We start from the raw sequence: 144,179 nt of genomic DNA on the forward strand, positions 1-144,179 counted from the left end.
GGGCCCTATTGAATAATGAATGTTTTGAATTTTCTCCAAAAGTAAAGTAGTTGCAAACTCATCCTTTTAGAAACTTGTTTGCGCTGTTGAGAGGAGTAAAAAACCATCAAAAATTTCAATCCTGCATGATTTTACCAAGAAATGTGATTCTTCATTCAAAACCTGATTTTTGCTATTGGGCTCTATTGAATAGTGAATGTTTTGAATTTTCTCCAAAAGTAAAGTAGTTGCAAACTCATGCTTTTAGAGACTTGTTTGGGCTCATGAGAGGAGTAGAAAAACATCAAAAATTTCAGTCCTGCATGATTCTACCAAGAAATGTGTGTTCATTCAAACCGCTGGTTTTTGATAGTTTGGGCCCTATTGAATAATGAATGTTTTGAATTTTCTCCAAAAGTAAAGTAGTTGCAAACTCATCCTTTTAGAAACTTGTTTGGGCTGTTGAGAGGAGTAAAAAACCATCAAAAATTTCAATCCTGCATGATTCTACCAAGAAATGTGATTCTTCATTCAAAACGCTGGTTTTTGCTATTGGGCTCTATTGAATAATGAATGTTTTGAATTTTCTCCAAAAGTAAAGTAGTTGCAAACTCATGCTTTTAGAGACTTGTTTGGGCTCATGAGAGGAGTAGAAAAACATCAAAAATTTCAGTCCTGCATGATTCTACCAAGAAATGTGTGTTCATTGAAACCGCTGGTTTTTGATAGTTTGGGCCCTATTGAATAATGAATGTTTTGAATTTTCTCCAAAAGTAAAGTAGTTGCAAACTCATCCTTTTAGAAACTTGTTTGGGCTGTTGAGAGGAGTAAAAAACCATCAAAAATTTCAATCCTGCATGATTTTACCAAGAAATGTGATTCTTCATTCAAAACCTGATTTTTGCTATTGGGCTCTATTGAATAGTGAATGTTTTGAATTTTCTCCAAAAGTAAAGTAGTTGCAAACTCATGCTTTTAGAGACTTGTTTGGGTTCATGAGAGGAGTAGAAAAACATCAAAAATTTCAGTCCTGCATGATTCTACCAAGAAATGTGTTCATTCAAACCGCTGGTTTTTGATAGTTTGGGCCCTATTGAATAATGAATGTTTTGAATTTTCTCCAAAAGTAAAGTAGTTGCAAACTCATCCTTTTAGAAACTTGTTTGGGCTGTTGAGAGGAGTAAAAAACCATCAAAAATTTCAATCCTGCATGATTCTACCAAAAAATGTGATTCTTCATTCAAAACGCTGGTTTTTGCTATTGGGCTCTATTGAATAATGAATGTTTTGAATTTTCTCCAAAAGTAAAGTAGTTGCAAACTCATCCTTTTAGAAACTTGTTTGGGCTGTTGAGAGGAGTTAAAAACCATCAAAAATTTCAATCCTGCATGATTCTACCAAGAAATGTGATTCTTCATTCAAAACCTGATTTTTGCTATTGGGCTCTATTGAATAATGAATGTTTTGAATTTTCTCCAAAAGTGAAGTAGTTGCAAACTCATGCTTTTAGAGACTTGTTTGGGCTCATGAGAGGAGTAGAAAAACATCAAAAATTTCAGTCCTGCATGATTCTACCAAGAAATGTGTGTTCATTGAAACCGCTGGTTTTTGATAGTTTGGGCCCTATTGAATAATGAATGTTTTGAATTTTCTCCAAAAGTAAAGTAGTTGCAAACTCATCCTTTTAGAAACTTGTTTGGGCTGTTGAGAGGAGTAAAAAACCATCAAAAATTTCAATCCTGCATGATTCTACCAAGAAATGTGATTCTTCATTCAAAACCTGATTTTTGCTATTGGGCTCTATTGAATAATGAATGTTTTGAATTTTCTCCAAAAGTGAAGTAGTTGCAAACTCATGCTTTTAGAGACTTGTTTGGGCTCATGAGAGGAGTAGAAAAACATCAAAAATTTCAGTCCTGCATGATTCTACCAAGAAATGTGTGTTCATTGAAACCGCTGGTTTTTGATAGTTTGGGCCCTATTGAATAATGAATGTTTTGAATTTTCTCCAAAAGTAAAGTAGTTGCAAACTCATTCTTTTAGAGACTTGTTTGGGCTCATGAGATGAATAGTAAAACATCAAAAATTTCAGTCCTGCATGATTCTACCAAGACATGTGTGTTCATTGAAACCGCTGGTTTTTGATAGTTTGGGCCCTATTGAATAATGAATGTTTTGAATTTTCTCCAAAAGTAAAGTAGTTGCAAACTCATCCTTTTAGAAACTTGTTTGGGCTGTTGAGAGGAGTAAAAAAACCATCAAAAATTTCAATCCTGCATGATTCTACCAAGAAATGTGATTCTTCATTCAAAACGCTGGTTTTTGCTATTTGGCTCTATTGAATAATGAATGTTTTGAATTTTCTCCAAAAGTAAAGTAGTTGCAAACTCATGCTTTTAGAGACTTGTTTGGGCTCATGAGAGGAGAAGAAAAACATCAAAAATTTCAGTCCTGCATGATTCTACCAAGACATGTGTGTTCATTGAAACGGCTGGTTTTTGATAGTTTGGGCCCTATTGAATAATGAATGTTTTGAATTTTCTCCAAAAGTAAAGTAGTTGCAAACTCATCCTTTTAGAAACTTGTTTGGGCTGTTGGAAGGAGTAAAAAACCATCAAAAATTTCAATCCTGCATGATTCTACCAAGAAATGTGATTCTTCATTCAAAACGCTGGTTTTTGCTATTGGGCTCTATTGAATAATGAATGTTTTGAATTTTCTCCAAAAGTAAAGTAGTTGCAAACTCATGCTTTTAGAGACTTGTTTGAGCTCATGAGAGGAGTAGAAAAACATCAAAAATTTCAGTCCTGCATGATTCTACCAAGAAATGTGTGTTTATTCAAACCGCTGGTTTTTGATAGTTTGGGCCCTATTGAATAATGAATGTTTTGAATTTTCTCCAAAAGTAAAGTAGTTGCAAACTCATCCTTTTAGAAACTTGTTTGGGCTGTTGAGAGGAGTAAAAAAAAATCAAAAATTTCAATCCTGCATGATTTTACCAAGAAATGTGATTCTTCATTCAAAACCTGATTTTTGCTATTGGGCTCTATTGAATAGTGAATGTTTTGAATTTTCTCCAAAAGTAAAGTAGTTGCAAACTCATGCTTTTAGAGACTTGTTTGGGCTCATGAGAGGAGTAGAAAAACATCAAAAATTTCAGTCCTGCATGATTCTACCAAGAAATGTGTTCATTCAAACCGCTTGTTTTTGATAGTTTGGGCCCTATTGAATAATGAATGTTTTGAATTTTCTCCAAAAGTAAAGTAGTTGCAAACTCATCCTTTTAGAAACTTGTTTGCGCTGTTGAGAGGAGTAAAAAACCATCAAAAATTTCAATCCTGCATGATTTTACCAAGAAATGTGATTCTTCATTCAAAACCTGATTTTTGCTATTGGGCTCTATTGAATAGTGAATGTTTTGAATTTTCTCCAAAAGTAAAGTAGTTGCAAACTCATGCTTTTAGAGACTTGTTTGGGTTCATGAGAGGAGTAGAAAAACATCAAAAATTTCAGTCCTGCATGATTCTACCAAGAAATGTGTTAATTCAAACCGCTGGTTTTTGATAGTTTGGGCCCTATTGAATAATGAATGTTTTGAATTTTCTCCAAAAGTAAAGTAGTTGCAAACTCATCCTTTTAGAAACTTGTTTGGGCTGTTGAGAGGAGTAAAAAACCATCAAAAATTTCAATCCTGCATGATTCTACCAAAAAATGTGATTCTTCATTCAAAACGCTGGTTTTTGCTATTGGGCTCTATTGAATAATGAATGTTTTGAATTTTCTCCAAAAGTAAAGTAGTTGCAAACTCATCCTTTTAGAAACTTGTTTGGGCTGTTGAGAGGAGTTAAAAACCATCAAAAATTTCAATCCTGCATGATTCTACCAAGAAATGTGATTCTTCATTCAAAACCTGATTTTTGCTATTGGGCTCTATTGAATAATGAATGTTTTGAATTTTCTCCAAAAGTGAAGTAGTTGCAAACTCATGCTTTTAGAGACTTGTTTGGGCTCATGAGAGGAGTAGAAAAACATCAAAAATTTCAGTCCTGCATGATTCTACCAAGAAATGTGTGTTCATTGAAACCGCTGGTTTTTGATAGTTTGGGCCCTATTGAATAATGAATGTTTTGAATTTTCTCCAAAAGTAAAGTAGTTGCAAACTCATCCTTTTAGAAACTTGTTTGGGCTGTTGAGAGGAGTAAAAAACCATCAAAAATTTCAATCCTGCATGATTCTACCAAGAAATGTGATTCTTCATTCAAAACCTGATTTTTGCTATTGGGCTCTATTGAATAATGAATGTTTTGAATTTTCTCCAAAAGTGAAGTAGTTGCAAACTCATGCTTTTAGAGACTTGTTTGGGCTCATGAGAGGAGTAGAAAAACATCAAAAATTTCAGTCCTGCATGATTCTACCAAGAAATGTGTGTTCATTGAAACCGCTGGTTTTTGATAGTTTGGGCCCTATTGAATAATGAATGTTTTGAATTTTCTCCAAAAGTAAAGTAGTTGCAAACTCATTCTTTTAGAGACTTGTTTGGGCTCATGAGATGAATAGTAAAACATCAAAAATTTCAGTCCTGCATGATTCTACCAAGACATGTGTGTTCATTGAAACCGCTGGTTTTTGATAGTTTGGGCCCTATTGAATAATGAATGTTTTGAATTTTCTCCAAAAGTAAAGTAGTTGCAAACTCATCCTTTTAGAAACTTGTTTGGGCTGTTGAGAGGAGTAAAAAAGCCATCAAAAATTTCAATCCTGCATGATTCTACCAAGAAATGTGATTCTTCATTCAAAACGCTGGTTTTTGCTCTTTGGCTCTATTGAATAATGAATGTTTTGAATTTTCTCCAAAAGTAAAGTAGTTGCAAACTCATGCTTTTAGAGACTTGTTTGGGCTCATGAGAGGAGAAGAAAAACATCAAAAATTTCAGTCCTGCATGATTCTACCAAGACATGTGTGTTCATTGAAACGGCTGGTTTTTGATAGTTTGGGCCCTATTGAATAATGAATGTTTTGAATTTTCTCCAAAAGTAAAGTAGTTGCAAACTCATCCTTTTAGAAACTTGTTTGGGCTGTTGGAAGGAGTAAAAAACCATCAAAAATTTCAATCCTGCATGATTCTACCAAGAAATGTGATTCTTCATTCAAAACGCTGGTTTTTGCTATTGGGCTCTATTGAATAATGAATGTTTTGAATTTTCTCCAAAAGTAAAGTAGTTGCAAACTCATGCTTTTAGAGACTTGTTTGAGCTCATGAGAGGAGTAGAAAAACATCAAAAATTTCAGTCCTGCATGATTCTACCAAGAAATGTGTGTTTATTCAAACCGCTGGTTTTTGATAGTTTGGGCCCTATTGAATAATGAATGTTTTGAATTTTCTCCAAAAGTAAAGTAGTTGCAAACTCATCCTTTTAGAAACTTGTTTGGGCTGTTGAGAGGAGTAAAAAAAAATCAAAAATTTCAATCCTGCATGATTTTACCAAGAAATGTGATTCTTCATTCAAAACCTGATTTTTGCTATTGGGCTCTATTGAATAGTGAATGTTTTGAATTTTCTCCAAAAGTAAAGTAGTTGCAAACTCATGCTTTTAGAGACTTGTTTGGGCTCATGAGAGGAGTAGAAAAACATCAAAAATTTCAGTCCTGCATGATTCTACCAAGAAATGTGTTCATTCAAACCGCTTGTTTTTGATAGTTTGGGCCCTATTGAATAATGAATGTTTTGAATTTTCTCCAAAAGTAAAGTAGTTGCAAACTCATCCTTTTAGAAACTTGTTTGCGCTGTTGAGAGGAGTAAAAAACCATCAAAAATTTCAATCCTGCATGATTTTACCAAGAAATGTGATTCTTCATTCAAAACCTGATTTTTGCTATTGGGCTCTATTGAATAGTGAATGTTTTGAATTTTCTCCAAAAGTAAAGTAGTTGCAAACTCATGCTTTTAGAGACTTGTTTGGGCTCATGAGAGGAGTAGAAAAACATCAAAAATTTCAGTCCTGCATGATTCTACCAAGAAATGTGTGTTCATTCAAACCGCTGGTTTTTGATAGTTTGGGCCCTATTGAATAATGAATGTTTTGAATTTTCTCCAAAAGTAAAGTAGTTGCAAACTCATCCTTTTAGAAACTTGTTTGGGCTGTTGAGAGGAGTAAAAAACCATCAAAAATTTCAATCCTGCATGATTCTACCAAGAAATGTGATTCTTCATTCAAAACGCTGGTTTTTGCTATTGGGCTCTATTGAATAATGAATGTTTTGAATTTTCTCCAAAAGTAAAGTAGTTGCAAACTCATGCTTTTAGAGACTTGTTTGGGCTCATGAGAGGAGTAGAAAAACATCAAAAATTTCAGTCCTGCATGATTCTACCAAGAAATGTGTGTTCATTGAAACCGCTGGTTTTTGATAGTTTGGGCCCTATTGAATAATGAATGTTTTGAATTTTCTCCAAAAGTAAAGTAGTTGCAAACTCATCCTTTTAGAAACTTGTTTGGGCTGTTGAGAGGAGTAAAAAACCATCAAAAATTTCAATCCTGCATGATTTTACCAAGAAATGTGATTCTTCATTCAAAACCTGATTTTTGCTATTGGGCTCTATTGAATAGTGAATGTTTTGAATTTTCTCCAAAAGTAAAGTAGTTGCAAACTCATGCTTTTAGAGACTTGTTTGGGTTCATGAGAGGAGTAGAAAAACATCAAAAATTTCAGTCCTGCATGATTCTACCAAGAAATGTGTTCATTCAAACCGCTGGTTTTTGATAGTTTGGGCCCTATTGAATAATGAATGTTTTGAATTTTCTCCAAAAGTAAAGTAGTTGCAAACTCATCCTATTAGAAACTTGTTTGGGCTGTTGAGAGGAGTAAAAAACCATCAAAAATTTCAATCCTGCATGATTCTACCAAAAAATGTGATTCTTCATTCAAAACGCTGGTTTTTGCTATTGGGCTCTATTGAATAATGAATGTTTTGAATTTTCTCCAAAAGTAAAGTAGTTGCAAACTCATCCTTTTAGAAACTTGTTTGGGCTGTTGAGAGGAGTTAAAAACCATCAAAAATTTCAATCCTGCATGATTCTACCAAGAAATGTGATTCTTCATTCAAAACCTGATTTTTGCTATTGGGCTCTATTGAATAATGAATGTTTTGAATTTTCTCCAAAAGTGAAGTAGTTGCAAACTCATGCTTTTAGAGACTTGTTTGGGCTCATGAGAGGAGTAGAAAAACATCAAAAATTTCAGTCCTCCATGATTCTACCAAGAAATGTGTGTTCATTGAAACCGCTGGTTTTTGATAGTTTGGGCCCTATTGAATAATGAATGTTTTGAATTTTCTCCAAAAGTAAAGTAGTTGCAAACTCATCCTTTTAGAAACTTGTTTGGGCTGTTGAGAGGAGTAAAAAACCATCAAAAATTTCAATCCTGCATGATTCTACCAAGAAATGTGATTCTTCATTCAAAACCTGATTTTTGCTATTGGGCTCTATTGAATAATGAATGTTTTGAATTTTCTCCAAAAGTGAAGTAGTTGCAAACTCATGCTTTTAGAGACTTGTTTGGGCTCATGAGAGGAGTAGAAAAACATCAAAAATTTCAGTCCTGCATGATTCTACCAAGAAATGTGTGTTCATTGAAACCGCTGGTTTTTGATAGTTTGGGCCCTATTGAATAATGAATTTTTTGAATTTTCTCCAAAAGTAAAGTAGTTGCAAACTCATCCTTTTAGAAACTTGTTTGGGCTGTTGAGAGGAGTAAAAAACCATCAAAAATTTCAATCCTGCATGATTCTACCAAGAAATGTGATTCTTCATTCAAAACGCTGGTTTTTGCTATTGGGCTCTATTGAATAATGAATGTTTTGAATTTTCTCCAAAAGTAAAGTAGTTGCAAACTCATGCTTTTAGAGACTTGTTTGGGCTCATGAGAGGAGTAGAAAAACATCAAAAATTTCAGTCCTGCATGATTCTACCAAGAAATGTGTGTTCATTGAAACCGCTGGTTTTTGATAGTTTGGGCCCTATTGCATAATGAATGTTTTGAATTTTATCCAAAAGTAAAGTAGTTGCAAACTCATCCTTTTAGAAAATTGTTTGGGCTGTTGAGTGGAGTAAAAAACCATCAAAAATTTCAGTCCTGCATGATTCTACCAAGAAATGTGATTCTTCATTCAAAACCTGATTTTTGCTATTGGGCTCTATTGAATAATGAATGTTTTGAATTTTCTCCAAAAGTAAAGTAGTTGCAAACTCATGCTTTTGGAGACTTGTTTGGGCTCATGAGAGGAGTAGAAAAACATCAAAAATTTCAGTCCTGCACGATTCTACCAAGAAATGTGTGTTCATTCAAACCGCTGGTTTTTGATATTTTGGGCCCTATTGAATAATAAATGTTTTGAATTTTCTCCAAAAGTAAAGTAGTTGCAAACTCATCCTTTTAGAAACTTGTTTGGGCTGTTGAGAGGAGTAAAAACCCATCAAAAATTTCAATCCTGCATGATTCTACCAAGAAATGTGATTCTTCATTCAAAACCTGATTTTTGCTATTGGGCTCTATTGAATAATGAATGTTTTGAATTTTCTCCAAAAGTAAAGTAGTTGCAAACTCATGCTTTTAGAGACTTGTTTGGGCTCATGAGAGGAGTAGAAAAACATCAAAAATTTCAGTCCTGCATGATTCTACCAAGAAATGTGTGTTCATTGAAACCGCTGGTTTTTGATAGTTTGGGCCCTATTGAATAATGAATGTTTTGAATTTTCTCCAAAAGTAAAGTAGTTGCAAACTCATCCTTTTAGAAACTTGTTTGGGCTCATGAGATGAGTAGTAAAACATCAAAAATTTCAGTCCTGCATGATTCTACCAAGACATGTGTGTTCATTGAAACCGCTGGTTTTTGATAGTTTGGGCCCTATTGAATAATGAATGTTTTGAATTTTCTCCAAAAGTAAAGTAGTTGCAAACTCATCCTTTTAGAAACTTGTTTGGGCTGTTGAGAGGAGTAAAAAACCATCAAAAATTTCAATCCTGCATGATTCTACCAAGAAATGTGATTCTTCATTCAAAACGCTGGTTTTTGCTATTGGGCTCTATTGAATAATGAATGTTTTGAATTTTCTCCAAAAGTAAAGTAGTTGCAAACTCATGCTTTTAGAGACTTGTTTGGGCTCATGAGAGGAGTAGAAAAACATCAAAAATTTCAGTCCTGCATGATTCTACCAAGAAATGTGTGTTCATTGAAACCGCTGGTTTTTGATAGTTTGGGCCCTATTGCATAATGAATGTTTTGAATTTTATCCAAAAGTAAAGTAGTTGCAAACTCATCCTTTTAGAAAATTGTTTGGGCTGTTGAGTGGAGTAAAAAACCATCAAAAATTTCAATCCTGCATGATTCTACCAAGAAATGTGATTCTTCATTCAAAACCTGATTTTTGCTATTGGGCTCTATTGAATAATGAATGTTTTGAATTTTCTCCAAAAGTAAAGTAGTTGCAAACTCATTCTTTTGAAGACTTGTTTGGGCTCATGAGAGGAGTAGAAAAACATCAAAAATTTCAGTCCTGCACGATTCTACCAAGAAATGTGTGTTCATTCAAACCGCTGGTTTTTGATATTTTGGGCCCTATTGAATAATAAATGTTTTGAATTTTCTCCAAAAGTAAAGTAGTTGCAAACTCATCCTTTTAGAAACTTGTTTGGGCTGTTGAGAGGAGTAAAAACCCATCAAAAATTTCAATCCTGCATGATTCTACCAAGAAATGTGATTCTTCATTCAAAACCTGATTTTTGCTATTGGGCTCTATTGAATAATGAATGTTTTGAATTTTCTCCAAAAGTAAAGTAGTTGCAAACTCATGCTTTTAGAGACTTGTTTGGGCTCATGAGAGGAGTAGAAAAACATCAAAATTTTCAGTCCTGCATGATTCTACCAAGAAATGTGTGTTCATTGAAACCGCTGGTTTTTGATAGTTTGGGCCCTATTGAATAATGAATGTTTTGAATTTTCTCCAAAAGTAAAGTAGTTGCAAACTCATCCTTTTAGAAACTTGTTTGGGATGTTGAGAGCAGTAAAAAACCATCAAAAATTTCAATCCTGCATGATTCTACCAAGAAATGTGATTCTTCATTCAAAACGCTGGTTTTTGCTATTGGGCTCTATTGAATAATGAATGTTTTGAATTTTCTCCAAAAGTAAAGTAGTTGCAAACTCATCCTTTTAGAGACTTGTTTGGGCTCATGAGAGAAGTAAAAAAACATCAAAAATTTTAGTCCTGCACGATTCTACCAAGAAATGTGTGTTCATTCAAACCGCTGGTTTTTGATATTTTGGGCCCTATTGAATAATGAATGTTTTGAATTTTCTCCAAAAGTAAAGTAGTTGCAAACTCATAATTTTAGAAACTTGTTTGGGCTGTTGAGAGGAGTAAAAAACCATCAAAAATTTCAATCCTGCATGATTCTACCAAGAAATGTGATTCGTCATTCAAAACGCTGGTTTTTGCTATTGGGCTCTATTGAATAATGAATGTTTTGAATTTTCTCCAAAAGTAAAGTAGTTGCAAACTCATCCTTTTAGAAACTTGTTTGGGCTGTTGAGAGGAGTAAAAAACCATCAAAAATTTCAATCCTGCATGATTCTACCAAGAAATGTGATTCTTCATTCAAAACGCTGGTTTTTGCTATTGGGCTCTATTGAATAATGAATGTTTTGAATTTTCTCCAAAAGTAAAGTAGTTGCAAACTCATGCTTTTAGAGACTTGTTTGGGCTCATGAGAGGAGTAGAAAAACATCAAAAATTTCAGTCCTGCATGATTCTACCAAGAAATGTGTGTTCATTGAAACCGCTGGTTTTTGATAGTTTGGGCCCTATTGAATAATGAATGTTTTGAATTTTCTCCAAAAGTAAAGTAGTTGCAAACTCATCCTTTTAGAAACTTGTTTGGGCTGTTGAGAGGAGTAAAAAACCATCAAAAATTTCAATCCTGCATGATTCTACCAAGAAATGTGATTCTTCATTCAAAACCTGATTTTTGCTATTGGGCTCTATTGAATAATGAATGTTTTGAATTTTCTCCAAAAGTGAAGTAGTTGCAAACTCATGCTTTTAGAGACTTGTTTGGGCTCATGAGAGGAGTAGAAAAACATCAAAAATTTCAGTCCTGCATGATTCTACCAAGAAATGTGTGTTCATTGAAACCGCTGGTTTTTGATAGTTTGGGCCCTATTGAATAATGAATGTTTTGAATTTTCTCCAAAAGTAAAGTAGTTGCAAACTCATGCTTTTAGAGACTTGTTTGGGCTCATGAGATGAATAGTAAAACATCAAAAATTTCAGTCCTGCATGATTCTACCAAGACATGTGTGTTCATTGAAACCGCTGGTTTTTGATAGTTTGGGCCCTATTGAATAATGAATGTTTTGAATTTTCTCCAAAAGTAAAGTAGTTGCAAACTCATCCTTTTAGAAACTTGTTTGGGCTGTTGAGAGGAGTAAAAAACCATCAAAAATTTCAATCCTGCATGATTCTACCAAGAAATGTGATTCTTCATTCAAAACGCTGGTTTTTGCTATTTGGCTCTATTGAATAATGAATGTTTTGAATTTTCTCCAAAAGTAAAGTAGTTGCAAACTCATGCTTTTAGAGACTTGTTTGGGCTCATGAGAGGAGAAGAAAAACATCAAAAATTTCAGTCCTGCATGATTCTACCAAGACATGTGTGTTCATTGAAACGGCTGGTTTTTGATAGTTTGGGCCCTATTGAATAATGAATGTTTTGAATTTTCTCCAAAAGTAAAGTAGTTGCAAACTCATCCTTTTAGAAACTTGTTTGGGCTGTTGAGAGGAGTAAAAAACCATCAAAAATTTCAATCCTGCATGATTCTACCAAGAAATGTGATTCTTCATTCAAAACGCTGGTTTTTGCTATTTGGCTCTATTGAATAATGAATGTTTTGAATTTTCTCCAAAAGTAAAGTAGTTGCAAACTCATGCTTTTAGAGACTTGTTTGGGCTCATGAGAGGAGAAGAAAAACATCAAAAATTTCAGTCCTGCATGATTCTACCAAGACATGTGTGTTCATTGAAACGGCTGGTTTTTGATAGTTTGGGCCCTATTGAATAATGAATGTTTTGAATTTTCTCCAAAAGTAAAGTAGTTGCAAACTCATCCTTTTAGAAACTTGTTTGGGCTGTTGGAAGGAGTAAAAAACCATCAAAAATTTCAATCCTGCATGATTCTACCAAGAAATGTGATTCTTCATTCAAAACGCTGGTTTTTGCTATTGGGCTCTATTGAATAATGAATGTTTTGAATTTTCTCCAAAAGTAAAGTAGTTGCAAACTCATGCTTTTAGAGACTTGTTTGAGCTCATGAGAGGAGTAGAAAAACATCAAAAATTTCAGTCCTGCATGATTCTACCAAGAAATGTGTGTTTATTCAAACCGCTGGTTTTTGATAGTTTGGGCCCTATTGAATAATGAATGTTTTGAATTTTCTCCAAAAGTAAAGTAGTTGCAAACTCATCCTTTTAGAAACTTGTTTGGGCTGTTGAGAGGAGTAAAAAAAAATCAAAAATTTCAATCCTGCATGATTTTACCAAGAAATGTGATTCTTCATTCAAAACCTGATTTTTGCTATTGGGCTCTATTGAATAGTGAATGTTTTGAATTTTCTCCAAAAGTAAAGTAGTTGCAAACTCATGCTTTTAGAGACTTGTTTGGGCTCATGAGAGGAGTAGAAAAACATCAAAAATTTCAGTCCTGCATGATTCTACCAAGAAATGTGTTCATTCAAACCGCTTGTTTTTGATAGTTTGGGCCCTATTGAATAATGAATGTTTTGAATTTTCTCCAAAAGTAAAGTAGTTGCAAACTCATCCTTTTAGAAACTTGTTTGCGCTGTTGAGAGGAGTAAAAAACCATCAAAAATTTCAATCCTGCATGATTTTACCAAGAAATGTGATTCTTCATTCAAAACCTGATTTTTGCTATTGGGCTCTATTGAATAGTGAATGTTTTGAATTTTCTCCAAAAGTAAAGTAGTTGCAAACTCATGCTTTTAGAGACTTGTTTGGGCTCATGAGAGGAGTAGAAAAACATCAAAAATTTCAGTCCTGCATGATTCTACCAAGAAATGTGTGTTCATTCAAACCGCTGGTTTTTGATAGTTTGGGCCCTATTGAATAATGAATGTTTTGAATTTTCTCCAAAAGTAAAGTAGTTGCAAACTCATCCTTTTAGAAACTTGTTTGGGCTGTTGAGAGGAGTAAAAAACCATCAAAAATTTCAATCCTGCATGATTCTACCAAGAAATGTGATTCTTCATTCAAAACGCTGGTTTTTGCTATTGGGCTCTATTGAATAATGAATGTTTTGAATTTTCTCCAAAAGTAAAGTAGTTGCAAACTCATGCTTTTAGAGACTTGTTTGGGCTCATGAGAGGAGTAGAAAAACATCAAAAATTTCAGTCCTGCATGATTCTACCAAGAAATGTGTGTTCATTGAAACCGCTGGTTTTTGATAGTTTGGGCCCTATTGAATAATGAATGTTTTGAATTTTCTCCAAAAGTAAAGTAGTTGCAAACTCATCCTTTTAGAAACTTGTTTGGGCTGTTGAGAGGAGTAAAAAACCATCAAAAATTTCAATCCTGCATGATTTTACCAAGAAATGTGATTCTTCATTCAAAACCTGATTTTTGCTATTGGGCTCTATTGAATAGTGAATGTTTTGAATTTTCTCCAAAAGTAAAGTAGTTGCAAACTCATGCTTTTAGAGACTTGTTTGGGTTCATGAGAGGAGTAGAAAAACATCAAAAATTTCAGTCCTGCATGATTCTACCAAGAAATGTGTTCATTCAAACCGCTGGTTTTTGATAGTTTGGGCCCTATTGAATAATGAATGTTTTGAATTTTCTCCAAAAGTAAAGTAGTTGCAAACTCATCCTTTTAGAAACTTGTTTGGGCTGTTGAGAGGAGTAAAAAACCATCAAAAATTTCAATCCTGCATGATTCTACCAAAAAATGTGATTCTTCATTCAAAACGCTGGTTTTTGCTATTGGGCTCTATTGAATAATGAATGTTTTGAATTTTCTCCAAAAGTAAAGTAGTTGCAAACTCATCCTTTTAGAAACTTGTTTGGGCTGTTGAGAGGAGTTAAAAACCATCAAAAATTTCAATCCTGCATGATTCTACCAAGAAATGTGATTCTTCATTCAAAACCTGATTTTTGCTATTGGGCTCTATTGAATAATGAATGTTTTGAATTTTCTCCAAAAGTGAAGTAGTTGCAAACTCATGCTTTTAGAGACTTGTTTGGGCTCATGAGAGGAGTAGAAAAACATCAAAAATTTCAGTCCTGCATGATTCTACCAAGAAATGTGTGTTCATTGAAACCGCTGGTTTTTGATAGTTTGGGCCCTATTGAATAATGAATGTTTTGAATTTTCTCCAAAAGTAAAGTAGCTGCAAACTCATCCTTTTAGAAACTTGTTTGGGCTGTTGAGAGGAGTAAAAAACCATCAAAAATTTCAATCCTGCATGATTCTACCAAGAAATGTGATTCTTCATTCAAAACCTGATTTTTGCTATTGGGCTCTATTGAATAATGAATGTTTTGAATTTTCTCCAAAAGTGAAGTAGTTGCAAACTCATGCTTTTAGAGACTTGTTTGGGCTCATGAGAGGAGTAGAAAAACATCAAAAATTTCAGTCCTGCATGATTCTACCAAGAAATGTGTGTTCATTGAAACCGCTGGTTTTTGATAGTTTGGGCCCTATTGAATAATGAATGTTTTGAATTTTCTCCAAAAGTAAAGTAGTTGCAAACTCATTCTTTTAGAGACTTGTTTGGGCTCATGAGATGAATAGTAAAACATCAAAAATTTCAGTCCTGCATGATTCTACCAAGACATGTGTGTTCATTGAAACCGCTGGTTTTTGATAGTTTGGGCCCTATTGAATAATGAATGTTTTGAATTTTCTCCAAAAGTAAAGTAGTTGCAAACTCATCCTTTTAGAAACTTGTTTGGGCTGTTGAGAGGAGTAAAAAAACCATCAAAAATTTCAATCCTGCATGATTCTACCAAGAAATGTGATTCTTCATTCAAAACGCTGGTTTTTGCTATTTGGCTCTATTGAATAATGAATGTTTTGAATTTTCTCCAAAAGTAAAGTAGTTGCAAACTCATGCTTTTAGAGACTTGTTTGGGCTCATGAGAGGAGAAGAAAAACATCAAAAATTTCAGTCCTGCATGATTCTACCAAGACATGTGTGTTCATTGAAACGGCTGGTTTTTGATAGTTTGGGCCCTATTGAATAATAATAATAATAATAATAATTTTTATTTATATAGCGCCAACATATTCCGCAGCACTTTACAATTAAGCGGGGACATGTACAGACAATAAATTCAATACAAGTTAAGACAATTCAAACAATGACATTAGGAGTGAGGTCCCTGCTCGCAAGCTTACAATCTACAAGGAAATGGGGGGACACAGTAGGTGAGAAATGCTTGTTAATTCAGGTCTGGCAATTATAATAGGGATTTTCATATAAAGCTGCATGATCCGGTCATCAGCCCGTGTGTTTAAGCGCAATAGACAAGTATCAAGTGCAGTTATCATGTGCATGAAGGGTGTGGAGACAGATGAATAGTAGGGTGCAGATTCAGAATAATATTTGGAAGGAGGGAACAGGGCAAAGTTAGCTTGCTGAGTAGTTGATGTGATAGGCTTCTTTGAAGAGATGGGTTTTCAAAGCGCGCTTGAATAGGTCAGGGCTAGGTATCAGTCTGATCGTCTGGGGAAGTGCATTCCAGAGAGCTGGAGCAGCACGAGAGAAGTCTTGGAGACGGAGGTGCGAGGTTCGGATTACGGGGGATGTTAGTCTTAGGTCATTTGTAGAACGGAGGGCACGTGTAGGGCGATAGACAGAGATGAGAGAGGAGATATAAGGCGGTGCAGAACAGTGGAGAGCTTTGTGGGTGAGAGAGATGAGTTTATACTGGACCCTGTAGCGAATAGGTAGCCAGTGTAATGACTGGCACAAGATGGAGGCATCGGTGAAGCGGCTGGACAGAAATATGACCCTGGCTGCCGCATTCAAGATGGATTGGAGAGGAGAAAGTTTGGTAAGAGGGAGACCGATCAGAAGAGAGTTGCAGTAGTCCAGACGAGAATGAATAAGAGCGACAGTAAGAGTCTTAGCAGTTTCAAAGGTGAGAAAAGGTCGGATTCTGGAGATGTTTTTAAGATGCAGGTGACAAGAGCGACTGAGTGATCGGATGTACGGAGTAAAGGAAAGTTCAGTGTCGAATATGACCCCAAGACAGCGGGCATGCTGCTTGGGAGTTATGGTTGAACCCTCCAGGGTTATTTCGATGTTAGGTAGAGTGAGGTTAGTAGAGGGGAGAAACACAAGAAGTTCAGTTTTAGAGAGATTTAGTTTCAGATAGAGGGAGGACATGATGCTAGAGACAGCAGACAGACAATCCTTGGTATTTTGAATTAGGGTAGGGGTGATGTCAGGGGAAGAAGTGTATAATTGGGTGTCATCAGCATAGAGATGATACTGGAACCCAAATCTGCTGATTGTTTGTCCAATAGGGGCAGTGTATAAAGAGAAGAGGAGGGGGCCTAGGACTGAGCCCTGCGGGACCCCGATAGTAAGGGGACGAGAAGAGGAAGAGGAGCCGGAAAAAGATACAGTGAAGGAGCGGTCAGAGAGGTAGGAGGAGAACCAGGAGAGGGCTGTGTCCTTGAGGCCTATAGAGCGGAGCATAGTGAGGAGGAGCTGGTGATCCACAGTGTCAAATGCGGCAGAGAGATCCAGGAGAATCAGCAGGGAGCAATGACCTTTCGATTTAGCTGTTATTAAATCATTAGAGACTTTAGTGAGGGCAGTTTCAGTAGAGTGTAAAGAGCGGAAACCAGATTGTAAGGGGTCGAGAAGAGAGTTATCCGAGAGATAGCGGATTAGACGGGAGTGGACCAGGCGTTCCAGGAGTTTAGAGATGAAGGGAAGGTTAGAGACAGGTCTGTAGTTAGCAGTGCAGTTCTGGTCCAGGGATGGCTTTTTAAGTAAAGGGGTTATGATGGCATGTTTAAATGAGGAGGGAAATATACCTGAAGAAAGAGAGAGGTTAAATATTTTAGTCAGGTGAGTGGTGACCACTGGTGAGAGAGACTGCAGGAGCTGTGAAGGAATAGGGTCACTGTTGCAGGTTGTAGGCCGAGCAGAAGCGAGGAGCTTGGAAACTTCTTCTTCTGAAACAGGCTCAAAGATGTCTAGTGAGCTTGAGGTGCGGCAGGGAAGGGGATCCAGGCACTGAGGAGATAGGGCTGAGATATCCTGATGGATGTGGTTGATTTTTTCTAGGAAATAAGTGGCCAGATCCTCACCGCTGAGGTTGGTGATGGGGGCCTGTACTTTAGGTTTCAGGAGGGAGTTTAAGGTTTCAAAAAGTCGTCTTGGGTTGTTGGATAGTGAGGTGATGAGGGTGGTGAAGTAGGATTGTTTGGCCAGATGAAGGGCAGAGTTATAGGTTTTGAGCATGAACTTATAGTGGATGAAGTCTTCTGCTAAGAGAGATTTTCTCCACTGCCGCTCTGCACACCTCGAGCAGCGCTGAAGAGAGCGTGTTTGTGTTGTGTGCCAGGGCTGCTTTTGTCTGTGTCGGGTCTTTCTGCGTATAGAAGGTGCTGCTTCATCTAGGGCATTCTTCAGTGTATTATTGAAGTGTGACAATGCTATGTCTGGACAGGAGAGGGTGGAGATGGGGGCTAAAGATGTGTGGAGATTGTCCCTAAGCTGTTGGGTATTAATGGTACGTGTATTCCGATAAGTGTGGTAAGTGGGGGTGTCCCGGGTGAGGAGACAATTCTTGACAGAGAAGGAAAGAAGGTTGTGGTCCGAGAGCGGGAGAGGTGAATTAGTAAAGTTGTGCAGCGAGCCGGGACGGGAGAAAACCAGGTCCAGAGTATTCCCGTCCTCATGTGTAGGAGAATTAGTAAACTGTGAGAGGCCGAATGAAGAAGTTAGAGAAAGAAGATGAGAGGCAGACTGGGAGAGCGGATCATTGATGGGGATGTTAAAGTCTCCCATGATGAGGGTGGGGATGTCACAGGACAGAAAGTGAGTAAGCCAGGTGGTGAAGTGGTCTAGAAACTGGCGGGAGGAGCCTGGAGGGCGATAAACGACCGCCACTCGTAAGGAGAAGGGCTTAAAGAGTCTGACGGCGTGGACTTCAAAGGAAGGAAATGTAAGTGATGGAACCGGGGGGATGACCTGGAAAGCACATTGTGATGAAAGGAGCAAACCAACACCTCCACCCTGTCTGTTCTCAGGTCTGGGGGTATGTGAAAATTTCAGCCCACCAAACGAGAGAGCGGCAGCAGCGGTGGTGTCTGAATGCTGGATCCAGGTTTCTGTAATAGCCAGAAGGTTAAGGGAATTAGAGAGAAAAAGATCGTGAATGTAAGTCAGTTTGTTACACACAGACCGTGCATTCCAGAGAGCACATTGGAAAGTGAGAGGAGAAGGCATGCACTGAATGTTAATAAGATTAGCAGGGTTTCTATATGCAGCTGGAGGAGAGTAATGTATGCTGGTGGAGGGAGGCCCAGGGTTGGGGGAGATGTCACCTGCAACTATTAAAAGGAGAAAAAACAGAAAAAGCAGGTGGTGGGATGATTTGTATGAACGTTTTGAGTGCTGCATGGAGGTTTTGGATGGTTTGGTGTGGGTAAGAAATGTCAATAGAGCCTCAGAGTTAAACATGGGAGAGGGGAAAAGGGAGGGGTGGATATGCAGAGAGTGCACAGAATGTGTAAAAGGGCAGGCGAGTTGTTAAAAAGCAGAAGTGAAGACAAATAAGCAGCAGGTTGATATGATCAATGCATATTTAGTACAACTGACCAAGAAGCAAGCGTGCATGAAAAACTTATGCACCTTACCCGTCTCCTGCCCTGTCCAACTGCATTGTCTAACTGCAAAACACTTTATCCTGTTGCACTTAATCTGTTGCACGCGTAAGCCCGCACGCGTGCTATCCCAGCCAGAGCTAAATATATATGAAATGAAATGTCTGCTAGCTTCAGCCACCAAAAGGCCACAATCAGTAATTAACCAATTAGCACAAGGCCAGAGCAGGCATTACTATGCAGGGTAAATAACTAACGCTGGACAAGGCCATCAAACTGAGAAAGGGAAAAAAAAAAAACACACCTTTCTACACTTCAAAGCAGAAACCAAATAGATAAAAAATAAAGACCCACCACAGGAGTGATGGAATGAAATACCATAAAAATATCTGGCACTATATGATGCAGTTCACACTTGTCAGACAGCACACATGGATGATGGAATGAAATACCATAAAAATATCTGGCACTATATGATGCAGTTCACACTTGTCAGACAGCACACATGGATGATGGAATGAAATACCATAAAAATATCTGGCACTATATGATGCAGTTCACACTTGTCAGACAGCACACATGGATGATGGAATGAAATACCATAAAAATATCTGGCACTATATGATGCAGTTCACACTTGTCAGACAGCACACATGGATGATGGAATGAAATACCATAAAAATATCTGGCACTATATGATGCAGTTCACACTTGTCAGACAGCACACATGGATGATGGAATGAAATACCTGTGTGAAGAAGAGAAGAGAGGAACATCAGCTTCAATGCATTGTCTAACTGCAAAACACTTTATCCTGTTGCACTTAATCTGTTGCACGCGTAAGCCCGCACGCGTGCTATCCCAGCCAGAGCTAAATATATATGAATAATGAATGTTTTGAATTTTCTCCAAAAGTAAAGTAGTTGCAAACTCATCCTTTTAGAAACTTGTTTGGGCTGTTGGAAGGAGTAAAAAACCATCAAAAATTTCAATCCTGCATGATTCTACCAAGAAATGTGATTCTTCATTCAAAACGCTGGTTTTTGCTATTGGGCTCTATTGAATAATGAATGTTTTGAATTTTCTCCAAAAGTAAAGTAGTTGCAAACTCATGCTTTTAGAGACTTGTTTGAGCTCATGAGAGGAGTAGAAAAACATCAAAAATTTCAGTCCTGCATGATTCTACCAAGAAATGTGTGTTTATTCAAACCGCTGGTTTTTGATAGTTTGGGCCCTATTGAATAATGAATGTTTTGAATTTTCTCCAAAAGTAAAGTAGTTGCAAACTCATCCTTTTAGAAACTTGTTTGGGCTGTTGAGAGGAGTAAAAAAAAAATCAAAAATTTCAATCCTGCATGATTTTACCAAGAAATGTGATTCTTCATTCAAAACCTGATTTTTGCTATTGGGCTCTATTGAATAGTGAATGTTTTGAATTTTCTCCAAAAGTAAAGTAGTTGCAAACTCATGCTTTTAGAGACTTGTTTGGGCTCATGAGAGGAGTAGAAAAACATCAAAAATTTCAGTCCTGCATGATTCTACCAAGAAATGTGTTCATTCAAACCGCTTGTTTTTGATAGTTTGGGCCCTATTGAATAATGAATGTTTTGAATTTTCTCCAAAAGTAAAGTAGTTGCAAACTCATCCTTTTAGAAACTTGTTTGCGCTGTTGAGAGGAGTAAAAAACCATCAAAAATTTCAATCCTGCATGATTTTACCAAGAAATGTGATTCTTCATTCAAAACCTGATTTTTGCTATTGGGCTCTATTGAATAGTGAATGTTTTGAATTTTCTCCAAAAGTAAAGTAGTTGCAAACTCATGCTTTTAGAGACTTGTTTGGGTTCATGAGAGGAGTAGAAAAACATCAAAAATTTCAGTCCTGCATGATTCTACCAAGAAATGTGTTCATTCAAACCGCTGGTTTTTGATAGTTTGGGCCCTATTGAATAATGAATGTTTTGAATTTTCTCCAAAAGTAAAGTAGTTGCAAACTCATCCTATTAGAAACTTGTTTGGGCTGTTGAGAGGAGTAAAAAACCATCAAAAATTTCAATCCTGCATGATTCTACCAAAATATGTGATTCTTCATTCAAAACGCTGGTTTTTGCTATTGGGCTCTATTGAATAATGAATGTTTTGAATTTTCTCCAAAAGTAAAGTAGTTGCAAACTCATCCTTTTAGAAACTTGTTTGGGCTGTTGAGAGGAGTTAAAAACCATCAAAAATTTCAATCCTGCATGATTCTACCAAGAAATGTGATTCTTCATTCAAAACCTGATTTTTGCTATTGGGCTCTATTGAATAATGAATGTTTTGAATTTTCTCCAAAAGTGAAGTAGTTGCAAACTCATGCTTTTAGAGACTTGTTTGGGCTCATGAGAGGAGTAGAAAAACATCAAAAATTTCAGTCCTCCATGATTCTACCAAGAAATGTGTGTTCATTGAAACCGCTGGTTTTTGATAGTTTGGGCCCTATTGAATAATGAATGTTTTGAATTTTCTCCAAAAGTAAAGTAGTTGCAAACTCATCCTTTTAGAAACTTGTTTGGGCTGTTGAGAGGAGTAAAAAACCATCAAAAATTTCAATCCTGCATGATTCTACCAAGAAATGTGATTCTTCATTCAAAACCTGATTTTTGCTATTGGGCTCTATTGAATAATGAATGTTTTGAATTTTCTCCAAAAGTGAAGTAGTTGCAAACTCATGCTTTTAGAGACTTGTTTGGGCTCATGAGAGGAGTAGAAAAACATCAAAAATTTCAGTCCTGCATGATTCTACCAAGAAATGTGTGTTCATTGAAACCGCTGGTTTTTGATAGTTTGGGCCCTATTGAATAATGAATTTTTTGAATTTTCTCCAAAAGTAAAGTAGTTGCAAACTCATCCTTTTAGAAACTTGTTTGGGCTGTTGAGAGGAGTAAAAAACCATCAAAAATTTCAATCCTGCATGATTCTACCAAGAAATGTGATTCTTCATTCAAAACCTGATTTTTGCTATTGGGCTCTATTGAATAATGAATGTTTTGAATTTTCTCCAAAAGTAAAGTAGTTGCAAACTCATGCTTTTGGAGACTTGTTTGGGCTCATGAGAGGAGTAGAAAAACATCAAAAATTTCAGTCCTGCACGATTCTACCAAGAAATGTGTGTTCATTCAAACCGCTGGTTTTTGATATTTTGGGCCCTATTGAATAATAAATGTTTTGAATTTTCTCCAAAAGTAAAGTAGTTGCAAACTCATCCTTTTAGAAACTTGTTTGGGCTGTTGAGAGGAGTAAAAACCCATCAAAAATTTCAATCCTGCATGATTCTACCAAGAAATGTGATTCTTCATTCAAAACCTGATTTTTGCTATTGGGCTCTATTGAATAATGAATGTTTTGAATTTTCTCCAAAAGTAAAGTAGTTGCAAACTCATGCTTTTAGAGACTTGTTTGGGCTCATGAGAGGAGTAGAAAAACATCAAAAATTTCAGTCCTGCATGATTCTACCAAGAAATGTGTGTTCATTGAAACCGCTGGTTTTTGATAGTTTGGGCCCTATTGAATAATGAATGTTTTGAATTTTCTCCAAAAGTAAAGTAGTTGCAAGCTCATCCTTTTAGAAACTTGTTTGGGCTCATGAGATGAGTAGTAAAACATCAAAAATTTCAGTCCTGCATGATTCTACCAAGACATGTGTGTTCATTGAAACCGCTGGTTTTTGATAGTTTGGGCCCTATTGAATAATGAATGTTTTGAATTTTCTCCAAAAGTAAAGTAGTTGCAAACTCATCCTTTTAGAAACTTGTTTGGGCTGTTGAGAGGAGTAAAAAACCATCAAAAATTTCAATCCTGCATGATTCTACCAAGAAATGTGATTCTTCATTCAAAACGCTGGTTTTTGCTATTGGGCTCTATTGAATAATGAATGTTTTGAATTTTCTCCAAAAGTAAAGTAGTTGCAAACTCATGCTTTTAGAGACATGTTTGGGCTCATGAGAGGAGTAGAAAAACATCAAAAATTTCAGTCCTGCATGATTCTACCAAGAAATGTGTGTTCATTGAAACCGCTGGTTTTTGATAGTTTGGGCCCTATTGCATAATGAATGTTTTGAATTTTATCCAAAAGTAAAGTAGTTGCAAACTCATCCTTTTAGAAAATTGTTTGGGCTGTTGAGTGGAGTAAAAAACCATCAAAAATTTCAATCCTGCATGATTCTACCAAGAAATGTGATTCTTCATTCAAAACCTGATTTTTGCTATTGGGCTCTATTGAATAATGAATGTTTTGAATTTTCTCCAAAAGTAAAGTAGTTGCAAACTCATGCTTTTGGAGACTTGTTTGGGCTCATGAGAGGAGTAGAAAAACATCAAAAATTTCAGTCCTGCACGATTCTACCAAGAAATGTGTGTTCATTCAAACCGCTGGTTTTTGATATTTTGGGCCCTATTGAATAATAAATGTTTTGAATTTTCTCCAAAAGTAAAGTAGTTGCAAACTCATCCTTTTAGAAACTTGTTTGGGCTGTTGAGAGGAGTAAAAACCCATCAAAAATTTCAATCCTGCATGATTCTACCAAGAAATGTGATTCTTCATTCAAAACCTGATTTTTGCTATTGGGCTCTATTGAATAATGAATGTTTTGAATTTTCTCCAAAAGTAAAGTAGTTGCAAACTCATGCTTTTAGAGACTTGTTTGGGCTCATGAGAGGAGTAGAAAAACATCAAAAATTTCAGTCCTGCATGATTCTACCAAGAAATGTGTGTTCATTGAAACCGCTGGTTTTTGATAGTTTGGGCCCTATTGAATAATGAATGTTTTGAATTTTCTCCAAAAGTAAAGTAGTTGCAAACTCATCCTTTTAGAAACTTGTTTGGGATGTTGAGAGCAGTAAAAAACCATCAAAAATTTCAATCCTGCATGATTCTACCAAGAAATGTGATTCTTCATTCAAAACGCTGGTTTTTGCTATTGGGCTCTATTGAATAATGAATGTTTTGAATTTTCTCCAAAAGTAAAGTAGTTGCAAACTCATCCTTTTAGAGACTTGTTTGGGCTCATGAGAGAAGTAAAAAAACATCAAAAATTTTAGTCCTGCACGATTCTACCAAGAAATGTGTGTTCATTCAAACCGCTGGTTTTTGATATTTTGGGCCCTATTGAATAATGAATGTTTTGAATTTTCTCCAAAAGTAAAGTAGTTGCAAACTCATAATTTTAGAAACTTGTTTGGGCTGTTGAGAGGAGTAAAAAACCATCAAAAATTTCAATCCTGCATGATTCTACCAAGAAATGTGATTCTTCATTCAAAACGCTGGTTTTTGCTATTGGGCTCTATTGAATAATGAATGTTTTGAATTTTCTCCAAAAGTAAAGTAGTTGCAAACTCATCCTTTTAGAAACTTGTTTGGGCTGTTGAGAGGAGTAAAAAACCATCAAAAATTTCAATCCTGCATGATTCTACCAAGAAATGTGATTCTTCATTCAAAACGCTGGTTTTTGCTATTGGGCTCTATTGAATAATGAATGTTTTGAATTTTCTCCAAAAGTAAAGTAGTTGCAAACTCATGCTTTTAGAGACTTGTTTGGGCTCATGAGAGGAGTAGAAAAACATCAAAAATTTCAGTCCTGCATGATTCTACCAAGAAATGTGTGTTCATTGAAACCGCTGGTTTTTGATAGTTTGGGCCCTATTGAATAATGAATGTTTTGAATTTTCTCCAAAAGTAAAGTAGTTGCAAACTCATCCTTTTAGAAACTTGTTTGGGCTGTTGAGAGGAGTAAAAAACCATCAAAAATTTCAATCCTGCATGATTCTACCAAGAAATGTGATTCTTCATTCAAAACGCTGGTTTTTGCTATTGGGCTCTATTGAATAATGAATGTTTTGAATTTTCTCCAAAAGTGAAGTAGTTGCAAACTCATGCTTTTAGAGACTTGTTTGGGCTCATGAGAGGAGTAGAAAAACATCAAAAATTTCAGTCCTGCATGATTCTACCAAGAAATGTGTGTTCATTCAAACCGCTGGTTTTTGATAGTTTGGGCCCTATTGAATAATGAATGTTTTGAATTTTCTCCAAAAGTAAAGTAGTTGCAAACTCATCCTTTTAGAAACTTGTTTGGGCTGTTGAGAGGAGTAAAAAACCATCAAAAATTTCAATCCTGCATGATTCTACCAAGAAATGTGATTCTTCATTCAAAACCTGATTTTTGCTATTGGGCTCTATTGAATAATGAATGTTTTGAATTTTCTCCAAAAGTAAAGTAGTTGCAAACTCATGCTTTTAGAGCCTTGTTTGGGCTCATGAGAGGAGTAGAATAACATCAAAAATTATAGTCCTGCATGATTCTACCAAGAAATGTGTGTTTATTGAAACCGCTGGTTTTTGATAGTTTGGGCCCTATTGAATAATGAATGTTTTGAATTTTCTCCAAAAGTAAAGTAGTTGCAAACTCATCCTTTTAGAAACTTGTTTGGGCTGTTGAGAGGAGTAAAAAACCATCAAAAATTTCAATCCTGCATGATTCTACCAAGAAATGTGATTCTTCATTCAAAACGCTGGTTTTTGCTATTGGGCTCTATTGAATAATGAATGTTTTGAATTTTCTCCAAAAGTAAAGTAGTTGCAAACTCATGCTTTTAGAGACTTGTTTGGGCTCATGAGAGGAGTAGAAAAACATCAAAAATTTCAGTCCTGCATGATTCTACCAAGAAATGTGTGTTCATTCAAACCGCTGGTTTTTGATAGTTTGGGCCCTATTGAATAATGAATGTTTTGAATTTTCTCCAAAAGTAAAGTAGTTGCAAACTCATGCTTTTAGAGACTTGTTTGGGCTCATGAGAGGAGTAGAAAAACATCAAAAATTTCAGTCCTGCATGATTCTACCAAGAAATGTGTGTTCATTCAAACCGCTGGTTTTTGATAGTTTGGGCCCTATTGAATAATGAATGTTTTGAATTTTCTCCAAAAGTAAAGTAGTTGCAAACTCATCCTTTTAGAAACTTGTTTGGGCTGTTGAGAGGAGTAAAAAACCATCAAAAATTTCAATCCTGCATGATTTTACCAAGAAATGTGATTCTTCATTCAAAACCTGATTTTTGCTATTGGGCTCTATTGAATAGTGAATGTTTTGAATTTTCTCCAAAAGTAAAGTAGTTGCAAACTCATGCTTTTAGAGACTTGTTTGGGTTCATGAGAGGAGTAGAAAAACATCAAAAATTTCAGTCCTGCATGATTCTACCAAGAAATGTGTTCATTCAAACCGCTGGTTTTTGGTAGTTTGGGCCCTATTGAATAATGAATGTTTTGAATTTTCTCCAAAAGTAAAGTAGTTGCAAACTCATCCTTTTAGAAACTTGTTTGGGCTCATGAGAGGAGTAAAAAAACATCAAAAATTTCAATCCTGCATGATTCTACCAAGAAATGTGATTCTTCATTCAAAACGCTGGTTTTTGCTATTGGGCTCTATTGAATAATGAATGTTTTGAATTTTCTCCAAAAGTAAAGTAGTTGCAAACTCATGCTTTTAGAGACTTGTTTGGGCTCATGAGAGGAGTAGAAAAACATCAAAAATTTCAGTCCTGCATGATTCTACCAAGAAATGTGTGTTTATTGAAACCGCTGGTTTTTGATAGTTTGGGCCCTATTGAATAATGAATGTTTTGAATTTTCTCCAAAAGTAAAGTAGTTGCAAACTCATCCTTTTAGAAACTTGTTTGGGCTGTTGAGAGGAGTAAAAAACCATCAAAAATTTCAATCCTGCATGATTCTACCAAGAAATGTGATTCTTCATTCAAAACGCTGGTTTTTGCTATTGGGCTCTATTGAATAATGAATGTTTTGAATTTTCTCCAAAAGTAAAGTAGTTGCAAACTCATGCTTTTAGAGACTTGTTTGGGCTCATGAGAGGAGTAGAAAAACATCAAAAATTTCAGTCCTGCATGATTCTACCAAGAAATGTGTGTTCATTCAAACCGCTGGTTTTTGATAGTTTGGGCCCTATTGAATAATGAATGTTTTGAATTTTCTCCAAAAGTAAAGTAGTTGCAAACTCATGCTTTTAGAGACTTGTTTGGGCTCATGAGAGGAGTAGAAAAACATCAAAAATTTCAGTCCTGCATGATTCTACCAAGAAATGTGTGTTCATTCAAACCGCTGGTTTTTGATAGTTTGGGCCCTATTGAATAATGAATGTTTTGAATTTTCTCCAAAAGTAAAGTAGTTGCAAACTCATCCTTTTAGAAACTTGTTTGGGCTGTTGAGAGGAGTAAAAAACCATCAAAAATTTCAATCCTGCATGATTCTACCAAGAAATGTGATTCTTTATTCAAAACCTGATTTTTGCTATTGGGCTCTATTGAATAATGAATGTTTTGAATTTTCTCCAAAAGTGAAGTAGTTGCAAACTCATGCTTTTAGAGACTTGTTTGGGCTCATGAGAGGAGTAGAAAAACATCAAAAATTTCAGTCCTGCATGATTCTACCAAGAAATGTGTGTTCATTGAAACCGCTGGTTTTTGATATTTTGGGCCCTATTGAATAATGAATGTTTTGAATTTTCTCCAAAAGTAAAGTAGTTGCAAACTCATCCTTTTAGAAACTTGTTTGGGCTGTTGAGAGGAGTAAAAAACCATCAAAAATTTCAATCCTGCATGATTCTACCAAGAAATGTGATTCTTCATTCAAAACCTGATTTTTGCTATTGGGCTCTATTGAATAATGAATGTTTTGAATTTTCTCCAAAAGTGAAGTAGTTGCAAACTCATGCTTTTAGAGACTTGTTTGGGCTCATGAGAGGAGTAGAAAAACATCAAAAATTTCAGTCCTGCATGATTCTACCAAGAAATGTGTGTTCATTGAAACCGCTGGTTTTTGATAGTTTGGGCCCTATTGAATAATGAATGTTTTGAATTTTCTCCAAAAGTAAAGTAGTTGCAAACTCATTCTTTTAGAGACTTGTTTGGGCTCATGAGATGAATAGTAAAACATCAAAAATTTCAGTCCTGCATGATTCTACCAAGACATGTGTGTTCATTGAAACCGCTGGTTTTTGATAGTTTGGGCCCTATTGAATAATGAATGTTTTGAATTTTCTCCAAAAGTAAAGTAGTTGCAAACTCATCCTTTTAGAAACTTGTTTGGGCTGTTGAGAGGAGTAAAAAACCATCAAAAATTTCAATCCTGCATGATTCTACCAAGAAATGTGATTCTTCATTCAAAACGCTGGTTTTTGCTATTTGGCTCTATTGAATAATGAATGTTTTGAATTTTCTCCAAAAGTAAAGTAGTTGCAAACTCATGCTTTTAGAGACTTGTTTGGGCTCATGAGAGGAGAAGAAAAACATCAAAAATTTCAGTCCTGCATGATTCTACCAAGACATGTGTGTTCATTGAAACGTCTGGTTTTTGATAGTTTGGGCCCTATTGAATAATGAATGTTTTGAATTTTCTCCAAAAGTAAAGTAGTTGCAAACTCATCCTTTTAGAAACTTGTTTGGGCTGTTGGAAGGAGTAAAAAACCATCAAAAATTTCAATCCTGCATGATTCTACCAAGAAATGTGATTCTTCATTCAAAACGCTGGTTTTTGCTATTGGGCTCTATTGAATAATGAATGTTTTGAATTTTCTCCAAAAGTAAAGTAGTTGCAAACTCATGCTTTTAGAGACTTGTTTGAGCTCATGAGAGGAGTAGAAAAACATCAAAAATTTCAGTCCTGCATGATTCTACCAAGAAATGTGTGTTTATTCAAACCGCTGGTTTTTGATAGTTTGGGCCCTATTGAATAATGAATGTTTTGAATTTTCTCCAAAAGTAAAGTAGTTGCAAACTCATCCTTTTAGAAACTTGTTTGGGCTGTTGAGAGGAGTAAAAAAAAATCAAAAATTTCAATCCTGCATGATTTTACCAAGAAATGTGATTCTTCATTCAAAACCTGATTTTTGCTATTGGGCTCTATTGAATAGTGAATGTTTTGAATTTTCTCCAAAAGTAAAGTAGTTGCAAACTCATGCTTTTAGAGACTTGTTTGGGCTCATGAGAGGAGTAGAAAAACATCAAAAATTTCAGTCCTGCATGATTCTACCAAGAAATGTGTTCATTCAAACCGCTTGTTTTTGATAGTTTGGGCCCTATTGAATAATGAATGTTTTGAATTTTCTCCAAAAGTAAAGTAGTTGCAAACTCATCCTTTTAGAAACTTGTTTGCGCTGTTGAGAGGAGTAAAAAACCATCAAAAATTTCAATCCTGCATGATTTTACCAAGAAATGTGATTCTTCATTCAAAACCTGATTTTTGCTATTGGGCTCTATTGAATAGTGAATGTTTTGAATTTTCTCCAAAAGTAAAGTAGTTGCAAACTCATGCTTTTAGAGACTTGTTTGGGCTCATGAGAGAAGTAGAAAAACATCAAAAATTTCAGTCCTGCATGATTCTACCAAGAAATGTGTGTTCATTCAAACCGCTGGTTTTTGATAGTTTGGGCCCTATTGAATAATGAATGTTTTGAATTTTCTCCAAAAGTAAAGTAGTTGCAAACTCATCCTTTTAGAAACTTGTTTGGGCTGTTGAGAGGAGTAAAAAACCATCAAAAATTTCAATCCTGCATGATTCTACCAAGAAATGTGATTCTTCATTCAAAACGCTGGTTTTTGCTATTGGGCTCTATTGAATAATGAGTGTTTTGAATTTTCTCCAAAAGTAAAGTAGTTGCAAACTCATGCTTTTAGAGACTTGTTTGGGCTCATGAGAGGAGTAGAAAAACATCAAAAATTTCAGTCCTGCATGATTCTACCAAGAAATGTGTGTTCATTGAAACCGCTGGTTTTTGATAGTTTGGGCCCTATTGAATAATGAATGTTTTGAATTTTCTCCAAAAGTAAAGTAGTTGCAAACTCATCCTTTTAGAAACTTGTTTGGGCTGTTGAGAGGAGTAAAAAACCATCAAAAATTTCAATCCTGCATGATTTTACCAAGAAATGTGATTCTTCATTCAAAACCTGATTTTTGCTATTGGGCTCTATTGAATAGTGAATGTTTTGAATTTTCTCCAAAAGTAAAGTAGTTGCAAACTCATGCTTTTAGAGACTTGTTTGGGTTCATGAGAGGAGTAGAAAAACATCAAAAATTTCAGTCCTGCATGATTCTACCAAGAAATGTGTTCATTCAAACCGCTGGTTTTTGATAGTTTGGGCCCTATTGAATAATGAATGTTTTGAATTTTCTCCAAAAGTAAAGTAGTTGCAAACTCATCCTTTTAGAAACTTGTTTGGGCTGTTGAGAGGAGTAAAAAACCATCAAAAATTTCAATCCTGCATGATTCTACCAAAAAATGTGATTCTTCATTCAAAACGCTGGTTTTTGCTATTGGGCTCTATTGAATAATGAATGTTTTGAATTTTCTCCAAAAGTAAAGTAGTTGCAAACTCATCCTTTTAGAAACTTGTTTGGGCTGTTGAGAGGAGTTAAAAACCATCAAAAATTTCAATCCTGCATGATTCTACCAAGAAATGTGATTCTTCATTCAAAACCTGATTTTTGCTATTGTGCTCTATTGAATAATGAATGTTTTGAATTTTCTCCAAAAGTGAAGTAGTTGCAAACTCATGCTTTTAGAGACTTGTTTGGGCTCATGAGAGGAGTAGAAAAACATCAAAAATTTCAGTCCTGCATGATTCTACCAAGAAATGTGTGTTCATTGAAACCGCTGGTTTTTGATAGTTTGGGCCCTATTGAATAATGAATGTTTTGAATTTTCTCCAAAAGTAAAGTAGTTGCAAACTCATCCTTTTAGAAACTTGTTTGGGCTGTTGAGAGGAGTAAAAAACCATCAAAAATTTCAATCCTGCATGATTCTACCAAGAAATGTGATTCTTCATTCAAAACCTGATTTTTGCTATTGGGCTCTATTGAATAATGAATGTTTTGAATTTTCTCCAAAAGTGAAGTAGTTGCAAACTCATGCTTTTAGAGACTTGTTTGGGCTCATGAGAGGAGTAGAAAAACATCAAAAATTTCAGTCCTGCATGATTCTACCAAGAAATGTGTGTTCATTGAAACCGCTGGTTTTTGATAGTTTGGGCCCTATTGAATAATGAATGTTTTGAATTTTCTCCAAAAGTAAAGTAGTTGCAAACTCATTCTTTTAGAGACTTGTTTGGGCTCATGAGATGAATAGTAAAACATCAAAAATTTCAGTCCTGCATGATTCTACCAAGACATGTGTGTTCATTGAAACCGCTGGTTTTTGATAGTTTGGGCCCTATTGAATAATGAATGTTTTGAATTTTCTCCAAAAGTAAAGTAGTTGCAAACTCATCCTTTTAGAAACTTGTTTGGGCTGTTGAGAGGAGTAAAAAAACCATCAAAAATTTCAATCCTGCATGATTCTACCAAGAAATGTGATTCTTCATTCAAAACGCGGGTTTTTGCTATTTGGCTCTATTGAATAATGAATGTTTTGAATTTTCTCCAAAAGTAAAGTAGTTGCAAACTCATGCTTTTAGAGACTTGTTTGGGCTCATGAAAGGAGAAGAAAAACATCAAAAATTTCAGTCCTGCATGATTCTACCAAGACATGTGTGTTCATTGAAACGGCTGGTTTTTGATAGTTTGGGCCCTATTGAATAATGAATGTTTTGAATTTTCTCCAAAAGTAAAGTAGTTGCAAACTCATCCTTTTAGAAACTTGTTTGGGCTGTTGGAAGGAGTAAAAAACCATCAAAAATTTCAATCCTGCATGATTCTACCAAGAAATGTGATTCTTCATTCAAAACGCTGATTTTTGCTATTGGGCTCTATTGAATAATGAATGTTTTGAATTTTCTCCAAAAGTAAAGTAGTTGCAAACTCATGCTTTTAGAGACTTGTTTGAGCTCATGAGAGGAGTAGAAAAACATCAAAAATTTCAGTCCTGCATGATTCTACCAAGAAATGTGTGTTTATTCAAACCGCTGGTTTTTGATAGTTTGGGCCCTATTGAATAATGAATGTTTTGAATTTTCTCCAAAAGTAAAGTAGTTGCAAACTCATCCTTTTAGAAACTTGTTTGGGCTGTTGAGAGGAGTAAAAAAAAATCAAAAATTTCAATCCTGCATGATTTTACCAAGAAATGTGATTCTTCATTCAAAACCTGATTTTTGCTATTGGGCTCTATTGAATAGTGAATGTTTTGAATTTTCTCCAAAAGTAAAGTAGTTGCAAACTCATGCTTTTAGAGACTTGTTTGGGCTCATGAGAGGAGTAGAAAAACATCAAAAATTTCAGTCCTGCATGATTCTACCAAGAAATGTGTTCATTCAAACCGCTTGTTTTTGATAGTTTGGGCCCTATTGAATAATGAATGTTTTGAATTTTCTCCAAAAGTAAAGTAGTTGCAAACTCATCCTTTTAGAAACTTGTTTGCGCTGTTGAGAGGAGTAAAAAACCATCAAAAATTTCAATCCTGCATGATTTTACCAAGAAATGTGATTCTTCATTCAAAACCTGATTTTTGCTATTGGGCTCTATTGAATAGTGAATGTTTTGAATTTTCTCCAAAAGTAAAGTAGTTGCAAACTCATGCTTTTAGAGACTTGTTTGGGCTCATGAGAGGAGTAGAAAAACATCAAAAATTTCAGTCCTGCATGATTCTACCAAGAAATGTGTGTTCATTCAAACCGCTGGTTTTTGATAGTTTGGGCCCTATTGAATAATGAATGTTTTGAATTTTCTCCAAAAGTAAAGTAGTTGCAAACTCATCCTTTTAGAAACTTGTTTGGGCTGTTGAGAGGAGTAAAAAACCATCAAAAATTTCAATCCTGCATGATTCTACCAAGAAATGTGATTCTTCATTCAAAACGCTGGTTTTTGCTATTGGGCTCTATTGAATAATGAATGTTTTGAATTTTCTCCAAAAGTAAAGTAGTTGCAAACTCATGCTTTTAGAGACTTGTTTGGGCTCATGAGAGGAGTAGAAAAACATCAAAAATTTCAGTCCTGCATGATTCTACCAAGAAATGTGTGTTCATTGAAACCGCTGGTTTTTGATAGTTTGGGCCCTATTGAATAATGAATGTTTTGAATTTTCTCCAAAAGTAAAGTAGTTGCAAACTCATCCTTTTAGAAACTTGTTTGGGCTGTTGAGAGGAGTAAAAAACCATCAAAAATTTCAATCCTGCATGATTTTACCAAGAAATGTGATTCTTCATTCAAAACCTGATTTTTGCTATTGGGCTCTATTGAATAGTGAATGTTTTGAATTTTCTCCAAAAGTAAAGTAGTTGCAAACTCATGCTTTTAGAGACTTGTTTGGGTTCATGAGAGGAGTAGAAAAACATCAAAAATTTCAGTCCTGCATGATTCTACCAAGAAATGTGTTCATTCAAACCACTGGTTTTTGATAGTTTGGGCCCTATTGAATAATGAATGTTTTGAATTTTCTCCAAAAGTAAAGTAGTTGCAAACTCATCCTATTAGAAACTTGTTTGGGCTGTTGAGAGGAGTAAAAAACCATCAAAAATTTCAATCCTGCATGATTCTACCAAAAAATGTGATTCTTCATTCAAAACGCTGGTTTTTGCTATTGGGCTCTATTGAATAATGAATGTTTTGAATTTTCTCCAAAAGTAAAGTAGTTGCAAACTCATCCTTTTAGAAACTTGTTTGGGCTGTTGAGAGGAGTTAAAAACCATCAAAAATTTCAATCCTGCATGATTCTACCAAGAAATGTGATTCTTCATTCAAAACCTGATTTTTGCTATTGGGCTCTATTGAATAATGAATGTTTTGAATTTTCTCCAAAAGTGAAGTAGTTGCAAACTCATGCTTTTAGAGACTTGTTTGGGCTCATGAGAGGAGTAGAAAAACATCAAAAATTTCAGTCCTCCATGATTCTACCAAGAAATGTGTGTTCATTGAAACCGCTGGTTTTTGATAGTTTGGGCCCTATTGAATAATGAATGTTTTGAATTTTCTCCAAAAGTAAAGTAGTTGCAAACTCATCCTTTTAGAAACTTGTTTGGGCTGTTGAGAGGAGTAAAAAACCATCAAAAATTTCAATCCTGCATGATTCTACCAAGAAATGTGATTCTTCATTCAAAACCTGATTTTTGCTATTGGGCTCTATTGAATAATGAATGTTTTGAATTTTCTCCAAAAGTGAAGTAGTTGCAAACTCATGCTTTTAGAGACTTGTTTGGGCTCATGAGAGGAGTAGAAAAACATCAAAAATTTCAGTCCTGCATGATTCTACCAAGAAATGTGTGTTCATTGAAACCGCTGGTTTTTGATAGTTTGGGCCCTATTGAATAATGAATTTTTTGAATTTTCTCCAAAAGTAAAGTAGTTGCAAACTCATCCTTTTAGAAACTTGTTTGGGCTGTTGAGAGGAGTAAAAAACCATCAAAAATTTCAATCCTGAATGATTCTACCAAGAAATGTGATTCTTCATTCAAAACGCTGTTTTTTGCTATTGGGCTCTATTGAATAATGAATGTTTTGAATTTTCTCCAAAAGTAAAGTAGTTGCAAACTCATGCTTTTAGAGACTTGTTTGGGCTCATGAGAGGAGTAGAAAAACATCAAAAATTTCAGTCCTGCATGATTCTACCAAGAAATGTGTGTTCATTGAAACCGCTGGTTTTTGATAGTTTGGGCCCTATTGCATAATGAATGTTTTGAATTTTATCCAAAAGTAAAGTAGTTGCAAACTCATCCTTTTAGAAAATTGTTTGGGCTGTTGAGTGGAGTAAAAAACCATCAAAAATTTCAATCCTGCATGATTCTACCAAGAAATGTGATTCTTCATTCAAAACCTGATTTTTGCTATTGGGCTCTATTGAATAATGAATGTTTTGAATTTTCTCCAAAAGTAAAGTAGTTGCAAACTCATGCTTTTGGAGACTTGTTTGGGCTCATGAGAGGAGTAGAAAAACATCAAAAATTTCAGTCCTGCACGATTCTACCAAGAAATGTGTGTTCATTCAAACCGCTGGTTTTTGATATTTTGGGCCCTATTGAATAATAAATGTTTTGAATTTTCTCCAAAAGTAAAGTAGTTGCAAACTCATCCTTTTAGAAACTTGTTTGGGCTGTTGAGAGGAGTAAAAACCCATCAAAAATTTCAATCCTGCATGATTCTACCAAGAAATGTGATTCTTCATTCAAAACCTGATTTTTGCTATTGGGCTCTATTGAATAATGAATGTTTTGAATTTTCTCCAAAAGTAAAGTAGTTGCAAACTCATGCTTTTAGAGACTTGTTTGGGCTCATGAGAGGAGTAGAAAAACATCAAAAATTTCAGTCCTGCATGATTCTACCAAGAAATGTGTGTTCATTGAAACCGCTGGTTTTTGATAGTTTGGGCCCTATTGAATAATGAATGTTTTGAATTTTCTCCAAAAGTAAAGTAGTTGCAAACTCATCCTTTTAGAAACTTGTTTGGGCTCATGAGATGAGTAGTAAAACATCAAAAATTTCAGTCCTGCATGATTCTACCAAGACATGTGTGTTCATTGAAACCGCTGGTTTTTGATAGTTTGGGCCCTATTGAATAATGAATGTTTTGAATTTTCTCCAAAAGTAAAGTAGTTGCAAACTCATCCTTTTAGAAACTTGTTTGGGCTGTTGAGAGGAGTAAAAAACCATCAAAAATTTCAATCCTGCATGATTCTACCAAGAAATGTGATTCTTCATTCAAAACGCTGGTTTTTGCTATTGGGCTCTATTGAATAATGAATGTTTTGAATTTTCTCCAAAAGTGAAGTAGTTGCAAACTCATGCTTTTAGAGACTTGTTTGGGCTCATGAGAGGAGTAGAAAAACATCAAAAATTTCAGTCCTGCATGATTCTACCAAGAAATGTGTGTTCATTGAAACCGCTGGTTTTTGATAGTTTGGGCCCTATTGAATAATGAATGTTTTGAATTTTCTCCAAAAGTAAAGTAGTTGCAAACTCATCCTTTTAGAAACTTGTTTGGGCTGTTGAGAGGAGTAAAAAACCATCAAAAATTTCAATCCTGCATGATTCTACCAAGAAATGTGATTCTTCATTCAAAACCTGATTTTTGCTATTGGGCTCTATTGAATAATGAATGTTTTGAATTTTCTCCAAAAGTGAAGTAGTTGCAAACTCATGCTTTTAGAGACTTGTTTGGGCTCATGAGAGGAGTAGAAAAACATCAAAAATTTCAGTCCTGCGTGATTCTACCAAGAAATGTGTGTTCATTGAAACCGCTGGTTTTTGATAGTTTGGGCCCTATTGAATAATGAATGTTTTGAATTTTCTCCAAAAGTAAAGTAGTTGCAAACTCATTCTTTTAGAGACTTGTTTGGGCTCATGAGATGAATAGTAAAACATCAAAAATTTCAGTCCTGCATGATTCTACCAAGACATGTGTGTTCATTGAAACGGCTGGTTTTTGATAGTTTGGGCCCTATTGAATAATGAATGTTTTGAATTTTCTCCAAAAGTAAAGTAGTTGCAAACTCATCCTTTTAGAAACTTGTTTGGGCTGTTGAGAGGAGTAAAAAAACCATCAAAAATTTCAATCCTGCATGATTCTACCAAGAAATGTGATTCTTCATTCAAAACGCTGGTTTTTGCTATTTGGCTCTATTGAATAATGAATGTTTTGAATTTTCTCCAAAAGTAAAGTAGTTGCAAACTCATGCTTTTAGAGACTTGTTTGGGCTCATGAAAGGAGAAGAAAAACATCAAAAATTTCAGTCCTGCATGATTCTACCAAGACATGTGTGTTCATTGAAACGGCTGGTTTTTGATAGTTTGGGCCCTATTGAATAATGAATGTTTTGAATTTTCTCCAAAAGTAAAGTAGTTGCAAACTCATCCTTTTAGAAACTTGTTTGGGCTGTTGGAAGGAGTAAAAAACCATCAAAAATTTCAATCCTGCATGATTCTACCAAGAAATGTGATTCTTCATTCAAAACGCTGGTTTTTGCTATTGGGCTCTATTGAATAATGAATGTTTTGAATTTTCTCCAAAAGTAAAGTAGTTGCAAACTCATGCTTTTAGAGACTTGTTTGAGCTCATGAGAGGAGTAGAAAAACATCAAAAATTTCAGTCCTGCATGATTCTACCAAGAAATGTGTGTTTATTCAAACCGCTGGTTTTTGATAGTTTGGGCCCTATTGAATAATGAATGTTTTGAATTTTCTCCAAAAGTAAAGTAGTTGCAAACTCATCCTTTTAGAAACTTGTTTGGGCTGTTGAGAGGAGTAAAAAAAATCAAAAATTTCAATCCTGCATGATTTTACCAAGAAATGTGATTCTTCATTCAAAACCTGATTTTTGCTATTGGGCTCTATTGAATAGTGAATGTTTTGAATTTTCTCCAAAAGTAAAGTAGTTGCAAACTCATGCTTTTAGAGACTTGTTTGGGCTCATGAGAGGAGTAGAAAAACATCAAAAATTTCAGTCCTGCATGATTCTACCAAGAAATGTGTTCATTCAAACCGCTTGTTTTTGATAGTTTGGGCCCTATTGAATAATGAATGTTTTGAATTTTCTCCAAAAGTAAAGTAGTTGCAAACTCATCCTTTTAGAAACTTGTTTGCGCTGTTGAGAGGAGTAAAAAACCATCAAAAATTTCAATCCTGCATGATTTTACCAAGAAATGTGATTCTTCATTCAAAACCTGATTTTTGCTATTGGGCTCTATTGAATAGTGAATGTTTTGAATTTTCTCCAAAAGTAAAGTAGTTGCAAACTCATGCTTTTAGAGACTTGTTTGGGCTCATGAGAGGAGTAGAAAAACATCAAAAATTTCAGTCCTGCATGATTCTACCAAGAAATGTGTGTTCATTCAAACCGCTGGTTTTTGATAGTTTGGGCCCTATTGAATAATGAATGTTTTGAATTTTCTCCAAAAGTAAAGTAGTTGCAAACTCATCCTTTTAGAAACTTGTTTGGGCTGTTGAGAGGAGTAAAAAACCATCAAAAATTTCAATCCTGCATGATTCTACCAAGAAATGTGATTCTTCATTCAAAACGCTGGTTTTTGCTATTGGGCTCTATTGAATAATGAATGTTTTGAATTTTCTCCAAAAGTAAAGTAGTTGCTAACTCATCCTTTTAGAAACTTGTTTGGGCTGTTGAGAGGAGTTAAAAACCATCAAAAATTTCAATCCTGCATGATTCTACCAAGAAATGTGATTCTTCATTCAAAACCTGATTTTTGCTATTGGGCTCTATTGAATAATGAATGTTTTGAATTTTCTCCAAAAGTGAAGTAGTTGCAAACTCATGCTTTTAGAGACTTGTTTGGGCTCATGAGAGGAGTAGAAAAACATCAAAAATTTCAGTCCTCCATGATTCTACCAAGAAATGTGTGTTCATTGAAACCGCTGGTTTTTGATAGTTTGGGCCCTATTGAATAATGAATGTTTTGAATTTTCTCCAAAAGTAAAGTAGTTGCAAACTCATCCTTTTAGAAACTTGTTTGGGCTGTTGAGAGGAGTAAAAAACCATCAAAAATTTCAATCCTGCATGATTCTACCAAGAAATGTGATTCTTCATTCAAAACCTGATTTTTGCTATTGGGCTCTATTGAATAATGAATGTTTTGAATTTTCTCCAAAAGTGAAGTAGTTGCAAACTCATGCTTTTAGAGACTTGTTTGGGCTCATGAGAGGAGTAGAAAAACATCAAAAATTTCAGTCCTGCATGATTCTACCAAGAAATGTGTGTTCATTGAAACCGCTGGTTTTTGATAGTTTGGGCCCTATTGAATAATGAATTTTTTGAATTTTCTCCAAAAGTAAAGTAGTTGCAAGCTCATCCTTTTAGAAACTTGTTTGGGCTGTTGAGAGGAGTGAAAAACCATCAAAAATTTCAATCCTGCATGATTCTACCAAGAAATGTGATTCTTCATTCAAAACGCTGGTTTTTGCTATTGGGCTCTATTGAATAATGAATGTTTTGAATTTTCTCCAAAAGTAAAGTAGTTGCAAACTCATGCTTTTAGAGACTTGTTTGGGCTCATGAGAGGAGTAGAAAAACATCAAAAATTTCAGTCCTGCATGATTCTACCAAGAAATGTGTGTTCATTGAAACCGCTGGTTTTTGATAGTTTGGGCCCTATTGCATAATGAATGTTTTGAATTTTATCCAAAAGTAAAGTAGTTGCAAACTCATCCTTTTAGAAAATTGTTTGGGCTGTTGAGTGGAGTAAAAAACCATCAAAAATTTCAATCCTGCATGATTCTACCAAGAAATGTGATTCTTCATTCAAAACCTGATTTTTGCTATTGGGCTCTATTGAATAATGAATGTTTTGAATTTTCTCCAAAAGTAAAGTAGTTGCAAACTCATGCTTTTGGAGACTTGTTTGGGCTCATGAGAGGAGTAGAAAAACATCAAAAATTTCAGTCCTGCACGATTCTACCAAGAAATGTGTGTTCATTCAAACCGCTGGTTTTTGATATTTTGGGCCCTATTGAATAATAAATGTTTTGAATTTTCTCCAAAAGTAAAGTAGTTGCAAACTCATCCTTTTAGAAACTTGTTTGGGCTGTTGAGAGGAGTAAAAACCCATCAAAAATTTCAATCCTGCATGATTCTACCAAGAAATGTGATTCTTCATTCAAAACCTGATTTTTGCTATTGGGCTCTATTGAATAATGAATGTTTTGAATTTTCTCCAAAAGTAAAGTAGTTGCAAACTCATGCTTTTAGAGACTTGTTTGGGCTCATGAGAGGAGTAGAAAAACATCAAAAATTTCAGTCCTGCATGATTCTACCAAGAAATGTGTGTTCATTCAAACCGCTGGTTTTTGATAGTTTGGGCCCTATTGAATAATGAATGTTTTGAATTTTCTCCAAAAGTAAAGTAGTTGCAAACTCATCCTTTTAGAAACTTGTTTGGGATGTTGAGAGCAGTAAAAAACCATCAAAAATTTCAATCCTGCATGATTCTACCAAGAAATGTGATTCTTCATTCAAAACGCTGGTTTTTGCTATTGGGCTCTATTGAATAATGAATGTTTTGAATTTTCTCCAAAAGTAAAGTAGTTGCAAACTCATCCTTTTAGAGACTTGTTTGGGCTCATGAGAGAAGTAAAAAAACATCAAAAATTTTAGTCCTGCATGATTCTACCAAGAAATGTGTGTTCATTCAAACCGCTGGTTTTTGATATTTTGGGCCCTATTGAATAATGAATGTTTTGAATTTTCTCCAAAAGTAAAGTAGTTGCAAACTCATAATTTTAGAAACTTGTTTGGGCTGTTGAGAGGAGTAAAAAACCATCAAAAATTTCAATCCTGCATGATTCTACCAAGAAATGTGATTCTTCATTCAAAACGCTGGTTTTTGCTATTGGGCTCTATTGAATAATGAATGTTTTGAATTTTCTCCAAAAGTAAAGTAGTTGCAAACTCATCCTTTTAGAAACTTGTTTGGGCTGTTGAGAGGAGTAAAAAACCATCCAAAATTTCAATCCTGCATGATTCTACCAAGAAATGTGATTCTTCATTCAAAACGCTGGTTTTTGCTATTGGGCTCTATTGAATAATGAATGTTTTGAATTTTCTCCAAAAGTAAAGTAGTTGCAAACTCATGCTTTTAGAGACTTGTTTGGGCTCATGAGAGGAGTAGAAAAACATCAAAAATTTCAGTCCTGCATGATTCTACCAAGAAATGTGTGTTCATTGAAACCGCTGGTTTTTGATAGTTTGGGCCCTATTGAATAATGAATGTTTTGAATTTTCTCCAAAAGTAAAGTAGTTGCAAACTCATCCTTTTAGAAACTTGTTTGGGCTGTTGAGAGGAGTAAAAAACCATCAAAAATTTCAATCCTGCATGATTCTACCAAGAAATGTGATTCTTCATTCAAAACGCTGGTTTTTGCTATTGGGCTCTATTGAATAATGAATGTTTTGAATTTTCTCCAAAAGTGAAGTAGTTGCAAACTCATGCTTTTAGAGACTTGTTTGGGCTCATGAGAGGAGTAGAAAAACATCAAAAATTTCAGTCCTGCATGATTCTACCAAGAAATGTGTGTTCATTCAAACCGCTGGTTTTTGATAGTTTGGGCCCTATTGAATAATGAATGTTTTGAATTTTCTCCAAAAGTAAAGTAGTTGCAAACTCATCCTTTTAGAAACTTGTTTGGGCTGTTGAGAGGAGTAAAAAACCATCAAAAATTTCAATCCTGCATGATTCTACCAAGAAATGTGATTCTTCATTCAAAACGCTGGTTTTTGCTATTGGGCTCTATTGAATAATGAATGTTTTGAATTTTCTCCAAAAGTAAAGTAGTTGCAAACTCATGCTTTTAGAGACTTGTTTGGGCTCATGAGAGGAGTAGAAAAACATCAAAAATTTCAGTCCTGCATGATTCTACCAAGAAATGTGTGTTCATTCAAACCGCTGGTTTTTGATAGTTTGGGCCCTATTGAATAATGAATGTTTTGAATTTTCTTAAACAATATTTTTATTGAGTTTTCAAAATAATAGGAATGTATAAACATACCTCATATATATCATGTTCGAATAGAGTCAAGATAATGTACATCAGGACATCATCATATGGTATCTGAACATCATATCATCATTTAAAGTATGTACAATTAACATTAATTGAAATAGATTTGAAAAACAATTACAACAGTACAGGCAAACACCAAATACATGTGAAATTTTGGCACACAAAAAGAGCAAAAATCAAGATATCAAGATATAAATTCTTCTTCTATCTTAGATTTGAGTTTCAACCATCTATGCCATCTGTCGTCAAATAACTTTATTGACATATTGTTAATATAATGAATTTTTTCATAAACACAATGTTTGTCCACCAACATGATCAATGTGGCAATGTTCGGAGGTTGCTTGTTGTTCCAACCTTTCGCTATAAGGTATATTGCAGACATGAGTATGTGGGCAACCAAATACTTTGTTGTTTTGAATCTGCAAATATCTATGAGTAGTAAGGCCAAGGCAGGGTGCAACTGAACACGCCAGTTGCATATGATCGAAATCAAATTGGAGACCTTAAGCCAGTATGGTTTCAGTACCGGGCATCCCCAGAAAATATGGAGTAAGTCAGCCTGAGACCCGCATCCCCGCCAACACAGATCAGATCCCCCTTCCCCAAAATGTTTAATCCTGTTTGGGGTCAAGTAATATCTGTGGACTAGTTTGTAATGTGTTTCCAAAATGTTCATGCAATTTGTAGACCTCACTGCAGTCTTAAAAGACAATGTCCACTGTGGGGCACAAATCTGCTTCTGCAGAGTAGTCTCCCATTTTTCAAAGCATCCACCCTTAGAAAAGGTGTATTTGCCGGTCAGGAAGTTATACAGGGGTTTAAGAGAGCTCTTGTGCCTGGGGGTTGTGCTGGTTAGGAAATTATAAATGGTATGGTTGACCAAAACTATCTTGCAGAAATATCTCTTAAATTTGTTATATTCCTCTTTGAGTATGAGGTATTTCATATATTCCGTATTAGGGATTTTAAATTTAGCCTTGACCAACTCAAAAGGCATGACTTTATTATTGTCCAATAAATCATCCACATAAGCAATGGGGAATGTTTTCCAGTTATCAAACATGGGTCTCAAAGAAACCTTGACAGGTGCCAAAAAGTGAAGTCTCAGTCTTTTGGTTGAAACAGGGGAGACATTAAACCTTCTCCTGCACATATGTGACCAGCTCTGCACAGAGGCTCTGAGTATTGGGTTTTCTATGTCTCCAATCTCTCCTCTGTGCAGAAGAAAATAGGAAACATAAAGTGTCGGTTCTTTATTAGGCATTAAATCTCTTTCAATTTTTGGCCATCCCAATTCTGTCTGTTCTGTGAGCCACATTTTTGTCAATTCAGTTGTGGTGGCAAAGTAATACGCCTCCAAGTCTGGAAGGGCTATCCCCCCATTTTCTCTAGATTTAAGTAGTGTGTGTTTCTTTACCCTAGGCTTTTTATTATTCCAAATAAATCTGTTCATTTGATGAGTTAATTTTTGTATGTGTTGCATTGATAAAGGCAGAGGGACATTCCTGTACAAAAACAACACCTTTGGGAGGCAGAACATCTTATATAGTACTATTCTTCCCAACCAAGTGGCTGGGGTTTTTGACAATTCTCCCAACTTAGTGTCAAGGGATTTCAAAAGGCTATCTATGTTTACCTCACTTGTGTGTGTGAGGTCGCTTGTGAGCCAAATTCCTAGATATGGGATTTTAGTGCAGTCCCAAGTAAAAGGGTACTTATCTTGTAATTGCTGTTTTATAGGGGCTGAAATAAATAGTGACAAAACGTTAGTCTTTTTTACATTGAGTTTATAATATGATATTGAACCAAACAACTCTATGATGTCCCAAGTCGCCTTCAACGACTCAACAGGATCTGTCAGTGTGAGTATGATATCGTCTGCATATAAATTTATTTTATGCTCTACATCTCCCAACCGTACTCCCCTCACCTCACTCGAGTCCCTTATCCTTTGAGCCAGTGGTTCCAGACTCAGGATAAAAATAATTGGGGACAGAGGGCATCCCTGTCTTGTTCCGTTTGTTATGTCAAATTTCCCTGACATCGTGCTATTGACCAGCACAGAGGCAGACGGTTGGGAGTACAGAGCCTGAACACTTTTCAACATCTCCTCACCAAAACCCATCTTCTTTAATACTGCGAATGCATATGTCCAATTGATGCGGTCAAAAGCTTTCTCCGCATCAAGGGCCACAAACAGACTGGGAATTTTTTTCTTGTTACAAAAGTGTATATGGTGCAAGACACTTCTTGAACTGTCAGAAGTCTGTCTAAATTTTACAAAACCCACTTGATCGGGATGTATGAGATATTGGATAACATCCTGCACCCTTTCTGCCAGTATTTTTGCATAGACCTTGATGTCTGCATTCAGGAGGGATATGGGTCTATAGTTTTCTATCTTGGTGGGATCTTTGTCCGGTTTGGGGATTACCACTATGGTGGCTCTCAGCATATCTGCACTACATGTTCCTTTTGATTTTATAAAATTTAGGGTGTTTGTTAAATAGGGGACCAGATTTTCCTGAAATGTTTTATAATATTCCACAGGGAATCCGTCTGGACCAGGAGCCTTATTACATTTGAGATTTTTTATTGCCAGAGAGACCTCTCCCTCAGAGAAGGGTGCATCAAGCATTTCCCTTTGCTCAGAAGACAGAGATCTCAACTCTACTCCTCCCAGGAAATTATCTATCATCTCCTCTGTAGGAGGGGGATAAGTCCCATTTTTCCCTATATTGTAAAGGTTTGAGTAGTATTTTTCAAAAGCCAAAGCTATGTCCCTTGGCTTTTCTATATTCACTGAGTTCTGGGAAAGTTTTTTAATTAAATGCTTTTTATTTATGGGTTTGAATCTATTTGCCATAGTTTTTGAGTTTTTGTTGTTATTTATGTAGAACCCTGCCCTGTTAAACAGAGTCTTTTTTTCGTAAATATTTATGAGAAGATTTCTAAATTCCAATCTAAGGGAGTATAACTCCTTGTATTTAGTAAAAGATTTTTCCACTTTGGCCTGGTCTTCAAGTTTTTTGATTTGTTCTAGTAACAGCCTCTGTTTGCTCTCTCTTTCCCTCTTTTGTCTTGAGGCCATCTGAATTAAGTGGCCTCTAATGACACATTTATGTGCTAACCATAAGGTTTCAGGGGAGATTTCCTGGGAGTCATTTTCTTTAAAATAATTCATTATAGTGTTTTTTATTGTTGCTATATTATCTGGGGAGTCTACTACAAATTTGCTATATCTCCAATTGTAGTGTCTTTGAGTCGAAGAGGAAACCTGTAATGTTAATAGAATTGGAGCATGGTCCGACCATGTGATGGGGCCAGTTTGGAAATCTATATACGAATCTAGTAAGGAAAAACTGGTAAATATATGATCTATTTTGGTATAAGATCTGTTGTGTGGGCAGAATCTGGTGTATTCTCTAGAATTAGGGTTCAATATTTTACAACTGTCGTGCAGGTTAGCATTGCTCAGCCACTTCCCCAAATTCACACTTCTGTAGTATGGAGCAGAGGATGAGCAATCAGTGCTTGGGTCAACAATACAATTAAAGTCTCCCCCCCATATGATTTGTCCCTTGCTAAATTTGGATAATTTTCTTTTGACTTTATTGAGAAAGCTAATTTGTCTCACATTAGGGGCGTATACATTAACCACAGTGTATTCCATTCCCTCCAAGGTAAAATTGATGATTAAATATCTGCCTTTATTGTCTTTATAAACATCTGAAATAACCACTGGTAGGTCTCTGTGGAAGGCAATGGCCACCCCAGCTTTTTTCCCTCCCTCGTTGTTGGAGAAGAAAATCTGAGGATAATCTTTGTTTTTAAATCTGTTATTATCAGTTTCCAGGAGGTGGGTTTCCTGTATCATAGCAACATTTGCTTTCAATCTTTTGATCTCCTTCCACAGAGCATACCTTTTAAAGGGACTATTAAGCCCATTTACATTAAATGATAGGATTTTCAACTCCATAATATATCAAAAAGAAAGAAATGTGTTAAATAACTCAATAAGATAGAATAGTCCATCTGGACATATATCCAAGAAGAGTGGTATTTCTCTAGAAATTTGTTGTCAGTGCCTGGTGTGCCTGTGAATAGAAACATGTTATAACCTGGAATAACCTAGAACAAAACAAACTTGTTAACAAGGAAGGTGAATTTCTCAAAAGAAATGATACCAAGAGAAATCTCTCGGTTAGTGTTTGGGGATGAAAGTTCAGGCCAAGAGCCAGGGTCAACACCTACCAAGTCCATTATCTTTTCTTTTGTGTGGTCCAGGACTGTGACAAACGTCTTGGCTGTCGTGAAGAGTTGCTCCTCTCTTGATTGTAGGATAAAGATGAGTTCTTCATTGGAGGAATACCAAGGTCCTGAAAGAATCTATCACAGTTATCAATGTTAGATAAGGCAAAAGTAGTGTTTTCCTTCATGACCAATATTTTTGTAGGAAAGCCCCATCTGTATAGCACCCTGTGCTCCCGTAGGTGTGCAGTGATAGGGAAAAAGTCTCTCCTTTTTTGCAACGTGGCTTTTGAAAAGTCTGCAAAGATCTTAATACCCTCATATGGTCTTGGTAAGATGGGTGACTGCTTGCTCTTCCTCAAAATGTCCTCCTTTGTCAGAAAATAGTGAAAGAATGCAATAACATCCCGCGGAGCTCTTTCAGGGGCATATTTGGACTTAGGTAGTCTGTGTATGCGTTCTATTAAGAGGTCTCCTTTGGAAGCACCTGGGAGCATAGCATGGAGCATTTTTTGCACATATGAATCAAGATCTCTGTCCTTGACATTCTCAGGTATTCCTCTGAATTTAAGGTTGTTTCTCCTACTCCTGTCCTCTTGTTCTATCAGTCTTGACTTTAGGAAGGTAACTTCTTTCTCTAAGGCATAATGTTCGTCTATCAAATTGTTGTGAGACTGGACTATCTCCTCCATTTTCGACTCCAAGTGATTCACCCTCTGACCCAGACTGTCTATATTGTTTTGGAGGTTTGTATTATATCCCTCTAGTTGTTTTTGGAATGTCTTTGCAAGAAGGCACACCATATTTTTTATGAACATTTCTGAAGCTGCTTTGTTGGTAGCCTCTACCTCAGTCAAAACATGTAAAAAGTTTTCAGGCATGGGGTTATCTGGAGTGCAGAAGTCCTCCATCTGCGTCTCACTTTGCAGCTCAGCCGAGCTACTGCTTAATCTGCAGCTATTTTGTGAGGCAGGGGACAGTTCCCTCTGTGGTGGCGTTAGAGGGGTGTCTGAAATTGTGGAGATATCTGGACAAGATGAGGAGGCCCTTATTGTATTTGTGGCCTCCATAGCGGCTGTGAGCGTTGCTGCTGTGCAAGATTTCACAGGCTGCGCAAGATTTTTGCTTAAGGTACGCAATTTGCGTACTTGCTGCGCAATCCCGTCTGTTTCCCGGTTAATCTCGCGATATTTTGCCTCCTTCTTCTCAGCGCTACTTTTAACACTGAATTTAGCGCTTTCTTTAATATATGGAGCGGCGGTTTTTGCAGGGATGGGGGCAGACTTACCCCCTGACTTGAATACTGCGTGTTTCAGTCTCTGTGGCGTTCTCTCCCGCTGTGCGCCGCTCAGGCTGGGGCTGCAGGCTGTGGCTGCTGTGTGGCGGGCGCCATCTTGGCTCCTCAGCATGAGGGGAGAGCGCTCCAGATTTTTTGATTTTCCTGCTTTTCTATTAAGCGGATCCATTATGTGGGGGCACCGCTGGTGCCTATGGAGGTTCCCACAAGTTTTCAGCCAGTCCTGGCTTGTAAGTCGCTTGTTAATAGCGCTTGGTAGGCTGCCCTGTGGAGGAGCTCAGAGCTCAGGCTTCCATTCAGCTCAGACGCTGGCCACGCCCCCCAATGTTTTGAATTTTCTCCAAAAGTAAAGTAGTTGCAAACTCATGCTTTTAGAGACTTGTTTGGGCTCATGAGAGGAGTAGAAAAACATCAAAAATTTCAGTCCTGCATGATTCTACCAAGAAATGTGTGTTCATTCAAACCGCTGGTTTTTGATAGTTTGGGCCCTATTGAATAATGAATGTTTTGAATTTTCTCCAAAAGTAAAGTAGTTGCAAACTCATCCTTTTAGAAACTTGTTTGGGCTGTTGAGAGGAGTAAAAAACCATCAAAAATTTCAATCCTGCATGATTCTACCAAGAAATGTGATTCTTCATTCAAAACGCTGGTTTTTGCTATTGGGCTCTATTGAATAATGAATGTTTTGAATTTTCTCCAAAAGTAAAGTAGTTGCAAACTCATGCTTTTAGAGACTTGTTTGAGCTCATTAGAGGAGTAGAAAAACATCAAAAATTTCAGTCCTGCATGATTCTACCAAGAAATGTGTGTTCATTGAAACCGCTGGTTTTTGATAGTTTGGGCCCTATTGAATAATGAATGTTTTGAATTTTCTCCAAAAGTAAAGTAGTTGCAAACTCATCCTTTTAGAAACTTGTTTGGGCTGTTGAGAGGAGTAAAAAACCATCAAAAATTTCAATCCTGCATGATTTTACCAAGAAATGTGATTCTTCATTCAAAACCTGATTTTTGCTATTGGGCTCTATTGAATAGTGAATGTTTTGAATTTTCTCCAAAAGTAAAGTAGTTGCAAACTCATGCTTTTAGAGACTTGTTTGGGCTCATGAGAGGAGTAGAAAAACATCAAAAATTTCAGTCCTGCATGTTTCTACCAAGAAATGTGTTCATTCAAACCGCTGGTTTTTGATAGTTTGGGCCCTATTGAATAATGAATGTTTTGAATTTTCTCCAAAAGTAAAGTAGTTGCAAACTCATCCTTTTAGAAACTTGTTTGGGCTGTTGAGAGGAGTAAAAAACCATCAAAAATTTCAATCCTGCATGATTCTACCAAGAAATGTGATTCTTCATTCAAAACGCTGGTTTTTGCTATTGGGCTCTATTGAATAATGAATGTTTTGAATTTTCTCCAAAAGTAAAGTAGTTGCAAACTCATGCTTTTAGAGACTTCTTTGGGCTCATGAGAGGAGTAGAAAAACATCAAAAATTTCAGTCCTGCATGATTCTACCAAGAAATGTGTGTTCATTGAAACCGCTGGTTTTTGATAGTTTGGGCCCTATTGAATAAGGAATGTTTTGAATTTTCTCCAAAAGTAAAGTAGTTGCAAACTCATCCTTTTAGAAACTTGTTTGGGCTGTTGAGAGGAGTAAAAAACCATCAAAAATTTCAATCCTGCATGATTTTACCAAGAAATGTGATTCTTCATTCAAAACCTGAATTTTGCTATTGGGCTCTATTGAATAGTGAATGTTTTGAATTTTCTCCAAAAGTAAAGTAGTTGCAAACTCATGCTTTTAGAGACTTGTTTGGGCTCATGAGAGGAGTAGAAAAACATCAAAAATTTCAGTCCTGCATGATTCTACCAAGAAATGTGTGTTCATTGAAACCGCTGGTTTTTGATAGTTTGGGCCCTTTTGAATAATGAATGTTTTGAATTTTCTCCAAAAGTAAAGTAGTTACAAACTCATCCTTTTAGAAACTTGTTTGGGCTGTTGAGAGGAGTAAAAAACCATCAAAAATTTCAATCCTGCATGATTCTACCAAGAAATGTGATTCTTCATTCAAAACGCTGGTTTTTGCTATTGGGCTCTATTGAATAATGAATGTTTTGAATTTTCTCCAAAAGTAAAGTAGTTGCAAACTCATGCTTTTAGAGACTTGTTTCGGCTCATGAGAGGAGTAGAAAAACATCAAAAATTTCAGTCCTGCAAGATTCTACCAAGAAATGTGTGTTCATTGAAACCGCTGGGTTTTGACAGTTTGGGCCCTATTGAATAATGAATGTTTTGAATTTTCTCCAAAAGTAAAGTAGCTGCAAACTCATCCTTTTAGAAACTTGTTTGGGCTGTTGAGAGGAGTAAAAAACCATCAAAAATTTCAATCCTGCATGATTCTACCAAGAAATGTGATTCTTCATTCAAAACGCTGGTTTTTGCTATTGGGCTCTATTGAATAATGAATGTTTTGAATTTTCTCCAAAAGTAAAGTATTTGCAAACTCATGCTTTTAGAGACTTGTTTGGGCTCATGAGAGGAGTAGAAAAACATCAAAAATTTCAGTCCTGCATGATTCTACCAAGAAATGTGTGTTCATTGAAACCGCTGGTTTTTGATAGTTTGGGCCCTATTGAATAATGAATGTTTTGAATTTTCTCCAAAAGTAAAGTAGTTGCAAACTCATCCTTTTAGAAACTTGTTTGGGCTGTTGAGAGGAGTAAAAAACCATCAAAAATTTCAATCCTGCATGATTTTACCAAGAAATGTGATTCTTCATTCAAAACCTGATTTTTGCTATTGGGCTCTATTGAATAGTGAATGTTTTGAATGTTCTCCAAAAGTAAAGTAGTTGCAAACTCATGCTTTTAGAGACTTGTTTGGGTTCATGAGAGGAGTAGAAAAACATCAAAAATTTCAGTCCTGCATGATTCTACCAAGAAATGTGTTCATTCAAACCGCTGGTTTTTGGTAGTTTGGGCCCTATTGAATAATGAATGTTTTGAATTTTCTCCAAAAGTAAAGTAGTTGCAAACTCATCCTTTTAGAAACTTGTTTGGGCTCATGAGAGGAGTAAAAAACCATCAAAAATTTCAATCCTGCATGATTCTACCAAGAAATGTGATTCTTCATTCAAAACGCTGGTTTTTGCTATTGGGCTCTATTGAATAATGAATGTTTTGAATTTTCTCCAAAAGTAAAGTGGTTGCAAACTCATGCTTTTAGAGACTTGTTTGGGCTCATGAGAGGAGTAGAAAAACATCAAAAATTTCAGTCCTGCATGATTCTACCAAGAAATGTGTGTTTATTGAAACCGCTGGTTTTTGATAGTTTGGGCCCTATTGAATAATGAATGTTTTGAATTTTCTCCAAAAGTAAAGTAGTTGCAAACTCATCCTTTTAGAAACTTGTTTGGGCTGTTGAGAGGAGTAAAAAACCATAAAAAATTTCAATCCTGCATGATTCTACCAAGAAATGTGATTCTTCATTCAAAACGCTGGTTTTTGCTATTGGGCTCTATTGAATAATGAATGTTTTGAATTTTCTCCAAAAGTAAAGTAGTTGCAAAATCATGCTTTTAGAGACTTGTTTGGGCTCATGAGAGGAGTAGAAAAACATCAAAAATTTCAGTCCTGCATGATTCTACCAAGAAATGTGTGTTCATTCAAACCGCTGGTTTTTGATAGTTTGGGCCCTATTGAATAATGAATGTTTTGAATTTTCTCCAAAAGTAAAGTAGTTGCAAACTCATGCTTTTAGAGACTTGTTTGGGCTCATGAGAGGAGTAGAAAAACATCAAAAATTTCAGTCCTGCATGATTCTACCAAGAAATGTGTGTTCATTCAAACCGCTGGTTTTTGATAGTTTGGGCCCTATTGAATAATGAATGTTTTGAATTTTCTCCAAAAGTAAAGTAGTTGCAAACTCATCCTTTTAGAAACTTGTTTGGGCTGTTGAGAGGAGTAAAAAACCATCAAAAATTTCAATCCTGCATGATTCTACCAAGAAATGTGATTCTTCATTCAAAACGCTGGTTTTTGCTATTTGGCTCTATTGAATAATGAATGTTTTGAATTTTCTCCAAAAGTAAAGTAGTTGCAAACTCATGCTTTTAGAGACTTGTTTGGGCTCATGAGAGGAGAAGAAAAACATCAAAAATTTCAGTCCTGCATGATTCTACCAAGACATGTGTGTTCATTGAAACGGCTGGTTTTTGATAGTTTTGGCCCTATTGAATAATGAATGTTTTGAATTTTCTCCAAAAGTAAAGTAGTTGCAAACTCATCCTTTTAGAAACTTGTTTGGGCTGTTGGAAGGAGTAAAAAACCATCAAAAATTTCAATCCTGCATGATTCTACCAAGAAATGTGATTCTTCATTCAAAACGCTGGTTTTTACTATTGGGCTCTATTGAATAATGAATGTTTTGAATTTTCTCCAAAAGTAAAGTAGTTGCAAACTCATGCTTTTAGAGACTTGTTTGAGCTCATGAGAGGAGTAGAAAAACATCAAAAATTTCAGTCCTGCATGATTCTACCAAGAAATGTGTGTTTATTCAAACCGCTGGTTTTTGATAGTTTGGGCCCTATTGAATAATGAATGTTTTGAATTTTCTCCAAAAGTAAAGTAGTTGCAAACTCATCCTTTTAGAAACTTGTTTGGGCTGTTGAGAGGAGTAAAAAAAAATCAAAAATTTCAATCCTGCATGATTTTACCAAGAAATGTGATTCTTCATTCAAAACCTGATTTTTGCTATTGGGCTCTATTGAATAGTGAATGTTTTGAATTTTCTCCAAAAGTAAAGTAGTTGCAAACTCATGCTTTTAGAGACTTGTTTGGGCTCATGAGAGGAGTAGAAAAACATCAAAAATTTCAGTCCTGCATGATTCTACCAAGAAATGTGTGTTCATTGAAACCGCTGGTTTTTGATAGTTTGGGCCCTATTGAATAATGAATGTTTTGAATTTTCTCCAAAAGTAAAGTAGTTGCAAGCTCATCCTTTTAGAAACTTGTTTGGGCTGTTGAGAGGAGTAAAAAACCATCAAAAATTTCAATCCTGCATGATTCTACCAAGAAATGTGATTCTTCATTCAAAACGCTGGTTTTTGCTATTGGGCTCTATTGAATAATGAATGTTTTGAATTTTCTCCAAAAGTAAAGTAGTTGCAAACTCATGCTTTTAGAGACTTGTTTGGGCTCATGAGAGGAGTAGAAAAACATCAAAAATTTCAGTCCTGCATGATTCTACCAAGAAATGTGTGTTCATTGAAACCGCTGGTTTTTGATAGTTTGGGCCCTATTGAATAATGAATGTTTTGAATTTTCTCCAAAAGTAAAGTAGTTGCAAACTCATCCTTTTAGAAACTTGTTTGGGCTGTTGAGAGGAGTAAAAAACCATCAAAAATTTCAATCCTGCATGATTTTACCAAGAAATGTGATTCTTCATTCAAAACCTGATTTTTGCTATTGGGCTCTATTGAATAGTGAATGTTTTGAATTTTCTCCAAAAGTAAAGTAGTTGCAAACTCATGCTTTTAGAGACTTGTTTGGGTTCATGAGAGCAGTAGAAAAACATCAAAAATTTCAGTCCTGCATGATTCTACCAAGAAATGTGTTCATTCAAACCGCTGGTTTTTGGTAGTTTGGGCCCTATTGAATAATGAATGTTTTGAATTTTCTCCAAAAGTAAAGTAGTTGCAAACTCATCCTTTTAGAAACTTGTTTGGGCTCATGAGTGGAGTAAAAAACCATCAAAAATTTCAATCCTGCATGATTCTACCAAGAAATGTGATTCTTCATTCAAAACGCTGGTTTTTGCTATTGGGCTCTATTGAATAATGAATGTTTTGAATTTTCTCCAAAAGTAAAGTAGTTGCAAACTCATGCTTTTAGAGACTTGTTTGGGCTCATGAGAGGATAAGAAAAACATCAAAAATTTCAGTCCTGCATGATTCTACCAAGAAATGTGTGTTTATTGAAACCGCTGGTTTTTGATAGTTTGGGCCCTATTGAATAATGAATGTTTTGAATTTTCTCCAAAAGTAAAGTAGTTGCAAACTCATCCTTTTAGAAACTTGTTTGGGCTGTTGAGAGGAGTAAAAAACCATCAAAAATTTCAATCCTGCATGATTCTACCAAGAAATGTGATTCTTCATTCAAAACCTCATTTTTGCTATTGGGCTCTATTGAATAATGAATGTTTTGAATTTTCTCCAAAAGTAAAGTAGTTGCAAACTCATGCTTTTAGAGACTTGTTTGGGCTCATGAGAGGAGTAGAAAAACATCAAAAATTTCAGTCCTGCATGATTCTACCAAGAAATGTGTGTTCATTCAAACCGCTGGTTTTTGATAGTTTGGGCCCTATTGAATAATGAATGTTTTGAATTTTCTCCAAAAGTAAAGTAGTTGCAAACTCATCCTTTTAGAAACTTGTTTGGGCTGTTGAGAGGAGTAAAAAACCATCAAAAATTTCAATCCTGCATGATTCTACCAAGAAATGTGATTCTTCATTCAAAACGCTGGTTTTTGCTATTGGGCTCTATTGAATAATGAATGTTTTGAATTTTCTCCAAAAGTAAAGTAGTTGCAAACTCATGCTTTTAGAGACTTGTTTGAGCTCATTAGAGGAGTAGAAAAACATCAAAAATTTCAGTCCTGCATGATTCTACCAAGAAATGTGTGTTCATTGAAACCGCTGGTTTTTGATAGTTTGGGCCCTATTGAATAATGAATGTTTTGAATTTTCTCCAAAAGTAAAGTAGTTGCAAACTCATCCTTTTAGAAACTTGTTTGGGCTGTTGAGAGGAGTAAAAAACCATCAAAAATTTCAATCCTGCATGATTTTACCAAGAAATGTGATTCTTCATTCAAAACCTGATTTTTGCTATTGGGCTCTATTGAATAGTGAATGTTTTGAATTTTCTCCAAAAGTAAAGTAGTTGCAAACTCATGCTTTTAGAGACTTGTTTGGGCTCATGAGAGGAGTAGAAAAACATCAAAAATTTCAGTCCTGCATGTTTCTACCAAGAAATGTGTTCATTCAAACCGCTGGTTTTTGATAGTTTGGGCCCTATTGAATAATGAATGTTTTGAATTTTCTCCAAAAGTAAAGCAGTTGCAAACTCATCCTTTTAGAAACTTGTTTGGGCTGTTGAGAGGAGTAAAAAAACATCAAAAATTTCAATCCTGCATGATTCTACCAAGAAATGTGATTCTTCATTCAAAACGCTGGTTTTTGCTATTGGGCTCTATTGAATAATGAATGTTTTGAATTTTCTCCAAAAGTAAAGTAGTTGCAAACTCATGCTTTTAGAGACTTCTTTGGGCTCATGAGAGGAGTAGAAAAACATCAAAAATTTCAGTCCTGCATGATTCTACCAAGAAATGTGTGTTCATTGAAACCGCTGGTTTTTGATAGTTTGGGCCCTATTGAATAAGGAATGTTTTGAATTTTCTCCAAAAGTAAAGTAGTTGCAAACTCATCCTTTTAGAAACTTGTTTGGGCTGTTGAGAGGAGTAAAAAACCATCAAAAATTTCAATCCTGCATGATTTTACCAAGAAATGTGATTCTTCATTCAAAACCTGAATTTTGCTATTGGGCTCTATTGAATAATGAATGTTTTGAATTTTCTCCAAAAGTAAAGTAGTTGCAAACTCATGCTTTTGGAGACTTGTTTGGGCTCATGAGAGGAGTAGAAAAACATCAAAAATTTCAGTCCTGCACGATTCTACCAAGAAATGTGTGTTCATTCAAACCGCTGGTTTTTGATATTTTGGGCCCTATTGAATAATAAATGTTTTGAATTTTCTCCAAAAGTAAAGTAGTTGCAAACTCATCCTTTTAGAAACTTGTTTGGGCTGTTGAGAGGAGTAAAAAACCATCAAAAATTTCAATCCTGCATGATTCTACCAAGAAATGTGATTCTTCATTCAAAACCTGATTTTTGCTATTGGGCTCTATTGAATAATGAATGTTTTGAATTTTCTCCAAAAGTAAAGTAGTTGCAAACTCATGCTTTTAGAGACTTGTTTGGGCTCATGAGAGGAGTAGAAAAACATCAAAAATTTCAGTCCTGCATGATTCTACCAAGAAATGTGTGTTCATTGAAACCGCTGGTTTTTGATAGTTTGGGCCCTATTGAATAATGAATGTTTTGAATTTTCTCCAAAAGTAAAGTAGTTGCAAACTCATCCTTTTAGAAACTTGTTTGGGATGTTGAGAGCAGTAAAAAACCATCAAAAATTTCAATCCTGCATGATTCTACCAAGAAATGTGATTCTTCATTCAAAACGCTGGTTTTTGCTATTGGGCTCTATTGAATAATGAATGTTTTGAATTTTCTCCAAAAGTAAAGTAGTTGCAAACTCATCCTTTTAGAGACTTGTTTGGGCTCATGAGAGAAGTAAAAAAACATCAAAAATTTTAGTCCTGCATGATTCTACCAAGAAATGTGTGTTCATTCAAACCGCTGGTTTTTGATATTTTGGGCCCTATTGAATAATGAATGTTTTGAATTTTCTCCAAAAGTAAAGTAGTTGCAAACTCATAATTTTAGAAACTTGTTTGGGCTGTTGAGAGGAGTAAAAAACCATCAAAAATTTCAATCCTGCATGATTCTACCAAGAAATGTGATTCTTCATTCAAAACGCTGGTTTTTGCTATTGGGCTCTATTGAATAATGAATGTTTTGAATTTTCTCCAAAAGTAAAGTAGTTGCAAACTCATCCTTTTAGAAACTTGTTTGGGCTGTTGAGAGGAGTAAAAAACCATCAAAAATTTCAATCCTGCATGATTCTACCAAGAAATGTGATTCTTCATTCAAAACGCTGGTTTTTGCTATTGGGCTCTATTGAATAATGAATGTTTTGAATTTTCTCCAAAAGTAAAGTAGTTGCAAACTCATGCTTTTAGAGACTTGTTTGGGCTCATGAGAGGAGTAGAAAAACATCAAAAATTTCAGTCCTGCATGATTCTACCAAGAAATGTGTGTTCATTGAAACCGCTGGTTTTTGATAGTTTGGGCCCTATTGAATAATGAATGTTTTGAATTTTCTCCAAAAGTAAAGTAGTTGCAAACTCATCCTTTTAGAAACTTGTTTGGGCTGTTGAGAGGAGTAAAAAACCATCAAAAATTTCAATCCTGCATGATTCTACCAAGAAATGTGATTCTTCATTCAAAACGCTGGTTTTTGCTATTGGGCTCTATTGAATAATGAATGTTTTGAATTTTCTCCAAAAGTGAAGTAGTTGCAAACTCATGCTTTTAGAGACTTGTTTGGGCTCATGAGAGGAGTAGAAAAACATCAAAAATTTCAGTCCTGCATGATTCTACCAAGAAATGTGTGTTCATTCAAACCGCTGGTTTTTGATAGTTTGGGCCCTATTGAATAATGAATGTTTTGAATTTTCTCCAAAAGTAAAGTAGTTGCAAACTCATCCTTTTAGAAACTTGTTTGGGCTGTTGAGAGGAGTAAAAAACCATCAAAAATTTCAATCCTGCATGATTCTACCAAGAAATGTGATTCTTCATTCAAAACGCTGGTTTTTGCTATTGGGCTCTATTGAATAATGAATGTTTTGAATTTTCTCCAAAAGTAAAGTAGTTGCAAACTCATGCTTTTAGAGACTTGTTTGGGCTCATGAGAGGAGTAGAAAAACATCAAAAATTTCAGTCCTGCATGATTCTACCAAGAAATGTGTGTTCATTCAAACCGCTGGTTTTTGATAGTTTGGGCCCTATTGAATAATGAATGTTTTGAATTTTCTCCAAAAGTAAAGTAGTTGCAAACTCATGCTTTTAGAGACTTGTTTGGGCTCATGAGAGGAGTAGAAAAACATCAAAAATTTCAGTCCTGCATGATTCTACCAAGAAATGTGTGTTCATTCAAACCGCTGGTTTTTGATAGTTTGGGCCCTATTGAATAATGAATGTTTTGAATTTTCTCCAAAAGTAAAGTAGTTGCAAACTCATCCTTTTAGAAACTTGTTTGGGCTGTTGAGAGGAGTAAAAAACCATCAAAAATTTCAATCCTGCATGATTCTACCAAGAAATGTGATTCTTCATTCAAAACGCTGGTTTTTGCTATTGGGCTCTATTGAATAATGAATGTTTTGAATTTTCTCCAAAAGTAAAGTAGTTGCAAACTCATGCTTTTAGAGACTTGTTTGAGCTCATTAGAGGAGTAGAAAAACATCAAAAATTTCAGTCCTGCATGATTCTACCAAGAAATGTGTGTTCATTGAAACCGCTGGTTTTTGATAGTTTGAGCCCTATTGAATAATGAATGTTTTGAATTTTCTCCAAAAGTAAAGTAGTTGCAAACTCATCCTTTTAGAAACTTGTTTGGGCTGTTGAGAGGAGTAAAAAACCATCAAAAATTTCAATCCTGCATGATTTTACCAAGAAATGTGATTCTTCATTCAAAACCTGATTTTTGCTATTGGGCTCTATTGAATAGTGAATGTTTTGAATTTTCTCCAAAAGTAAAGTAGTTGCAAACTCATGCTTTTAGAGACTTGTTTGGGCTCATGAGAGGAGTAGAAAAACATCAAAAATTTCAGTCCTGCATGTTTCTACCAAGAAATGTGTTCATTCAAACCGCTGGTTTTTGATAGTTTGGGCCCTATTGAATAATGAATGTTTTGAATTTTCTCCAAAAGTAAAGTAGTTGCAAACTCATCCTTTTAGAAACTTGTTTGGGCTGTTGAGAGGAGTAAAAAACCATCAAAAATTTCAATCCTGCATGATTCTACCAAGAAATGTGATTCTTCATTCAAAACGCTGGTTTTTGCTATTGGGCTCTATTGAATAATGAATGTTTTGAATTTTCTCCAAAAGTAAAGTAGTTGCAAACTCATGCTTTTAGAGACTTCTTTGGGCTCATGAGAGGAGTAGAAAAACATCAAAAATTTCAGTCCTGCATGATTCTACCAAGAAATGTGTGTTCATTGAAACCGCTGGTTTTTGATAGTTTGGGCCCTATTGAATAAGGAATGTTTTGAATTTTCTCCAAAAGTAAAGTAGTTGCAAACTCATCCTTTTAGAAACTTGTTTGGGCTGTTGAGAGGAGTAAAAAACCATCAAAAATTTCAATCCTGCATGATTTTACCAAGAAATGTGATTCTTCATTCAAAACCTGAATTTTGCTATTGGGCTCTATTGAATAGTGAATGTTTTGAATTTTCTCCAAAAGTAAAGTAGTTGCAAACTCATGCTTTTAGAGACTTGTTTGGGCTCATGAGAGGAGTAGAAAAACATCAAAAATTTCAGTCCTGCATGATTCTACCAAGAAATGTGTGTTCATTGAAACGGCTGGTTTTTGATAGTTTGGGCCCTTTTGAATAATGAATGTTTTGAATTTTCTCCAAAAGTAAAGTAGTTACAAACTCATCCTTTTAGAAACTTGTTTGGGCTGTTGAGAGGAGTAAAAAACCATCAAAAATTTCAATCCTGCATGATTCTACCAAGAAATGTGATTCTTCATTCAAAACGCTGGTTTTTGCTATTGGGCTCTATTGAATAATGAATGTTTTGAATTTTCTCCAAAAGTAAAGTAGTTGCAAACTCATGCTTTTAGAGACTTGTTTCGGCTCATGAGAGGAGTAGAAAAACATCAAAAATTTCAGTCCTGCAAGATTCTACCAAGAAATGTGTGTTCATTGAAACCGCTGGTTTTTGACAGTTTGGGCCCTATTGAATAATGAATGTTTTGAATTTTCTCCAAAAGTAAAGTAGCTGCAAACTCATCCTTTTAGAAACTTGTTTGGGCTGTTGAGAGGAGTAAAAAACCATCAAAAATTTCAATCCTGCATGATTCTACCAAGAAATGTGATTCTTCATTCAAAACGCTGGTTTTTGCTATTGGGCTCTATTGAATAATGAATGTTTTGAATTTTCTCCAAAAGTAAAGTATTTGCAAACTCATGCTTTTAGAGACTTGTTTGGGCTCATGAGAGGAGTAGAAAAACATCAAAAATTTCAGTCCTGCATGATTCTACCAAGAAATGTGTGTTCATTGAAACCGCTGGTTTTTGATAGTTTGGGCCCTATTGAATAATGAATGTTTTGAATTTTCTCCAAAAGTAAAGTAGTTGCAAACTCATCCTTTTAGAAACTTGTTTGGGCTGTTGAGAGGAGTAAAAAACCATCAAAAATTTCAATCCTGCATGATTTTACCAAGAAATGTGATTCTTCATTCAAAACCTGATTTTTGCTATTGGGCTCTATTGAATAGTGAATGTTTTGAATGTTCTCCAAAAGTAAAGTAGTTGCAAACTCATGCTTTTAGAGACTTGTTTGGGTTCATGAGAGGAGTAGAAAAACATCAAAAATTTCAGTCCTGCATGATTCTACCAAGAAATGTGTTCATTCAAACCGCTGGTTTTTGGTAGTTTGGGCCCTATTGAATAATGAATGTTTTGAATTTTCTCCAAAAGTAAAGTAGTTGCAAACTCATCCTTTTAGAAACTTGTTTGGGCTCATGAGAGGAGTAAAAAACCATCAAAAATTTCAATCCTGCATGATTCTACCAAGAAATGTGATTCTTCATTCAAAACGCTGGTTTTTGCTATTGGGCTCTATTGAATAATGAATGTTTTGAATTTTCTCCAAAAGTAAAGTGGTTGCAAACTCATGCTTTTAGAGACTTGTTTGGGCTCATGAGAGGAGTAGAAAAACATCAAAAATTTCAGTCCTGCATGATTCTACCAAGAAATGTGTGTTTATTGAAACCGCTGGTTTTTGATAGTTTGGGCCCTATTGAATAATGAATGTTTTGAATTTTCTCCAAAAGTAAAGTAGTTGCAAACTCATCCTTTTAGAAACTTGTTTGGGCTGTTGAGAGGAGTAAAAAACCATCAAAAATTTCAATCCTGCATGATTCTACCAAGAAATGTGATTCTTCATTCAAAACGCTGGTTTTTGCTATTGGGCTCTATTGAATAATGAATGTTTTGAATTTTCTCCAAAAGTAAAGTAGTTGCAAAATCATGCTTTTAGAGACTTGTTTGGGCTCATGAGAGGAGTAGAAAAACATCAAAAATTTCAGTCCTGCATGATTCTACCAAGAAATGTGTGTTCATTCAAACCGCTGGTTTTTGATAGTTTGGGCCCTATTGAATAATGAATGTTTTGAATTTTCTCCAAAAGTAAAGTAGTTGCAAACTCATGCTTTTAGAGACTTGTTTGGGCTCATGAGAGGAGTAGAAAAACATCAAAAATTTCAGTCCTGCATGATTCTACCAAGAAATGTGTGTTCATTCAAACCGCTGGTTTTTGATAGTTTGGGCCCTATTGAATAATGAATGTTTTGAATTTTCTCCAAAAGTAAAGTAGTTGCAAACTCATCCTTTTAGAAACTTGTTTGGGCTGTTGAGAGGAGTAAAAAACCATCAAAAATTTCAATCCTGCATGATTCTACCAAGAAATGTGATTCTTTATTCAAAACCTGATTTTTGCTATTGGGCTCTATTGAATAATGAATGTTTTGAATTTTCTCCAAAAGTGAAGTAGTTGCAAACTCATGCTTTTAGAGACTTGTTTGGGCTCATGAGAGGAGTAGAAAAACATCAAAAATTTCAGTCCTGCATGATTCTACCAAGAAATGTGTGTTCATTGAAACCGCTGGTTTTTGATATTTTGGGCCCTATTGAATAATGAATGTTTTGAATTTTCTCCAAAAGTAAAGTAGTTGCAAACTCATCCTTTTAGAAACTTGTTTGGGCTGTTGAGAGGAGTAAAAAACCATCAAAAATTTCAATCCTGCATGATTCTACCAAGAAATGTGATTCTTCATTCAAAACCTGATTTTTGCTATTGGGCTCTATTGAATAATGAATGTTTTGAATTTTCTCCAAAAGTGAAGTAGTTGCAAACTCATGCTTTTAGAGACTTGTTTGGGCTCATGAGAGGAGTAGAAAAACATCAAAAATTTCAGTCCTGCATGATTCTACCAAGAAATGTGTGTTCATTGAAACCGCTGGTTTTTGATAGTTTGGGCCCTATTGAATAATGAATGTTTTGAATTTTCTCCAAAAGTAAAGTAGTTGCAAACTCATGCTTTTAGAGACTTGTTTGGGCTCATGAGATGAATAGTAAAACATCAAAAATTTCAGTCCTGCATGATTCTACCAAGACATGTGTGTTCATTGAAACCGCTGGTTTTTGATAGTTTGGGCCCTATTGAATAATGAATGTTTTGAATTTTCTCCAAAAGTAAAGTAGTTGCAAACTCATCCTTTTAGAAACTTGTTTGGGCTGTTGAGAGGAGTAAAAAACCATCAAAAATTTCAATCCTGCATGATTCTACCAAGAAATGTGATTCTTCATTCAAAACGCTGGTTTTTGCTATTTGGCTCTATTGAATAATGAATGTTTTGAATTTTCTCCAAAAGTAAAGTAGTTGCAAACTCATGCTTTTAGAGACTTGTTTGGGCTCATGAGAGGAGAAGAAAAACATCAAAAATTTCAGTCCTGCATGATTCTACCAAGACATGTGTGTTCATTGAAACGGCTGGTTTTTGATAGTTTGGGCCCTATTGAATAATGAATGTTTTGAATTTTCTCCAAAAGTAAAGTAGTTGCAAACTCATCCTTTTAGAAACTTGTTTGGGCTGTTGGAAGGAGTAAAAAACCATCAAAAATTTCAATCCTGCATGATTCTACCAAGAAATGTGATTCTTCATTCAAAACGCTGGTTTTTGCTATTGGGCTCTATTGAATAATGAATGTTTTGAATTTTCTCCAAAAGTAAAGTAGTTGCAAACTCATGCTTTTAGAGACTTGTTTGAGCTCATGAGAGGAGTAGAAAAACATCAAAAATTTCAGTCCTGCATGATTCTACCAAGAAATGTGTGTTTATTCAAACCGCTGGTTTTTGATAGTTTGGGCCCTATTGAATAATGAATGTTTTGAATTTTCTCCAAAAGTAAAGTAGTTGCAAACTCATCCTTTTAGAAACTTGTTTGGGCTGTTGAGAGGAGTAAAAAAAAATCAAAAATTTCAATCCTGCATGATTTTACCAAGAAATGTGATTCTTCATTCAAAACCTGATTTTTGCTATTGGGCTCTATTGAATAGTGAATGTTTTGAATTTTCTCCAAAAGTAAAGTAGTTGCAAACTCATGCTTTTAGAGACTTGTTTGGGCTCATGAGAGGAGTAGAAAAACATCAAAAATTTCAGTCCTGCATGATTCTACCAAGAAATGTGTTCATTCAAACCGCTTGTTTTTGATAGTTTGGGCCCTATTGAATAATGAATGTTTTGAATTTTCTCCAAAAGTAAAGTAGTTGCAAACTCATACTTTTAGAAACTTGTTTGGGCTGTTGAGAGGAGTAAAAAACCATCAAAAATTTCAATCCTGCATGATTCTACCAAGAAATGTGATTCTTCATTCAAAACGCTGGTTTTTGCTATTGGGCTCTATTGAATAATGAATGTTTTGAATTTTCTCCAAAAGTAAAGTAGTTGCAAACTCATGCTTTTAGAGACTTGTTTGGGCTCATGAGAGGAGTAGAAAAACATCAAAAATTTCAGTCCTGCATGATTCTACCAAGAAATGTGTGTTCATTCAAACCGCTGGTTTTTGATAGTTTGGGCCCTATTGAATAATGAATGTTTTGAATTTTCTCCAAAAGTAAAGTAGTTGCAAACTCATGCTTTTAGAGACTTGTTTCGGCTCATGAGAGGAGTAGAAAAACATCAAAAATTTCAGTCCTGCATGATTCTACCAAGAAATGTGTGTTCATTGAAACCGCTGGTTTTTGATAGTTTGGGCCCTATTGAATAATGAATGTTTTGAATTTTCTCCAAAAGTAAAGTAGTTGCAAACTCATCCTTTTAGAAACTTGTTTGGGCTGTTGAGAGGAGTAAAAAACCATCAAAAATTTCAATCCTGCATGATTCTACCAAGAAATGTGATTCTTCATTCAAAACGCTGGTTTTTGCTATTGGGCTCTATTGAATAATGAATGTTTTGAATTTTCTCCAAAAGTAAAGTAGTTGCAAACTCATGCTTTTAGAGACTTGTTTGGGCTCATGAGAGGAGTAGAAAAACATCAAAAATTTCAGTCCTGCATGATTCTACCAAGAAATGTGTGTTCATTGAAACCGCTGGTTTTTGATAGTTTGGGCCCTATTGAATAATGAATGTTTTGAATTTTCTCCAAAAGTAAAGTAGTTGCAAGCTCATCCTTTTAGAAACTTGTTTGGGCTGTTGAGAGGAGTAAAAAACCATCAAAAATTTCAATCCTGCATGATTCTACCAAGAAATGTGATTCTTCATTCAAAACGCTGGTTTTTGCTATTGGGCTCTATTGAATAATGAATGTTTTGAATTTTCTCCAAAAGTAAAGTAGTTGCAAACTCATGCTTTTAGAGACTTGTTTGGGCTCATGAGAGGAGTAGAAAAACATCAAAAATTTCAGTCCTGCATGATTCTACCAAGAAATGTGTGTTCATTGAAACCGCTGGTTTTTGATAGTTTGGGCCCTATTGAATAATGAATGTTTTGAATTTTCTCCAAAAGTAAAGTAGTTGCAAACTCATCCTTTTAGAAACTTGTTTGGGCTGTTGAGAGGAGTAAAAAACCATCAAAAATTTCAATCCTGCATGATTTTACCAAGAAATGTGATTCTTCATTCAAAACCTGATTTTTGCTATTGGGCTCTATTGAATAGTGAATGTTTTGAATTTTCTCCAAAAGTAAAGTAGTTGCAAACTCATGCTTTTAGAGACTTGTTTGGGTTCATGAGAGCAGTAGAAAAACATCAAAAATTTCAGTCCTGCATGATTCTACCAAGAAATGTGTTCATTCAAACCGCTGGTTTTTGGTAGTTTGGGCCCTATTGAATAATGAATGTTTTGAATTTTCTCCAAAAGTAAAGTAGTTGCAAACTCATCCTTTTAGAAACTTGTTTGGGCTCATGAGTGGAGTAAAAAACCATCAAAAATTTCAATCCTGCATGATTCTACCAAGAAATGTGATTCTTCATTCAAAACGCTGGTTTTTGCTATTGGGCTCTATTGAATAATGAATGTTTTGAATTTTCTCCAAAAGTAAAGTAGTTGCAAACTCATGCTTTTAGAGACTTGTTTGGGCTCATGAGAGGAGTAGAAAAACATCAAAAATTTCAGTCCTGCATGATTCTACCAAGAAATGTGTGTTTATTGAAACCGCTGGTTTTTGATAGTTTGGGCCCTATTGAATAATGAATGTTTTGAATTTTCTCCAAAAGTAAAGTAGTTGCAAACTCATCCTTTTAGAAACTTGTTTGGGCTGTTGAGAGGAGTAAAAAACCATCAAAAATTTCAATCCTGCATGATTCTACCAAGAAATGTGATTCTTCATTCAAAACCTCATTTTTGCTATTGGGCTCTATTGAATAATGAATGTTTTGAATTTTCTCCAAAAGTAAAGTAGTTGCAAACTCATGCTTTTAGAGACTTGTTTGGGCTCATGAGAGGAGTAGAAAAACATCAAAAATTTCAGTCCTGCATGATTCTACCAAGAAATGTGTGTTCATTCAAACCGCTGGTTTTTGATAGTTTGGGCCCTATTGAATAATGAATGTTTTGAATTTTCTCCAAAAGTAAAGTAGTTGCAAACTCATGCTTTTAGAGACTTGTTTGGGCTCATGAGAGGAGTAGAAAAACATCAAAAATTTCAGTCCTGCATGATTCTACCAAGAAATGTGTGTTCATTCAAACCGCTGGTTTTTGATAGTTTGGGCCCTATTGAATAATGAATGTTTTGAATTTTCTCCAAAAGTAAAGTAGTTGCAAACTCATCCTTTTAGAAACTTGTTTGGGCTGTTGAGAGGAGTAAAAAACCATCAAAAATTTCAATCCTGCATGATTCTACCAAGAAATGTGATTCTTCATTCAAAACGCTGGTTTTTGCTATTGGGCTCTATTGAATAATGAATGTTTTGAATTTTCTCCAAAAGTAAAGTAGTTGCAAACTCATGCTTTTAGAGACTTGTTTGAGCTCATTAGAGGAGTAGAAAAACATCAAAAATTTCAGTCCTGCATGATTCTACCAAGAAATGTGTGTTCATTGAAACCGCTGGTTTTTGATAGTTTGGGCCCTATTGAATAATGAATGTTTTGAATTTTCTCCAAAAGTAAAGTAGTTGCAAACTCATCCTTTTAGAAACTTGTTTGGGCTGTTGAGAGGAGTAAAAAACCATCAAAAATTTCAATCCTGCATGATTTTACCAAGAAATGTGATTCTTCATTCAAAACCTGATTTTTGCTATTGGGCTCTATTGAATAGTGAATGTTTTGAATTTTCTCCAAAAGTAAAGTAGTTGCAAACTCATGCTTTTAGAGACTTGTTTGGGCTCATGAGAGGAGTAGAAAAACATCAAAAATTTCAGTCCTGCATGTTTCTACCAAGAAATGTGTTCATTCAAACCGCTGGTTTTTGATAGTTTGGGCCCTATTGAATAATGAATGTTTTGAATTTTCTCCAAAAGTAAAGTAGTTGCAAACTCATCCTTTTAGAAACTTGTTTGGGCTGTTGAGAGGAGTAAAAAAACATCAAAAATTTCAATCCTGCATGATTCTACCAAGAAATGTGATTCTTCATTCAAAACGCTGGTTTTTGCTATTGGGCTCTATTGAATAATGAATGTTTTGAATTTTCTCCAAAAGTAAAGTAGTTGCAAACTCATGCTTTTAGAGACTTCTTTGGGCTCATGAGAGGAGTAGAAAAACATAAAAAATTTCAGTCCTGCATGATTCTACCAAGAAATGTGTGTTCATTGAAACCGCTGGTTTTTGATAGTTTGGGCCCTATTGAATAAGGAATGTTTTGAATTTTCTCCAAAAGTAAAGTAGTTGCAAACTCATCCTTTTAGAAACTTGTTTGGGCTGTTGAGAGGAGTAAAAAACCATCAAAAATTTCAATCCTGCATGATTTTACCAAGAAATGTGATTCTTCATTCAAAACCTGAATTTTGCTATTGGGCTCTATTGAATAGTGAATGTTTTGAATTTTCTCCAAAAGTAAAGTAGTTGCAAACTCATGCTTTTAGAGACTTGTTTGGGCTCATGAGAGGAGTAGAAAAACATCAAAAATTTCAGTCCTGCATGATTCTACCAAGAAATGTGTGTTCATTGAAACCGCTGGTTTTTGATAGTTTGGGCCCTTTTGAATAATGAATGTTTTGAATTTTCTCCAAAAGTAAAGTAGTTACAAACTCATCCTTTTAGAAACTTGTTTGGGCTGTTGAGAGGAGTAAAAAACCATCAAAAATTTCAATCCTGCATGATTCTACCAAGAAATGTGATTCTTCATTCAAAACGCTGGTTTTTGCTATTGGGGTCTATTGAATAATGAATGTTTTGAATTTTCTCCAAAAGTAAAGTAGTTGCAAACTCATGCTTTTAGAGACTTGTTTCGGCTCATGAGAGGAGTAGAAAAACATCAAAAATTTCAGTCCTGCAAGATTCTACCAAGAAATGTGTGTTCATTGAAACCGCTGGTTTTTGATAGTTTGGGCCCTATTGAATAATGAATGTTTTGAATTTTCTCCAAAAGTAAAGTAGCTGCAAACTCATCCTTTTAGAAACTTGTTTGGGCTGTTGAGAGGAGTAAAAAACCATCAAAAATTTCAATCCTGCATGATTCTACCAAGAAATGTGATTCTTCATTCAAAACGCTGGTTTTTGCTATTGGGCTCTATTGAATAATGAATGTTTTGAATTTTCTCCAAAAGTAAAGTATTTGCAAACTCATGCTTTTAGAGACTTGTTTGGGCTCATGAGAGGAGTAGAAAAACATCAAAAATTTCAGTCCTGCATGATTCTACCAAGAAATGTGTGTTCATTGAAACCGCTGGTTTTTGATAGTTTGGGCCCTATTGAATAATGAATGTTTTGAATTTTCTCCAAAAGTAAAGTAGTTGCAAACTCATCCTTTTAGAAACTTGTTTGGGCTGTTGAGAGGAGTAAAAAACCATCAAAAATTTCAATCCTGCATGATTTTACCAAGAAATGTGATTCTTCATTCAAAACCTGATTTTTGCTATTGGGCTCTATTGAATAGTGAATGTTTTGAATTTTCTCCAAAAGTAAAGTAGTTGCAAACTCATGCTTTTAGAGACTTGTTTGGGTTCATGAGAGGAGTAGAAAAACATCAAAAATTTCAGTCCTGCATGATTCTACCAAGAAATGTGTTCATTCAAACCGCTGGTTTTTGGTAGTTTGGGCCCTATTGAATAATGAATGTTTTGAATTTTCTCCAAAAGTAAAGTAGTTGCAAACTCATACTTTTAGAAACTTGTTTGGGCTCATGAGAGGAGTAAAAAACCATCAAAAATTTCAATCCTGCATGATTCTACCAAGAAATGTGATTCTTCATTCAAAACGCTGGTTTTTGCTATTGGGCTCTATTGAATAATGAATGTTTTGAATTTTCTCCAAAAGTAAAGTAGTTGCAAACTCATGCTTTTAGAGACTTGTTTGGGCTCATGAGAGGAGTAGAAAAACATCAAAAATTTCAGTCCTGCATGATTCTACCAAGAAATGTGTGTTTATTGAAACCGCTGGTTTTTGATAGTTTGGGCCCTATTGAATAATGAATGTTTTGAATTTTCTCCAAAAGTAAAGTAGTTGCAAACTCATCCTTTTAGAAACTTGTTTGGGCTGTTGAGAGGAGTAAAAAACCATCAAAAATTTCAATCCTGCATGATTCTACCAAGAAATGTGATTCTTCATTCAAAACGCTGGTTTTTGCTATTGGGCTCTATTTAATAATGAATGTTTTGAATTTTCTCCAAAAGTAAAGTAGTTGCAAACTCATGCTTTTAGAGACTTGTTTGGGCTCATGAGAGGAGTAGAAAAACATCAAAAATTTCAGTCCTGCATGATTCTACCAAGAAATGTGTGTTCATTCAAACCGCTGGTTTTTGATAGTTTGGGCCCTATTGAATAATGAATGTTTTGAATTTTCTCCAAAAGTAAAGTAGTTGCAAACTCATGCTTTTAGAGACTTGTTTGGGCTCATGAGAGGAGTAGAAAAACATCAAAAATTTCAGTCCTGCATGATTCTACCAAGAAATGTGTGTTCATTCAAACCGCTGGTTTTTGATAGTTTGGGCCCTATTGAATAATGAATGTTTTGAATTTTCTCCAAAAGTGAAGTAGTTGCAAACTCATGCTTTTAGAGACTTGTTTGGGCTCATGAGAGGAGTAAAAAACCATCAAAAATTTCAATCCTGCATGATTCTACCAAGAAATGTGATTCTTTATTCAAAACCTGATTTTTGCTATTGGGCTCTATTGAATAATGAATGTTTTGAATTTTCTCCAAAAGTGAAGTAGTTGCAAACTCATGCTTTTAGAGACTTGTTTGGGCTCATGAGAGGAGTAGAAAAACATCAAAAATTTCAGTCCTGCATGATTCTACCAAGAAATGTGTGTTCATTGAAACCGCTGGTTTTTGATATTTTGGGCCCTATTGAATAATGAATGTTTTGAATTTTCTCCAAAAGTAAAGTAGTTGCAAACTCATCCTTTTAGAAACTTGTTTGGGCTGTTGAGAGGAGTAAAAAACCATCAAAAATTTCAATCCTGCATGATTCTACCAAGAAATGTGATTCTTCATTCAAAACCTGATTTTTGCTATTGGGCTCTATTGAATAATGAATGTTTTGAATTTTCTCCAAAAGTGAAGTAGTTGCAAACTCATGCTTTTAGAGACTTGTTTGGGCTCATGAGAGGAGTAGAAAAACATCAAAAATTTCAGTCCTGCATGATTCTACCAAGAAATGTGTGTTCATTGAAACCGCTGGTTTTTGATAGTTTGGGCCCTATTGAATAATGAATGTTTTGAATTTTCTCCAAAAGTAAAGTAGTTGCAAACTCATGCTTTTAGAGACTTGTTTGGGCTCATGAGATGAATAGTAAAACATCAAAAATTTCAGTCCTGCATGATTCTACCAAGACATGTGTGTTCATTGAAACCGCTGGTTTTTGATAGTTTGGGCCCTATTGAATAATGAATGTTTTGAATTTTCTCCAAAAGTAAAGTAGTTGCAAACTCATCCTTTTAGAAACTTGTTTGGGCTGTTGAGAGGAGTAAAAAACCATCAAAAATTTCAATCCTGCATGATTCTACCAAGAAATGTGATTCTTCATTCAAAACGCTGGTTTTTGCTATTTGGCTCTATTGAATAATGAATGTTTTGAATTTTCTCCAAAAGTAAAGTAGTTGCAAACTCATGCTTTTAGAGACTTGTTTGGGCTCATGAGAGGAGAAGAAAAACATCAAAAATTTCAGTCCTGCATGATTCTACCAAGACATGTGTGTTCATTGAAACGGCTGGTTTTTGATAGTTTGGGCCCTATTGAATAATGAATGTTTTGAATTTTCTCCAAAAGTAAAGTAGTTGCAAACTCATCCTTTTAGAAACTTGTTTGGGCTGTTGGAAGGAGTAAAAAACCATCAAAAATTTCAATCCTGCATGATTCTACCAAGAAATGTGATTCTTCATTCAAAACGCTGGTTTTTGCTATTGGGCTCTATTGAATAATGAATGTTTTGAATTTTCTCCAAAAGTAAAGTAGTTGCAAACTCATGCTTTTAGAGACTTGTTTGAGCTCATGAGAGGAGTAGAAAAACATCAAAAATTTCAGTCCTGCATGATTCTACCAAGAAATGTGTGTTTATTCAAACCGCTGGTTTTTGATAGTTTGGGCCCTATTGAATAATGAATGTTTTGAATTTTCTCCAAAAGTAAAGTAGTTGCAAACTCATCCTTTTAGAAACTTGTTTGGGCTGTTGAGAGGAGTAAAAAAAAATCAAAAATTTCAATCCTGCATGATTTTACCAAGAAATGTGATTCTTCATTCAAAACCTGATTTTTGCTATTGGGCTCTATTGAATAGTGAATGTTTTGAATTTTCTCCAAAAGTAAAGTAGTTGCAAACTCATGCTTTTAGAGACTTGTTTGGGCTCATGAGAGGAGTAGAAAAACATCAAAAATTTCAGTCCTGCATGATTCTACCAAGAAATGTGTTCATTCAAACCGCTTGTTTTTGATAGTTTGGGCCCTATTGAATAATGAATGTTTTGAATTTTCTCCAAAAGTAAAGTAGTTGCAAACTCATCCTTTTAGAAACTTGTTTGGGCTGTTGAGAGGAGTAAAAAACCATCAAAAATTTCAATCCTGCATGATTCTACCAAGAAATGTGATTCTTCATTCAAAACGCTGGTTTTTGCTATTGGGCTCTATTGAATAATGAATGTTTTGAATTTTCTCCAAAAGTAAAGTAGTTGCAAACTCATGCTTTTAGAGACTTGTTTGGGCTCATGAGAGGAGTAGAAAAACATCAAAAATTTCAGTCCTGCATGATTCCACCAAGAAATGTGTGTTCATTCAAACCGCTGGTTTTTGATAGTTTGGGCCCTATTGAATAATGAATGTTTTGAATTTTCTCCAAAAGTAAAGTAGTTGCAAACTCATGCTTTTAGACACTTGTTTGGGCTCATGAGAGGAGTAGAAAAACATCAAAAATTTCAGTCCTGCATGATTCTACCAAGAAATGTGTGTTCATTGAAACCGCTGGTTTTTGATAGTTTGGGCCCTATTGAATAATGAATGTTTTGAATTTTCTCCAAAAGTAAAGTAGTTGCAAACTCATCCTTTTAGAAACTTGTTTGGGCTGTTGAGAGGAGTAAAAAACCATCAAAAATTTCAATCCTGCATGATTCTACCAAGAAATGTGATTCTTCATTCAAAACGCTGGTTTTTGCTATTGGGCTCTATTGAATAATGAATGTTTTGAATTTTCTCCAAAAGTAAAGTAGTTGCAAACTCATGCTTTTAGAGACTTGTTTGGGCTCATGAGAGGAGTAGAAAAACATCAAAAATTTCAGTCCTGCATGATTCTACCAAGAAATGTGTGTTCATTGAAACCGCTGGTTTTTGATAGTTTGGGCCCTATTGAATAATGAATGTTTTGAATTTTCTCCAAAAGTAAAGTAGTTGCAAACTCATCCTTTTAGAAACTTGTTTGGGCTGTTGAGAGGAGTAAAAAACCATCAAAAATTTCAATCCTGCATGATTCTACCAAGAAATGTGATTCTTCATTCAAAACGCTGGTTTTTGCTATTGGGCTCTATTGAATAATGAATGTTTTGAATTTTCTCCAAAAGTAAAGTAGTTGCAAACTCATGCTTTTAGAGACTTGTTTGGGCTCATGAGAGGAGTAGAAAAACATCAAAAATTTCAGTCCTGCATGATTCTACCAAGAAATGTGTGTTCATTGAAACCGCTGGTTTTTGATAGTTTGGGCCCTATTGAATAATGAATGTTTTGAATTTTCTCCAAAAGTAAAGTAGTTGCAAACTCATCCTTTTAGAAACTTGTTTGGGCTGTTGAGAGGAGTAAAAAACCATCAAAAATTTCAATCCTGCATGATTTTACCAAGAAATGTGATTCTTCATTCAAAACCTGATTTTTGCTATTGGGCTCTATTGAATAGTGATTGTTTTGAATTTTCTCCAAAAGTAAAGTAGTTGCAAACTCATGCTTTTAGAGACTTGTTTGGGTTCATGAGAGCAGTAGAAAAACATCAAAAATTTCAGTCCTGCATGATTCTACCAAGAAATGTGTTCATTCAAACCGCTGGTTTTTGATAGTTTGGGCCCTATTGAATAATGAATGTTTTGAATTTTCTCCAAAAGTAAAGTAGTTGCAAACTCATCCTTTTAGAAACTTGTTTGGGCTCATGAGAGGAGTAAAAAACCATCAAAAATTTCAATCCTGCATGATTCTACCAAGAAATGTGATTCTTCATTCAAAACGCTGGTTTTTGCTATTGGGCTCTATTGAATAATGAATGTTTTGAATTTTCTCCAAAAGTAAAGTAGTTGCAAACTCATGCTTTTAGAGACTTGTTTGGGCTCATGAGTGGAGTAGAAAAACATCAAAAATTTCAGTCCTGCATGATTCTACCAAGAAATGTGTGTTTATTGAAACCGCTGGTTTTTGATAGTTTGGGCCCTATTGAATAATGAATGTTTTGAATTTTCTCCAAAAGTAAAGTAGTTGCAAACTCATCCTTTTAGAAACTTGTTTGGGCTGTTGAGAGGAGTAAAAAACCATCAAAAATTTCAATCCTGCATGATTCTACCAAGAAATGTGATTCTTCATTCAAAACCTCATTTTTGCTATTGGGCTCTATTGAATAATGAATGTTTTGAATTTTCTCCAAAAGTAAAGTAGTTGCAAACTCATGCTTTTAGAGACTTGTTTGGGCTCATGAGAGGAGTAGAAAAACATCAAAAATTTCAGTCCTGCATGATTCTACCAAGAAATGTGTGTTCATTCAAACCGCTGGTTTTTGATAGTTTGGGCCCTATTGAATAATGAATGTTTTGAATTTTCTCCAAAAGTAAAGTAGTTGCAAACTCATGCTTTTAGAGACTTGTTTGGGCTCATGAGAGGAGTAGAAAAACATCAAAAATTTCAGTCCTGCATGATTCTACCAAGAAATGTGTGTTCATTCAAACCGCTGGTTTTTGATAGTTTGGGCCCTATTGAATAATGAATGTTTTGAATTTTCTCCAAAAGTAAAGTAGTTGCAAACTCATCCTTTTAGAAACTTGTTTGGGCTGTTGAGAGGAGTAAAAAACCATCAAAAATTTCAATCCTGCATGATTCTACCAAGAAATGTGATTCTTCATTCAAAACGCTGGTTTTTGCTATTGGGCTCTATTGAATAATGAATGTTTTGAATTTTCTCCAAAAGTAAAGTAGTTGCAAACTCATGCTTTTAGAGACTTGTTTGAGCTCATTAGAGGAGTAGAAAAACATCAAAAATTTCAGTCCTGCATGATTCTACCAAGAAATGTGTGTTCATTGAAACCGCTGGTTTTTGATAGTTTGGGCCCTATTGAATAATGAATGTTTTGAATTTTCTCCAAAAGTAAAGTAGTTGCAAACTCATCCTTTTAGAAACTTGTTTGGGCTGTTGAGAGGAGTAAAAAACCATCAAAAATTTCAATCCTGCATGATTTTACCAAGAAATGTGATTCTTCATTCAAAACCTGATTTTTGCTATTGGGCTCTATTGAATAGTGAATGTTTTGAATTTTCTCCAAAAGTAAAGTAGTTGCAAACTCATGCTTTTAGAGACTTGTTTGGGCTCATGAGAGGAGTAGAAAAACATCAAAAATTTCAGTCCTGCATGTTTCTACCAAGAAATGTGTTCATTCAAACCGCTGGTTTTTGATAGTTTGGGCCCTATTGAATAATGAATGTTTTGAATTTTCTCCAAAAGTAAAGTAGTTGCAAACTCATCCTTTTAGAAACTTGTTTGGGCTGTTGAGAGGAGTAAAAAACCATCAAAAATTTCAATCCTGCATGATTCTACCAAGAAATGTGATTCTTCATTCAAAACGCTGGTTTTTGCTATTGGGCTCTATTGAATAATGAATGTTTTGAATTTTCTCCAAAAGTAAAGTAGTTGCAAACTCATGCTTTTAGAGACTTCTTTGGGCTCATGAGAGGAGTAGAAAAACATCAAAAATTTCAGTCCTGCATGATTCTACCAAGAAATGTGTGTTCATTGAAACCGCTGGTTTTTGATAGTTTGGGCCCTATTGAATAAGGAATGTTTTGAATTTTCTCCAAAAGTAAAGTAGTTGCAAACTCATCCTTTTAGAAACTTGTTTGGGCTGTTGAGAGGAGTAAAAAACCATCAAAAATTTCAATCCTGCATGATTTTACCAAGAAATGTGATTCTTCATTCAAAACCTGAATTTTGCTATTGGGCTCTATTGAATAGTGAATGTTTTGAATTTTCTCCAAAAGTAAAGTAGTTGCAAACTCATGCTTTTAGAGACTTGTTTGGGCTCATGAGAGGAGTAGAAAAACATCAAAAATTTCAGTCCTGCATGATTCTACCAAGAAATGTGTGTTCATTGAAACCGCTGGTTTTTGATAGTTTGGGCCCTTTTGAATAATGAATGTTTTGAATTTTCTCCAAAAGTAAAGTAGTTGCAAACTCATCCTTTTAGAAACTTGTTTGGGCTGTTGAGAGGAGTAAAAAACCATCAAAAATTTCAATCCTGCATGATTCTACCAAGAAATGTGATTCTTCATTCAAAACGCTGGTTTTTGCTATTGGGCTCTATTGAATAATGAATGTTTTGAATTTTCTCCAAAAGTAAAGTAGTTGCAAACTCATGCTTTTAGAGACTTGTTTCGGCTCATGAGAGGAGTAGAAAAACATCAAAAATTTCAGTCCTGCATGATTCTACCAAGAAATGTGTGTTCATTGAAACCGCTGGTTTTTGATAGTTTGGGCCCTATTGAATAATGAATGTTTTGAATTTTCTCCAAAAGTAAAGTAGCTGCAAACTCATCCTTTTAGAAACTTGTTTGGGCTGTTGAGAGGAGTAAAAAACCATCAAAAATTTCAATCCTGCATGATTCTACCAAGAAATGTGATTCTTCATTCAAAACGCTGGTTTTTGCTATTGGGCTCTATTGAATAATGAATGTTTTGAATTTTCTCCAAAAGTAAAGTATTTGCAAACTCATGCTTTTAGAGACTTGTTTGGGCTCATGAGAGGAGTAGAAAAACATCAAAAATTTCAGTCCTGCATGATTCTACCAAGAAATGTGTGTTCATTGAAACCGCTGGTTTTTGATAGTTTGGGCCCTATTGAATAATGAATGTTTTGAATAGTGTTGAGCATTCCGATACCGCAAGTATCGGGTATCGGCCGATACTTGCTGTATCGGAATTCCGATACCGACTTCCGATATTTTTTCAATATCGGAATTCGGCATCGGAATCGGAAGTTCAGTTGATTGATGGCCTGACGTCATCATGATGCGCGGCGTGTGCGCATCATGATGCGCCGTCATTTCGGGCCTTCCGGGGGTCTCTGTCGGCCTGCCGGGGGGCTGTGCCGGCCTGCCGGGGGGCTGTGTGGACTGCCCGGGGTCTGTACCGGCCTGCCGGGGGGCTGTGCCGGCCTGCCGGTGGTCTGTGCACCCTGTGGGGGTCTGTACCGGCCTGCCGGGGGGCTGTGCCGGCCTGCCGGGGGGCTGTGCTGATGTCCGGGGGTCTGTGCAAGCATCGTCCGATGGGACTACAAGTCCCATCGGGCGATGCCTGCTACCATGACAGTGATTGACACATTAGCCAATGATGGGACAGTAGTAGTCCCATCATCCGGCTAATGTGTTAAATGTTAAAAAAAAAAAAAAAAAAAAAAAAATACTACATGCATGCTACATACATACTACATGCATGCTACATATATACTACATACATACTACATACATGCTACATACATACTGCATGCTACATACATACTACATACATACTACATACATACTACATACATACTACATATATACTACATACATACTACATACATGCTACATACATACTGCATGCTACATACATACTACATACATACATACTACATACATACTACATACATGCTACATACTGCATGCTACATACATACTACATACATACTACATGCATGCTACATACATACTACATATATACTACATACATACTACATACATGCTACATACATACTGCATGCTACATACATACTACATACATACTACATGCATACTACATATATACTACATACATACTACATACATGCTGCATGCTACATATATACTACATGCTACATACATACTACATGCATGCTACATACATACTACATATATACTACATGCATGCTACATACATACTACATACTACATATATACTACATACATACTACATATATACTACATACATACTGCATGCTACATACATGCTACATACATACTACATACATACTACATACATACTACATGCATGCTACATGCATGCTACATGCATGCTACATACATACTACATGCATGCTACATACATACCACATACATACTACATGCTACATACATACCACATATATACTACATACATACAATACATTCATACAATACATACATAGACATACAGTACATATAACATAGAGTAACATACTTACCAATACTTGTCACATTGTTCCCCGAAGCCATTGTCTATTCCGGGATAAATATTAACATAACAAACCACAAAAATACTCACCCACGATCCGAAGCAGTCCACGAGTGTGTCCCACGACGATCTTGGGTAGAGAACTGCAGCATCAGATGATGCTGCCGTTCTCTACGGGCTGTAGGAATCCAATGACGGAAGGTAGGTATCCTTCCGCACTGTATTCCTCCGCCACTTAAAAAAAAAAAGTCCCTAGTCTCACTTTATGCCATTGCTGTGTGGGAATTTCCCACACAGCAATGGCATAAAGTGAGACTAGGGACTTTTTTTTTTTTAAGTGGCGGAGGAATACAGTGCGGAAGGATACCTACCTTCCGTCATTGGATTCCTGCAGCCCGTAGAGAACGGCAGCATCATCTGATGCTGCAGTTCTCTACCCAAGATCGTCGTGGGACACACTCGTGGACTGCTTCGGATCGTGGGTGAGTATTTTTGTGGTTTGTTATGTTAATATTTATCCCGGAATAGACAATGGCTTCGGGGAACAATGTGACAAGTATTGGTAAGTATGTTACTCTATGTTATATGTACTGTATGTCTATGTATGTATTGTATGAATGTATTGTATGTATGTAGTATATATGTGGTATGTATGTAGCATGTAGTATGTATGTGGTATGTATGTAGCATGCATGTAGTATGTATGTAGCATGCATGTAGTATGTATGTAGTATGTATGTAGTATGTATGTAGTATGAATGTAGTATATATGTAGTATGTATGTAGCATGTAGTATGTAGCATGCATGTAGTATATATGTAGTATGTATGTAGTATGTATGTAGCATGCATGTAGTATATATGTAGTATGTAGCATGTAGTATGTATGTAGCATGCATGTAGTATGTAGCATGTAGTATGTATGTAGCATGCATGTAGTATATATGTAGTATGTATGTAGTATGTATGTAGCATGCATGTAGTATGTATGTAGCATGTAGTATGTAGCATGCATGTAGTATATATGTAGTATGTAGCATGTAGTATGTATGTAGCATGCATGTAGTATATATGTGTTATGTATGTAGCATGTAGCATGCATGTAGTATGTATGTAGTATATATGTGGTATGTATGTAGCATGCAGTATGTATGTAGCATGCATGTAGTATATATGTAGTATGTATGTTGCATGTAGTATTTATGTAGTATGAATGTAGCATGTATGTAGTATGTAGTATGAATGTAGCATGTATGTAGTATGCATGTTGTATGTATGTAGCATGCAATTTTTTTTTTTTTTTTTTTTTACATTTAACACATTAGCCGGATGATGGGACTACTACTGTCCCATCATTGGCTAATGTGTCAATCACTGTCATGGTAGCAGGCATCGCCCGATGGGACTTGTAGTCCCATCGGACGATGCCTGCACAGACCCCCGGAGCCTGCACAGACCACCGGCAGGCCGGCACAGCCCCCCGGCAGGCCGGCACAGCCCCCCGGAGCCTGCACAGCCCCCCGGCAGGCCGGCACAGCCCCCCGGCAGGCCGGCACAGCCCCCCGGAGCCTGCACAGCCCCCCGGCAGGCCGGCACAGCCCCCCGGCAGGCCGGCACAGCCCCCCGGAGCCTGCACAGACCACCGGCAGGCCGGCACAGCCCCCCGAAAGGCCCGTACAGACCCCAGAGAGGCTGTACAAGGGCAGGAAAGGGTTTTTCTTATTCCGATACCGGAAGTCCCATAGACTTGAATGGGACTTCCGGTATCGGAATCGGCGATACCGATACTTTTTTTAAAGATCGGCCGATACCATCCGATACGATACTTTGAAGTATCGGACGGTATCGCTCAACTCTAGTTTTGAATTTTCTCCAAAAGTAAAGTAGTTGCAAACTCATCCTTTTAGAAACTTGTTTGGGCTGTTGAGAGGAGTAAAAAACCATCAAAAATTTCAATCCTGCATGATTTTACCAAGAAATGTGATTCTTCATTCAAAACCTGATTTTTGCTATTGGGCTCTATTGAATAGTGAATGTTTTGAATTTTCTCCAAAAGTAAAGTAGTTGCAAACTCATGCTTTTAGAGACTTGTTTGGGTTCATGAGAGGAGTAGAAAAACATCAAAAATTTCAGTCCTGCATGATTCTACCAAGAAATGTGTTCATTCAAACCGCTGGTTTTTGGTAGTTTGGGCCCTATTGAATAATGAATGTTTTGAATTTTCTCCAAAAGTAAAGTAGTTGCAAACTCATCCTTTTAGAAACTTGTTTGGGCTCATGAGAGGAGTAAAAAACCATCAAAAATTTCAATCCTGCATGATTCTACCAAGAAATGTGATTCTTCATTCAAAACGCTGGTTTTTGCTATTGGGCTCTATTGAATAATGAATGTTTTGAATTTTCTACAAAAGTAAAGTAGTTGCAAACTCATGCTTTTAGAGACTTGTTTGGGCTCATGAGAGGAGTAGAAAAACATCAAAAATTTCAGTCCTGCATGATTCTACCAAGAAATGTGTGTTTATTGAAACCGCTGGTTTTTGATAGTTTGGGCCCTATTGAATAATGAATGTTTTGAATTTTCTCCAAAAGTAAAGTAGTTGCAAACTCATCCTTTTAGAAACTTGTTTGGGCTGTTGAGAGGAGTAAAAAACCATCAAAAATTTCAATCCTGCATGATTCTACCAAGAAATGTGATTCTTCATTCAAAACGCTGGTTTTTGCTATTGGGCTCTATTGAATAATGAATGTTTTGAATTTTCTCCAAAAGTAAAGTAGTTGCAAACTCATGCTTTTAGAGACTTGTTTGGGCTCATGAGAGGAGTAGAAAAACATCAAAAATTTCAGTCCTGCATGATTCTACCAAGAAATGTGTGTTCATTCAAACCGCTGGTTTTTGATAGTTTGGGCCCTATTGAATAATGAATGTTTTGAATTTTCTCCAAAAGTAAAGTAGTTGCAAACTCATCCTTTTAGAAACTTGTTTGGGCTGTTGAGAGGAGTAAAAAAACATCAAAAATTTCAATCCTGCATGATTCTACCAAGAAATGTGATTCTTTATTCAAAACCTGATTTTTGCTATTGGGCTCTATTGAATAATGAATGTTTTGAATTTTCTCCAAAAGTGAAGTAGTTGCAAACTCATGCTTTTAGAGACTTGTTTGGGCTCATGAGAGGAGTAGAAAAACATCAAAAATTTCAGTCCTGCATGATTCTACCAAGAAATGTGTGTTCATTGAAACCGCTGGTTTTTGATATTTTGGGCCCTATTGAATAATGAATGTTTTGAATTTTCTCCAAAAGTAAAGTAGTTGCAAACTCATCCTTTTAGAAACTTGTTTGGGCTGTTGAGAGGAGTAAAAAACCATCAAAAATTTCAATCCTGCATGATTCTACCAAGAAATGTGATTCTTCATTCAAAACCTGATTTTTGCTATTGGGCTCTATTGAATAATGAATGTTTTGAATTTTCTCCAAAAGTGAAGTAGTTGCAAACTCATGCTTTTAGAGACTTGTTTGGGCTCATGAGAGGAGTAGAAAAACATCAAAAATTTCAGTCCTGCATGATTCTACCAAGAAATGTGTGTTCATTGAAACCGCTGGTTTTTGATAGTTTGGGCCCTATTGAATAATGAATGTTTTGAATTTTCTCCAAAAGTAAAGTAGTTGCAAACTCATGCTTTTAGAGACTTGTTTGGGCTCATGAGAGGAGTAGAAAAACATCAAAAATTTCAGTCCTGCATGATTCTACCAAGAAATGTGTGTTCATTGAAACCGCTGGTTTTTGATAGTTTGGGCCCTATTGAATAATGAATGTTTTGAATTTTCTCCAAAAGTAAAGTAGTTGCAAACTCATCCTTTTAGAAACTTGTTTGGGCTGTTGAGAGGAGTAAAAAACCATCAAAAATTTCAATCCTGCATGATTCTACCAAGAAATGTGATTCTTCATTCAAAACGCTGGTTTTTGCTATTGGGCTCTATTGAATAATGAATGTTTTGAATTTTCTCCAAAAGTAAAGTAGTTGCAAACTCATGCTTTTAGAGACTTGTTTGGGCTCATGAGAGGAGTAGAAAAACATCAAAAATTTCAGTCCTGCATGATTCTACCAAGAAATGTGTGTTCATTCAAACCGCTGGTTTTTGATAGTTTGGGCCCTATTGAATAATGAATGTTTTGAATTTTCTCCAAAAGTAAAGTAGTTGCAAACTCATGCTTTTAGAGACTTGTTTGGGCTCATGAGAGGAGTAGAAAAACATCAAAAATTTCAGTCCTGCATGATTCTACCAAGAAATGTGTGTTCATTGAAACCGCTGGTTTTTGATAGTTTGGGCCCTATTGAATAATGAATGTTTTGAATTTTCTCCAAAAGTAAAGTAGTTGCAAACTCATCCTTTTAGAAACTTGTTTGGGCTGTTGAGAGGAGTAAAAAACCATCAAAAATTTCAATCCTGCATGATTCTACCAAGAAATGTGATTCTTCATTCAAAACGCTGGTTTTTGCTATTGGGCTCTATTGAATAATGAATGTTTTGAATTTTCTCCAAAAGTAAAGTATTTGCAAACTCATGCTTTTAGAGACTTGTTTGGGCTCATGAGAGGAGTAGAAAAACATCAAAAATTTCAGTCCTGCATGATTCTACCAAGAAATGTGTGTTCATTGAAACCGCTGGTTTTTGATAGTTTGGGCCCTATTGAATAATGAATGTTTTGAATAGTGTTGAGCATTCCGATACCGCAAGTATCGGGTATCGGCCGATACTTGCTGTATCGGAATTCCGATACCGACTTCCGATATTTTTTCAATATCGGAATTCGGCATCGGAATCGGAAGTTCAGTTGATTGACGGCCTGACGTCATCATGATGCGCGGTGTGTGCGCATCATGATGCGCCGTCATTTCGGGCCTTCCGGGGGTCTCTGCCGGCCTGCCGGGGGGCTGTGCCGGCCTGCCGGGGGGCTGTGTGGACTGCCCGGGGTCTGTACCGGCCTGCCGGGGGGCTGTGCCGGCCTGCCGGTGGTCTGTGCACCCTGTGGGGGTCTGTACCGGCCTGCCGGGGGGCTGTGCCGGCCTGCCGGGGGGCTGTGCTGATGTCCGGGGGTCTGTGCAAGCATCGTCCGATGGGACTACAAGTCCCATCGGGCGATGCCTGCTACCATGACAGTGATTGACACATTAGCCAATGATGGGACAGTAGTAGTCCCATCATCCGGCTAATGTGTTAAATGTTAAAAAAAAAAAAAAAAAAAAAAAATACTACATGCATGCTACATACATACTACATGCATGCTACATATATACTACATACATACTACATACATGCTACATACATACTGCATGCTACATACATACTACATACATACTACATACATACTACATACATACTACATATATACTACATACATACTACATACATGCTACATACATACTGCATGCTACATACATACTACATACATACATACTACATACATACTACATACATGCTACATACTGCATGCTACATACATACTACATACATACTACATGCATGCTACATACATACTACATATATACTACATACATACTACATACATGCTACATACATACTGCATGCTACATACATACTACATACATACTACATGCATACTACATATATACTACATACATACTACATACATGCTGCATGCTACATATATACTACATGCTACATACATACTACATGCATGCTACATACATACTACATATATACTACATGCATGCTACATACATACTACATACTACATATATACTACATACATACTACATATATACTACATACATACTGCATGCTACATACATGCTACATACATACTACATACATACTACATACATACTACATGCATGCTACATGCATGCTACATGCATGCTACATACATACTACATGCATGCTACATACATACCACATACATACTACATGCTACATACATACCACATATATACTACATACATACAATACATTCATACAATACATACATAGACATACAGTACATATAACATAGAGTAACATACTTACCAATACTTGTCACATTGTTCCCCGAAGCCATTGTCTATTCCGGGATAAATATTAACATAACAAACCACAAAAATACTCACCCACGATCCGAAGCAGTCCACGAGTGTGTCCCACGACGATCTTGGGTAGAGAACTGCAGCATCAGATGATGCTGCCGTTCTCTACGGGCTGTAGGAATCCAATGACGGAAGGTAGGTATCCTTCCGCACTGTATTCCTCCGCCACTTAAAAAAAAAAAGTCCCTAGTCTCACTTTATGCCATTGCTGTGTGGGAATTTCCCACACAGCAATGGCATAAAGTGAGACTAGGGACTTTTTTTTTTTTAAGTGGCGGAGGAATACAGTGCGGAAGGATACCTACCTTCCGTCATTGGATTCCTGCAGCCCGTAGAGAACGGCAGCATCATCTGATGCTGCAGTTCTCTACCCAAGATCGTCGTGGGACACACTCGTGGACTGCTTCGGATCGTGGGTGAGTATTTTTGTGGTTTGTTATGTTAATATTTATCCCGGAATAGACAATGGCTTCGGGGAACAATGTGACAAGTATTGGTAAGTATGTTACTCTATGTTATATGTACTGTATGTCTATGTATGTATTGTATGAATGTATTGTATGTATGTAGTATATATGTGGTATGTATGTAGCATGTAGTATGTATGTGGTATGTATGTAGCATGCATGTAGTATGTATGTAGCATGCATGTAGTATGTATGTAGTATGTATGTAGTATGTATGTAGTATGAATGTAGTATATATGTAGTATGTATGTAGCATGTAGTATGTAGCATGCATGTAGTATATATGTAGTATGTATGTAGTATGTATGTAGCATGCATGTAGTATATATGTAGTATGTAGCATGTAGTATGTATGTAGCATGCATGTAGTATGTAGCATGTAGTATGTATGTAGCATGCATGTAGTATATATGTAGTATGTATGTAGTATGTATGTAGCATGCATGTAGTATGTATGTAGCATGTAGTATGTAGCATGCATGTAGTATATATGTAGTATGTAGCATGTAGTATGTATGTAGCATGCATGTAGTATATATGTGTTATGTATGTAGCATGTAGCATGCATGTAGTATGTATGTAGTATATATGTGGTATGTATGTAGCATGCAGTATGTATGTAGCATGCATGTAGTATATATGTAGTATGTATGTTGCATGTAGTATTTATGTAGTATGAATGTAGCATGTATGTAGTATGTAGTATGAATGTAGCATGTATGTAGTATGCATGTTGTATGTATGTAGCATGCAATTTTTTTTTTTTTTTTTTTTTACATTTAACACATTAGCCGGATGATGGGACTACTACTGTCCCATCATTGGCTAATGTGTCAATCACTGTCATGGTAGCAGGCATCGCCCGATGGGACTTGTAGTCCCATCGGACGATGCCTGCACAGACCCCCGGAGCCTGCACAGACCACCGGCAGGCCGGCACAGCCCCCCGGCAGGCCGGCACAGCCCCCCGGAGCCTGCACAGCCCCCCGGCAGGCCGGCACAGCCCCCCGGCAGGCCGGCACAGCCCCCCGGAGCCTGCACAGCCCCCCGGCAGGCCGGCACAGCCCCCCGGCAGGCCGGCACAGCCCCCCGGAGCCTGCACAGACCACCGGCAGGCCGGCACAGACCACCGGAGCCTGCACAGACCCCCTGGCAGGCCGGCACAGCCCCCCGAAAGGCCCGTACAGACCCCAGAGAGGCTGTACAAGGGCAGGAAAGGGTTTTTCTTATTCCGATACCGGAAGTCCCATAGACTTGAATGGGACTTCCGGTATCGGAATCGGCGATACCGATACTTTTTTTAAAGATCGGCCGATACCATCCGATACGATACTTTGAAGTATCGGACGGTATCGCTCAACTCTAGTTTTGAATTTTCTCCAAAAGTAAAGTAGTTGCAAACTCATCCTTTTAGAAACTTGTTTGGGCTGTTGAGAGGAGTAAAAAACCATCAAAAATTTCAATCCTGCATGATTTTACCAAGAAATGTGATTCTTCATTCAAAACCTGATTTTTGCTATTGGGCTCTATTGAATAGTGAATGTTTTGAATTTTCTCCAAAAGTAAAGTAGTTGCAAACTCATGCTTTTAGAGACTTGTTTGGGTTCATGAGAGGAGTAGAAAAACATCAAAAATTTCAGTCCTGCATGATTCTACCAAGAAATGTGTTCATTCAAACCGCTGGTTTTTGGTAGTTTGGGCCCTATTGAATAATGAATGTTTTGAATTTTCTCCAAAAGTAAAGTAGTTGCAAACTCATCCTTTTAGAAACTTGTTTGGGCTCATGAGAGGAGTAAAAAACCATCAAAAATTTCAATCCTGCATGATTCTACCAAGAAATGTGATTCTTCATTCAAAACGCTGGTTTTTGCTATTGGGCTCTATTGAATAATGAATGTTTTGAATTTTCTACAAAAGTAAAGTAGTTGCAAACTCATGCTTTTAGAGACTTGTTTGGGCTCATGAGAGGAGTAGAAAAACATCAAAAATTTCAGTCCTGCATGATTCTACCAAGAAATGTGTGTTTATTGAAACCGCTGGTTTTTGATAGTTTGGGCCCTATTGAATAATGAATGTTTTGAATTTTCTCCAAAAGTAAAGTAGTTGCAAACTCATCCTTTTAGAAACTTGTTTGGGCTGTTGAGAGGAGTAAAAAACCATCAAAAATTTCAATCCTGCATGATTCTACCAAGAAATGTGATTCTTCATTCAAAACGCTGGTTTTTGCTATTGGGCTCTATTGAATAATGAATGTTTTGAATTTTCTCCAAAAGTAAAGTAGTTGCAAACTCATGCTTTTAGAGACTTGTTTGGGCTCATGAGAGGAGTAGAAAAACATCAAAAATTTCAGTCCTGCATGATTCTACCAAGAAATGTGTGTTCATTCAAACCGCTGGTTTTTGATAGTTTGGGCCCTATTGAATAATGAATGTTTTGAATTTTCTCCAAAAGTAAAGTAGTTGCAAACTCATGCTTTTAGAGACTTGTTTGGGCTCATGAGAGGAGTAGAAAAACATCAAAAATTTCAGTCCTGCATGATTCTACCAAGAAATGTGTGTTCATTCAAACCGCTGGTTTTTGATAGTTTGGGCCCTATTGAATAATGAATGTTTTGAATTTTCTCCAAAAGTAAAGTAGTTGCAAACTCATCCTTTTAGAAACTTGTTTGGGCTGTTGAGAGGAGTAAAAAACCATCAAAAATTTCAATCCTGCATGATTCTACCAAGAAATGTGATTCTTTATTCAAAACCTGATTTTTGCTATTGGGCTCTATTGAATAATGAATGTTTTGAATTTTCTCCAAAAGTGAAGTAGTTGCAAACTCATGCTTTTAGAGACTTGTTTGGGCTCATGAGAGGAGTAGAAAAACATCAAAAATTTCAGTCCTGCATGATTCTACCAAGAAATGTGTGTTCATTGAAACCGCTGGTTTTTGATATTTTGGGCCCTATTGAATAATGAATGTTTTGAATTTTCTCCAAAAGTAAAGTAGTTGCAAACTCATCCTTTTAGAAACTTGTTTGGGCTGTTGAGAGGAGTAAAAAACCATCAAAAATTTCAATCCTGCATGATTCTACCAAGAAATGTGATTCTTCATTCAAAACCTGATTTTTGCTATTGGGCTCTATTGAATAATGAATGTTTTGAATTTTCTCCAAAAGTGAAGTAGTTGCAAACTCATGCTTTTAGAGACTTGTTTGGGCTCATGAGAGGAGTAGAAAAACATCAAAAATTTCAGTCCTGCATGATTCTACCAAGAAATGTGTGTTCATTGAAACCGCTGGTTTTTGATAGTTTGGGCCCTATTGAATAATGAATGTTTTGAATTTTCTCCAAAAGTAAAGTAGTTGCAAACTCATGCTTTTAGAGACTTGTTTGGGCTCATGAGAGGAGTAGAAAAACATCAAAAATTTCAGTCCTGCATGATTCTACCAAGAAATGTGTGTTCATTGAAACCGCTGGTTTTTGATAGTTTGGGCCCTATTGAATAATGAATGTTTTGAATTTTCTCCAAAAGTAAAGTAGTTGCAAACTCATCCTTTTAGAAACTTGTTTGGGCTGTTGAGAGGAGTAAAAAACCATCAAAAATTTCAATCCTGCATGATTCTACCAAGAAATGTGATTCTTCATTCAAAACGCTGGTTTTTGCTATTGGGCTCTATTGAATAATGAATGTTTTGAATTTTCTCCAAAAGTAAAGTAGTTGCAAACTCATGCTTTTAGAGACTTGTTTGGGCTCATGAGAGGAGTAGAAAAACATCAAAAATTTCAGTCCTGCATGATTCTACCAAGAAATGTGTGTTCATTCAAACCGCTGGTTTTTGATAGTTTGGGCCCTATTGAATAAAGAATGTTTTGAATTTTCTCCAAAAGTAAAGTAGTTGCAAACTCATGCTTTTAGAGACTTGTTTGGGCTCATGAGAGGAGTAGAAAAACATCAAAAATTTCAGTCCTGCATGATTCTACCAAGAAATGTGTGTTCATTGAAACCGCTGGTTTTTGATAGTTTGGGCCCTATTGAATAATGAATGTTTTGAATTTTCTCCAAAAGTAAAGTAGTTGCAAACTCATCCTTTTAGAAACTTGTTTGGGCTGTTGAGAGGAGTAAATAACCATCAAAAATTTCAATCCTGCATGATTCTACCAAGAAATGTGATTCTTCATTCAAAACGCTGGTTTTTGCTATTGGGCTCTATTGAATAATGAATGTTTTGAATTTTCTCCAAAAGTAAAGTAGTTGCAAACTCATGCTTTTAGAGACTTGTTTGGGCTCATGAGAGGAGTAGAAAAACATCAAAAATTTCAGTCCTGCATGATTCTACCAAGAAATGTGTGTTCATTGAAACCGCTGGTTTTTGATAGTTTGGGCCCTATTGAATAATGAATGTTTTGAATTTTCTCCAAAAGTAAAGTAGTTGCAAACTCATCCTTTTAGAAACTTGTTTGGGCTGTTGAGAGGAGTAAAAAACCATCAAAAATTTCAATCCTGCATGATTCTACCAAGAAATGTGATTCTTCATTCAAAACGCTGGTTTTTGCTATTGGGCTCTATTGAATAATGAATGTTTTGAATTTTCTCCAAAAATAAAGTAGTTGCAAACTCATGCTTTTAGAGACTTGTTTGGGCTCATGAGAGGAGTAGAAAAACATCAAAAATTTCAGTCCTGCATGATTCTACCAAGAAATGTGTGTTCATTGAAACCGCTGGTTTTTGATAGTTTGGGCCCTATTGAATAATGAATGTTTTGAATTTTCTCCAAAAGTAAAGTAGTTGCAAACTCATCCTTTTAGAAACTTGTTTGGGCTGTTGAGAGGAGTAAAAAACCATCAAAAATTTCAATCCTGCATGATTTTACCAAGAAATGTGATTCTTCATTCAAAACCTGATTTTTGCTATTGGGCTCTATTGAATAGTGAATGTTTTGAATTTTATCCAAAAGTAAAGTAGTTGCAAACTCATGCTTTTAGAGACTTGTTTGGGTTCATGAGAGGAGTAGAAAAACATCAAAAATTTCAGTCCTGCATGATTCTACCAAGAAATGTGTTCATTCAAACCGCTGGTTTTTGATAGTTTGGGCCCTATTGAATAATGAATGTTTTGAATTTTCTCCAAAAGTAAAGTAGTTGCAAACTCATCCTTTAGAAAACTACTTTAGAAACTACTTTAGAAAAGTAGTTGCAAACTCATGCTTTTAGAGACTTGTTTGGGCTCATGAGAGGAGTAGAAAAACATCAAAAATTTCAGTCCTGCATGATTCTACCAAGAAATGTGTGTTCATTGAAACCGCTGGTTTTTGATAGTTTGGGCCCTATTGAATAAGGAATGTTTTGAATTTTCTCCAAAAGTAAAGTAGTTGCAAACTCATCCTTTTAGAAACTTGTTTGGGCTGTTGAGAGGAGTAAAAAACCATCAAAAATTTCAATCCTGCATGATTCTACCAAGAAATGTGATTCTTCATTCAAAACGCTGGTTTTTGCTATTGGGCTCTATTGAATAATGAATGTTTTGAATTTTCTCCAAAAGTAAAGTAGTTGCAAACTCATGCTTTTAGAGACTTGTTTGGGCTCATGAGAGGAGTAGAAAAACATCAAAAATTTCAGTCCTGCATGATTCTACCAAGAAATGTGTGTTCATTCAAACCGCTGGTTTTTGATAGTTTGGGCCCTATTGAATAATGAATGTTTTGAATTTTCTCCAAAAGTAAAGTAGTTGCAAACTCATGCTTTTAGAGACTTGTTTGGGCTCATGAGAGGAGTAGAAAAACATCAAAAATTTCAGTCCTGCATGATTCTACCAAGAAATGTGTGTTCATTCAAACCGCTGGTTTTTGATAGTTTGGGCCCTATTGAATAATGAATGTTTTGAATTTTCTCCAAAAGTAAAGTAGTTGCAAACTCATCCTTTTAGAAACTTGTTTGGGCTGTTGAGAGGAGTAAAAAACCATCAAAAATTTCAATCCTGCATGATTCTACCAAGAAATGTGATTCTTTATTCAAAACCTGATTTTTGCTATTGGGCTCTATTGAATAATGAATGTTTTGAATTTTCTCCAAAAGTGAAGTAGTTGCAAACTCATGCTTTTAGAGACTTGTTTGGGCTCATGAGAGGAGTAGAAAAACATCAAAAATTTCAGTCCTGCATGATTCTACCAAGAAATGTGTGTTCATTGAAACCGCTGGTTTTTGATATTTTGGGCCCTATTGAATAATGAATGTTTTGAATTTTCTCCAAAAGTAAAGTAGTTGCAAACTCATCCTTTTAGAAACTTGTTTGGGCTGTTGAGAGGAGTAAAAAACCATCAAAAATTTCAATCCTGCATGATTCTACCAAGAAATGTGATTCTTCATTCAAAACCTGATTTTTGATATTGGGCTCTATTGAATAATGAATGTTTTGAATTTTCTCCAAAAGTGAAGCAGTTGCAAACTCATGCTTTTAGAGACTTGTTTGGGCTCATGAGAGGAGTAGAAAAACATCAAAAATTTCAGTCCTGCATGATTCTACCAAGAAATGTGTGTTCATTGAAACCGCTGGTTTTTGATAGTTTGGGCCCTATTGAATAATGAATGTTTTGAATTTTCTCCAAAAGTAAAGTAGTTGCAAACTCATGCTTTTAGAGACTTGTTTGGGCTCATGAGAGGAGTAGAAAAACATCAAAAATTTCAGTCCTGCATGATTCTACCAAGAAATGTGTGTTCATTGAAACCGCTGGTTTTTGATAGTTTGGGCCCTATTGAATAATGAATGTTTTGAATTTTCTCCAAAAGTAAAGTAGTTGCAAACTCATCCTTTTAGAAACTTGTTTGGGCTGTTGAGAGGAGTAAAAAACCATCAAAAATTTCAATCCTGCATGATTCTACCAAGAAATGTGATTCTTCATTCAAAACGCTGGTTTTTGCTATTGGGCTCTATTGAATAATGAATGTTTTGAATTTTCTCCAAAAGTAAAGTAGTTGCAAACTCATGCTTTTAGAGACTTGTTTGGGCTCATGAGAGGAGTAGAAAAACATCAAAAATTTCAGTCCTGCATGATTCTACCAAGAAATGTGTGTTCATTCAAACCGCTGGTTTTTGATAGTTTGGGCCCTATTGAATAATGAATGTTTTGAATTTTCTCCAAAAGTAAAGTAGTTGCAAACTCATGCTTTTAGAGACTTGTTTGGGCTCATGAGAGGAGTAGAAAAACATCAAAAATTTCAGTCCTGCATGATTCTACCAAGAAATGTGTGTTCATTGAAACCGCTGGTTTTTGATAGTTTGGGCCCTATTGAATAATGAATGTTTTGAATTTTCTCCAAAAGTAAAGTAGTTGCAAACTCATCCTTTTAGAAACTTGTTTGGGCTGTTGAGAGGAGTAAAAAACCATCAAAAATTTCAATCCTGCATGATTCTACCAAGAAATGTGATTCTTCATTCAAAACGCTGGTTTTTGCTATTGGGCTCTATTGAATAATGAATGTTTTGAATTTTCTCCAAAAGTAAAGTAGTTGCAAACTCATGCTTTTAGAGACTTGTTTGGGCTCATGAGAGGAGTAGAAAAACATCAAAAATTTCAGTCCTGCATGATTCTACCAAGAAATGTGTGTTCATTGAAACCGCTGGTTTTTGATAGTTTGGGCCCTATTGAATAATGAATGTTTTGAATTTTCTCCAAAAGTAAAGTAGTTGCAAACTCATCCTTTTAGAAACTTGTTTGGGCTGTTGAGAGGAGTAAAAAACCATCAAAAATTTCAATCCTGCATGATTCTACCAAGAAATGTGATTCTTCATTCAAAACGCTGGTTTTTGCTATTGGGCTCTATTGAATAATGAATGTTTTGAATTTTCTCCAAAAGTAAAGTAGTTGCAAACTCATGCTTTTAGAGACTTGTTTGGGCTCATGAGAGGAGTAGAAAAACATCAAAAATTTCAGTCCTGCATGATTCTACCAAGAAATGTGTGTTCATTGAAACCGCTGGTTTTTGATAGTTTGGGCCCTATTGAATAATGAATGTTTTGAATTTTCTCCAAAAGTAAAGTAGTTGCAAACTCATCCTTTTAGAAACTTGTTTGGGCTGTTGAGAGGAGTAAAAAACCATCAAAAATTTCAATCCTGCATGATTTTACCAAGAAATGTGATTCTTCATTCAAAACGCTGGTTTTTGCTATTGGGCTCTATTGAATAATGAATGTTTTGAATTTTCTCCAAAAGTAAAGTAGTTGCAAACTCATGCTTTTAGAGACTTGTTTGGGCTCATGAGAGGAGTAGAAAAACATCAAAAATTTCAGTCCTGCATGATTCTACCAAGAAATGTGTGTTCATTCAAACCGCTGGTTTTTGATAGTTTGGGCCCTATTGAATAATGAATGTTTTGAATTTTCTCCAAAAGTAAAGTAGTTGCAAACTCATGCTTTTAGAGACTTGTTTGGGCTCATGAGAGGAGTAGAAAAACATCAAAAATTTCAGTCCTGCATGATTCTACCAAGAAATGTGTGTTCATTGAAACCGCTGGTTTTTGATAGTTTGGGCCCTATTGAATAATGAATGTTTTGAATTTTCTCCAAAAGTAAAGTAGTTGCAAACTCATCCTTTTAGAAACTTGTTTGGGCTGTTGAGAGGAGTAAAAAACCATCAAAAATTTCAATCCTGCATGATTCTACCAAGAAATGTGATTCTTCATTCAAAACGCTGGTTTTTGCTATTGGGCTCTATTGAATAATGAATGTTTTGAATTTTCTCCAAAAGTAAAGTAGTTGCAAACTCATGCTTTTAGAGACTTGTTTGGGCTCATGAGAGGAGTAGAAAAACATCAAAAATTTCAGTCCTGCATGATTCTACCAAGAAATGTGTGTTCATTGAAACCGCTGGTTTTTGATAGTTTGGGCCCTATTGAATAATGAATGTTTTGAATTTTCTCCAAAAGTAAAGTAGTTGCAAACTCATCCTTTTAGAAACTTGTTTGGGCTGTTGAGAGGAGTAAAAAACCATCAAAAATTTCAATCCTGCATGATTTTACCAAGAAATGTGATTCTTCATTCAAAACCTGATTTTTGCTATTGGGCTCTATTGAATAGTGAATGTTTTGAATTTTATCCAAAAGTAAAGTAGTTGCAAACTCATGCTTTTAGAGACTTGTTTGGGTTCATGAGAGGAGTAGAAAAACATCAAAAATTTCAGTCCTGCATGATTCTACCAAGAAATGTGTTCATTCAAACCGCTGGTTTTTGATAGTTTGGGCCCTATTGAATAATGAATGTTTTGAATTTTCTCCAAAAGTAAAGTAGTTGCAAACTCATCCTTTAGAAAACTACTTTAGAAACTACTTTAGAAAAGTAGTTGCAAACTCATGCTTTTAGAGACTTGTTTGGGCTCATGAGAGGAGTAGAAAAACATCAAAAATTTCAGTCCTGCATGATTCTACCAAGAAATGTGTGTTCATTGAAACCGCTGGTTTTTGATAGTTTGGGCCCTATTGAATAAGGAATGTTTTGAATTTTCTCCAAAAGTAAAGTAGTTGCAAACTCATCCTTTTAGAAACTTGTTTGGGCTGTTGAGAGGAGTAAAAAACCATCAAAAATTTCAATCCTGCATGATTCTACCAAGAAATGTGATTCTTCATTCAAAACGCTGGTTTTTGCTATTGGGCTCTATTGAATAATGAATGTTTTGAATTTTCTCCAAAAGTAAAGTAGTTGCAAACTCATGCTTTTAGAGACTTGTTTGGGCTCATGAGAGGAGTAGAAAAACATCAAAAATTTCAGTCCTGCATGATTCTACCAAGAAATGTGTGTTCATTCAAACCGCTGGTTTTTGATAGTTTGGGCCCTATTGAATAATGAATGTTTTGAATTTTCTCCAAAAGTAAAGTAGTTGCAAACTCATGCTTTTAGAGACTTGTTTGGGCTCATGAGAGGAGTAGAAAAACATCAAAAATTTCAGTCCTGCATGATTCTACCAAGAAATGTGTGTTCATTCAAACCGCTGGTTTTTGATAGTTTGGGCCCTATTGAATAATGAATGTTTTGAATTTTCTCCAAAAGTAAAGTAGTTGCAAACTCATCCTTTTAGAAACTTGTTTGGGCTGTTGAGAGGAGTAAAAAACCATCAAAAATTTCAATCCTGCATGATTCTACCAAGAAATGTGATTCTTTATTCAAAACCTGATTTTTGCTATTGGGCTCTATTGAATAATGAATGTTTTGAATTTTCTCCAAAAGTGAAGTAGTTGCAAACTCATGCTTTTAGAGACTTGTTTGGGCTCATGAGAGGAGTAGAAAAACATCAAAAATTTCAGTCCTGCATGATTCTACCAAGAAATGTGTGTTCATTGAAACCGCTGGTTTTTGATATTTTGGGCCCTATTGAATAATGAATGTTTTGAATTTTCTCCAAAAGTAAAGTAGTTGCAAACTCATCCTTTTAGAAACTTGTTTGGGCTGTTGAGAGGAGTAAAAAACCATCAAAAATTTCAATCCTGCATGATTCTACCAAGAAATGTGATTCTTCTTTCAAAACCTGATTTTTGCTATTGGGCTCTATTGAATAATGAATGTTTTGAATTTTCTCCAAAAGTGAAGTAGTTGCAAACTCATGCTTTTAGAGACTTGTTTGGGCTCATGAGAGGAGTAGAAAAACATCAAAAATTTCAGTCCTGCATGATTCTACCAAGAAATGTGTGTTCATTGAAACCGCTGGTTTTTGATAGTTTGGGCCCTATTGAATAATGAATGTTTTGAATTTTCTCCAAAAGTAAAGTAGTTGCAAACTCATGCTTTTAGAGACTTGTTTGGGCTCATGAGAGGAGTAGAAAAACATCAAAAATTTCAGTCCTGCATGATTCTACCAAGAAATGTGTGTTCATTGAAACCGCTGGTTTTTGATAGTTTGGGCCCTATTGAATAATGAATGTTTTGAATTTTCTCCAAAAGTAAAGTAGTTGCAAACTCATCCTTTTAGAAACTTGTTTGGGCTGTTGAGAGGAGTAAAAAACCATCAAAAATTTCAATCCTGCATGATTCTACCAAGAAATGTGATTCTTCATTCAAAACGCTGGTTTTTGCTATTGGGCTCTATTGAATAATGAATGTTTTGAATTTTCTCCAAAAGTAAAGTAGTTGCAAACTCATGCTTTTAGAGACTTGTTTGGGCTCATGAGAGGAGTAGAAAAACATCAAAAATTTCAGTCCTGCATGATTCTACCAAGAAATGTGTGTTCATTCAAACCGCTGGTTTTTGATAGTTTGGGCCCTATTGAATAATGAATGTTTTGAATTTTCTCCAAAAGTAAAGTAGTTGCAAACTCATGCTTTTAGAGACTTGTTTGGGCTCATGAGAGGAGTAGAAAAACATCAAAAATTTCAGTCCTGCATGATTCTACCAAGAAATGTGTGTTCATTGAAACCGCTGGTTTTTGATAGTTTGGGCCCTATTGAATAATGAATGTTTTGAATTTTCTCCAAAAGTAAAGTAGTTGCAAACTCATCCTTTTAGAAACTTGTTTGGGCTGTTGAGAGGAGTAAAAAACCATCAAAAATTTCAATCCTGCATGATTCTACCAAGAAATGTGATTCTTCATTCAAAACGCTGGTTTTTGCTATTGGGCTCTATTGAATAATGAATGTTTTGAATTTTCTCCAAAAGTAAAGTAGTTGCAAACTCATGCTTTTAGAGACTTGTTTGGGCTCATGAGAAGAGTAGAAAAACATCAAAAATTTCAGTCCTGCATGATTCTACCAAGAAATGTGTGTTCATTGAAACCGCTGGTTTTTGATAGTTTGGGCCCTATTGAATAATGAATGTTTTGAATTTTCTCCAAAAGTAAAGTAGTTGCAAACTCATCCTTTTAGAAACTTGTTTGGGCTGTTGAGAGGAGTAAAAAACCATCAAAAATTTCAATCCTGCATGATTCTACCAAGAAATGTGATTCTTCATTCAAAACGCTGGTTTTTGCTATTGGGCTCTATTGAATAATGAATGTTTTGAATTTTCTCCAAAAGTAAAGTAGTTGCAAACTCATGCTTTTAGAGACTTGTTTGGGCTCATGAGAGGAGTAGAAAAACATCAAAAATTTCAGTCCTGCATGATTCTACCAAGAAATGTGTGTTCATTGAAACCGCTGGTTTTTGATAGTTTGGGCCCTATTGAATAATGAATGTTTTGAATTTTCTCCAAAAGTAAAGTAGTTGCAAACTCATCCTTTTAGAAACTTGTTTGGGCTGTTGAGAGGAGTAAAAAACCATCAAAAATTTCAATCCTGCATGATTTTACCAAGAAATGTGATTCTTCATTCAAAACCTGATTTTTGCTATTGGGCTCTATTGAATAGTGAATGTTTTGAATTTTATCCAAAAGTAAAGTAGTTGCAAACTCATGCTTTTAGAGACTTGTTTGGGTTCATGAGAGGAGTAGAAAAACATCAAAAATTTCAGTCCTGCATGATTCTACCAAGAAATGTGTTCATTCAAACCGCTGGTTTTTGATAGTTTGGGCCCTATTGAATAATGAATGTTTTGAATTTTCTCCAAAAGTAAAGTAGTTGCAAACTCATCCTTTAGAAAACTACTTTAGAAACTACTTTAGAAAAGTAGTTGCAAACTCATGCTTTTAGAGACTTGTTTGGGCTCATGAGCGGAGTAGAAAAACATCAAAAATTTCAGTCCTGCATGATTCTACCAAGAAATGTGTGTTCATTGAAACCGCTGGTTTTTGATAGTTTGGGCCCTATTGAATAATGAATGTTTTGAATTTTCTCCAAAAGTAAAGTAGTTGCAAACTCATCCTTTTAGAAACTTGTTTGGGCTGTTGAGAGGAGTAAAAAACCATCAAAAATTTCAATCCTGCATGATTCTACCAAGAACTGTGATTCTTCATTCAAAACGCTGGTTTTTGCTATTGGGCTCTATTGAATAATGAATGTTTTGAATTTTCTCCAAAAGTAAAGTAGTTGCAAACTCATGCTTTTAGAGACTTGTTTGGGGCTCATGATAGGAGTAGAAAAACATCAAAAATTTCAGTCCTGCATGATTCTACCAACAAATGTGTGTTCATTCAAACCGCTGGTTTTTGATAGTTTGGGCTCTATTGAATAATGAATGTTTTGAATTTTCTCCAAAAGTAAAGTAGTTGCAAACTCATGCTTTTAGAGACTTGTTTGGGCTCATGAGAGGAGTAGAAAAACATCAAAAATTTCAGTCCTGCATGATTCTACCAAGAAATGTGTGTTCATTGAAACCGCTGGTTTTTGATAGTTTGGGCCCTATTGAATAATGAATGTTTTGAATTTTCTCCAAAAGTAAAGTAGTTGCAAACTCATCCTTTTAGAAACTTGTTTGGGCTGTTGAGAGGAGTAAAAAACCATCAAAAATTTCAATCCTGCATGATTCTACCAAGAAATGTGATTCTTCATTCAAAACGCTGGTTTTTGCTATTGGGCTCTATTGAATAATGAATGTTTTGAATTTTCTCCAAAAGTAAAGTAGTTGCAAACTCATGCTTTTAGAGACTTGTTTGGGCTCATGAGAGGAGTAGAAAAACATCAAAAATTTCAGTCCTGCATGATTCTACCAAGAAATGTGTGTTCATTGAAACCGCTGGTTTTTGATAGTTTGGGCCCTATTGAATAATGAATGTTTTGAATTTTCTCCAAAAGTAAAGTAGTTGCAAACTCATCCTTTTAGAAACTTGTTTGGGCTGTTGAGAGGAGTAAAAAACCATCAAAAATTTCAATCCTGCATGATTCTACCAAGAAATGTGATTCTTCATTCAAAACGCTGGTTTTTGCTATTGGGCTCTATTGAATAATGAATGTTTTGAATTTTCTCCAAAAGTAAAGTAGTTGCAAACTCATGCTTTTAGAGACTTGTTTGGGCTCATGAGAGGAGTAGAAAAACATCAAAAATTTCAGTCCTGCATGATTCTACCAAGAAATGTGTTCATTCAAACCGCTGGTTTTTGACAGTTTGGGCCCTATTGAATAATGAATGTTTTGAATTTTCTCCAAAAGTAAAGTAGTTGCAAACTCATCCTTTTAGAAACTTGTTTGGGCTGTTGAGAGGAGTAAAAAACCATCAAAAATTTCAATCCTGCATGATTCTACCAAGAAATGTGATTCTTCATTCAAAACGCTGGTTTTTGCTATTGGGCTCTATTGAATAATGAATGTTTTGAATTTTCTCCAAAAGTAAAGTAGTTGCAAACTCATGCTTTTAGAGACTTGTTTGGGCTCATGAGATGAGTAGAAAAACATCAAAAATTTCAGTCCTGCATGATTCTACCAAGACATGTGTGTTCATTGAAACCGCTGGTTTTTGATAGTTTGGGCCCTATTGAATAATGAATGTTTTGAATTTTCTCCAAAAGTAAAGTAGTTGCAAACTCATCCTTTTAGAAACTTGTTTGGGCTGTTGAGAGGAGTAAAAAACCATCAAAAATTTCAATCCTGCATGATTCTACCAAGAAATGTGATTCTTTATTCAAAACCTGATTTTTGCTATTGGGCTCTATTGAATAATGAATGTTTTGAATTTTCTCCAAAAGTGAAGTAGTTGCAAACTCATGCTTTTAGAGACTTGTTTGGGCTCATGAGAGGAGTAGAAAAACATCAAAAATTTCAGTCCTGCATGATTCTACCAAGAAATGTGTGTTCATTGAAACCGCTGGTTTTTGATATTTTGGGCCCTATTGAATAATGAATGTTTTGAATTTTCTCCAAAAGTAAAGTAGTTGCAAACTCATCCTTTTAGAAACTTGTTTGGGCTGTTGAGAGGAGTAAAAAACCATCAAAAATTTCAATCCTGCATGATTCTACCAAGAAATGTGATTCTTCTTTCAAAACCTGATTTTTGCTATTGGGCTCTATTGAATAATGAATGTTTTGAATTTTCTCCAAAAGTGAAGTAGTTGCAAACTCATGCTTTTAGAGACTTGTTTGGGCTCATGAGAGGAGTAGAAAAACATCAAAAATTTCAGTCCTGCATGATTCTACCAAGAAATGTGTGTTCATTGAAACCGCTGGTTTTTGATAGTTTGGGCCCTATTGAATAATGAATGTTTTGAATTTTCTCCAAAAGTAAAGTAGTTGCAAACTCATGCTTTTAGAGACTTGTTTGGGCTCATGAGAGGAGTAGAAAAACATCAAAAATTTCAGTCCTGCATGATTCTACCAAGAAATGTGTGTTCATTGAAACCGCTGGTTTTTGATAGTTTGGGCCCTATTGAATAATGAATGTTTTGAATTTTCTCCAAAAGTAAAGTAGTTGCAAACTCATCCTTTTAGAAACTTGTTTGGGCTGTTGAGAGGAGTAAAAAACCATCAAAAATTTCAATCCTGCATGATTCTACCAAGAAATGTGATTCTTCATTCAAAACGCTGGTTTTTGCTATTGGGCTCTATTGAATAATGAATGTTTTGAATTTTCTCCAAAAGTAAAGTAGTTGCAAACTCATGCTTTTAGAGACTTGTTTGGGCTCATGAGAGGAGTAGAAAAACATCAAAAATTTCAGTCCTGCATGATTCTACCAAGAAATGTGTGTTCATTCAAACCGCTGGTTTTTGATAGTTTGGGCCCTATTGAATAATGAATGTTTTGAATTTTCTCCAAAAGTAAAGTAGTTGCAAACTCATGCTTTTAGAGACTTGTTTGGGCTCATGAGAGGAGTAGAAAAACATCAAAAATTTCAGTCCTGCATGATTCTACCAAGAAATGTGTGTTCATTGAAACCGCTGGTTTTTGATAGTTTGGGCCCTATTGAATAATGAATGTTTTGAATTTTCTCCAAAAGTAAAGTAGTTGCAAACTCATCCTTTTAGAAACTTGTTTGGGCTGTTGAGAGGAGTAAAAAACCATCAAAAATTTCAATCCTGCATGATTCTACCAAGAAATGTGATTCTTCATTCAAAACGCTGGTTTTTGCTATTGGGCTCTATTGAATAATGAATGTTTTGAATTTTCTCCAAAAGTAAAGTAGTTGCAAACTCATGCTTTTAGAGACTTGTTTGGGCTCATGAGAAGAGTAGAAAAACATCAAAAATTTCAGTCCTGCATGATTCTACCAAGAAATGTGTGTTCATTGAAACCGCTGGTTTTTGATAGTTTGGGCCCTATTGAATAATGAATGTTTTGAATTTTCTCCAAAAGTAAAGTAGTTGCAAACTCATCCTTTTAGAAACTTGTTTGGGCTGTTGAGAGGAGTAAAAAACCATCAAAAATTTCAATCCTGCATGATTCTACCAAGAAATGTGATTCTTCATTCAAAACGCTGGTTTTTGCTATTGGGCTCTATTGAATAATGAATGTTTTGAATTTTCTCCAAAAGTAAAGTAGTTGCAAACTCATGCTTTTAGAGACTTGTTTGGGCTCATGAGAGGAGTAGAAAAACATCAAAAATTTCAGTCCTGCATGATTCTACCAAGAAATGTGTGTTCATTGAAACCGCTGGTTTTTGATAGTTTGGGCCCTATTGAATAATGAATGTTTTGAATTTTCTCCAAAAGTAAAGTAGTTGCAAACTCATCCTTTTAGAAACTTGTTTGGGCTGTTGAGAGGAGTAAAAAACCATCAAAAATTTCAATCCTGCATGATTTTACCAAGAAATGTGATTCTTCATTCAAAACCTGATTTTTGCTATTGGGCTCTATTGAATAGTGAATGTTTTGAATTTTATCCAAAAGTAAAGTAGTTGCAAACTCATGCTTTTAGAGACTTGTTTGGGTTCATGAGAGGAGTAGAAAAACATCAAAAATTTCAGTCCTGCATGATTCTACCAAGAAATGTGTTCATTCAAACCGCTGGTTTTTGATAGTTTGGGCCCTATTGAATAATGAATGTTTTGAATTTTCTCCAAAAGTAAAGTAGTTGCAAACTCATCCTTTAGAAAACTACTTTAGAAACTACTTTAGAAAAGTAGTTGCAAACTCATGCTTTTAGAGACTTGTTTGGGCTCATGAGCGGAGTAGAAAAACATCAAAAATTTCAGTCCTGCATGATTCTACCAAGAAATGTGTGTTCATTGAAACCGCTGGTTTTTGATAGTTTGGGCCCTATTGAATAATGAATGTTTTGAATTTTCTCCAAAAGTAAAGTAGTTGCAAACTCATCCTTTTAGAAACTTGTTTGGGCTGTTGAGAGGAGTAAAAAACCATCAAAAATTTCAATCCTGCATGATTCTACCAAGAACTGTGATTCTTCATTCAAAACGCTGGTTTTTGCTATTGGGCTCTATTGAATAATGAATGTTTTGAATTTTCTCCAAAAGTAAAGTAGTTGCAAACTCATGCTTTTAGAGACTTGTTTGGGGCTCATGATAGGAGTAGAAAAACATCAAAAATTTCAGTCCTGCATGATTCTACCAACAAATGTGTGTTCATTCAAACCGCTGGTTTTTGATAGTTTGGGCTCTATTGAATAATGAATGTTTTGAATTTTCTCCAAAAGTAAAGTAGTTGCAAACTCATGCTTTTAGAGACTTGTTTGGGCTCATGAGAGGAGTAGAAAAACATCAAAAATTTCAGTCCTGCATGATTCTACCAAGAAATGTGTGTTCATTGAAACCGCTGGTTTTTGATAGTTTGGGCCCTATTGAATAATGAATGTTTTGAATTTTCTCCAAAAGTAAAGTAGTTGCAAACTCATCCTTTTAGAAACTTGTTTGGGCTGTTGAGAGGAGTAAAAAACCATCAAAAATTTCAATCCTGCATGATTCTACCAAGAAATGTGATTCTTCATTCAAAACGCTGGTTTTTGCTATTGGGCTCTATTGAATAATGAATGTTTTGAATTTTCTCCAAAAGTAAAGTAGTTGCAAACTCATGCTTTTAGAGACTTGTTTGGGCTCATGAGAGGAGTAGAAAAACATCAAAAATTTCAGTCCTGCATGATTCTACCAAGAAATGTGTGTTCATTGAAACCGCTGGTTTTTGATAGTTTGGGCCCTATTGAATAATGAATGTTTTGAATTTTCTCCAAAAGTAAAGTAGTTGCAAACTCATCCTTTTAGAAACTTGTTTGGGCTGTTGAGAGGAGTAAAAAACCATCAAAAATTTCAATCCTGCATGATTTTACCAAGAAATGTGATTCTTCATTCAAAACCTGATTTTTGCTATTGGGCTCTATTGAATAGTGAATGTTTTGAATTTTATCCAAAAGTAAAGTAGTTGCAAACTCATGCTTTTAGAGACTTGTTTGGGTTCATGAGAGGAGTAGAAAAACATCAAAAATTTCAGTCCTGCATGATTCTACCAAGAAATGTGTTCATTCAAACCGCTGGTTTTTGATAGTTTGGGCCCTATTGAATAATGAATGTTTTGAATTTTCTCCAAAAGTAAAGTAGTTGCAAACTCATCCTTTAGAAAACTACTTTAGAAACTACTTTAGAAAAGTAGTTGCAAACTCATGCTTTTAGAGACTTGTTTGGGCTCATGAGAGGAGTAGAAAAACATCAAAAATTTCAGTCCTGCATGATTCTACCAAGAAATGTGTGTTCATTGAAACCGCTGGTTTTTGATAGTTTGGGCCCTATTGAATAAGGAATGTTTTGAATTTTCTCCAAAAGTAAAGTAGTTGCAAACTCATCCTTTTAGAAACTTGTTTGGGCTGTTGAGAGGAGTAAAAAACCATCAAAAATTTCAATCCTGCATGATTCTACCAAGAAATGTGATTCTTCATTCAAAACGCTGGTTTTTGCTATTGGGCTCTATTGAATAATGAATGTTTTGAATTTTCTCCAAAAGTAAAGTAGTTGCAAACTCATGCTTTTAGAGACTTGTTTGGGCTCATGAGAGGAGTAGAAAAACATCAAAAATTTCAGTCCTGCATGATTCTACCAAGAAATGTGTGTTCATTCAAACCGCTGGTTTTTGATAGTTTGGGCCCTATTGAATAATGAATGTTTTGAATTTTCTCCAAAAGTAAAGTAGTTGCAAACTCATGCTTTTAGAGACTTGTTTGGGCTCATGAGAGGAGTAGAAAAACATCAAAAATTTCAGTCCTGCATGATTCTACCAAGAAATGTGTGTTCATTCAAACCGCTGGTTTTTGATAGTTTGGGCCCTATTGAATAATGAATGTTTTGAATTTTCTCCAAAAGTAAAGTAGTTGCAAACTCATCCTTTTAGAAACTTGTTTGGGCTGTTGAGAGGAGTAAAAAACCATCAAAAATTTCAATCCTGCATGATTCTACCAAGAAATGTGATTCTTTATTCAAAACCTGATTTTTGCTATTGGGCTCTATTGAATAATGAATGTTTTGAATTTTCTCCAAAAGTGAAGTAGTTGCAAACTCATGCTTTTAGAGACTTGTTTGGGCTCATGAGAGGAGTAGAAAAACATCAAAAATTTCAGTCCTGCATGATTCTACCAAGAAATGTGTGTTCATTGAAACCGCTGGTTTTTGATATTTTGGGCCCTATTGAATAATGAATGTTTTGAATTTTCTCCAAAAGTAAAGTAGTTGCAAACTCATCCTTTTAGAAACTTGTTTGGGCTGTTGAGAGGAGTAAAAAACCATCAAAAATTTCAATCCTGCATGATTCTACCAAGAAATGTGATTCTTCTTTCAAAACCTGATTTTTGCTATTGGGCTCTATTGAATAATGAATGTTTTGAATTTTCTCCAAAAGTGAAGTAGTTGCAAACTCATGCTTTTAGAGACTTGTTTGGGCTCATGAGAGGAGTAGAAAAACATCAAAAATTTCAGTCCTGCATGATTCTACCAAGAAATGTGTGTTCATTGAAACCGCTGGTTTTTGATAGTTTGGGCCCTATTGAATAATGAATGTTTTGAATTTTCTCCAAAAGTAAAGTAGTTGCAAACTCATGCTTTTAGAGACTTGTTTGGGCTCATGAGAGGAGTAGAAAAACATCAAAAATTTCAGTCCTGCATGATTCTACCAAGAAATGTGTGTTCATTGAAACCGCTGGTTTTTGATAGTTTGGGCCCTATTGAATAATGAATGTTTTGAATTTTCTCCAAAAGTAAAGTAGTTGCAAACTCATCCTTTTAGAAACTTGTTTGGGCTGTTGAGAGGAGTAAAAAACCATCAAAAATTTCAATCCTGCATGATTCTACCAAGAAATGTGATTCTTCATTCAAAACGCTGGTTTTTGCTATTGGGCTCTATTGAATAATGAATGTTTTGAATTTTCTCCAAAAGTAAAGTAGTTGCAAACTCATGCTTTTAGAGACTTGTTTGGGCTCATGAGAGGAGTAGAAAAACATCAAAAATTTCAGTCCTGCATGATTCTACCAAGAAATGTGTGTTCATTCAAACCGCTGGTTTTTGATAGTTTGGGCCCTATTGAATAATGAATGTTTTGAATTTTCTCCAAAAGTAAAGTAGTTGCAAACTCATGCTTTTAGAGACTTGTTTGGGCTCATGAGAGGAGTAGAAAAACATCAAAAATTTCAGTCCTGCATGATTCTACCAAGAAATGTGTGTTCATTGAAACCGCTGGTTTTTGATAGTTTGGGCCCTATTGAATAATGAATGTTTTGAATTTTCTCCAAAAGTAAAGTAGTTGCAAACTCATCCTTTTAGAAACTTGTTTGGGCTGTTGAGAGGAGTAAAAAACCATCAAAAATTTCAATCCTGCATGATTCTACCAAGAAATGTGATTCTTCATTCAAAACGCTGGTTTTTGCTATTGGGCTCTATTGAATAATGAATGTTTTGAATTTTCTCCAAAAGTAAAGTAGTTGCAAACTCATGCTTTTAGAGACTTGTTTGGGCTCATGAGAAGAGTAGAAAAACATCAAAAATTTCAGTCCTGCATGATTCTACCAAGAAATGTGTGTTCATTGAAACCGCTGGTTTTTGATAGTTTGGGCCCTATTGAATAATGAATGTTTTGAATTTTCTCCAAAAGTAAAGTAGTTGCAAACTCATCCTTTTAGAAACTTGTTTGGGCTGTTGAGAGGAGTAAAAAACCATCAAAAATTTCAATCCTGCATGATTCTACCAAGAAATGTGATTCTTCATTCAAAACGCTGGTTTTTGCTATTGGGCTCTATTGAATAATGAATGTTTTGAATTTTCTCCAAAAGTAAAGTAGTTGCAAACTCATGCTTTTAGAGACTTGTTTGGGCTCATGAGAGGAGTAGAAAAACATCAAAAATTTCAGTCCTGCATGATTCTACCAAGAAATGTGTGTTCATTGAAACCGCTGGTTTTTGATAGTTTGGGCCCTATTGAATAATGAATGTTTTGAATTTTCTCCAAAAGTAAAGTAGTTGCAAACTCATCCTTTTAGAAACTTGTTTGGGCTGTTGAGAGGAGTAAAAAACCATCAAAAATTTCAATCCTGCATGATTTTACCAAGAAATGTGATTCTTCATTCAAAACCTGATTTTTGCTATTGGGCTCTATTGAATAGTGAATGTTTTGAATTTTATCCAAAAGTAAAGTAGTTGCAAACTCATGCTTTTAGAGACTTGTTTGGGTTCATGAGAGGAGTAGAAAAACATCAAAAATTTCAGTCCTGCATGATTCTACCAAGAAATGTGTTCATTCAAACCGCTGGTTTTTGATAGTTTGGGCCCTATTGAATAATGAATGTTTTGAATTTTCTCCAAAAGTAAAGTAGTTGCAAACTCATCCTTTAGAAAACTACTTTAGAAACTACTTTAGAAAAGTAGTTGCAAACTCATGCTTTTAGAGACTTGTTTGGGCTCATGAGAGGAGTAGAAAAACATCAAAAATTTCAGTCCTGCATGATTCTACCAAGAAATGTGTGTTCATTGAAACCGCTGGTTTTTGATAGTTTGGGCCCTATTGAATAAGGAATGTTTTGAATTTTCTCCAAAAGTAAAGTAGTTGCAAACTCATCCTTTTAGAAACTTGTTTGGGCTGTTGAGAGGAGTAAAAAACCATCAAAAATTTCAATCCTGCATGATTTTACCAAGAAATGTGATTCTTCATTCAAAACCTGATTTTTGCTATTGGGCTCTATTGAATAGTGAATGTTTTGAATTTTCTCCAAAAGTAAAGTAGTTGCAAACTCATGCTTTTAGAGACTTGTTTGGGCTCATGAGCGGAGTAGAAAAACATCAAAAATTTCAGTCCTGCATGATTCTACCAAGAAATGTGTGTTCATTGAAACCGCTGGTTTTTGATAGTTTGGGCCCTATTGAATAATGAATGTTTTGAATTTTCTCCAAAAGTAAAGTAGTTGCAAACTCATCCTTTTAGAAACTTGTTTGGGCTGTTGAGAGGAGTAAAAAACCATCAAAAATTTCAATCCTGCATGATTCTACCAAGAACTGTGATTCTTCATTCAAAACGCTGGTTTTTGCTATTGGGCTCTATTGAATAATGAATGTTTTGAATTTTCTCCAAAAGTAAAGTAGTTGCAAACTCATGCTTTTAGAGACTTGTTTGGGGCTCATGATAGGAGTAGAAAAACATCAAAAATTTCAGTCCTGCATGATTCTACCAACAAATGTGTGTTCATTCAAACCGCTGGTTTTTGATAGTTTGGGCTCTATTGAATAATGAATGTTTTGAATTTTCTCCAAAAGTAAAGTAGTTGCAAACTCATGCTTTTAGAGACTTGTTTGGGCTCATGAGAGGAGTAGAAAAACATCAAAAATTTCAGTCCTGCATGATTCTACCAAGAAATGTGTGTTCATTGAAACCGCTGGTTTTTTATAGTTTGGGCCCTATTGAATAATGAATGTTTTGAATTTTCTCCAAAAGTAAAGTGGTTGCAAACTCATCCTTTTAGAAACTTGTTTGGGCTGTTGAGAGGAGTAAAAAACCATCAAAAATTTTAATCCTGCATGATTTTACCAAGAAATGTGATTCTTCATTCAAAACCTGATTTTTGCTATTGGGCTCTATTGAATAGTGAATAGTGTTGAGCATTCCGATACCGCAAGTATCGGGTATCGGCCGATACTTGCTGTATCGGAATTCCGATACCGACTTCCGATATTTTTTCAATATCGGAATTCGGCATCGGAATCGGAAGTTCAGTTGATTGACGGCCTGACGTCATCATGATGCGCGGTGTGTGCGCATCATGATGCGCCGTCATTTCGGGCCTTCCGGGGGTCTCTGCCGGCCTGCCGGGGGGCTGTGCCGGCCTGCCGGGGGGCTGTGTGGACTGCCCGGGGTATGTACCGGCCTGCCGGGGGGCTGTGCCGGCCTGCCGGTGGTCTGTGCACCCTGTGGGGGTCTGTACCGGCCTGCCGGGGGGCTGTGCCGGCCTGCCGGTGGTCTGTGCACCCTGTGGGGGTCTGTACCGGCCTGCCGGGGGGCTGTGCCGGCCTGCCGGGGGGCTGTGCTGATGTCCGGGGGTCTGTGCAAGCATCGTCCGATGGGACTACAAGTCCCATCGGGCGATGCCTGCTACCATGACAGTGATTGACACATTAGCCAATGATGGGACAGTAGTAGTCCCATCATCCGGCTAATGTGTTAAATGTTAAAAAAAAAAAAAAAAAAAAAAAAAAATACTACATACATACTACATGCATGCTACATACATACTACATATATACTACATACATACTACATACATACTGCATGCTACATACATACTACATACATACTACATGCATGCTACATACATACTACATATATACTACATACATACTACATACATACTGCATGCTACATACATACTACATGCATGCTACATATATACTACATACATGCTACATACATACTGCATGCTACATACATACTACATACATACTACATGCATGCTACATACATACTACATATATACTACATACATGCTACATACATACTGCATGCTACATACATACTACATACATACTACATGCATGCTACATACATACTACATATATACTACATACATACTACATACATGCTACATACATACTGCATGCTACATACATACTACATATATACTACATACATACTACATACATACTGCATGCTACATACATACTACATACATACTACATGCATGCTACATACATACTACATATATACTACATACATACTACATACATGCTACATACATACTGCATGCTACATACATACTACATATATACTACATACATACTACATACATGCTACATACATACTGCATGCTACATACATACTACATACATACTACATGCATGCTACATACATACTACATATATACTACATACATACTACATACATACTGCATGCTACATACATACTACATGCATGCTACATACATACTACATGCATGCTACATACATACCACATGCTACATACATACCACATATATACTACATACATACAATACATTCATACAATACATACATAGACATACAGTACATATAACATAGAGTAACATACTTACCAATACTTGTCACATTGTTCCCCGAAGCCATTGTCTATTCCGGGATAAATATTAACATAACAAACCACAAAAATACTCACCCACGATCCGAAGCAGTCCACGAGTGTGTCCCACGACGATCTTGGGTAGAGAACGGCAGCATCAGATGATGCTGCCGTTCTCTACGGGCTGCAGGAATGCAATGACGGAAGGTAGGTATCCTTCCGCACTGTATTCCTCCGCCACTTAAAAAAAAAAAAGTCCCTAGTCTCACTTTATGCCATTGCTGTGTGGGAAATTCCCACACAGCAATGGCATAAAGTGAGACTAGGGACTTTTTTTTTTTTAAGTGGCGGAGGAATACAGTGCGGAAGGATACCTACCTTCCGTCATTGGATTCCTGCAGCCCGTAGAGAACGGCAGCATCATCTGATGCTGCAGTTCTCTACCCAAGATCGTCGTGGGACACACTCGTGGACTGCTTCGGATCGTGGGTGAGTATTTTTGTGGTTTGTTATGTTAATATTTATCCCGGAATAGACAATGGCTTCGGGGAACAATGTGACAAGTATTGGTAAGTATGTTACTCTATGTTATATGTACTGTATGTCTATGTATGTATTGTATGAATGTATTGTATGTATGTAGTATATATGTGGTATGTATGTAGCATGTGGTATGTATGTAGCATGCATGTAGTATGTATGTAGCATGCATGTAGTATGTATGTAGCATGCAGTATGTATGTAGTATGTATGTAGTATATATGTAGTATGTATGTAGCATGCATGTAGTATATATGTAGTATGTATGTAGCATGTAGTATGTATGTAGCATGCATGTAGTATATATGTAGTATGTAGCATGTAGTATGTATGTAGCATGCATGTAGTATGTAGCATGTAGCATGCATGTAGTATATATGTAGTATGTATGTAGTATGTATGTAGCATGCATGTAGTATATATGTAGTATGTAGCATGTAGTATGTATGTAGCATGCATGTAGTATATATGTAGTATGTAGCATGTAGTATGTATGTAGCATGCATGTAGTATGTAGCATGTAGCATGCATGTAGTATATATGTAGTATGTATGTAGTATGTATGTAGCATGCATGTAGTATATATGTAGTATGTAGCATGTAGTATGTATGTAGCATGCATGTAGTATGTAGCATGTAGTATGTATGTAGCATGCATGTAGTATATATGTGTTATGTATGTAGCATGTAGCATGCATGTAGCATGCATGTAGTATGTATGTAGTATATATGTGGTATGTATGTAGCATGCAGTATGTATGTAGCATGCATGTAGTATATATGTAGTATGTATGTTGCATGTAGTATTTATGTAGTATGAATGTAGCATGTATGTAGTATGTAGTATGAATGTAGCATGTATGTAGTATGCATGTTGTATGTATGTAGCATGTAATTTTTTTTTTTTTTTTTTTACATTTAACACATTAGCCGGATGATGGGACTACTACTGTCCCATCATTGGCTAATGTGTCAATCACTGTCATGGTAGCAGGCATCGCCCGATGGGACTTGTAGTCCCATCGGACGATGCCTGCACAGACCCCCGGAGCCTGCACAGCCCCCCGGCAGGCCGGCACAGCCCCCCGGCAGGCCGGCACAGCCCCCCGGCAGGCCGGCACAGCCCCCCGGAGCCTGCACAGCCCCCCGGCAGGCCGGCACAGCCCCCCGGCAGGCCGGCACAGCCCCCCGGCAGGCCGGCACAGCCCCCCGGAGCCTGCACAGACCACCGGCAGGCCGGCACAGACCACCGGAGCCTGCACAGACCCCCTGGCAGGCCGGCACAGCCCCCCGAAAGGCCCGTACAGACCCCAGAGAGGCTGTACAAGGGCAGGAAAGGGTTTTTCTTATTCCGATACCGGAAGTCCCATAGACTTGAATGGGACTTCCGGTATCGGAATCGGCGATACCGATACTTTTTTTAAAGATCGGCCGATACCATCCGATACGATACTTTGAAGTATCGGACGGTATCGCTCAACTCTAATAGTGAATGTTTTGAATTTTCTCCAAAAGTAAAGTAGTTGCAAACTCATGCTTTTAGAGACTTGTTTGGGCTCATGAGAGGAGTAGAAAAACATCAAAAATTTCAGTCCTGCATGATTCTACCAAGAAATGTGTTCATTCAAACCGCTGGTTTTTGATAGTTTGGGCCCTATTGAATAATGAATGTTTTGAATTTTCTCCAAAAGTAAAGTAGTTGCAAACTCATCCTTTTAGAAACTTGTTTGGGCTGTTGAGTGGAGTAAAAAACCATCAAAAATTTCAATCCTGCATGATTCTACCAAGAAATGTGATTCTTCATTCAAAACGCTGGTTTTTGCTATTGGACTCTATTGAATAATGAATGTTTTGAATTTTCTCCAAAAGTAAAGTATTTGCAAACTCATGCTTTTAGAGACTTGTTTGGGCTCATGAGAGTAGAAAAACATCAAAAATTTCAGTCCTGCATGATTCTACCAAGAAATGTGTGTTCATTGAAACCGCTGGTTTTTGATAGTTTGGGCTCTATTGAATAATGAATGTTTTGAATTTTCTCCAAAAGTAAAGTAGTTGCAAACTCATGCTTTTAGAGACTTGTTTGGGCTCATGAGAGGAGTAGAAAAACATCAAAAATTTCAGTCCTGCATGATTCTACCAAGAAATGTGTTCATTCAAACCGCTGGTTTTTGATAGTTTGGGCCCTATTGAATAATGAATGTTTTGAATTTTCTCCAAAAGTAAAGAAGTTGCAAACTCATCCTTTTAGAAACTTGTTTGGGCTGTTGAGAGGAGTAAAAAACCATCAAAAATTTCAATCCTGCATGATTCTACCAAGAAATGTGATTCTTCATTCAAAACGCTGGTTTTTGCTATTGGGCTCTATTGAATAATGAATGTTTTGAATTTTCTCCAAAAGTAAAGTAGTTGCAAACTCATGCTTTTAGAGACTTGTTTGGGCTCATGAGAGGAGTAGAAAAACATCAAAAATTTCAGTCCTGCATGATTCTACCAAGAAATGTGTGTTCATTGAAACCGCTGGTTTTTGATAGTTTGGGCCCTATTGAATAAGGAATGTTTTGAATTTTCTCCAAAAGTAAAGTAGTTGCAAACTCATCCTTTTAGAAACTTGTTTGGGCTGTTGAGAGGAGTAAAAAACCATCAAAAATTTCAATCCTGCATGATTTTACCAAGAAATGTGATTCTTCATTCAAAACCTGATTTTTGCTATTGGGCTCTATTGAATAGTGAATGTTGTGAATTTTCTCCAAAAGTAAAGTATTTGCAAACTCATGCTTTTAGAGACTTGTTTGGGCTCATGAGAGGAGTAGAAAAACATCAAAAATTTCAGTCCTGCATGATTCTACCAAGAAATGTGTTCATTCAAACCGCTGGTTTTTTATAGTTTGGGCCCTATTGAATAATGAATGTTTTGAATTTTCTCCAAAAGTAAAGTAGTTGCAAACTCATCCTTTTAGAAACTTGTTTGGGCTGTTGAGAGGAGTAAAAAACCATCAAAAATTTCAATCCTGCATGATTCTACCAAGAAATGTGATTCTTCATTCAAAACGCTGGTTTTTGCTATTGGGCTCTATTGAATAATGAATGTTTTGAATTTTCTCCAAAAGTAAAGTAGTTGCAAACTCATGCTTTTAGAGACTTGTTTGGGCTCATGAGATGAGTAGAGAAACATCAAAAATTTCAGTCCTGCATGATTCTACCAAGACATGTGTGATCATTGAAACGGCTGTTTTTTGATAGTTTGGGCCCTATTGAATAATGAATGTTTTGAATTTTCTCCAAAAGTAAAGTAGTTGCAAACTCATCCTTTTAGAAACTTGTTTGGGCTGTTGAGAGGAGTAAAAAACCATCAAAAATTTCAATCCTACATGATTCTACCAAGAAATGTGATTCTTCATTCAAAACGCTGGTTTTTGCTATTGGGCTCTATTGAATAATGAATGTTTTGAATTTTCTCCAAAAGTAAAGTAGTTGCAAACTCATGCTTTTAGAGACTTGTTTGGACTCATGAGAGTAGAAAAACATCAAAAATTTCAGTCCTGCATGATTCTACCAAGAAATGTGTGTTCATTGAAACCGCTGGTTTTTGATAGTTTGGGCTCTATTGAATAATGAATGTTTTGAATTTTCTCCAAAAGTAAAGTAGTTGCAAACTCATGCTTTTAGAGACTTGTTTGGGCTCATGAGAGGAGTAGAAAAACATCAAAAATTTCAGTCCTGCATGATTCTACCAAGAAATGTGTTCATTCAAACCGCTGGTTTTTGATAGTTTGGGCCCTATTGAATAATGAATGTTTTGAATTTTCTCCAAAAGTAAAGTAGTTGCAAACTCATCCTTTTAGAAACTTGTTTGGGCTGTTGAGAGGAGTAAAAAACCATCAAAAATTTCAATCCTGCATGATTCTACCAAGAAATGTGATTCTTCATTCAAAACGCTGGTTTTTGCTGTTGGGCTCTATTGAATAATGAATGTTTTGAATTTTCTCCAAAAGTAAAGTAGTTGCAAACTCATGCTTTTAGAGACTTGTTTGGGCTCATGAGAGGAGTAGAAAAACATCAAAAATTTCAGTCCTGCATGATTCTACCAAGAAATGTGTGTTCATTGAAACCGCTGGTTTTTGATAGTTTGGGCCCTATTGAATAATGAATGTTTTGAATTTTCTCCAAAAGTAAAGTAGTTGCAAACTCATCCTTTTAGAAACTTGTTTGGGCTGTTGAGAAGAGTAAAAAACCATCAAAAATTTCAATCCTGCATGATTTTACCAAGAAATGTGATTCTTCATTCAAAACCTGATTTTTGCTATTGGGCTCTATTGAATAGTGAATGTTTTGAATTTTCTCCAAAAGTAAAGTATTTGCAAACTCATGCTTTTAGAGACTTGTTTGGGCTCATGAGAGGAGTAGAAAAACATCAAAAATTTCAGTCCTCCATGATTCTACCAAGAAATGTGTTCATTCAAACCGCTGGTTTTTGATAGTTTGGGCCCTATTGAATAATGAATGTTTTGAATTTTCTCCAAAAGTAAAGTAGTTGCAAACTCATCCTTTTAGAAACTTGTTTGGGCTGTTGAGAGGAGTAAAAAACCATCAAAAATTTCAATCCTGCATGATTCTACCAAGAAATGTGATTCTTCATTCAAAACGCTGGTTTTTGCTATTGGGCTCTATTGAATAATGAATGTTTTGAATTTTCTCCAAAAGTAAAGTAGTTGCAAACTCATGCTTTTAGAGACTTGTTTGGGCTCATGAGATGAGTAGAGAAACATCAAAAATTTCAGTCCTGCATGATTCTACCAAGACATGTGTGTTCATTGAAACGGCTGGTTTTTGATAGTTTGGGCCCTATTGAATAATGAATGTTTTGAATTTTCTCCAAAAGTAAAGTAGTTGCAAACTCATCCTTTTAGAAACTTGTTTGGGCTGTTGAGAGGAGTAAAAAACCATCAAAAATTTCAATCCTACATGATTCTACCAAGAAATGTGATTCTTCATTCAAAACGCTGGTTTTTGCTATTGGGCTCTATTGAATAATGAATGTTTTGAATTTTCTCCAAAAGTAAAGTAGTTGCAAACTCATGCTTTTAGAGACTTGTTTGGGCTCATGAGAGGAGTAGAAAAACATCAAAAATTTCAGTCCTGCATGATTCTACCAAGAAATGTGTTCATTCAAACCGCTGGTTTTTGATAGTTTGGGCCCTATTGAATAATGAATGTTTTGAATTTTCTCCAAAAGTAAAGTAGTTGCAAACTCATCCTTTTAGAAACTTGTTTGGGCTGTTGAGAGGAGTAAAAAACCATCAAAAATTTCAATCCTGCATGATTCTACCAAGAAATGTGATTCTTCATTCAAAACGCTGGTTTTTGCTATTGGGCTCTATTGAATAATGAATGTTTTGAATTTTCTCCAAAAGTAAAGTAGTTGCAAACTCATGCTTTTAGAGACTTGTTTGGGCTCATGAGAGGAGTAGAAAAACATCAAAAATTTCAGTCCTGCATGATTCTACCAAGAAATGTGTGTTCATTGAAACCGCTGGTTTTTGATAGTTTGGGCCCTATTGAATAATGAATGTTTTGAATTTTCTCCAAAAGTAAAGTAGTTGCAAACTCATCCTTTTAGAAACTTGTTTGGGCTGTTGAGAGGAGTAAAAAACCATCAAAAATTTCAATCCTACATGATTCTACCAAGAAATGTGATTCTTCATTCAAAACGCTGGTTTTTGCTATTGGGCTCTATTGAATAATGAATGTTTTGAATTTTCTCCAAAAGTAAAGTAGTTGCAAACTCATGCTTTTAGAGACTTGTTTGGGCTCATGAGAGGAGTAGAAAAACATCAAAAATTTCAGTCCTGCATGATTCTACCAAGAAATGTGTTCATTCAAACCGCTGGTTTTTGATAGTTTGGGCCCTATTGAATAATGAATGTTTTGAATTTTCTCCAAAAGTAAAGTAGTTGCAAACTCATCCTTTTAGAAACTTGTTTGGGCTGTTGAGAGGAGTAAAAAACCATCAAAAATTTCAATCCTGCATGATTCTACCAAGAAATGTGATTCTTCATTCAAAACGCTGGTTTTTGCTATTGGGCTCTATTGAATAATGAATGTTTTGAATTTTCTCCAAAAGTAAAGTAGTTGCAAACTCATGCTTTTAGAGACTTGTTTGGGCTCATGAGAGGAGTAGAAAAACATCAAAAATTTCAGTCCTGCATGATTCTACCAAGAAATGTGTGTTCATTGAAACCGCTGGTTTTTGATAGTTTGGGCCCTATTGAATAATGAATGTTTTGAATTTTCTCCAAAAGTAAAGTAGTTGCAAACTCATCCTTTTAGAAACTTGTTTGGGCTGTTGAGAAGAGTAAAAAACCATCAAAAATTTCAATCCTGCATGATTTTACCAAGAAATGTGATTCTTCATTCAAAACCTGATTTTTGCTATTGGGCTCTATTGAATAGTGAATGTTTTGAATTTTCTCCAAAAGAAAAGTAGTTGCAAACTCATGCTTTTAGAGACTTGTTTGGGCTCATGAGAGGAGTAGAAAAACATCAAAAATTTCAGTCCTGCATGATTCTACCAAGAAATGTGTGTTCATTGAAACCGCTGGTTTTTGATAGTTTGGGCCCTATTGAATAATGAATGTTTTGAATTTTCTCCAAAAGTAAAGTAGTTGCAAACTCATCCTTTTAGAAACTTGTTTGGGCTGTTGAGAGGAGTAAAAAACCATCAAAAATTTCAATCCTGCATGATTTTACCAAGAAATGTGATTCTTCATTCAAAACGCTGGTTTTTGCTATTGGGCTCTATTGAATAATGAATGTTTTGAATTTTCTCCAAAAGTAAAGTAGTTGCAAACTCATGCTTTTAGAGACTTGTTTGGGCTCATGAGAGGAGTAGAAAAACATCAAAAATTTCAGTCCTGCATGATTCTACCAAGAAATGTGTGTTCATTCAAACCGCTGGTTTTTGATAGTTTGGGCCCTATTGAATAATGAATGTTTTGAATTTTCTCCAAAAGTAAAGTAGTTGCAAACTCATGCTTTTAGAGACTTGTTTGGGCTCATGAGAGGAGTAGAAAAACATCAAAAATTTCAGTCCTGCATGATTCTACCAAGAAATGTGTGTTCATTGAAACCGCTGGTTTTTGATAGTTTGGGCCCTATTGAATAATGAATGTTTTGAATTTTCTCCAAAAGTAAAGTAGTTGCAAACTCATCCTTTTAGAAACTTGTTTGGGCTGTTGAGAGGAGTAAAAAACCATCAAAAATTTCAATCCTGCATGATTCTACCAAGAAATGTGATTCTTCATTCAAAACGCTGGTTTTTGCTATTGGGCTCTATTGAATAATGAATGTTTTGAATTTTCTCCAAAAGTAAAGTAGTTGCAAACTCATGCTTTTAGAGACTTGTTTGGGCTCATGAGAGGAGTAGAAAAACATCAAAAATTTCAGTCCTGCATGATTCTACCAAGAAATGTGTGTTCATTGAAACCGCTGGTTTTTGATAGTTTGGGCCCTATTGAATAATGAATGTTTTGAATTTTCTCCAAAAGTAAAGTAGTTGCAAACTCATCCTTTTAGAAACTTGTTTGGGCTGTTGAGAGGAGTAAAAAACCATCAAAAATTTCAATCCTGCATGATTCTACCAAGAAATGTGATTCTTCATTCAAAACGCTGGTTTTTGCTATTGGGCTCTATTGAATAATGAATGTTTTGAATTTTCTCCAAAAGTAAAGTAGTTGCAAACTCATGCTTTTAGAGACTTGTTTGGGCTCATGAGATGAGTAGAGAAACATCAAAAATTTCAGTCCTGCATGATTCTACCAAGACATGTGTGTTCATTGAAACGGCTGGTTTTTGATAGTTTGGGCCCTATTGAATAATGAATGTTTTGAATTTTCTCCAAAAGTAAAGTAGTTGCAAACTCATCCTTTTAGAAACTTGTTTGGGCTGTTGAGAGGAGTAAAAAACCATCAAAAATTTCAATCCTACATGATTCTACCAAGAAATGTGATTCTTCATTCAAAACGCTGGTTTTTGCTATTGGGCTCTATTGAATAATGAATGTTTTGAATTTTCTCCAAAAGTAAAGTAGTTGCAAACTCATGCTTTTAGAGACTTGTTTGGGCTCATGAGAGGAGTAGAAAAACATCAAAAATTTCAGTCCTGCATGATTCTACCAAGAAATGTGTTCATTCAAACCGCTGGTTTTTGATAGTTTGGGCCCTATTGAATAATGAATGTTTTGAATTTTCTCCAAAAGTAAAGTAGTTGCAAACTCATCCTTTTAGAAACTTGTTTGGGCTGTTGAGAGGAGTAAAAAACCATCAAAAATTTCAATCCTGCATGATTCTACCAAGAAATGTGATTCTTCATTCAAAACGCTGGTTTTTGCTATTGGGCTCTATTGAATAATGAATGTTTTGAATTTTCTCCAAAAGTAAAGTAGTTGCAAACTCATGCTTTTAGAGACTTGTTTGGGCTCATGAGAGGAGTAGAAAAACATCAAAAATTTCAGTCCTGCATGATTCTACCAAGAAATGTGTGTTCATTGAAACCGCTGGTTTTTGATAGTTTGGGCCCTATTGAATAATGAATGTTTTGAATTTTCTCCAAAAGTAAAGTAGTTGCAAACTCATCCTTTTAGAAACTTGTTTGGGCTGTTGAGAAGAGTAAAAAACCATCAAAAATTTCAATCCTGCATGATTTTACCAAGAAATGTGATTCTTCATTCAAAACCTGATTTTTGCTATTGGGCTCTATTGAATAGTGAATGTTTTGAATTTTCTCCAAAAGAAAAGTAGTTGCAAACTCATGCTTTTAGAGACTTGTTTGGGCTCATGAGAGGAGTAGAAAAACATCAAAAATTTCAGTCCTGCATGATTCTACCAAGAAATGTGTGTTCATTGAAACCGCTGGTTTTTGATAGTTTGGGCCCTATTGAATAATGAATGTTTTGAATTTTCTCCAAAAGTAAAGTAGTTGCAAACTCATCCTTTTAGAAACTTGTTTGGGCTGTTGAGAGGAGTAAAAAACCATCAAAAATTTCAATCCTGCATGATTTTACCAAGAAATGTGATTCTTCATTCAAAACGCTGGTTTTTGCTATTGGGCTCTATTGAATAATGAATGTTTTGAATTTTCTCCAAAAGTAAAGTAGTTGCAAACTCATGCTTTTAGAGACTTGTTTGGGCTCATGAGAGGAGTAGAAAAACATCAAAAATTTCAGTCCTGCATGATTCTACCAAGAAATGTGTGTTCATTCAAACCGCTGGTTTTTGATAGTTTGGGCCCTATTGAATAATGAATGTTTTGAATTTTCTCCAAAAGTAAAGTAGTTGCAAACTCATGCTTTTAGAGACTTGTTTGGGCTCATGAGAGGAGTAGAAAAACATCAAAAATTTCAGTCCTGCATGATTCTACCAAGAAATGTGTGTTCATTGAAACCGCTGGTTTTTGATAGTTTGGGCCCTATTGAATAATGAATGTTTTGAATTTTCTCCAAAAGTAAAGTAGTTGCAAACTCATCCTTTTAGAAACTTGTTTGGGCTGTTGAGAGGAGTAAAAAACCATCAAAAATTTCAATCCTGCATGATTCTACCAAGAAATGTGATTCTTCATTCAAAACGCTGGTTTTTGCTATTGGGCTCTATTGAATAATGAATGTTTTGAATTTTCTCCAAAAGTAAAGTAGTTGCAAACTCATGCTTTTAGAGACTTGTTTGGGCTCATGAGAGGAGTAGAAAAACATCAAAAATTTCAGTCCTGCATGATTCTACCAAGAAATGTGTGTTCATTGAAACCGCTGGTTTTTGATAGTTTGGGCCCTATTGAATAATGAATGTTTTGAATTTTCTCCAAAAGTAAAGTAGTTGCAAACTCATCCTTTTAGAAACTTGTTTGGGCTGTTGAGAGGAGTAAAAAACCATCAAAAATTTCAATCCTGCATGATTTTACCAAGAAATGTGATTCTTCATTCAAAACCTGATTTTTGCTATTGGGCTCTATTGAATAGTGAATGTTTTGAATTTTATCCAAAAGTAAAGTAGTTGCAAACTCATGCTTTTAGAGACTTGTTTGGGTTCATGAGAGGAGTAGAAAAACATCAAAAATTTCAGTCCTGCATGATTCTACCAAGAAATGTGTTCATTCAAACCGCTGGTTTTTGATAGTTTGGGCCCTATTGAATAATGAATGTTTTGAATTTTCTCCAAAAGTAAAGTAGTTGCAAACTCATCCTTTAGAAAACTACTTTAGAAACTACTTTAGAAAAGTAGTTGCAAACTCATGCTTTTAGAGACTTGTTTGGGCTCATGAGAGGAGTAGAAAAACATCAAAAATTTCAGTCCTGCATGATTCTACCAAGAAATGTGTGTTCATTGAAACCGCTGGTTTTTGATAGTTTGGGCCCTATTGAATAAGGAATGTTTTGAATTTTCTCCAAAAGTAAAGTAGTTGCAAACTCATCCTTTTAGAAACTTGTTTGGGCTGTTGAGAGGAGTAAAAAACCATCAAAAATTTCAATCCTGCATGATTCTACCAAGAAATGTGATTCTTCATTCAAAACGCTGGTTTTTGCTATTGGGCTCTATTGAATAATGAATGTTTTGAATTTTCTCCAAAAGTAAAGTAGTTGCAAACTCATGCTTTTAGAGACTTGTTTGGGCTCATGAGAGGAGTAGAAAAACATCAAAAATTTCAGTCCTGCATGATTCTACCAAGAAATGTGTGTTCATTCAAACCGCTGGTTTTTGATAGTTTGGGCCCTATTGAATAATGAATGTTTTGAATTTTCTCCAAAAGTAAAGTAGTTGCAAACTCATGCTTTTAGAGACTTGTTTGGGCTCATGAGAGGAGTAGAAAAACATCAAAAATTTCAGTCCTGCATGATTCTACCAAGAAATGTGTGTTCATTCAAACCGCTGGTTTTTGATAGTTTGGGCCCTATTGAATAATGAATGTTTTGAATTTTCTCCAAAAGTAAAGTAGTTGCAAACTCATCCTTTTAGAAACTTGTTTGGGCTGTTGAGAGGAGTAAAAAACCATCAAAAATTTCAATCCTGCATGATTCTACCAAGAAATGTGATTCTTTATTCAAAACCTGATTTTTGCTATTGGGCTCTATTGAATAATGAATGTTTTGAATTTTCTCCAAAAGTGAAGTAGTTGCAAACTCATGCTTTTAGAGACTTGTTTGGGCTCATGAGAGGAGTAGAAAAACATCAAAAATTTCAGTCCTGCATGATTCTACCAAGAAATGTGTGTTCATTGAAACCGCTGGTTTTTGATATTTTGGGCCCTATTGAATAATGAATGTTTTGAATTTTCTCCAAAAGTAAAGTAGTTGCAAACTCATCCTTTTAGAAACTTGTTTGGGCTGTTGAGAGGAGTAAAAAACCATCAAAAATTTCAATCCTGCATGATTCTACCAAGAAATGTGATTCTTCTTTCAAAACCTGATTTTTGCTATTGGGCTCTATTGAATAATGAATGTTTTGAATTTTCTCCAAAAGTGAAGTAGTTGCAAACTCATGCTTTTAGAGACTTGTTTGGGCTCATGAGAGGAGTAGAAAAACATCAAAAATTTCAGTCCTGCATGATTCTACCAAGAAATGTGTGTTCATTGAAACCGCTGGTTTTTGATAGTTTGGGCCCTATTGAATAATGAATGTTTTGAATTTTCTCCAAAAGTAAAGTAGTTGCAAACTCATGCTTTTAGAGACTTGTTTGGGCTCATGAGAGGAGTAGAAAAACATCAAAAATTTCAGTCCTGCATGATTCTACCAAGAAATGTGTGTTCATTGAAACCGCTGGTTTTTGATAGTTTGGGCCCTATTGAATAATGAATGTTTTGAATTTTCTCCAAAAGTAAAGTAGTTGCAAACTCATCCTTTTAGAAACTTGTTTGGGCTGTTGAGAGGAGTAAAAAACCATCAAAAATTTCAATCCTGCATGATTCTACCAAGAAATGTGATTCTTCATTCAAAACGCTGGTTTTTGCTATTGGGCTCTATTGAATAATGAATGTTTTGAATTTTCTCCAAAAGTAAAGTAGTTGCAAACTCATGCTTTTAGAGACTTGTTTGGGCTCATGAGAGGAGTAGAAAAACATCAAAAATTTCAGTCCTGCATGATTCTACCAAGAAATGTGTGTTCATTCAAACCGCTGGTTTTTGATAGTTTGGGCCCTATTGAATAATGAATGTTTTGAATTTTCTCCAAAAGTAAAGTAGTTGCAAACTCATGCTTTTAGAGACTTGTTTGGGCTCATGAGAGGAGTAGAAAAACATCAAAAATTTCAGTCCTGCATGATTCTACCAAGAAATGTGTGTTCATTGAAACCGCTGGTTTTTGATAGTTTGGGCCCTATTGAATAATGAATGTTTTGAATTTTCTCCAAAAGTAAAGTAGTTGCAAACTCATCCTTTTAGAAACTTGTTTGGGCTGTTGAGAGGAGTAAAAAACCATCAAAAATTTCAATCCTGCATGATTCTACCAAGAAATGTGATTCTTCATTCAAAACGCTGGTTTTTGCTATTGGGCTCTATTGAATAATGAATGTTTTGAATTTTCTCCAAAAGTAAAGTAGTTGCAAACTCATGCTTTTAGAGACTTGTTTGGGCTCATGAGAGGAGTAGAAAAACATCAAAAATTTCAGTCCTGCATGATTCTACCAAGAAATGTGTGTTCATTGAAACCGCTGGTTTTTGATAGTTTGGGCCCTATTGAATAATGAATGTTTTGAATTTTCTCCAAAAGTAAAGTAGTTGCAAACTCATCCTTTTAGAAACTTGTTTGGGCTGTTGAGAGGAGTAAAAAACCATCAAAAATTTCAATCCTGCATGATTCTACCAAGAAATGTGATTCTTCATTCAAAACGCTGGTTTTTGCTATTGGGCTCTATTGAATAATGAATGTTTTGAATTTTCTCCAAAAGTAAAGTAGTTGCAAACTCATGCTTTTAGAGACTTGTTTGGGCTCATGAGAGGAGTAGAAAAACATCAAAAATTTCAGTCCTGCATGATTCTACCAAGAAATGTGTGTTCATTGAAACCGCTGGTTTTTGATAGTTTGGGCCCTATTGAATAATGAATGTTTTGAATTTTCTCCAAAAGTAAAGTAGTTGCAAACTCATCCTTTTAGAAACTTGTTTGGGCTGTTGAGAGGAGTAAAAAACCATCAAAAATTTCAATCCTGCATGATTTTACCAAGAAATGTGATTCTTCATTCAAAACCTGATTTTTGCTATTGGGCTCTATTGAATAGTGAATGTTTTGAATTTTATCCAAAAGTAAAGTAGTTGCAAACTCATGCTTTTAGAGACTTGTTTGGGTTCATGAGAGGAGTAGAAAAACATCAAAAATTTCAGTCCTGCATGATTCTACCAAGAAATGTGTTCATTCAAACCGCTGGTTTTTGATAGTTTGGGCCCTATTGAATAATGAATGTTTTGAATTTTCTCCAAAAGTAAAGTAGTTGCAAACTCATCCTTTAGAAAACTACTTTAGAAACTACTTTAGAAAAGTAGTTGCAAACTCATGCTTTTAGAGACTTGTTTGGGCTCATGAGAGGAGTAGAAAAACATCAAAAATTTCAGTCCTGCATGATTCTACCAAGAAATGTGTGTTCATTGAAACCGCTGGTTTTTGATAGTTTGGGCCCTATTGAATAAGGAATGTTTTGAATTTTCTCCAAAAGTAAAGTAGTTGCAAACTCATCCTTTTAGAAACTTGTTTGGGCTGTTGAGAGGAGTAAAAAACCATCAAAAATTTCAATCCTGCATGATTTTACCAAGAAATGTGATTCTTCATTCAAAACCTGATTTTTGCTATTGGGCTCTATTGAATAGTGAATGTTTTGAATTTTCTCCAAAAGTAAAGTAGTTGCAAACTCATGCTTTTAGAGACTTGTTTGGGCTCATGAGCGGAGTAGAAAAACATCAAAAATTTCAGTCCTGCATGATTCTACCAAGAAATGTGTGTTCATTGAAACCGCTGGTTTTTGATAGTTTGGGCCCTATTGAATAATGAATGTTTTGAATTTTCTCCAAAAGTAAAGTAGTTGCAAACTCATCCTTTTAGAAACTTGTTTGGGCTGTTGAGAGGAGTAAAAAACCATCAAAAATTTCAATCCTGCATGATTCTACCAAGAACTGTGATTCTTCATTCAAAACGCTGGTTTTTGCTATTGGGCTCTATTGAATAATGAATGTTTTGAATTTTCTCCAAAAGTAAAGTAGTTGCAAACTCATGCTTTTAGAGACTTGTTTGGGGCTCATGATAGGAGTAGAAAAACATCAAAAATTTCAGTCCTGCATGATTCTACCAACAAATGTGTGTTCATTCAAACCGCTGGTTTTTGATAGTTTGGGCTCTATTGAATAATGAATGTTTTGAATTTTCTCCAAAAGTAAAGTAGTTGCAAACTCATGCTTTTAGAGACTTGTTTGGGCTCATGAGAGGAGTAGAAAAACATCAAAAATTTCAGTCCTGCATGATTCTACCAAGAAATGTGTGTTCATTGAAACCGCTGGTTTTTTATAGTTTGGGCCCTATTGAATAATGAATGTTTTGAATTTTCTCCAAAAGTAAAGTGGTTGCAAACTCATCCTTTTAGAAACTTGTTTGGGCTGTTGAGAGGAGTAAAAAACCATCAAAAATTTTAATCCTGCATGATTTTACCAAGAAATGTGATTCTTCATTCAAAACCTGATTTTTGCTATTGGGCTCTATTGAATAGTGAATGTTTTGAATTTTCTCCAAAAGTAAAGTAGTTGCAAACTCATGCTTTTAGAGACTTGTTTGGGCTCATGAGAGGAGTAGAAAAACATCAAAAATTTCAGTCCTGCATGATTCTACCAAGAAATGTGTTCATTCAAACCGCTGGTTTTTGATAGTTTGGGCCCTATTGAATAATGAATGTTTTGAATTTTCTCCAAAAGTAAAGTAGTTGCAAACTCATCCTTTTAGAAACTTGTTTGGGCTGTTGAGTGGAGTAAAAAACCATCAAAAATTTCAATCCTGCATGATTCTACCAAGAAATGTGATTCTTCATTCAAAACGCTGGTTTTTGCTATTGGACTCTATTGAATAATGAATGTTTTGAATTTTCTCCAAAAGTAAAGTATTTGCAAACTCATGCTTTTAGAGACTTGTTTGGGCTCATGAGAGTAGAAAAACATCAAAAATTTCAGTCCTGCATGATTCTACCAAGAAATGTGTGTTCATTGAAACGGCTGGTTTTTGATAGTTTGGGCTCTATTGAATAATGAATGTTTTGAATTTTCTCCAAAAGTAAAGTAGTTGCAAACTCATGCTTTTAGAGACTTGTTTGGGCTCATGAGAGGAGTAGAAAAACATCAAAAATTTCAGTCCTGCATGATTCTACCAAGAAATGTGTTCATTCAAACCGCTGGTTTTTGATAGTTTGGGCCCTATTGAATAATGAATGTTTTGAATTTTCTCCAAAAGTAAAGTAGTTGCAAACTCATCCTTTTAGAAACTTGTTTGGGCTGTTGAGAGGAGTAAAAAACCATCAAAAATTTCAATCCTGCATGATTCTACCAAGAAATGTGATTCTTCATTCAAAACGCTGGTTTTTGCTATTGGGCTCTATTGAATAATGAATGTTTTGAATTTTCTCCAAAAGTAAAGTAGTTGCAAACTCATGCTTTTAGAGACTTGTTTGGGCTCATGAGAGGAGTAGAAAAACATCAAAAATTTCAGTCCTGCATGATTCTACCAAGAAATGTGTGTTCATTGAAACCGCTGGTTTTTGATAGTTTGGGCCCTATTGAATAAGGAATGTTTTGAATTTTCTCCAAAAGTAAAGTAGTTGCAAACTCATCCTTTTAGAAACTTGTTTGGGCTGTTGAGAGGAGTAAAAAACCATCAAAAATTTCAATCCTGCATGATTTTACCAAGAAATGTGATTCTTCATTCAAAACCTGATTTTTGCTATTGGGCTCTATTGAATAGTGAATGTTTTGAATTTTCTCCAAAAGTAAAGTATTTGCAAACTCATGCTTTTAGAGACTTGTTTGGGCTCATGAGAGGAGTAGAAAAACATCAAAAATTTCAGTCCTGCATGATTCTACCAAGAAATGTGTTCATTCAAACCGCTGGTTTTTGATAGTTTGGGCCCTATTGAATAATGAATGTTTTGAATTTTCTCCAAAAGTAAAGTAGTTGCAAACTCATCCTTTTAGAAACTTGTTTGGGCTGTTGAGAGGAGTAAAAAACCATCAAAAATTTCAATCCTGCATGATTCTACCAAGAAATGTGATTCTTCATTCAAAACGCTGGTTTTTGCTATTGGGCTCTATTGAATAATGAATGTTTTGAATTTTCTCCAAAAGTAAAGTAGTTGCAAACTCATGCTTTTAGAGACTTGTTTGGGCTCATGAGATGAGTAGAGAAACATCAAAAATTTCAGTCCTGCATGATTCTACCAAGACATGTGTGATCATTGAAACGGCTGTTTTTTGATAGTTTGGGCCCTATTGAATAATGAATGTTTTGAATTTTCTCCAAAAGTAAAGTAGTTGCAAACTCATCCTTTTAGAAACTTGTTTGGGCTGTTGAGAGGAGTAAAAAACCATCAAAAATTTCAATCCTACATGATTCTACCAAGAAATGTGATTCTTCATTCAAAACGCTGGTTTTTGCTATTGGGCTCTATTGAATAATGAATGTTTTGAATTTTCTCCAAAAGTAAAGTAGTTGCAAACTCATGCTTTTAGAGACTTGTTTGGACTCATGAGAGTAGAAAAACATCAAAAATTTCAGTCCTGCATGATTCTACCAAGAAATGTGTGTTCATTGAAACCGCTGGTTTTTGATAGTTTGGGCTCTATTGAATAATGAATGTTTTGAATTTTCTCCAAAAGTAAAGTAGTTGCAAACTCATGCTTTTAGAGACTTGTTTGGGCTCATGAGAGGAGTAGAAAAACATCAAAAATTTCAGTCCTGCATGATTCTACCAAGAAATGTGTTCATTCAAACCGCTGGTTTTTGATAGTTTGGGCCCTATTGAATAATGAATGTTTTGAATTTTCTCCAAAAGTAAAGTAGTTGCAAACTCATCCTTTTAGAAACTTGTTTGGGCTGTTGAGAGGAGTAAAAAACCATCAAAAATTTCAATCCTGCATGATTCTACCAAGAAATGTGATTCTTCATTCAAAACGCTGGTTTTTGCTATTGGGCTCTATTGAATAATGAATGTTTTGAATTTTCTCCAAAAGTAAAGTAGTTGCAAACTCATGCTTTTAGAGACTTGTTTGGGCTCATGAGAGGAGTAGAAAAACATCAAAAATTTCAGTCCTGCATGATTCTACCAAGAAATGTGTGTTCATTGAAACCGCTGGTTTTTGATAGTTTGGGCCCTATTGAATAATGAATGTTTTGAATTTTCTCCAAAAGTAAAGTAGTTGCAAACTCATCCTTTTAGAAACTTGTTTGGGCTGTTGAGAAGAGTAAAAAACCATCAAAAATTTCAATCCTGCATGATTTTACCAAGAAATGTGATTCTTCATTCAAAACCTGATTTTTGCTATTGGGCTCTATTGAATAGTGAATGTTTTGAATTTTCTCCAAAAGTAAAGTATTTGCAAACTCATGCTTTTAGAGACTTGTTTGGGCTCATGAGAGGAGTAGAAAAACATCAAAAATTTCAGTCCTCCATGATTCTACCAAGAAATGTGTTCATTCAAACCGCTGGTTTTTGATAGTTTGGGCCCTATTGAATAATGAATGTTTTGAATTTTCTCCAAAAGTAAAGTAGTTGCAAACTCATCCTTTTAGAAACTTGTTTGGGCTGTTGAGAGGAGTAAAAAACCATCAAAAATTTCAATCCTGCATGATTCTACCAAGAAATGTGATTCTTCATTCAAAACGCTGGTTTTTGCTATTGGGCTCTATTGAATAATGAATGTTTTGAATTTTCTCCAAAAGTAAAGTAGTTGCAAACTCATGCTTTTAGAGACTTGTTTGGGCTCATGAGATGAGTAGAGAAACATCAAAAATTTCAGTCCTGCATGATTCTACCAAGACATGTGTGTTCATTGAAACGGCTGGTTTTTGATAGTTTGGGCCCTATTGAATAATGAATGTTTTGAATTTTCTCCAAAAGTAAAGTAGTTGCAAACTCATCCTTTTAGAAACTTGTTTGGGCTGTTGAGAGGAGTAAAAAACCATCAAAAATTTCAATCCTACATGATTCTACCAAGAAATGTGATTCTTCATTCAAAACGCTGGTTTTTGCTATTGGGCTCTATTGAATAATGAATGTTTTGAATTTTCTCCAAAAGTAAAGTAGTTGCAAACTCATGCTTTTAGAGACTTGTTTGGGCTCATGAGAGGAGTAGAAAAACATCAAAAATTTCAGTCCTGCATGATTCTACCAAGAAATGTGTTCATTCAAACCGCTGGTTTTTGATAGTTTGGGCCCTATTGAATAATGAATGTTTTGAATTTTCTCCAAAAGTAAAGTAGTTGCAAACTCATCCTTTTAGAAACTTGTTTGGGCTGTTGAGAGGAGTAAAAAACCATCAAAAATTTCAATCCTGCATGATTCTACCAAGAAATGTGATTCTTCATTCAAAACGCTGGTTTTTGCTATTGGGCTCTATTGAATAATGAATGTTTTGAATTTTCTCCAAAAGTAAAGTAGTTGCAAACTCATGCTTTTAGAGACTTGTTTGGGCTCATGAGAGGAGTAGAAAAACATCAAAAATTTCAGTCCTGCATGATTCTACCAAGAAATGTGTGTTCATTGAAACCGCTGGTTTTTGATAGTTTGGGCCCTATTGAATAATGAATGTTTTGAATTTTCTCCAAAAGTAAAGTAGTTGCAAACTCATCCTTTTAGAAACTTGTTTGGGCTGTTGAGAAGAGTAAAAAACCATCAAAAATTTCAATCCTGCATGATTTTACCAAGAAATGTGATTCTTCATTCAAAACCTGATTTTTGCTATTGGGCTCTATTGAATAGTGAATGTTTTGAATTTTCTCCAAAAGTAAAGTATTTGCAAACTCATGCTTTTAGAGACTTGTTTGGGCTCATGAGAGGAGTAGAAAAACATCAAAAATTTCAGTCCTCCATGATTCTACCAAGAAATGTGTTCATTCAAACCGCTGGTTTTTGATAGTTTGGGCCCTATTGAATAATGAATGTTTTGAATTTTCTCCAAAAGTAAAGTAGTTGCAAACTCATCCTTTTAGAAACTTGTTTGGGCTGTTGAGAGGAGTAAAAAACCATCAAAAATTTCAATCCTGCATGATTCTACCAAGAAATGTGATTCTTCATTCAAAACGCTGGTTTTTGCTATTGGGCTCTATTGAATAATGAATGTTTTGAATTTTCTCCAAAAGTAAAGTAGTTGCAAACTCATGCTTTTAGAGACTTGTTTGGGCTCATGAGATGAGTAGAGAAACATCAAAAATTTCAGTCCTGCATGATTCTACCAAGACATGTGTGTTCATTGAAACGGCTGGTTTTTGATAGTTTGGGCCCTATTGAATAATGAATGTTTTGAATTTTCTCCAAAAGTAAAGTAGTTGCAAACTCATCCTTTTAGAAACTTGTTTGGGCTGTTGAGAGGAGTAAAAAACCATCAAAAATTTCAATCCTACATGATTCTACCAAGAAATGTGATTCTTCATTCAAAACGCTGGTTTTTGCTATTGGGCTCTATTGAATAATGAATGTTTTGAATTTTCTCCAAAAGTAAAGTAGTTGCAAACTCATGCTTTTAGAGACTTGTTTGGGCTCATGAGAGGAGTAGAAAAACATCAAAAATTTCAGTCCTGCATGATTCTACCAAGAAATGTGTGTTCATTGAAACCGCTGGTTTTTGATAGTTTGGGCCCTATTGAATAATGAATGTTTTGAATTTTCTCCAAAAGTAAAGTAGTTGCAAACTCATGCTTTTAGAGACTTGTTTGGGCTCATGAGAGGAGTAGAAAAACATCAAAAATTTCAGTCCTGCATGATTCTACCAAGAAATGTGTGACCATTGAAACCGCTGGTTTTTGATAGTTTGGGCCCTATTGAATAATGAATGTTTTGAATTTTCTCCAAAAGTAAAGTAGTTGCAAACTCATCCTTTTAGAAACTTGTTTGGGCTGTTGAGAGGAGTAAAAAACCATCAAAAATTTCAATCCTGCATGATTCTACCAAGAAATGTGATTCTTCATTCAAAACGCTGGTTTTTGCTATTGGGCTCTATTGAATAATGAATGTTTTGAATTTTCTCCAAAAGTCAAGTAGTTGCAAACTCATGCTTTTAGAGACTTGTTTGGGCTCATGAGAGGAGTAGAAAAACATCAAAAATTTCAGTCCTGCATGATTCTACCAAGAAATGTGTGTTCATTGAAACCGCTGGTTTTTGATAGTTTGGGCCCTATTGAATAATGAATGTTTTGAATTTTCTCCAAAAGTAAAGTAGTTGCAAACTCATCCTTTTAGAAACTTGTTTGGGCTGTTGAGAGGAGTAAAAAACCATCAAAAATTTCAATCCTGCATGATTCTACCAAGAAATTTGATTCTTCATTCAAAACGCTGGTTTTTGCTATTGGGCTCTATTGAATAATGAATGTTTTGAATTTTCTCCAAAAGTAAAGTAGTTGCAAACTCATGCTTTTAGAGACTTGTTTGGGCTCATGAGAGGAGTAGAAAAACATCAAAAATTTCAGTCCTGCATGATTCTACCAAGAAATGTGTGTTCATTGAAACCGCTGGTTTTTGATAGTTTGGGCCCTATTGAATAATGAATGTTTTGAATTTTCTCCAAAAGTAAAGTAGTTGCAAACTCATCCTTTTAGAAACTAGTTTGGGCTGTTGAGAGGAGTAAAAATCCATCAAAAATTTCAATCCTGCATGATTCTACCAAGAAATGTAATTCTTCATTCAAAACGCTGGTTTTTGCTATTGGGCTCTATTGAATAATGAATGTTTTGAATTTTCTCCAAAAGTAAAGTAGTTGCAAACTCATGCTTTTAGAGACTTGTTTGGGCTCATGATAGGAGTAGAAAAACATCAAAAATTTCAGTCCTGCATGATTCTACCAAGAAATGTGTGTTCATTCAAACCGCTGGTTTTTGATAGTTTGGGCCCTATTGAATAATGAATGTTTTGAATTTTCTCCAAAAGTAAAGTAGTTGCAAACTCATGCTTTTAGAGACTTGTTTGGGCTCATGAGAGGAGTAGAAAAACATCAAAAATTTCAGTCCTGCATGATTCTACCAAGAAATGTGTGACCATTGAAACCGCTGGTTTTTGATAGTTTGGGCCCTATTGAATAATGAATGTTTTGAATTTTCTCCAAAAGTAAAGTAGTTGCAAACTCATCCTTTTAGAAACTTGTTTGGGCTGTTGAGAGGAGTAAAAAACCATCAAAAATTTCAATCCTGCATGATTCTACCAAGAAATGTGATTCTTCATTCAAAACGCTGGTTTTTGCTATTGGGCTCTATTGAATAATGAATGTTTTGAATTTTCTCCAAAAGTAAAGTAGTTGCAAACTCATGCTTTTAGAGACTTGTTTGGGCTCATGAGAGGAGTAGAAAAACATCAAAAATTTCAGTCCTGCATGATTCTACCAAGAAATGTGTGTTCATTGAAACCGCTGGTTTTTGATAGTTTGGGCCCTATTGAATAATGAATGTTTTGAATTTTCTCCAAAAGTAAAGTAGTTGCAAACTCATCCTTTTAGAAACTTGTTTGGGCTGTTGAGAGGAGTAAAAATCCATCAAAAATTTCAATCCTGCATGATTCTACCAAGAAATGTAATTCTTCATTCAAAACGCTGGTTTTTGCTATTGGGCTCTATTGAATAATGAATGTTTTGAATTTTCTCCAAAAGTAAAGTAGTTGCAAACTCATGCTTTTAGAGACTTGTTTGGGCTCATGAGAGGAGTAGAAAAACATCAAAAATTTCAGTCCTGCATGATTCTACCAAGAAATGTGTGTTCATTGAAACCGCTGGTTTTTGATAGTTTGGGCCCTATTGAATAATGAATGTTTTGAATTTTCTCCAAAAGTAAAGTAGTTGCAAACTCATGCTTTTAGAGACTTGTTTGGGCTCATGAGAGGAGTAGAAAAACATCAAAAATTTCAGTCCTGCATGATTCTACCAAGAAATGTGTGACCATTGAAACCGCTGGTTTTTGATAGTTTGGGCCCTATTGAATAATGAATGTTTTGAATTTTCTCCAAAAGTAAAGTAGTTGCAAACTCATCCTTTTAGAAACTTGTTTGGGCTGTTGAGAGGAGTAAAAAACCATCAAAAATTTCAATCCTGCATGATTCTACCAAGAAATGTGATTCTTCATTCAAAACGCTGGTTTTTGCTATTGGGCTCTATTGAATAATGAATGTTTTGAATTTTCTCCAAAAGTCAAGTAGTTGCAAACTCATGCTTTTAGAGACTTGTTTGGGCTCATGAGAGGAGTAGAAAAACATCAAAAATTTCAGTCCTGCATGATTCTACCAAGAAATGTGTGTTCATTGAAACCGCTGGTTTTTGATAGTTTGGGCCCTATTGAATAATGAATGTTTTGAATTTTCTCCAAAAGTAAAGTAGTTGCAAACTCATCCTTTTAGAAACTTGTTTGGGCTGTTGAGAGGAGTAAAAAACCATCAAAAATTTCAATCCTGCATGATTCTACCAAGAAATTTGATTCTTCATTCAAAACGCTGGTTTTTGCTATTGGGCTCTATTGAATAATGAATGTTTTGAATTTTCTCCAAAAGTAAAGTAGTTGCAAACTCATGCTTTTAGAGACTTGTTTGGGCTCATGAGAGGAGTAGAAAAACATCAAAAATTTCAGTCCTGCATGATTCTACCAAGAAATGTGTGTTCATTGAAACCGCTGGTTTTTGATAGTTTGGGCCCTATTGAATAATGAATGTTTTGAATTTTCTCCAAAAGTAAAGTAGTTGCAAACTCATCCTTTTAGAAACTAGTTTGGGCTGTTGAGAGGAGTAAAAATCCATCAAAAATTTCAATCCTGCATGATTCTACCAAGAAATGTAATTCTTCATTCAAAACGCTGGTTTTTGCTATTGGGCTCTATTGAATAATGAATGTTTTGAATTTTCTCCAAAAGTAAAGTAGTTGCAAACTCATGCTTTTAGAGACTTGTTTGGGCTCATGATAGGAGTAGAAAAACATCAAAAATTTCAGTCCTGCATGATTCTACCAAGAAATGTGTGTTCATTCAAACCGCTGGTTTTTGAGTTTGGGCCCTATTGAATAATGAATGTTTTGAATTTTCTCCAAAAGTAAAGTAGTTGCAAACTCATGCTTTTAGAGACTTGTTTGGGCTCATGAGAGGAGTAGAAAAACATCAAAAATTTCAGTCCTGCATGATTCTACCAAGAAATGTGTGACCATTGAAACCGCTGGTTTTTGATAGTTTGGGCCCTATTGAATAATGAATGTTTTGAATTTTCTCCAAAAGTAAAGTAGTTGCAAACTCATCCTTTTAGAAACTTGTTTGGGCTGTTGAGAGGAGTAAAAAACCATCAAAAATTTCAATCCTGCATGATTCTACCAAGAAATGTGATTCTTCATTCAAAACGCTGGTTTTTGCTATTGGGCTCTATTGAATAATGAATGTTTTGAATTTTCTCCAAAAGTAAAGTAGTTGCAAACTCATGCTTTTAGAGACTTGTTTGGGCTCATGAGAGGAGTAGAAAAACATCAAAAATTTCAGTCCTGCATGATTCTACCAAGAAATGTGTGTTCATTGAAACCGCTGGTTTTTGATAGTTTGGGCCCTATTGAATAATGAATGTTTTGAATTTTCTCCAAAAGTAAAGTAGTTGCAAACTCATCCTTTTAGAAACTTGTTTGGGCTGTTGAGAGGAGTAAAAAACCATCAAAAATTTCAATCCTGCATGATTCTACCAAGAAATGTGATTCTTCATTCAAAACGCTGGTTTTTGCTATTGGGCTCTATTGAATAATGAATGTTTTGAATTTTCTCCAAAAGTAAAGTAGTTGCAAACTCATGCTTTTAGAGACTTGTTTGGGCTCATGAGAGGAGTAGAAAAACATCAAAAATTTCAGTCCTGCATGATTCTACCAAGAAATGTGTGTTCATTGAAACCGCTGGTTTTTGATAGTTTGGGCCCTATTGAATAATGAATGTTTTGAATTTTCTCCAAAAGTAAAGTAGTTGCAAACTCATCCTTTTAGAAACTTGTTTGGGCTGTTGAGAGGAGTAAAAATCCATCAAAAATTTCAATCCTGCATGATTCTACCAAGAAATGTAATTCTTCATTCAAAACGCTGGTTTTTGCTATTGGGCTCTATTGAATAATGAATGTTTTGAATTTTCTCCAAAAGTAAAGTAGTTGCAAACTCATGCTTTTAGAGACTTGTTTGGGCTCATGAGAGGAGTAGAAAAACATCAAAAATTTCAGTCCTGCATGATTCTACCAAGAAATGTGTGTTCATTGAAACCGCTGGTTTTTGATAGTTTGGGCCCTATTGTATAATGAATGTTTTGAATTTTCTCCAAAAGTAAAGTAGTTGCAAACTCATCCTTTTAGAAACTTGTTTGGGCTGTTGAGAGGAGTAAAAAACCATCAAAAATTTCAATCCTGCATGATTCTACCAAGAAATGTGATTCTTCATTCAAAACGCTGGTTTTTGCTATTGGGCTCTATTGAATAATGAATGTTTTGAATTTTCTCCAAAAGTAAAGTAGTTGCAAACTCATGCTTTTAGAGACTTGTTTGGGCTCATGAGAGGAGTAGAAAAGCATCAAAAATTTCAGTCCTGCATGATTCTACCAAGAAATGTGTGTTCATTGAAACCGCTGGTTTTTGATAGTTTGGGCCCTATTGAATAATGAATGTTTTGAATTTTCTCCAAAAGTAAAGTAGTTGCAAACTCATCCTTTTAGAAACTTGTTTGGGCTGTTGAGAGGAGTAAAAAACCATCAAAAATTTCAATCCTGCATGATTCTACCAAGAAATGTGATTCTTCATTCAAAACGCTGGTTTTTGCTATTGGGCTCTATTGAATAATGAATGTTTTGAATTTTCTCCAAAAGTAAAGTAGTTGCAAACTCATGCTTTTAGAGACTTGTTTGGGCTCATGATAGGAGTAGAAAAACATCAAAAATTTCAGTCCTGCATGATTCTACCAACAAATGTGTGTTCATTCAAACCGCTGGTTTTTGATAGTTTGGGCTCTATTGAATAATGAATGTTTTGAATTTTCTCCAAAAGTAAAGTAGTTGCAAACTCATGCTTTTAGAGACTTGTTTGGGCTCATGAGAGGAGTAGAAAAACATCAAAAATTTCAGTCCTGCATGATTCTACCAAGAAATGTGTGTTCATTGAAACCGCTGGTTTTTGATAGTTTGGGCCCTATTGAATAATGAATGTTTTGAATTTTCTCCAAAAGTAAAGTAGTTGCAAACTCATCCTTTTAGAAACTTGTTTGGGCTTTTGAGAGGAGTAAAAAAACATCAAAAATTTCAATCCTGCATGATTCTACCAAGAAATGTGATTCTTCATTCAAAACGCTGGTTTTTGCTATTGGGCTCTATTGAATAATGAATGTTTTGAATTTTCTCCAAAAGTAAAGTAGTTGCAAACTCATCCTTTTAGAAACTTGTTTGGGCTTTTGAGAGGAGTAAAAAAACATCAAAAATTTCAATCCTGCATGATTCTACCAAGAAATGTGATTCTTCATTCAAAACCTGATTTTTGCTATTGGGCTCTATTGAATAGTGAATGTTTTGAATTTTCTCCAAAAGTAAAGTATTTGCAAACTCATGCTTTTAGAGACTTGTTTGGGCTCATGAGAGGAGTAGAAAAACATCAAAAATTTCAGTCCTCCATGATTCTACCAAGAAATGTGTTCATTCAAACCGCTGGTTTTTGATAGTTTGGGCCCTATTGAATAATGAATGTTTTGAATTTTCTCCAAAAGTAAAGTAGTTGCAAACTCATCCTTTTAGAAACTTGTTTGGGCTGTTGAGAGGAGTAAAAAACCATCAAAAATTTCAATCCTGCATGATTCTACCAAGAAATGTGATTCTTCATTCAAAACGCTGGTTTTTGCTATTGGGCTCTATTGAATAATGAATGTTTTGAATTTTCTCCAAAAGTAAAGTAGTTGCAAACTCATGCTTTTAGAGACTTGTTTGGGCTCATGAGAGGAGTAGAAAAACATCAAAAATTTCAGTCCTGCATGATTCTACCAAGAAATGTGTGTTCATTGAAACCGCTGGTTTTTGATAGTTTGGGCCCTATTGAATAATGAATGTTTTGAATTTTCTCCAAAAGTAAAGTAGTTGCAAACTCATGCTTTTAGAGACTTGTTTGGGCTCATGAGAGGAGTAGAAAAACATCAAAAATTTCAGTCCTGCATGATTCTACCAAGAAATGTGTGACCATTGAAACCGCTGGTTTTTGATAGTTTGGGCCCTATTGAATAATGAATGTTTTGAATTTTCTCCAAAAGTAAAGTAGTTGCAAACTCATCCTTTTAGAAACTTGTTTGGGCTGTTGAGAGGAGTAAAAAACCATCAAAAATTTCAATCCTGCATGATTCTACCAAGAAATGTGATTCTTCATTCAAAACGCTGGTTTTTGCTATTGGGCTCTATTGAATAATGAATGTTTTGAATTTTCTCCAAAAGTCAAGTAGTTGCAAACTCATGCTTTTAGAGACTTGTTTGGGCTCATGAGAGGAGTAGAAAAACATCAAAAATTTCAGTCCTGCATGATTCTACCAAGAAATGTGTGACCATTGAAACCGCTGGTTTTTGATAGTTTGGGCCCTATTGAATAATGAATGTTTTGAATTTTCTCCAAAAGTAAAGTAGTTGCAAACTCATCCTTTTAGAAACTTGTTTGGGCTGTTGAGAGGAGTAAAAAACCATCAAAAATTTCAATCCTGCATGATTCTACCAAGAAATGTGATTCTTCATTCAAAACGCTGGTTTTTGCTATTGGGCTCTATTGAATAATGAATGTTTTGAATTTTCTCCAAAAGTAAAGTAGTTGCAAACTCATGCTTTTAGAGACTTGTTTGGGCTCATGAGAGGAGTAGAAAAACATCAAAAATTTCAGTCCTGCATGATTCTACCAAGAAATGTGTGTTCATTGAAACCGCTGGTTTTTGATAGTTTGGGCCCTATTGAATAATGAATGTTTTGAATTTTCTCCAAAAGTAAAGTAGTTGCAAACTCATCCTTTTAGAAACTTGTTTGGGCTGTTGAGAGGAGTAAAAAACCATCAAAAATTTCAATCCTGCATGATTCTACCAAGAAATGTGATTCTTCATTCAAAACGCTGGTTTTTGCTATTGGGCTCTATTGAATAATGAATGTTTTGAATTTTCTCCAAAAGTAAAGTAGTTGCAAACTCATGCTTTTAGAGACTTGTTTGGGCTCATGAGAGGAGTAGAAAAACATCAAAAATTTCAGTCCTGCATGATTCTACCAAGAAATGTGTGTTCATTGAAACCGCTGGTTTTTGATAGTTTGGGCCCTATTGAATAATGAATGTTTTGAATTTTCTCCAAAAGTAAAGTAGTTGCAAACTCATCCTTTTAGAAACTTGTTTGGGCTGTTGAGAGGAGTAAAAATCCATCAAAAATTTCAATCCTGCATGATTCTACCAAGAAATGTAATTCTTCATTCAAAACGCTGGTTTTTGCTATTGGGCTCTATTGAATAATGAATGTTTTGAATTTTCTCCAAAAGTAAAGTAGTTGCAAACTCATGCTTTTAGAGACTTGTTTGGGCTCATGAGAGGAGTAGAAAAACATCAAAAATTTCAGTCCTGCATGATTCTACCAAGAAATGTGTGTTCATTGAAACCGCTGGTTTTTGATAGTTTGGGCCCTATTGTATAATGAATGTTTTGAATTTTCTCCAAAAGTAAAGTAGTTGCAAACTCATCCTTTTAGAAACTTGTTTGGGCTGTTGAGAGGAGTAAAAAACCATCAAAAATTTCAATCCTGCATGATTCTACCAAGAAATGTGATTCTTCATTCAAAACGCTGGTTTTTGCTATTGGGCTCTATTGAATAATGAATGTTTTGAATTTTCTCCAAAAGTAAAGTAGTTGCAAACTCATGCTTTTAGAGACTTGTTTGGGCTCATGAGAGGAGTAGAAAAGCATCAAAAATTTCAGTCCTGCATGATTCTACCAAGAAATGTGTGTTCATTGAAACCGCTGGTTTTTGATAGTTTGGGCCCTATTGAATAATGAATGTTTTGAATTTTCTCCAAAAGTAAAGTAGTTGCAAACTCATCCTTTTAGAAACTTGTTTGGGCTGTTGAGAGGAGTAAAAAACCATCAAAAATTTCAATCCTGCATGATTCTACCAAGAAATGTGATTCTTCATTCAAAACGCTGGTTTTTGCTATTGGGCTCTATTGAATAATGAATGTTTTGAATTTTCTCCAAAAGTAAAGTAGTTGCAAACTCATGCTTTTAGAGACTTGTTTGGGCTCATGATAGGAGTAGAAAAACATCAAAAATTTCAGTCCTGCATGATTCTACCAACAAATGTGTGTTCATTCAAACCGCTGGTTTTTGATAGTTTGGGCTCTATTGAATAATGAATGTTTTGAATTTTCTCCAAAAGTAAAGTAGTTGCAAACTCATGCTTTTAGAGACTTGTTTGGGCTCATGAGAGGAGTAGAAAAACATCAAAAATTTCAGTCCTGCATGATTCTACCAAGAAATGTGTGTTCATTGAAACCGCTGGTTTTTGATAGTTTGGGCCCTATTGAATAATGAATGTTTTGAATTTTCTCCAAAAGTAAAGTAGTTGCAAACTCATCCTTTTAGAAACTTGTTTGGGCTTTTGAGAGGAGTAAAAAAACATCAAAAATTTCAATCCTGCATGATTCTACCAAGAAATGTGATTCTTCATTCAAAACCTGATTTTTGCTATTGGGCTCTATTGAATAGTGAATGTTTTGAATTTTCTCCAAAAGTAAAGTATTTGCAAACTCATGCTTTTAGAGACTTGTTTGGGCTCATGAGAGGAGTAGAAAAACATCAAAAATTTCAGTCCTCCATGATTCTACCAAGAAATGTGTTCATTCAAACCGCTGGTTTTTGATAGTTTGGGCCCTATTGAATAATGAATGTTTTGAATTTTCTCCAAAAGTAAAGTAGTTGCAAACTCATCCTTTTAGAAACTTGTTTGGGCTGTTGAGAGGAGTAAAAAACCATCAAAAATTTCAATCCTGCATGATTCTACCAAGAAATGTGATTCTTCATTCAAAACGCTGGTTTTTGCTATTGGGCTCTATTGAATAATGAATGTTTTGAATTTTCTCCAAAAGTAAAGTAGTTGCAAACTCATGCTTTTAGAGACTTGTTTGGGCTCATGAGATGAGTAGAGAAACATCAAAAATTTCAGTCCTGCATGATTCTACCAAGACATGTGTGTTCATTGAAACGGCTGGTTTTTGATAGTTTGGGCCCTATTGAATAATGAATGTTTTGAATTTTCTCCAAAAGTAAAGTAGTTGCAAACTCATCCTTTTAGAAACTTGTTTGGGCTGTTGAGAGGAGTAAAAAACCATCAAAAATTTCAATCCTACATGATTCTACCAAGAAATGTGATTCTTCATTCAAAACGCTGGTTTTTGCTATTGGGCTCTATTGAATAATGAATGTTTTGAATTTTCTCCAAAAGTAAAGTAGTTGCAAACTCATGCTTTTAGAGACTTGTTTGGGCTCATGAGAGGAGTAGAAAAACATCAAAAATTTCAGTCCTGCATGACTCTACCAAGAAATGTGTTCATTGAAACCGCTGGTTTTTGATAGTTTGGGCCCTATTGAATAATGAATGTTTTGAATTTTCTCCAAAAGTAAAGTAGTTGCAAACTCATCCTTTTAGAAACTTGTTTGGGCTGTTGAGAGGAGTAAAAAACCATCAAAAATTTCAATCCTGCATGATTCTACCAAGAAATGTGATTCTTCATTCAAAACGCTGGTTTTTGCTATTGGGCTCTATTGAATAATGAATGTTTTGAATTTTCTCCAAAAGTAAAGTAGTTGCAAACTCATGCTTTTAGAGACTTGTTTGGGCTCATGAGAGGAGTAGAAAAACATCAAAAATTTCAGTCCTGCATGATTCTACCAAGAAATGTGTGTTCATTGAAACCGCTGGTTTTTGATAGTTTGGGCCCTATTGAATAATGAATGTTTTGAATTTTCTCCAAAAGTAAAGTAGTTGCAAACTCATCCTTTTAGAAACTTGTTTGGGCTGTTGAGAAGAGTAAAAAACCATCAAAAATTTCAATCCTGCATGATTTTACCAAGAAATGTGATTCTTCATTCAAAACCTGATTTTTGCTATTGGGCTCTATTGAATAGTGAATGTTTTGAATTTTCTCCAAAAGTAAAGTATTTGCAAACTCATGCTTTTAGAGACTTGTTTGGGCTCATGAGAGGAGTAGAAAAACATCAAAAATTTCAGTCCTCCATGATTCTACCAAGAAATGTGTTCATTCAAACCGCTGGTTTTTGATAGTTTGGGCCCTATTGAATAATGAATGTTTTGAATTTTCTCCAAAAGTAAAGTAGTTGCAAACTCATCCTTTTAGAAACTTGTTTGGGCTGTTGAGAGGAGTAAAAAACCATCAAAAATTTCAATCCTGCATGATTCTACCAAGAAATGTGATTCTTCATTCAAAACGCTGGTTTTTGCTATTGGGCTCTATTGAATAATGAATGTTTTGAATTTTCTCCAAAAGTAAAGTAGTTGCAAACTCATGCTTTTAGAGACTTGTTTGGGCTCATGAGATGAGTAGAGAAACATCAAAAATTTCAGTCCTGCATGATTCTACCAAGACATGTGTGTTCATTGAAACGGCTGGTTTTTGATAGTTTGGGCCCTATTGAATAATGAATGTTTTGAATTTTCTCCAAAAGTAAAGTAGTTGCAAACTCATCCTTTTAGAAACTTGTTTGGGCTGTTGAGAGGAGTAAAAAACCATCAAAAATTTCAATCCTACATGATTCTACCAAGAAATGTGATTCTTCATTCAAAACGCTGGTTTTTGCTATTGGGCTCTATTGAATAATGAATGTTTTGAATTTTCTCCAAAAGTAAAGTAGTTGCAAACTCATGCTTTTAGAGACTTGTTTGGGCTCATGAGAGGAGTAGAAAAACATCAAAAATTTCAGTCCTGCATGATTCTACCAAGAAATGTGTGTTCATTGAAACCGCTGGTTTTTGATAGTTTGGGCCCTATTGAATAATGAATGTTTTGAATTTTCTCCAAAAGTAAAGTAGTTGCAAACTCATGCTTTTAGAGACTTGTTTGGGCTCATGAGAGGAGTAGAAAAACATCAAAAATTTCAGTCCTGCATGATTCTACCAAGAAATGTGTGACCATTGAAACCGCTGGTTTTTGATAGTTTGGGCCCTATTGAATAATGAATGTTTTGAATTTTCTCCAAAAGTAAAGTAGTTGCAAACTCATCCTTTTAGAAACTTGTTTGGGCTGTTGAGAGGAGTAAAAAACCATCAAAAATTTCAATCCTGCATGATTCTACCAAGAAATGTGATTCTTCATTCAAAACGCTGGTTTTTGCTATTGGGCTCTATTGAATAATGAATGTTTTGAATTTTCTCCAAAAGTAAAGTAGTTGCAAACTCATGCTTTTAGAGACTTGTTTGGGCTCATGAGAGGAGTAGAAAAACATCAAAAATTTCAGTCCTGCATGATTCTACCAAGAAATGTGTGTTCATTGAAACCGCTGGTTTTTGATAGTTTGGGCCCTATTGAATAATGAATGTTTTGAATTTTCTCCAAAAGTAAAGTAGTTGCAAACTCATCCTTTTAGAAACTTGTTTGGGCTGTTGAGAGGAGTAAAAAACCATCAAAAATTTCAATCCTGCATGATTCTACCAAGAAATTTGATTCTTCATTCAAAACGCTGGTTTTTGCTATTGGGCTCTATTGAATAATGAATGTTTTGAATTTTCTCCAAAAGTAAAGTAGTTGCAAACTCATGCTTTTAGAGACTTGTTTGGGCTCATGAGAGGAGTAGAAAAACATCAAAAATTTCAGTCCTGCATGATTCTACCAAGAAATGTGTGTTCATTGAAACCGCTGGTTTTTGATAGTTTGGGCCCTATTGAATAATGAATGTTTTGAATTTTCTCCAAAAGTAAAGTAGTTGCAAACTCATCCTTTTAGAAACTAGTTTGGGCTGTTGAGAGGAGTAAAAATCCATCAAAAATTTCAATCCTGCATGATTCTACCAAGAAATGTAATTCTTCATTCAAAACGCTGGTTTTTGCTATTGGGCTCTATTGAATAATGAATGTTTTGAATTTTCTCCAAAAGTAAAGTAGTTGCAAACTCATGCTTTTAGAGACTTGTTTGGGCTCATGATAGGAGTAGAAAAACATCAAAAATTTCAGTCCTGCATGATTCTACCAAGAAATGTGTGTTCATTCAAACCGCTGGTTTTTGATAGTTTGGGCCCTATTGAATAATGAATGTTTTGAATTTTCTCCAAAAGTAAAGTAGTTGCAAACTCATGCTTTTAGAGACTTGTTTGGGCTCATGAGAGGAGTAGAAAAACATCAAAAATTTCAGTCCTGCATGATTCTACCAAGAAATGTGTGACCATTGAAACCGCTGGTTTTTGATAGTTTGGGCCCTATTGAATAATGAATGTTTTGAATTTTCTCCAAAAGTAAAGTAGTTGCAAACTCATCCTTTTAGAAACTTGTTTGGGCTGTTGAGAGGAGTAAAAAACCATCAAAAATTTCAATCCTGCATGATTCTACCAAGAAATGTGATTCTTCATTCAAAACGCTGGTTTTTGCTATTGGGCTCTATTGAATAATGAATGTTTTGAATTTTCTCCAAAAGTAAAGTAGTTGCAAACTCATGCTTTTAGAGACTTGTTTGGGCTCATGAGAGGAGTAGAAAAACATCAAAAATTTCAGTCCTGCATGATTCTACCAAGAAATGTGTGTTCATTGAAACCGCTGGTTTTTGATAGTTTGGGCCCTATTGAATAATGAATGTTTTGAATTTTCTCCAAAAGTAAAGTAGTTGCAAACTCATCCTTTTAGAAACTTGTTTGGGCTGTTGAGAGGAGTAAAAATCCATCAAAAATTTCAATCCTGCATGATTCTACCAAGAAATGTAATTCTTCATTCAAAATGCTGGTTTTTGCTATTGGGCTCTATTGAATAATGAATGTTTTGAATTTTCTCCAAAAGTAAAGTAGTTGCAAACTCATGCTTTTAGAGACTTGTTTGGGCTCATGAGAGGAGTAGAAAAACATCAAAAATTTCAGTCCTGCATGATTCTACCAAGAAATGTGTGTTCATTGAAACCGCTGGTTTTTGATAGTTTGGGCCCTATTGTATAATGAATGTTTTGAATTTTCTCCAAAAGTAAAGTAGTTGCAAACTCATCCTTTTAGAAACTTGTTTGGGCTGTTGAGAGGAGTAAAAAACCATCAAAAATTTCAATCCTGCATGATTCTACCAAGAAATGTGATTCTTCATTCAAAACGCTGGTTTTTGCTATTGGGCTCTATTGAATAATGAATGTTTTGAATTTTCTCCAAAAGTAAAGTAGTTGCAAACTCATGCTTTTAGAGACTTGTTTGGGCTCATGAGAGGAGTAGAAAAGCATCAAAAATTTCAGTCCTGCATGATTCTACCAAGAAATGTGTGTTCATTGAAACCGCTGGTTTTTGATAGTTTGGGCCCTATTGAATAATGAATGTTTTGAATTTTCTCCAAAAGTAAAGTAGTTGCAAACTCATCCTTTTAGAAACTTGTTTGGGCTGTTGAGAGGAGTAAAAAACCATCAAAAATTTCAATCCTGCATGATTCTACCAAGAAATGTGATTCTTCATTCAAAACGCTGGTTTTTGCTATTGGGCTCTATTGAATAATGAATGTTTTGAATTTTCTCCAAAAGTAAAGTAGTTGCAAACTCATGCTTTTAGAGACTTGTTTGGGCTCATGATAGGAGTAGAAAAACATCAAAAATTTCAGTCCTGCATGATTCTACCAACAAATGTGTGTTCATTCAAACCGCTGGTTTTTGATAGTTTGGGCTCTATTGAATAATGAATGTTTTGAATTTTCTCCAAAAGTAAAGTAGTTGCAAACTCATGCTTTTAGAGACTTGTTTGGGCTCATGAGAGGAGTAGAAAAACATCAAAAATTTCAGTCCTGCATGATTCTACCAAGAAATGTGTGTTCATTGAAACCGCTGGTTTTTGATAGTTTGGGCCCTATTGAATAATGAATGTTTTGAATTTTCTCCAAAAGTAAAGTAGTTGCAAACTCATCCTTTTAGAAACTTGTTTGGGCTTTTGAGAGGAGTAAAAAAACATCAAAAATTTCAATCCTGCATGATTCTACCAAGAAATGTGATTCTTCATTCAAAACGCTGGTTTTTGCTATTGGGCTCTATTGAATAATGAATGTTTTGAATTTTCTCCAAAAGTAAAGTAGTTGCAAACTCATGCTTTTAGAGACTTGTTTGGGCTCATGAGAGGAGTAGAAAAACATCAAAAATTTCAGTCCTGCATGATTCTACCAAGAAATGTGTGTTCATTGAAACCGCTGGTTTTTGATAGTTTGGGCCCTATTGAATAATGAATGTTTTGAATTTTCTCCAAAAGTAAAGTAGTTGCAAACTCATCCTTTTAGAAACTTGTTTGGGCTGTTGAGAGGAGTAAAAAACCATCAAAAATTTCAATCCTGCATGATTCTACCAAGAAATGTGATTCTTCATTCAAAACGCTGGTTTTTGCTATTGGGCTCTATTGAATAATGAATGTTTTGAATTTTCTCCAAAAGTAAAGTAGTTGCAAACTCATGCTTTTAGAGACTTGTTTGGGCTCATGAGAGGAGTAGAAAAACATCAAAAATTTCAGTCCTGCATGATTCTACCAAGAAATGTGTGTTCATTGAAACCGCTGGTTTTTGATAGTTTGGGCTCTATTGAATAATGAATGTTTTGAATTTTCTCCAAAAGTAAAGTAGTTGCAAACTCATGCTTTTAGAGACTTGTTTGGGCTCATGAGAGGAGTAGAAAAACATCAAAAATTTCAGTCCTGCATGATTCTACCAAGAAATGTGTTCATTCAAACCGCTGGTTTTTGATAGTTTGGGCCCTATTGAATAATGAATGTTTTGAATTTTCTCCAAAAGTAAAGTAGTTGCAAACTCATCCTTTTAGAAACTTGTTTGGGCTGTTGAGAGGAGTAAAAAACCATCAAAAATTTCAATCCTGCATGATTCTACCAAGAAATGTGATTCTTCATTCAAAACGCTGGTTTTTGCTATTGGGCTCTATTGAATAATGAATGTTTTGAATTTTCTCCAAAAGTAAAGTAGTTGCAAACTCATGCTTTTAGAGACTTGTTTGGGCTCATGAGAGTAGAAAAACATCAAAAATTTCAGTCCTGCATGATTCTACCAAGAAATGTGTGTTCATTGAAACCGCTGGTTTTTGATAGTTTGGGCTCTATTGAATAATGAATGTTTTGAATTTTCTCCAAAAGTAAAGTAGTTGCAAACTCATGCTTTTAGAGACTTGTTTGGGCTCATGAGAGGAGTAGAAAAACATCAAAAATTTCAGTCCTGCATGATTCTACCAAGAAATGTGTTCATTCAAACCGCTGGTTTTTGATAGTTTGGGCCCTATTGAATAATGAATGTTTTGAATTTTCTCCAAAAGTAAAGTAGTTGCAAACTCATCCTTTTAGAAACTTGTTTGGGCTGTTGAGAGGAGTAAAAAACCATCAAAAATTTCAATCCTGCATGATTCTACCAAGAAATGTGATTCTTCATTCAAAACGCTGGTTTTTGCTATTGGGCTCTATTGAATAATGAATGTTTTGAATTTTCTCCAAAAGTAAAGTAGTTGCAAACTCATGCTTTTAGAGACTTGTTTGGGCTCATGAGAGGAGTAGAAAAACATCAAAAATTTCAGTCCTGCATGATTCTACCAAGAAATGTGTGTTCATTGAAACCGCTGGTTTTTGATAGTTTGGGCCCTATTGAATAATGAATGTTTTGAATTTTCTCCAAAAGTAAAGTAGTTGCAAACTCATCCTTTTAGAAACTTGTTTGGGCTGTTGAGAGGAGTAAAAAACCATCAAAAATTTCAATCCTGCATGATTTTACCAAGAAATGTGATTCTTCATTCAAAACCTGATTTTTGCTATTGGGCTCTATTGAATAGTGAATGTTTTGAATTTTCTCCAAAAGTAAAGTATTTGCAAACTCATGCTTTTAGAGACTTGTTTGGGCTCATGAGAGTAGAAAAACATCAAAAATTTCAGTCCTGCATGATTCTACCAAGAAATGTGTTCATTCAAACCGCTGGTTTTTGATAGTTTGGGCCCTATTGAATAATGAATGTTTTGAATTTTCTCCAAAAGTAAAGTAGTTGCAAACTCATCCTTTTAGAAACTTGTTTGGGCTGTTGAGAGGAGTAAAAAACCATCAAAAATTTCAATCCTGCATGATTCTACCAAGAAATGTGATTCTTCATTCAAAACGCTGGTTTTTGCTATTGGGCTCTATTGAATAATGAATGTTTTGAATTTTCTCCAAAAGTAAAGTAGTTGCAAACTCATGCTTTTAGAGACTTGTTTGGGCTCATGAGATGAGTAGAGAAACATCAAAAATTTCAGTCCTGCATGATTCTACCAAGACATGTGTGTTCATTGAAACGGCTGGTTTTTGATAGTTTGGGCCCTATTGAATAATGAATGTTTTGAATTTTCTCCAAAAGTAAAGTAGTTGCAAACTCATCCTTTTAGAAACTTGTTTGGGCTGTTGAGAGGAGTAAAAATCCATCAAAAATTTCAATCCTGCATGATTCTACCAAGAAATGTGATTCTTCATTCAAAACGCTGGTTTTTGCTAT

The sequence above is a fragment of the Dendrobates tinctorius genome, unplaced genomic scaffold, assembly GCF_039654945.1.
Source record: "Dendrobates tinctorius isolate UK_male_01 unplaced genomic scaffold, ASM3965494v1 ptg000125l, whole genome shotgun sequence".
In the NCBI taxonomy this organism is placed as follows: domain Eukaryota; kingdom Metazoa; phylum Chordata; class Amphibia; order Anura; family Dendrobatidae; genus Dendrobates; species Dendrobates tinctorius.